A 144,179-nucleotide genomic window follows, 5' to 3' on the forward strand; every position below is an offset into this window, starting at 1 on the left:
TCTTATACCATACACCAAATTAACTTAATATGTAGTTAAGGATATGAGTGTACGACCTGAAATCAAAAAACCCAGAAGGGAACAAAGGTGGTAATTGCTTGAAATTAGTATGGGCTATGAATTTTTGGGTTTGATGCCAAAAGCAACAGCAACAAAAGCAAAAAACAAACAAGTGGGACTATATCAACAACACTATTAATCATGAGGGAAATGCAAATCAAACCACAATGAGATATCACCTCATACCTGTTAGAATGGCTGTCATCAAATAGACAAGAAATACTAAGTGTTGAAAAAGATGTGGAATGAAGACAACTATAGTACACTGTTGGTGGGAATGTATAAATTGGTGCAGCCACTATGGAGGACAGTATGGAGGTTCCTCAAAAAATTAAAACAGAGCTGACATTTAATTAAGCAATCACACTACGGAGTACTTATCTGAAGAAAACGTAAACATTAACACAAAAAGATGTATGTACCCCTCATATCCACTGCAGCACTATTTACAATAGTGAAGATATGGAATCAATCTAAGTGTTGTTCAACACACGACTGGATAAAGAATGTGTGTGTGTATATATATATACAATCGAAATTGGCCATAAAAAAGAAGGAAAACTGGCCATTTGAGATGTTGTGGATGGAACTTAATGGCATTTTGCTCAGTGAAGGTAAGTGACACAGAGAAAGACAAATACTGTATGATTTTATATGTGGAATCATAAAACAACAACAAAACGAAAAACAACTGGATCATAAATACAGAGAACAGACATCAGGGCATGGGAATTGGGTTAAATGGGTAAATGGAGTCAAAAGGTACAAACTTCCAGGCACAAAATAAATAAATCATAGGGATGTGATGTACAGCATAGTGACTACAGTTGATAATACTGTTTTGCATATTTGAAATTTGTGGAAAGAGTAAATCTTAAAAATTCTCATCTCAAAAATTCTCAAGAAAACAATGTAACGATGTACGGTGGTTGATGTTAACTAGATTTATCATGCTGATACATTTCCCAATATATACAAATATGAAATCATTTTGTTGTTTACCTGAAGCTCTTATGTCAATGATACTTCAATTAAAAATAACAAAGCCATATCGCTACACCTTCCTGGCATAAAGTATTGCACTCAGAGCTCTTGAATTAGTTTGCTAGGACTGCCTGGTACCACAGACTTCAGTGGCAAAACAACAGAAATTTGTCTTATTATCATTATACAGGGTGGAAGATAAGGCCCAGGGTGCTGGCAGGGTTAGTTTCTTCATTTGTCTTGCAGATGGACATCCTTTTGCTGATATGTTCTCTGTGTATACACAACCCTGCATGTACAAACTTCCTCTTAAAGGGGCCATTCAGATTGAATTAAGAGCCATTTTAAGGGCCGCATTTTAACTTAATCACAGCTTTGAAGACCTTTCCTCCAAATATCCTTTCAATCCTATATTCTGGGGATTGGTACTTAGAACATGTGAACACAAGAGGAAGGGGATAAATATGACACACTCCTTAGTTCATAACATGATCGGAGCATTAAGAAGCTGAGAGATTTAGAGGAGGAAAGAGTCCAAAGATCTGTGGCTTGTTTCTCTAGGTTTGATATTTGAGTGAAAAGTAAATTACCATCAAAGTCTAAACATTTTAGGTGTTCACCTAATTCATTGCCCAGCAGTTTCTTAGTCTGATCTGCGTTCAAAATTAGTGGGCTCCCACAGTTTGGAAGATGGAAGAGTCAGGGACAATCAGGAGGCTCCATATAGAGTGAAGACCAGGATCGGCCGTTTTAGGACTGTTCTGATGGGCACATGAGGTAGTGAGTTGTCCACATCCACACTTCTAGGTGCGTCCTCCCTGTTTCAACCAGGAAAACCCGGTGCAGTTTCCTTTTCAAGCTACTAAGCTCTCTAGCCTTCCCTCAGGCTATTTATTCACTTTTGAGCGGCCAGGTTGGGTAACCAGGCTACGCAGGGCGCACCCCCCGCCCCATGCCGTCATCTTTCACCGCTTACATAAGCACAGTGGAGGGTCCCACGGTTTTGGGCTTAAGAGTCCAGTGCAGTGCTGAAGTGAGGTGAGTGCCTTCTTTCTCTGGAATTGTTTAGGTCGCTGATTCAGCCCCAGGTTATCTATCAGGTGGCTGCGTGTGGGAAGTAGGTCTTAGCTAGGAAGGGAAGAGGAAAGAGCGCAGGGAAAAGGAATATGAAGGGAAAGTGGAGGAAAGAAAGGAAACGTTGGGAAGGTGATTGCAGAAAGGAGAGAAAGAAGAGCAGTGGCGGTCGGCAGAAATAAAAGGGGTGGAGGGAACAGGAAAAGAGATTGGAGGAAAAGCAAGTAAGGAAGACTGTACAAAGAGTGGAGGGGTAGGTTAGGAATAACTGAAATAAGTGAAGAGGAAGATCGGGAAGAACAGCAGCAGACGGGCAAAGACGGAAAGTGAAGACCTGAGGCAGCACTAGGAAGCGACTGGTGCCTGAGGAAGAGTATAAAGCCGCAAGAAGTCTGTGGGAGGAGCTAGTGGGTAGAGGAAGGAAGTGGGGTATAATGCTTACAACATCCCACCTACGGTCTGGCCGCGAACAAGACTAACATGGCCGTGCATTCCTTGGGAATGGAGGGACCGTCAGGATGGGCTGTTGCGCGGGCTTCGAGACTGTAGCTTCGCAGAAGTGACGACAACCATCTGGCCCAAGCAGAGTGGGCGGCAGGCGGGCGCCGGTGCACGGGCGCCGGGCGGAGGATGTACCGGGCGCGGCGGGCGGCTCCCCGCGGCCGCCCCCGCGCCCCGGGCGCCGGACCTTAGTGCTGGCGGAGGAGGCGGCGCGCGTGGGGCGGCCGGGCGGCGGCGGTGGCGGCGGCGGGGCCCGTGCCGTCAAGCCGTGGCTGAGCGGCGGCCGGCGGCGGCGGCGGCGGGGACAGACGCGCGAGGCCCCGCGGGAGCCGCCGCCGCCCGCGCAGCCCCAGCGGGAGCCGCCGCCGGCCGCGGCTCCCACCGCGGTCCCCGCGCCCCCCGCGCCCTCCGCGCCACCGCCGCCGCGGGCCCGAGAGAGCGCCGAGCTGCCGCTGCCCGCTGGCTGGGAGGAGGCGCGCGACTACGACGGCCGTGTCTTTTACATAGACCACAACACGCGCCAGACATCGTGGATCGACCCGCGCGACCGGTAAGGGGGGCGCGGGCCCGGGCTGGGATTGGGGCGCCCCATCCTTCGGGCCCAGGGAGAGGACACCGGGAGGCCTCTGGGTCTGGGCGAAGATCGTGCGTCCCCGGGGCCCGGGCGAGGATCCGTGCGCCCCCATCCCACGGGCCCTGGCCGGGAATCAAGGCGAACCCTCTCCCGGCCTCGAGGCCCCGGATTGCGGAGCCCCGCTTCTCCGGCCTCCACCGCGGGCGGACACTCTGACTTGGTCCCCTCGTATCACCCGCTGACCGATGCCTTGGGAGCTGGGCGCCTGGAATTTCCTCTCCAGAGGCTGACAGATGGCCCTCTCTTCCTTTTTCCGCCACTGCCTCGCCCATCCCTGCTGGGCCTCTGTGGCCCACCGCCCCCGGTCCCGCGGTGGCCAGATGAGCTGTCATGTGGGTGCACAAACTTGAGCCCCATCTTCGTGGTGTGGGTTCCTTGTCTGGCTGGCTCAGCCTTATTTCCATTCGAAGACTGTGCCAGATGGGACACTTAAGGGATTCTCGATTCTTTAGGGGTAACCATCATGGTTACTCTTTAGCGCCTTAAAAACTCAGTTACAGTTCTGACGGAAATAGCCTTGTGTACTCTGGCCAGAATGGACTGATTAGACCCATATGCTTTTGGGATAAATGGAAAACGTAAGTTGTATTTTAGGTGCCCTTTTTGTGCAACATACGAAGAGAACATTATCGTATTATTCATGTAAGTAAATCCTATGGAGTGAAAAAGGGAGTCTTCTAAAAGCACTACCAGATTGAGATGAATTAAATTCATGTAATGAGGTTTTTCCTTAACTTTTTGTTCGATAGTCTGCTGATTTCAGTGGGTCAGCTGCTTTTGGAGAGATGCATTTTTTTTGTGAAGTTGGATTTATGTTGAAACCAAGCTTTTTCAGTGATTACGTGGTATCTTGTCCTGTCTGGAGCAGCTTCTTCCCACACTGGGCCTGAGTGCCAGAAAGCAAATACTTAAAGCTTCCCAGTGATTTTAAGACTTGGAAGGCCCCGCGTGGTGACATCGCTCCTGCTTCCTCCTACCTGTACAGGAAAGTCAGCGCTTGCATGGCACTGGCGCTTGAAAATCAGCTTTTGAGGAGGGAAGCTGCTGAATTACTATTTGAAGATTTCTCTGGGTTCAGATGGGGAAAAGCAAAGAAAGGCAAAAGCATCGTGATTCCTAACATTCTCATGGAACACTGCAAACTTACGGACTCAGATGAATCCTAGCACAACTTTGAAGGATTGTAAGATACGTAGGTACTTTGAAAATCGGATGACGTCATATAATTTTAACCACAGTCTAGGGTCACAGATGTCTGATCAAGTCTTAGATAGTTCTGAAGTTTCTAAAGCTGCTTGGGACGTCATGCTGTGTGTCTGTTAAAAACCCTGACAGCTGGAAAATGAACCAATTCATTCACTAAAGCTTATTTTATGAGGGTAACATAAAACAGTTTGGTTATATTAGAATGGAGAGGCATAATGAAAATACGAATATGAAAATTTCTGTTTTAATGATAAAACAAGGAACTTAAGTGAACAGACTATAGAAATTAGCTTGTATAATCTTCAGTAATATGTAACTCATACACATTTCCTGTGTTCCTTTTTATACAGATTAGTTTGTGTTATTGAATGACTTTTCATATTTTGTTTTCAGACATCATTTAGTTACAGATTTTTAAAAAAGTACTGCTTAAATGCTAAAATACCACTCCGGTCAACACAAGTGAATATTTTGCATTTTTTTCTAAAGTAAAAATACATGAATACTTTTATGAGACGATATTTTTAAGAACTGAAAATTCAAACATTCAGCAGTATGAACTTCATTTTCCATCATACCTTGCCTGAATTATGGCTTGCCAAAAATTCTTACGTGGAGCCTTCAGAAGGGTATTATATATGTTTTTCCTCTTTCAAAACAGAAAATTGTCACTTTTTGTAGATGACTGTCCTTTAAACTTTTAATTAATTTTTATTATGTAGAAATAAAATGTAGAAATAAAGAAGAAAAAGAAAGAAATAAAATAAACTGCTTCTAAATGCAGTGTTTGCTCCATTTGCATCTAACATATTAAACCTTTTAAGGTCAGGTTTGATTTATGCAAAAGCTTGTGCTCAAAAAATGAGGACTGTCACGTCTCTTCAGCAAATGGTGTTGGGAAAACTGGACAGCAGCATGTAAAACAATGAAGCTAGAACACTCCCTTACACCATATACAAAAATCAACTCAAAATGGATTAAAGACTTAAACATAAGACAAGATACAATAAACCTCCTAGAGGAAAACATAGGCAAAACATTATCTGACATACATCTCAAAAATTTTCTCCTAGAAGAAATAAAAGCAAGAATAAACAAATGGGACCTAATGAAACTTACAAGCTTCTGCACAGCAAAGGAAACCAGAAGTAAAACAAGAAGAAAACCTACGGAATGGGAGAAAATTTTTGCAAGTGAAACCGACAAAGGCTTGATCTCCAGAATATATAAGCAGCTCATATGATTCAATAAGAAAAAAATAAACAACCCAATCCAAAAATGGGCAGAAGACCTAAACAAGCAATTCTCCAAGGAAGACATACAAATGATCAACAGGCACATGAAAAAATGCTCAATATCACTAGTTGTCAGAGAAATGCAAATCAAAACTACAATGAGGTATCACCTCACACCAGTCAGAATGGCCGTCATTCAAAAATCCACAAATGACAAATGCTGGAGAGGCTGTGGAGAAAGGGGAACCCTCCTACACTGCTGGTGGGAATGCAGTTTGGTGCAGCCACTATGGAAAACAGTGTGGAGATTCCTCAAAAGACTAGGAATAGACTTACCATATGACCCAGGAATCCCACTCCTGGGCTTGTATCCAGAAGGAAATCTACTTCAGGATGACACCTGCACCCCAATGTTCATAGCAGCACTATTTACAATAGCCAAAACATGGAAACAGCCTAAATGTCCATCAACAGGTGACTGGATAAAGAAGATGTGGTATATTTATACAATGGAATACTACTCAGCCATAAAAACCGACAACATAATGCCATTTGCAGCAACATGGATGCTCCTGGAGAATGTCATTCTAAATGAAGTAAGCCAGAAAGAGAAAGAAAAATACCATATGAGATCGCTCATATGTGGAATCTAAAAAACAAAAACAAAAACAAACAAACAAAAACAAAGCGTAAATACAGGACAGAAATAGACTCACAGACAGAGAATACAGACTTGTGGTTACCGGGGGGTGGAGGGTGGGAAGGGATAGCCTGGGATTTCAAAATTGTAGAATAGATAAACAAGATTATACTGTATATAGCACAGGGAAATATACACAAAATGTTATGATAACTCACAGAGAAAAAAAGATGACAATGAGTGTGTATATGTCCATGAATGACTGAAAAATTGTGCTGAACACTGGAATTTGACACATTGTAAAATGATTTTAAATCAATAAAAAATGTTAAAAAAAATGAGGACTGTCACAAAACAACCGACAGGAAAGAAGGTAAATAAATGACAGTTTTTTTTTAAAGAAAATGAAAACATGGAGGCGTAGATTAATGAAGTAGGCTAGGTGAAAGTTGTTGCTGACATAAAGTATTATTTTATATTTAAACAAATTGTAATTGCATAAACTATACTACTTAAAGCAAAGTACTGTATAATTAAAGGTTAAGATTGTAAAGAAAATCTTTTGGAATTTTAGTCATTCCATTCAAGTTGTGTTGGTGTGTTTAACACATTGAATTGATTATTTCTAGCAGATGGTAGGTTGATGAATAATTGTAACAGTATTTTTTAAAAATTGTAGCAAAAAGGATATAAGGAAATTGTTAGGGAAGTGGCAAAAAGCTCAATATTTTAAATCATATTTAAAAATTTCATTGTGAACTACCTTAGTTTTAAATTCATTATGTCTGTAAATTAGTAACTGTGTGTGTAATTTTTGTAGTTGTTTACTGGAAATCATACCCAAGAGTTTGATTAAAACTATAAACTTAATTTACTATTTTTTTTTGGCTTAACATTTCCTTGAGTGGGTCTTGTGTTGTTTACATTTGTGGCACACATACATATTAAGTCAGAGTTCAGTGACTACTTTATAAAAAGATATTTATCATCTGGCAGTATAGGAGAATATTTTTGCTTCTTTTAATAGTGCTTTGAAAGGTTCTTTATATGTATATGCTTTCTGTCAGATTGTTTTCATAGAATGCAATTTTCCTAATTAAATTTCTGTCTGGAGTATCTATCTGTAGCTCCCCTACTGCAGTCATTCTATTGTGCTTTCTTACTGCTGATCTATTACTGTTTGCCTAATACAGGTGCTCTGATGGTACATGCATATTTATAATTGTTAATACATTTGTGATGTATTGATTCTTTTATCATCAAATGATGATCTTCCTTGTCTCTTATTAATAATTTTTTGGCTTAAGTGGCTTTACCTGATATAAGGATAGATATCCCCTCTTTCGGTTTCATTTGCATGGAATATTGTTTTCCATTCCTTTGTTTTGTACCTATGTGTGTCCTTAAAACTGAAATGAGTTTCTTGGTAGATAGAGTTGAGTATCATTTTTCTTTCTTTTTTTTTTGTATTTCTTTTGTCACTTTGTACCTTTTGATTAGCGAATTCAATTGTTTACATTTGGAGTTATTATTGATATTTCAGGGTTACTAGCTAATGTCATCTTTTCACTGTTTTCTGGCTTTTTTTTTTTTTTTTTTTTGTATTTCTGTTCTTCCCTTTTACTTGTCTGCTTTTATGTTTGCCAACTTGTGGTTTTCTATGATGGTATGCTTTTATTGCTTTGTCTTTATCTTTGTGAATGTATTGTATGTTTTTGCTGTGTGGTAACATGAGACTTACATGAAATGTTTTTAAGTTATAACAGTCTCTTTTACAATGATATCAGCTTAACTTTGGTTGAATACAAAGACTATTCTTTGTCTCCTGCCATTGTTATTTTTAGTGTCATAGTTTATTTTGTTTATGTTGTGTATTTGCTAGCTATTATAGTAGCTACAGTTATTTTTAATACTCCTTTAATTTAACTTTTATGTTGCAGTTTAGTGTGGTTAGCAGTCATAAGACAGTTAGGATTTTTTGAATCTAGCTGTATAATTACCTTTACCAGTACATTATATATATACTTTTGTACCTTTTCACATTAATGGTTGTTGTCTTTTCATTTCTGTTTGAACAAAGAACTACTTTCAGCATTTCTTGTAATGCAGGTGTACTGGTGATAAACTCCCTCAATTTGGTTTTCTGGGTAACTCTTTGTTTATTCTGTGTATCTGAATAATAATTTTGCTGGGTGGTGTATTCTTGTTTGACACTTTTTTCTTTCTGTGCTTTGGTTATATGTTATCACACACTCCTGGTCTATAAGGTTTCTGCTAGAAGTCTGCTCACAGCCTAATTAGGGGTCCATTTGTAATTTACAGTTGTTTTTTCCCTTTGGCTTGCTTTTAGGAGTCTGTTTATCTTTGATTTTTGACAATTTCATTATAGTGAATCATGGGGAAGATTATTTTGAATTGATCTAATGGGGTAGTGTCTTATCTTTGTGAGGTTGAGTATTCAAGGGTTCCCCAGATTTGGGAAGTTCTCAGTCATTATTTGTTTAAATAAGCTTTCTGCCCCCTTTTGCCTCTCTTCCCCTTTTTAACTCCGCTGATTCTGACAGTCCTATATATCGTGTAAGGTTTCTTTAGTCTTTTTCATTCTTTTTCCTTTGTTGTTGATTGACTGAGTTTTTCAGAGTTTTCTTTTTTTTCCTTTAACTTACTGATTCTTTTTTTTAACTTCATCTGGTACTGTGTTGTTGTCTATTTCATTCTTCATTTCATTCATTGAATTCCGCTGCAGATTTTCTCTGATTCTTTTTTTTTTATGATTTGTCTGTTGAGTGTCTCATTTTGTTCATGTGTTTTCCTGATTTTTATCTTTCTGTGTTTGTTGTAGTTCATTAAGATTTTGAGACATCTATATTGAATTTCTTATTAGGTATTTTGCATATTTCAATCTGTTTGGGTTTGGTTATTGGAGGATTATAGTCACAGTTGGTCATGTTTCATTGATTCTTTGTATTCTTTGAGTTTAGTGTTGCTGTTTTTGAATTTGAAGCAGTGTAATCTCCTCTAATTTTTACTAGCTGCCTTTTGGTGGAAATAGGTTTTTTTTTTTTTTTTTTGGACCTGATTATACCTGCTCCACACTTCTTGCTTTGACATGGGGCAGAATTCTTAAACTTTGTATCTTCTCTTGATCTTATAACATACTAGGTCAACTGCTTGAAACTTCTCTTTCATTTTCTTGATGGCAGTATAGCACTAATAATGTTTTTGTTTGATTGTTTTTTGGGTCTTATCTGTACATCCTTTCCTATTTTCTGTGCACACCTTTTCTGTGCCTGAGCTCTCACAGCTACCCTCAGAAGTACACACAAGGAACCAGCTATAGAATTGGGGAGAGGTGTGATTTTGGCATTTGGAGTGTTGGGATTGCCTTTGGGCTCCTTGTGGGGATCTTCAGGTGGTGTTTTCTCAGTGCTTTGTGATGGACTTCCTGTTGGCCTCCAGAACACTGTCAGTAGGAAACATGTCCATTTAAGCTCCTCTGATGGTCTTGTTCTTTCCTGAATTTCTTTAGCAGAGTGCTGTACAGTTGGGGAAGGCAGATGCCAAATTACTTTTCATTCTTTTCCCCTCAGTTGGATTGCTGACTTCCTCTAGGTCTAATTGTGCTGCCTAGGGGAGAGGGGTGATGTTGGCAAAATTCTACCCACCCATTCCAACCTGCATATATATATTTTTTTTCCTTTGATGGAAAGCTGGAACTTCTCTAGATGTGTAAGATGGACTTACACATCTCACCCGTGGGTGACTGCCCAAGTTAGTCTTCTGCAGATCTTCCTCGACTGTAGTCAGTAAGGGCTGGGGTCAGTTGACAGTATTCTGTTGTTTCCACAGCCTGTAACAAGGTCTCTCTACCTGTTACGTGATCCTGAGGTGTGCAGAATTCTACAACTCCCACAGAGGCACTTTTTTTCATGGATGGATGCATAAGTTTAGATGATAATAGGGGACAAAAACAAGGGATGTGTTATGCCACCATGATGCTATTATCACTTCCAAGGCTTCATCTTGTTTATCACTTGATTTCTTGTGATCTTCTGAAGTGTTGTACAGACCTTTATGATATTCTGAAGCCCTCATGAAATACCTTCCTTGTCAATTTGTTCTTTGTGGTAGAGCATAGGAAATAGCTATTCTGTTACGTCATGTGTTAGCTGTGTACTAGTTTTGCAAGCAGAATAATGATCATTAATGTGTAATTTAGTGTCAAATAGTAACCGTAAACTCATGTACTATCTTGTACAGAGGTCTTGGGGTAACTATTTAGCTATTTTCCTTTCTTGTTCGTTTGCTGATTTTTGCAGCTTTTATTTTTTAGCTAGGAGTATATTTTCCCATCTTCTTTACACATTACAGCTCATCAGGGGAGCTTTAGAAATCCTGATGCTCAGGTGCCTTTCTCCTCCAGATTGACCGTATCAGTTTCTTTGAGAATGGGGCCCAGGTATTTTTTTTGTCTTCTCCTGGGAATTTGAATATGCAGGAGGGTGACAACCATTTTGTGCTAGGGTTAGAAAAAAGTAATTTAGGAGGTTCTAGTGTTTAGTAAATATAGTGTAAAAATCTTAAAATTCAGAGATCTTATGCATTTATTCCTTTTTCTTTATGGGTAGGACAAAGATTTTTTTTATCTACTTTAGAACAAGCTTTCAGTCCTGTAAGCAGTTGTACAGGCTTCTATGCTGCCTAAATTGGAAGTTTTTCCTCCTGTTAAGTTCTAAAAACTTGTTTGCAGTCTATGTCCATTGTCAGTATGAGTCAACAAAACTTACCCAGAAAGACCTCATACTTCTTCAGTCACCAGTTCTTGGTCTTGTTCAGGTGTTGTGACTTCTGTTCATCAGTGTCCGAACCATCTGAGAACCAGTAGGATCCTTGGTGAAGTAGAGCCCCCAGGAAGTGTGCTGGTCTTCTTATGTACCTCCTAGATTGTTTTGTCTTTGGACACTTTTTTTCTTTGCTGGAGGAAAGAAAATCTTGCTAACATCTTTCTCCCTGGAGGACAGGCCTGCCTTCAGAAAATCATGATATAGATGAGAAATTGGCTTGGTTGGTAAAGAATGGGGACAGAGGATGTGGTAGGTCTTCCAGGATATTTCATGAAGCTCTGCAGTATACTGAAGTGCCTTTCTTCCTTCTAAGGATATATCTATCTAAGAAGAGTTGTTACATAAGGAAGGAATGATCTGGGAGCGCCATGGCTTCCTGAGCCCTATTTTTCTTAAAATTTAGACTTTGGGAACTCCATCAAATTCTGTGTGCCCTTTTCTCTCTTTAGTCTGTCCTCTTCCAATTGTTCCTTGACTACTAATTGGCTGCATTCTGATTTTTATGTAGTATCAGTTTCTGAATTGGCCTGATGAATTTAGCAAACAGTTCAATGAAGGCTTGTTGTTTGTGAGGGCTCTGACTTGAAAAGATGAGTTAGAGAAACAGCATCTTTTCTTTCAAGGAACTCACAGACTGGTAGGGGAGGCAGCCATGTCAAATAATGATTACACTACAAAGTGGTAAGTGCTGTCAATAACAGAAAAATAGTGATCCTTTTTACCCCTTCTACCTCCAGACTCCAGAGGAAGGATGAACAATCCAACCCTCTCCAAATAATGTCTGTGCTTGGTTCATATGTTCTGAATCACTAAAGATGCTCACATAATCAAGTAAGATAAATATTCAGACTTTTCACAGATTCTGATTGTTTCTCTCCTTTTTTCCGATCTCCAAATAGGTCAGCCATCTGACTTTTAAAAAACAGCTCAAAATCTCAGTTGTTTAACAGAATAGAAGTTTCTTGCTCATGTCATTTCAGTATGGGCCATGGGTGTGGGGAAGGGACTTTCCATACTGTGATCCATGGAGTCATTCAGGGACCCAGGCTTCCTCCATGGTTTGGCTCTCCCAAGTAGTCACTCTTTGCTATTGTCTTAGTCCATCCATGCTGCTATTTGAAAATATCACAGACTGGGTTGCTTACAAACAACAGAAAATTTTCCCTACACTTATGGAGGCTGAAAGTCTAAGATCAAGGTTCCAGCATGGTAAGGCTCTGGTGAGGGCCTTCTGTCTGGTTCAGAGCCAGCAGTTCCTCACTGTGTCTTCACAAGGTGAGAGGGTGGGAGGGAACTGTCTGGGGCCTTCTCTATAAGGGCACTAATCCCATTCCTGAGGGCTCCACCCTCATGACTGTGACACTTCCCAAAGGTCCTACCCCCCATACCTTCAAATTGGGCAATAAGATTTCAACATACAAATTTCGAGGGGGACACAGATATTTAGACCATAGCAACCTTCCTCCGCTGTGCTGTTTGTTTTTGGCCGTCAGGCAAAGGACATGAGAGAACATGGAGGGTCCTGCAAGGAGCTTACAGGACAAGCTTGGAAGGGGTATACATTATCTCTGCCTACAGCCTGCCGGCCATAGCCTGGTCACATGACTTCACTCAGCCGTGCAGGAAGCTGGGAAATGTGATCTTTCTATGTGCCCAAGAGGAAAACGAAGTGGGGGTTTTGTAGAAATGTTAGCATTATTACTAATCCATTACTTTGGGTAATGAATGCCGATTTACAGGAGGTAGCATCTAAATACTGGCTCAGCTGATCAAGCAGGACTGTTTTTATCATGACTATTGAAAGACGCATTTGGCCATGATTCTTAGTGTTTTGTGAGCTGATTGATATCCTCATTGGGATTTCAGTAACATTGACTTTTAACTCAGTTGAGTTGACTGCGATCAGGTTCTCCCATCTCCTTTCAGGCTTGCTGACCCATTTCTCCACTGTGAAAATTAGTGCCCTGCAGAAGATGCTAGGACCTGGCTTTGCAAACAGATGTTCAGGAAGGCAAGTGCGTCCCTAAGTAACGTTTGAGAATGACACCTAGACAAAGCCCAGTGACATGTCCCTGGTTGAGGCATAAAGGATGGTGGCAAAACTTGGGGATCCTGAAGCAATGAGCCTGGTGATAGGCCCATTGTGTTGTATTTATTTATTTTTATTTTGTTTGGTTGTGTTTTATTTTGTTTGGGGAGAGGAGGTTATTAGGTTTACTTATTTACTTATTTATCTTGATGGAGGTACTGGGGATTGAATCTTTCATTCCCCCTATCCAACTTGTTAGCACCTCTCACCTTTCCCCTCCTGCGCCAGAGTCATCATTTTACTGTCTCTGTAGTTTTGCCTTTTCTAGAACATCATATCATGGGAATTGTGCAGCATGAAGAGTTTTTAGATTGGCTTATTTCACTTTGTAACATGCATTTAAGTTCTTTTCATGCCTTGATAAAACTCATCTCTTTTTGGCACTGGATAATATTTCATTGTCTGGGTGTAACAAAGTTTATTTATTCATTTATTTATTGAAGGACATTTTGGTTGCTTCTAGGTTTTGTCAATTATGAATAAAGTTACTATAAACATCCTGTGCAGTTTTTTCTATGGGTATGTTTTTAAATCTTTTGGGTAAATATTAAGAGTAAGAATGGTGGATCGGCATGTTTAGTATGTTTCATTTTGTAAAAAATTGCTGAACTGTCTCCCAAAGTGGCTGCATCATTTTGTGTTCCCACTAGCAGTGGAAGAGAGTTCCTGTTGCTTCATATCCTCAGCAGCATTTGGTATTAGAATTCCAGATTTTGGCGATCCTGATACCTCAGTGTTGTTTTAATTTCCATTTCCTTGAAAACATACGAAATGGGAGGGGCACCTTTTCATGTGCTTAAAATTTTAAATTTTATTTCACATACTTCTTTAATGATTTTCCTTTCTGATCTATATTATTTATTCTTTACATGTCAAATCTAAAATTATAATTTTAAAAGTCTATTGAAAATGATAATGTCATGCATTTTTGTTACCAATTACGCAGAGGCTTTAAAACTGTTGCAAAACCATATAGTATATATTAGCTTGTATACTGCTAGTGCACAACTAACAGCAAACGTGATTAGATTAACAGAAATCTGTGTTATTTGCATCTTTATATATCACATAGAGAGACAAAATGCCACTAGATCTGCAGAAACATTCAGTTCTGAGCACTTACATGGCAGGATAACTTTTTGTGTTATAACCCGTCACATACAGAATAACAAAACAAAAGAAAAAAATTCTGCAGCCTCATGTTACAAAAAACATACTGCTGGAAAATATTAAGAAGGGGTAAAGGATATCTATAATGCAAAGTAACAACTAGTGTCCAAGAACAAACAAACCTCTAAATAAAAATATCAAATTACACATAGCAACTGAAGCACAAATACTTCATTAAGAACAGTAAAGATTTAATAGGACTGGTTAATAAAACACACAAATGTAGATGAGCTAGGGCAACCAGTAAATAAAACCAAAATAATGGGGAAAAAATCAGAACCACTGTTTTCCCCTAGTTGGAGTACAATTTTTTTTGAGTGTCTTTCCGTTCATATAATACCTAACACTGTACATTAAGATTTTAATGTCATAGAAAAACTTGTTTCTTCCTTATTATTCTTTAAATCCTTGATAATCTTTTCAAAGGAGACATTATGATGAATGAAAATCAGCCAGGGAATGGGCACTTGTTTTTATCACTGCAGATTTACAGAACCTTTTAAAAAAGTTACGATCTTTTTTCCTCTCGGCTTCAAATCCATCAACTCCATTGCTATCTGTTCTTTTTTCCTATTATTGTGGATGTTAAAGCCTAAAACTTTGGCTCACTTGGGGTAGTGGATCCAAGCCTAGAACTTTGTGTATCTTGTGGAATGCAAGGAGTCTCAATGCATATTGCACACTGGATGTGATGTCTTCACACTGCTGCTCAATCATTGTTGTCAAGGTATCAAAGGGATACTTCCCACATGGATCCGAAAGTCCAGACTTTCTTTAAGAGCCAGACTACCTTTAAGAATACGCCTGAAGAAATGCAATCAAAAACTCTTCTCAGTGCATCTTCTTCAGGGCTCTGAGGACTAGCAGCAGTACTGATTGCTTTCTCTGTGAATAACTCCATGGCCCCACTTGGAAAATCAGACCAAATTGGAACTCACTGACAGAGGTCCTGGAGGATACATATGATAATCACACAGGACTGCAGACTAACTCTAGCCTTGAACCACTTAGTGTGGTGTAGAACAGCTAGAGCATCAAGGCATTTTTGCCTCTCCAAGACATCTGGTGGGTCTTTTACTATACCTGAGGTTACATCTCCTACCCTCATGTTCTCTTCTCAGATAATTGGAGATGTCTGGATGATAGTGATTTACATTTTGGGTTCCACACATGAATTGAAAATTATTCCCACTTCAGAAACAGCGCATTTTATGTCATACTTCTCAGGACTTATAATAGCAATCTGTTTGGGTATGTTTTCTGCACTACGGTTTAATAATGACTTTGAAGGTTTCTCTGAACACAGACAAACAAGGTGGACATTTCTGTCTCCTTGGAGAAATAATCCTTTTGACAGTACTCCCACTCACAAAAGTGCTTATAAAGTTCTGTCCACCCTCTTTTTTTTTTTTTTGTCATCTCCCTCTTTGCTCTTGATTTTGTCGTATTCAAAGTGTCTGAAACAAGTTTTAAAGCATGTTCAGAGATACAAACAATTTTCTGAACTGCTTATAATTCCTCTTCAATTGGACAAATGGTTGCATTAATTACATAAGGGTCATCAGATGAATCAGGATGGCATAACAGTGTGGGCCCTTGTAGCTGAGAAGGTGTGCCTGGTCAGACTCCTAGAAGGCCTACTGGCCATGGGGGACCATGAGGATAGGCCCCATTAGGCATTTGGCAGCAATCACCCCAATGATACTGTTCTTCCTACATTTTTCTCCAGTATATGTCCTCCTCATAATGTCTCATTTCACTTTCCTCTTTTCTTTTTGTGCAGTACTCCTCCTTCTGAATTTGCTCCCTTATTTTCTCTTCTTGAATCTTTCTTACTTAGCTATGAGGTTTTACTTCTACTTACAAGTCTAGATTTACTTTTTTTTTTTTTTAATATTGAAGTCTGTGTCTTTATGCTTTTAAGTGCATCTACTTAGCATTGGGATCATGAAAGCTGCACCTGCATAATTTGCAATGGAAGTGAATTATTTTTCTTTCATCATTTCATACCTTCTCCACATAATCATGGCCCACTGGCTGCACATCACTCTGCAAAGTAGCAAGAGATGGGAAGTGTGACTGGTTCTAATAACACTGTGTCTGGCTTGACTTCTGGAATCTGTACAGAAGTGACAACAGTGCTTTTAACACATTCACTTTTACGTCTTCGGTTTTATTTCCTGTTGATTGCAATTTGTTACCTTCAGTTTATTTTGGGTGTAGATGTCTTCTTGGCAGCCATATTCGCAGGCACTGCTGATACTTTAGTGTTGGTTTTGCCATTGAGATGAGATTCCTGTAATTGTAAGACCTTTCACTGAAGAGGTTACAATTGATGATATATTCACAGTATGACTGCTTGCTGCAGTGCTTGGAGAGGCAGTCGGTTTTGAAGCAGACACAGCTGTTGAAAAAGTAGCTTGGCTAACAACATTTGGTTCTGTTGAAGGAATGGGTTCTTCCCATTTGTCCCCCAGTTTTGTCTGTAGTTTAACCTCTTTCATTTGATGCTTAGCACCATGAATGTGGGCAGCATAGGGCATCATCTGCTTCTACAAGACACACTGCAGAGCTCACACTATAGCTGATTCAGAAAGACAGAAACATGAGTAGAGTTGTTGTTGGTGCTGATATTCTGTGAGGCTTTCAGTGTGGCTTCTTTTCTTTTTTTTCCCCCAATGTTTCTGTCTTTCTGAATGCTCTTTATGTCTTTAGTCCAGCACACCCCAACTTATGGACATCATAATAGTGAATCTTGGGTGGTTTGGAAGGCTGTTTAGGTTTCAGTTATTTATTTTGGAATGCTGCATTTTTAGTAAAGGTGGTCCCTGTCCAGGCAGCTGTTGCAGCAGCAGGAGCAGTAGCGTCAGCTGATGCTACTGCCTGTTTCTATTGCTGCTGTTGTTAGTAGTAGGAGGATATAGCCGAACAAACTTCTGTTTCGTAACCTGAATAAGACATACCAGATGAGTAGCTGCTGTCATACTATAAGTAGCGCTCCAGGTACAGGATGGGACCACAGTAGTTGTGGCTGCTACTGGCTGTAAGATGGAGGGTACAGGACAAATGGAGAAAGTAGTGGTACCTGGACTTGGTGTGGCTGGTTTTATGACTGTCACTTGTCCCTTGTTTCCTGGACTTGTGTATACTGAGTTGCACCTTGGCTGTAATGTGCTTTAGGGGCTGTCTGATAGTAGGTCTCAGCAACAGAAGGCTGAGGCTGGGCAGCAGCAGCTACAGCAGCAGCACTTGCTATCGGTTGTTGGTAGTGCTGCTTACTATTACAATGTACCGCAGGAGCTCTAGATCTTACATATGACTGTTAGTCCTGGTAGTTTTGTGTAGTAGCTGGGGGGGATGGGGAGGTAGAGGTACTTCTTGTTGCCTCTGGATATAATCATAGTTGGTTGCTGTGTGTTCAATGGGGTAACCTCTATAAAGCAACAACAGCTACTGGAGCACGGCCTGCCAACTGAGAGTAGGCTCCACCTGAGACTGGCTCCTAGCTATGCTGGGCTGCAGCCACTGCTGCCACCCTTCACTGGGTGAATCCAAAGTAGTTACTGGTTGCCATTTTGGCATGTTCCCCTGGACTGGGCACAGAGGTGAAAGAAACCACAGGGCATACGGGAACCATGGGCTCCATTGCTGCTGCTGAAGTTTAAACTCTAATGTGCTGCTTCCTTCCTCTGCCCAGCTCCTCCTCAGTGGAGAATACACTGCTGCCTCCTGCTACACTGCACAGGCCTGACTTATATTATTTTCCTCCCCTCTAAAGGAGTGCTTTTTACCTTGAGCTTTATTTAGTTATAATTGACACATAACACTGAGTGAATTTTGGGTGTACAAAAGAATTAGATCCCCAAAACTTCGTTCTGGAAGTTTGGACCCTTTGACCAATAGCTCCCCATTTCCTTTTACCCTCTGGCTCCAGACAGCCACCATTCTCTTCCCTGTTTCTATGAGCTGCTGTTTTTAGATTCTGAATGTAAGTGATATCAAACAATATTTGTCTTTTCTCTGTCTGATTTATTTCACCCAGCATAACACTCTCACAGTCCATCCATGTTGTTGTAAATAGCAAGATTTCCTTTACTTAATGTGTACATAACACTTCATTGAATGCACATACCAAATTTTATTTAACCATCATTCATTGATGACCTTTTTACATGTTTCCTTCTCTTGGCTACAGTGAGTAATACTACACTGAACATATGAGTGTGTATCTCTTTGAGATTTGATTTTATTTCCCTTTAATATATACCCAAAAGTGGGATTGCTGCATCCTGTGGTAGCTCTGTTATCTTTTTTTTCCTGTGTATTTTGACATGCTCCACTCATTTAATTTGCTTTTGTTACTTATGCTTTTGGTGTTAATGTCGAAAAAAAACTGTTGTCAAAACCAGTATCAAGGACTTTCCTTCTTTATTTTCTTTATAGAGTTCCAGGATTTTTGTTCTTAAATTTAACTTAATCCATATTGGGTTAATTTTTGTGAGTAGTGTAATACAGGTGTACAGTTTCATTCCTTTACAAGTTTATTTTCCCAACAACATTGGGAGAGACTGTATCTTTTCTACATTAAGAATTTTTAACTCCTTTGTCAGATATTAGTTGACCATTTAAGCATGTGTTTTATTTCTGGGATCTCTAGTTTATTTAATTGATCTTTATGTTGCTTTTTGTGCCAGAACCATATTGTTTTGATTAGCTTTGAATTTTACATTGAAACCTGGAAATGTGACGCTCTAGCTTTGTTCTTATTTATAAAGAATGCTTTGTCTATTTGGGATCTGTTTTGACTCCATACTTTAAAATTGTTTTTATTCTGTGATTGGGATTTTGGTAGGAATAGCATTGAATCCATAGATGGATTTGGGTGTTGTTATCATCTTAATATTAATTCTTTTGACAGTGTGAATAAGATACATCTTTTAATTCATTTGTATGTTCAAATTTTTTTCAAAGAATATCTTACATATTTTCAGTGCACAGAACTTGATTTCATCGATGATATTTATCACTGTTTTTATGCTGCTGTAAACGATTTGAAAGACACTGTCAGATATTTCATTGTTTGGTATAAAAACACAGCTGGCTTTTGTATGGCTATTTTTTATCCTGCCATTTTATTAGATTCATTAACTTGTTCTAACAGGTTTCTGGTGGAGTATTATTCTTTATATCTCCACGTATCATCTATGATATCTGCACATAGAGAAGTTACTTCTTTTCCTTCTGACTTGGATACCTTTTATGTGTTTATTTATTTTGTTGCCTAATTTGTTCCCCTAATTGTGGGACTTCCAATACTATTTTGCACAGGAGTAGTGAGAGTGGGCATCCTTGTCTTTATCTGATCTTAGAGGAGAAGCTTTCACTTTTCACCATTATGATGTTAGCAGTGATAGCTTTATCATTAAGGCTATACCCAGTTTGTTTATGCTTTTTAGTATGAAAAGGTGTTAAATTTTAAAATATTTTTTACAGATAGAGATTTTAATTCTTCATTCTGTTAATGTGTATCATTTTTTTCTTTTTCTTTTTTTGTTTTAATACTGAAATAGAGTTGATTTACAGTATTACATTTCGGGTATATAACATAGTAATTCAAAAAATTTTAGATGATACTCTTTTAAGCTTATTAAACAAATTTTGGCTGTATTTCATATGTTCATCTTACATTCTGGAGCCTCACGAAAGTTGTTTATTGGCTCTATCTTTTTCTGTCTATCTTTTTCTGTTTTGATTATGTTACTGTATAAAGTTTGCTAATATTTTGTGCTTTTGTAATTTAGTCATGGTTAAAATTGAATTTATTAGGTATTTAATTAGCCATTATTTAAAATGTTATACAGAAATTTATGTAACTTTAAGCCAGTATTCATGTTTAAATTATAAATATTCAAAGTTTCCAGTGGATAAAAATATCACAGGGAATGAGAAGAAAAGTACTCTACTGTTTTAGATAGCACCATTTCTTTTTCATATTATTAAATATAGTTCTTTGAAAAAAAAAATGGTGGTTTAACAGTTTTATTGCAACTGTCAGTATATATTTCACTCTACTTAAAAATTGGTTTTGAGATTTTAATTCTTTTATTTGTGAGTGCACTAATGTAGTTCTTTTTTCCTCTAGAAACTTGTGAACTATATTTTTAATAAAATATTGAAGCAGGCAATTAATTACACTAGTAATACAATTTTATATTAAAAGTTAATTATAGAGTTGATTGTTCGTATGCAAATTTTCTCGAATTTCAAAATTATCTTCATTACTTTACTGTTAGGTTAACAAAGCCATTGACCTTTGCTGATTGTGTTGGAGATGAACTTCCTTTAGGATGGGAAACTGTATATGATAAACAAGTTGGAATTTATTACATGGACCACATAAAAAGTAAGTGAAGTGCCACAATTAATTTTTATGTCATTCACGGAGTGCCAGCTGGAGACCCATTCCTCTCTCAGATTCACATTTTCTCTCTCCCATTTTTGTTCTAGCTGCCCTCAGTGTTCCTGCCATTGTCATTACTACTGGGGACATGAAGTTTCCCTTAGTGTGCTTTCTGTCCTTGGAGTTATTAAGTGTGGGAGAGGCTGGGAGGATGCACAGTGTACGCCGTGTGAGTGTGAAGCTCCTCCCTCACTCGGTCTCATGGCTCCTTGTGTCCCCATAGTGTGATCGGGCCAGGCTGGTGCTTGTAGGACTGACTCCCGCATTGTCACTGGCCGGCCGGCCTCCTCAGTTCAGCGTTAAGGAACCTACATGGTGAGCCTTCCTGTCTCTCTCCAGGCCCGTGGGGTTTCCGATCCATACACTCGGCTTCCCCTTGATTGCAGCTCCTACCTAAGGACTGGGCAGCAGGATGAGTACTGCCGCCCTCCCAGGCGGTTATCCACATGGCACGAGGGCTTCTAGGCGGACCCACTGCCCAGTGGACAGGGTGCAGTGCTCCATGAGGGCAGCCCTCCCCCTGGCCCGGCTGGTGCCCTCATCTGCTTGTGTGTGGTTGTCTGGTCATGTGGGCTGTCTTCCCAGCTACAGGTTGGTCACCCCAGCAGGTGAAAGCTGCTGGGCACAGGGGCACCAGGGTCTCCTCACCAGGGTTTACCTCTCTGGGCCCAGGTGGTGTGATGGTATGGCACAGGCATTTAGCTGACACGACCTTTTTGGAAAGCCTGCCTGCTTGCCACTGAGGCCTGGGACCCATTCTGGCGCATCTGTCGTAAACCCTGCTTGCTCATGTTTTGGACAATTGACTCTGAATTACTTTAGGTCAGTTCAGGTGAGATGTAGCTGGAAGCGAGTTGGAAGGAAAATATGGGGCTTAAGACAGGTTGGAGCCAGAGGTAGGCATGAGTCCTTCCAGGAGCTGGTCGAATGAGAAAGCCAGGGGAAAATGGGGGGATTTATGGCAGGAGGAGACGAGGAAGTCCATGAAGAAGGCAGAAGGACGTGGTCTGGCATGGGGGGAAGGGGAGGGAGCAAGCTAGTCACAGGGACAGCAGAGCTGACAGTAACCAGGTTGGACAAGTCAGGGAGAAGAAGATTGGATGCATCTCTTAGTTTGACAGTGACAAGTTCCTCTGGGTTCATGTCCACCCACGTTTACTGACCGTGTGAACAATTGTCTGACATCATCTTGCCCTCCAAGGAAGTGTTCCATATCTACAGAGCTTTGGTCTCCTCCAAGCGGTGGGAATGTAAATAGAAGATGATCCACACTTTGGGAAGATTCCTTATGCAGACGCTTCCATAATGAACATCCTGGTAGTTAATTAGTTTTCATATCAACCAGTAACATAACTGTGCAATTATTGGTCAACCTAAAGATTTTACTGGAAGTCACTTATGTCCTTACCCTTTTCATTTCAGAGCTTACCCAGATTGAGGACCCCAGAGACCAATGGAGACGAGAGCAGGAACGGATGCTGAAGGAGTACTTAATTGTAGCCCAGGAGGCTCTCAATGCCAAGAAAGAAATCTACCAGATTAAGCAGCAGCGGTTCAAGCTGGCTCAGGAGGAATATCAGCAGCTGCACAAAATGTGTGAGGACGACACCTGCTCCTATGCTAGCTGTGAGTTGCCTGGCTCCTCCAGTGAGCACGCACGACTTTAAGAGACATCTCTGCTAGGTTATCTGCAAAGCCCGAACTTCACTCTGGAGAGGCAGCTTCATAAAGTTTCTAATCACACACAGACAGGGGATCAGCCTTCCACATGGGAATCGATGGTCATTCACTACCATCCTTTAGCAAATATTTATCAGGTTCCCACCTTGTGCCCAAGCACAGTGATATGGTGGAGCCTAACAGAGGAGAGGTCCCTGCCCTCAGGGAGCGTCCGAGCAGCTGGGGAAGGGAGGACATAAACAAGCACATTTCAGGTCATGACACAAAACAATCTTCTCAATTTTTAAGTTTATTGTTATTAAACTGTAGTGCTTTAAAGTATTTTAGTTTTAGATGTACAACATAGTGATTCAAAATTTATATAGATTAAATTGAGTTAAGTTACTACAAAATAATGGCTGTATTTCCTATGCTGTACAGTATAGCCTTGTAGCTTGTTTATTATATACCTAGCAGTTTGTATCTCTTAATATTCTACCCCTATCTTGCCTGTGCCTCCTGTCTCCCCCAGGTAACTACTATTTGTTTATTATTTGTAGCTGCAAGTCTGTTTCTGTTTTGTTACATTCACTAGCTTGTTTTATTTTTAGATTCCACACACAAGTGATAAAATACAGTATTTGTCTTTCTGCATCTGATTTTTGTCAGTAAGCATAATAGCCTCTAGGTCCATCCACACTGTTGCAAATGGCAAAATTTCATTCTTTCTTATGGTTGAGAAGCATTCCCTTGTATTTACATGTATCTTTTTCATCCCTTCATCTGTTGATGAACACTTAAGTTGCCCCATATCTTGATGACGGTAAATAGTGATGTTATGAATGTTGGGATGTATGTGCTTATTCAACTTAGTGTCTGTTCTTTCCCCTTCCCTCCCTTCCTTCCTCCCTTTCTTCCTTCCTCTCTCCCTCTTTCTCTCTCTCTCTCCCTCTCTTTCTTTCTCCTTCCTTCCTTCCCTTCCCTTTCCCTTTCTTTTTTTCCCTGAACAAACATCCCTAGAAGGGGACATGCTGGATCATATGGTATTGCTATTCTTAGTTTTATGAGACCCTCCATACTGTTTCCACAAAGCCTGAATCAGCTTACATTCCCACCGATGATCCACAAGGATTCCTTTTTGTCCACACTCTCTCCAGGGTTTATCATTTGTGGACTTTTTAACGATGGCCATTCTGTCTGGTGTGAGGTGATACCTCGCTGTGGTTTTGACTTGCATTTCTCCAATAATTGGCGATGGCAGATGTCTTTTCATGTGCCTGTTGATCTTCTTTGGAGAGATGTCTGTTTAGATCTTGTGACCGAATTTTGCTTGGGTTGTTTGTTTTTTTGTTATTATATGAACTGTTTATGTATTTTGGATACTAACCACTTGTCAGCCACATCATTTGCAAACATTTTCTCCCTTTCTGTTGATTGTCTTTTGGTTTTGTTGATGATTTCCCTTGTTGTGCAAAAGCTCATAAGTTTGAGTAGGTCCCATTTGTTTATTTTTGCTTTTATTTCCACTGCCTTAGCAGATAACATCCAGAAAAAAATACCGCTACGATTTGTGTCAGCGTGTTCTTCCTGTGTTTCCTTCTAGGAGTTTTATGATATCTGGGCTTCCATTTAGGTCTTTAATCCATTTTCAGTGTATTCTTGGACACAGTTTTAGAGAATGTTCTAGTTTCTTTCTTTCTTTTTTTTTTTTTTTTACGTGTAGCTGCCCAGTTTTCCCTGTACCACTAGTTGAGGAGACTGTCTCTTTTCAGTTGCACGTTCTTGCCTCTTTTGTTATGGATTAATTGACTGTAAGTGTGGGGGCTTATTTCTGGGCTCTCTGTTCTGTTCCATTGATCTATGTGTTTGTTTTTGAGCCAGTACCATGCTGCTTTGATTACTGTAGCTTGTCGTATTGTATGAAGTCAGGGAGTAAGATACTTCCATCTTTGTTCTTTTTTTTCCCTCAAGATTGCTGTGGAAACTTGGGGTCTTTTCTGGTTCCACATAAACTTTAGGATTATTTGTTCTAGTTCTGTGAAAAATGTCCCGAATATCTTGATAGACTTTGCTTTAAATGTGTAGATTGCTTTGGGTAGTGTGGCCATTTTAATAATATTAATTCTTCCCATGCAAGGACTTGGGACATCTTTCCATTTCTTTGCATCATGCTTAATTCATCAGAGTTCTGTAGTTTTCAGAGTATAGGTCTTTCACCTTCTCAGTTAAATATATTCTTAGATATTGAATTCTTCTTGATGCAGTTTTAAACAGGATTGTTTTCTTGCTTTCTTTTCCTGGCATTTCATTATTAGTGTATAGAAAAGCAAGAGATTTCTGTATAATTAACCTTATACTCTGCAGTCTTGCTGAATTAACTTATTCTAATAGTTTTTTGTATGGAGTTTCTGGAGTCCTCTCCATGGACTATCATGACATGCACGAATAATGCCAGTGTTATCTCCTCCCTTCTGATTTAGATGTCTTTTATTTCTTTTTCTTGTCTGATTGCTGTGGCTAAGACTTTAAGTGAAGTTGTGAGAGTGGGCCTTCTTGTATTATATCTCATTTTAGAGGAAACACTTTCAGCTTTTCACTGTTGAGTGTGATGTTGACTGTGGGTTTGTTGAAAATGGCATTTGTTATATTAAGATAGGTTCCCCCTAAACCAATTTGATGAAAGTTTTTATCATGAATGGATGCTGAGTTTTGTCAGATGCTTTTCCCTTGAGATGGTCATGTGATTTCTGTTAATGTGGTGTATCACATTAATTGATATACATATGTTGAACCATCCTTGTGACCCTGGAATAAATCCCAGTTGATCCTGGTATATGATCCCTTCTTTTAATGTTGAATTTGGTTTGCTGATATTTTGCTGAGGATTTTGCATCTATATTCATCAAAGTTGTTGACCTGTAAGAATCTTCTTCTTCTGCTTCCTCTTCTTCTGTTTTCTGTTTCTTTGTTTGTTTGTTTTGTAGTGTCTTTGTCTGGTTTTAGTATCAGGGTAATGTTGGCCTCAAAGACTGAATTTGGGAGTGTTCCCTCCTCTTCAGTAATTTGGAATAGTTTGAGAGGGATAGGGAATAATTCTTTATATGTTGGTATGGTTCTCCCTTCAAGCCATCCAGTCCTGGGCTTTTGTTTGTTGGATGTTTTTAAAGTTACAACTACAATTTTACTGCTACTGATTAGTCTGTTAAGATTATCTATTATTTATTTCTAATTTTGTTAATTTGGGTCTTCTCTGCTTTTTTCTTGGTGAGCCTAGCAAAGGTTTATCAGTTTCATTTGTCTCTTTAGGAAAAAAAAACAGCTCTTGGTTTATTGATCTTTTTTTTTTTTTTTGTCGGTATCTATAATGTTTATTTTTCCTCTGATATGTATTATTACTTTTTTTCTTTTGAGTTTGTTCTTTTGTTCCTAATTCCTTTTGATAGCAGGTTAGATTGTTTGAGATTTTTCTTTTTGTGGGGGTAAGCCTGAATCACTATGAATTTTCCTCAGAATTGATTTTGCTGTATCCCATAGATTTTTGGGAGGTTGTGTTTTCATTTTGATTTGTCTTGAGGTATTTTTTTAATTTCATTCTTAAATTTGTCATTGATCCATTGTTTTTTAGTAGCCTGTTTAGACTCTGTGTGTTTGTTCTTTTGTCCTTTTTCTTTTTGTATTTGATTTCTAGTTTTATAGCATTGTGGTTGGAAAAAAAATGTGATATGATTTCTGTCCTCTTAAAAAATTTGAGATTTCTTTTGTACCCTAGCCTGTGAACTCTCCTGAAGTATGCATCATGATGTTTTTATGTGGAAAATCCTGTAGTTGTCTATTAAGTCCTGCTGGCCTGTTGTTGCATTTAAGACCACAGATTCCTTGTTGATTATTTTTTCAGATGATATGTCTCCTGAAGTAAGTTGTGTGTTAAAGTCTTCTACTTTGTTTTCAGTCTGTTTTGCCTAATATGATTATTACTTCCCCCATTTTCAAACTTCCATTTGAATAAATACCTTTCACTGCTTAATTTCAGTCCTTGTGTGTGTCTTTAGCTCTGAATTGAAAATCGTCAAGGGGCTTATACCTATGTCCTATTTTTTCATTCATTTAGCCACTTTATGTATTTTATTTGTAGTGTTTGGTACATTGGCATTTACAGTAATTATTGATAGGTATGTACTTATTGCCATTTTTTTTCTTGCTTTTCAAATATTGAGTAGTTCCTTAACATTTCTTTCCTTTCAGGCCTTTGACTATGTTATGCCACTCCATTCTGGCTTGCAAATTTTCTGGAGAGAAGTCAGGTGATAGCGTTATATGCATTCACATTGGTGTAAGGAAGATTTATGTATTTCTTTTAATGTTTTACTCCATTGTTTTTGAGTAACTGTGATTCTAAATAAATGAAAATTTGAGGGAATTTTGACAGCTATTTAAGCTGTATCAGAAATTTATTTCTAGTTGTTTGCAATTCTGACCAATAGAGGATTAAATAAGTTTTCCAGAGAAATGGTTTTATTTTTTGTTGTTTTTCTTCTTATTTATTTGTAGATTAGGAGGTATCACCTGCTCAGATTATTTGGATGTGGTTTTCTGTGTAAGGCTTTCTTCAACTGGAAACAAAGAGGGAACCCCAGCGGAATGGTAGGAGGGGTGTGCTTGCAATATAATCAGGCCTCATACCTCTCAGGTGGGCGATCCACAAGCTGATGAATAATTAAATCACAGAGGCCCTCCCACAGGACAGAGAGTTCTAAACCCTACTTCAGGCTCCCCAGCCCGGAATTCTGTCCTTAGGAGGATGAGATCCCAGGACATCTGGGTTTGAAGGCCTAACTTCAGGAGCCTACAGGACTAGGGAAGACAGAGACTCCATTCTCTTGGGAAACGTGTACAGGATCTCTTAAGCACTGTGTCATGAGGCAGTGACTTCTAGGAACCTGTATCTGACCCAGGGAATGTGTCCTGGGAAGTTAGGGGACAGCTGTGGGTCATTAGGGGAAATAAAAGCTGGTGGCAGACATTCCAGGAGTGTTCAACTACATGAGCTTTCGTGGAGGCTGACATCTTGATTGGATCATTAGCACCAAGACCTAGTCCCATTTAACAGCCTGTAGCCTTATAGGCTGGGCATCCTCAGGCCAAAAAACATTCTGGGTGGGAACACAATCCCACACACATCAGCAGACTTCCTGAGCCACAAACACTGCCTGACATGGCCCTACCCACCAGAAGTCTAGGACCAAGATTCACCCAGCAGTGGGCAAGCACCAGCTCCCCCTGCCCAGCCTCATCCACCAGGGAACATAAACTTCTAGCCCAGCCTCATCCACCAGGGGACAGATAGCAGAAATAAGAAAGCATCAGTCCCAAAGCCCATAAAAGGAATCAACAAACACAGGCCAGACTTTACACTGGGACCGGTCGAACCCTAGTCCTTGGATTATAAAAAGAGGAGTGTACTGCTGGGCATCACCCACAGAGGGCAAACTCTCCAAGGTCGAGAAATGTAACTAAACCTAAATAAAAATACAAATATAAAGACAGACAACATGAGGTGGCGGAGGAATATCTTCTAGCCCAAAGCAAAAGTTAAAATCCTAGAACAAGTAAAGGATGAGGAGATAGACAATCCAACAAAGAGTTTAATGCAATGATGGCCAAGATGTTCAGAGAACTCAAGAGGATTACAGATGCACCGAGTGAAGTCTTTAGCAAAGAGCTGGAAAATACAAAGAATACTCAAACAGAGCTGAAGAATAAAATCACTGAAATGAATAACACACTGGAAGAAACCAAGAATAGACTAAATGAGGCAGAAGAACAGATCAATGAGCCAGAAGACAGATGAGTGGAAATCACTACTGCAGAACAGAAAAAAGAATGAAAAGAAATGAGGATAGTTTAAGAGAACTCGGGGACAACATGAGTGTCAATAATATTTGCATTATAACGGTCTCAGAAAGAGAAGAGGGAGAGATAGGACCTGTGAAAATTTTCAGAGCGATAATCACTGAAAAATTCCCTAATTTGAGAGAGGAAACAGTCACCCACTTCTGGGAAGTACAGAGATTTCCACACAGGATCAACCCAAAGAGGAACACACCAACCCACACAGCAATCAAATTGACAAAAATTAAGGATAAGGAGAAAGTATTAAAATTAGCAAGAAAAAAAGCAACAAATAACATACAAGGGAGCTCCCACAAGATCATGAGCCAATTTTTCTGGAGAAACTCTACAGACCAAAAGGGAGTGTGGCATGATATATTTAAAGTGATGCAAGGGGGAAACTTACAACCAAGAATACTCTATCCAGCAAGGCTCTTGTTTGGATTATGATGGAGAAATCAAAAGCTTTACAGATAAACAAAAGCTTAGAAGATCTCAGTACCACTAAACAAGCTTTACAGCAAATGTTAAAGGAAGGTCTTTGGTCATCAAAGCAGAAGAAAAGAGAATAAAAGGAAGAGAGAAAGGAAAAAAAAAAAAAAAAAAGGCCTTCAAAAACAGATCCAAAACAACAAAATGGCAGTAGGAACATATATGTCTTATCATTACCTTAAATGTAAGTGAATTAAACACTCCAACTAAAAGATATAGACTGGCTGAATAGATACAAAAGCAAGAGCCATACATATACTGTGTACAAGAGAGCAACATCAGAGCTTGAGACACATGCACTCAGAAAGTGAGAGAATATAAATAGATAGTCCATGCAAAGAGAAGCCAGAAGAAAGCTGGAGTAGCAATACTTATATTAGACAAAATAGATTTTAAAATAAAGACTGTTACAAGAAACAAAGAAGGATACTACATAATGCTTAAGGGATGAATCCAAGAAGATATACAATTAAAAATATATATGCATGCAACGAAGAGATCCTGAATATATAAGGTAATTTTTAACAGACATAAAAGGAGAAATTGACAATAACACAGTAATGTGGGGAATCTTAACACCCCAGTTACATCAATGGAAAGACAGAAAATCAGTAAGGAAATACAGGCCCTACATGACACAGTAGACCAGATGCACTTAATAGATATCTATATATCATTTTATCTGAAAGCAACAGAATATACATTCTTCTCAAGTGCACATGGAACATTCTTCAGAATTGATCACATGCTGACCCACAAAGCAAGCCTCAACAAATTTAAGAAAATTAAAATTCTGGCCTATAGAGTTTCTCCTGAAAAATTGTATCTTTTCTGACCACAAATTATAATGTTAGAAATAAGTTACAAGAAACTTACATAAGTTACAAATAAGTTACAAGAAAAATTACAAAACTACAAAACCAATGAATCATGGAAGAAACCAAAATGGAAATCAAAAAATACTTTGAGACAAATGAAAACAAAATCACAATGATCCAAATCCTCTGTGACACAGCAAAGGCAGTTCTAAGAGGGAAGTTTGTAGCAATACAAGCCTACCTCAGGAAACAAGAAAAATCTCAAATAAACCAACTAACCTTACACCTAAAGCAGCTGGAGAAAGAAGAACAAACAAAACCCAAAGTAGTAGAAGGAAAGAAATCAGAAGGATCAGAACAGAAGTAAATGAAATAGAGATTAAAACAAAACAAAACAAAACAAACTTGACAATATCAGTGAAACTAAAAAGAGATTCTTTGAAAAGATTTTAAAAGTTGATAAGTGTTTAGTCAGACTTACCAAGGAAAAAAAAGAGAGGGCCCTAGTTCATAAAATGAGAAATGAAAAAGGTGATGTTACAACAAGCACCACAAGGGAAATACAAGGGATCATAGTAGGATACTAAGAGCAACTATACACCAATAGAAAGGACTACATAGAATACATGGACAATTTCTCAGGAAGGTAGTTTGCCAAGACTGAATCAGGAAGAAATAGGCAATATGAACAGACCAAACACCAATACTGAAATTGAGTCAGTAATTATAAACCTCCCAACAAGGAAAAGTCCAGGACCAGATGGCTTCACAGGTGAATTTTACCAGATATTTAGAGAAGAGTTAATGCCTATCCTTCTGAATCTAGTCAAGAAAATTGCAGAGGAAGGAACACTTCCAAACTCTTCCTTTCCTTCCCTTCCCTCTCCTCTCCTCTTCTCTTCTTTTCCACCTCCCTCCCTCCTTTCCTTCCTACCCTCCCTCCTTTCCTTCCTTCCCTCCCTCCTTTCCTTCCTTCCCTCCCTCTTTCCCTCCCTCCTTTCCTTCCTTCCTTCCATCTTTCCCTCTTTCTTGCTTCCTTCCCTCCCTCCCTACTTCCCTCCCTCCTTACTTCCTTTCCCTTCTGTCCTTCCTTCCTTCATTTCCTCCTTTCCTTCCTTTTCCATCCTTTCCTTTTTTCTTTCCTTTTTATATATTTTTTATTGACTTACAGTCAGTTTACAATGTTGTGTCCGTTTGCAGTGTTGAGCACACTTTTTCACTTATACATGAACATACATACTCATTTTTACATCCTTCTTCGCTGTGACTACCACAAGATCTTGTATATATTTCTCTGTGCTATACAGTATAATGTTGTTCATGTATTCTGCATATGCCTGTCAGTATCTATAAATTTCAAACTCCCAGTCTGTCCCTTCCCACCCCTCTTCCCCCTGACAAACCTGAGTTTGTATTCTATGTATATGAGTCTGTTTCTGTTTTCCACACTCATTCCTTACAGAGCTGGAACAAAAAATAATTAAAATTTGTTTGGAAACACGAAAGAAACTGAGTAGCCAAAGGAGTCTTGAAAAAGAAGAACAGTACAGGGGGAATCACACTCCCTGACTTCAAACTATACAATAAACCTACAGTAATCAAAACACTATGGTACTGGCACAGAAACAGATACACAGACCAACAGAATAGGGTTGAAAGTCCAGAAATAAACCCACACACTTATGGTCAATTCATCTATGACAAAGGAGGCAAGAAGATACAGTGGAGATAAAATGGTCTCTTTAATAAGTGGTGCTGGGAAAACTGGACAGCTATTAGTAAAAGACTGAAATTAGAACATTCTCTAACACCGTATACGAAAATAAACTCAAAATGGATGAACGACTTAAATGTAATACCAAATTCTATAAAACTCCTAGAGAAAAACATAGGCAGAACACTTTCTGACATAAATCACAGCAATATGTTTTTTGAAACAGCTCCTGGAGCAATGGAAATAAAAGCAAAAATAAGCAAATGGAAACTAATTAACATTAATAGCTTTTGCACAGTGAAGGATACCATCAACAAAATGAAAAGACAACCTTTAGAATATAATTCTTATATTTAGATATAAGAACATATTTACAAATGATGCAGCTAATTTCCCAAATATACAAACAGCTCATACACCTTAATATAAAAAAACAAGAAACAAGACAATAAAAGAACAAGCAACCCAATCCATAAATAGGCAGAAGACCTAAATTAGCAATTCTACAATAAAGATATACAAGTGCCAATAGGCACATGAAAAAATGCTCAGTATCATTAATTATCAGAGAAATACAGATCAAAACTACAATGAGGTATCACCTCACACCAGTCAGAATGTCTGTCATTAAAAAGTCTATAAATGATAAATGCTGGAGAGGGTGTGGAGAAACAGTAACCTTCCTACACTGCTGGTGGGACTGTAGATCTGTGCAGCTATTACAGAAAACATTAGGGAGATTCCTTGAAAAACTGAAAATAGAATTCCCGTGTGATCCAGCAATCCCACCACTGGGCATATACCCAGAAGAAAAAAAACTTAAAAAGATACATGTACCCCATTGTTCACTGCAGTACTATTTACAATAGCCAAGACATGGAAATAACCCAGGTATCAATGAAGAGATGACTGGATAAAGAAGAGATTGTATATGTATTTGTAATACAATACTACTCAGCCGTAAAAAAAATTAAAATAATGCCATTTACAGCAACATGGATGGTCCTGGAGATCATCATTCTAAGTGATGTAAGCCAAAAAGAGAAACGCCATATGATATTGCTTGTATGTGGGAACAACAACAACAAAAAAACAGGACACAAATGAACGACTTACTATTTATAACTTACATGATTGATTTCTTGAATATGTATAAGTGCATTTGACTATCCTTTATGATTGGATTACTGCATTCTGTTGATTCTTATTTTGTGGTTGGATTTGTTGGTTTCATAACTGTAAGTTTAATAAGCTATAGCTCTAAATGTTCTTAGAAACAATGATTAGTACATACATGTAAACTAAAAAAGGTGCACTATTTTGTATGTGTATCTTTACATGCAGTATATTACATATGTGCAGTCAAATTGTAACAATTCTACCTAATAAAACTGAAAAATGAAAATAAAATGACAAAGCTATGCAGAGAGGTGAATGGGGTGGTAGAAATTAAAAATATCCACTAAAGTGCTCTTTTTTTGAAAATACAGAAAAGACTTGCAGTACTATGTACTGCCAGAAATTGAGTAACTGTGTAAAGTTGTCTTATTCACCACTACATATGGGCCATTCATGGTAACGAGACTGTGTCTGTAAAAAAAGTTTAAATCATATGTGCTGCATTGTTTAAGAAAGCAGTAAACTGTATGTTGTGTTTTAACTGTTATATATCTATCTAATCCAAGTTAGAATAACAGTGTTGGTTTCTCATTTAAATTTGTATGGGGTAAAAACCTTGAAGAAATTGATTTTTCTTAACCCTGCTATATACTGAAGGTTTTTTTTTCTTTTTTCTTTCTTTATTAAAGTAGAATCTGTTCCAGTATATCAGTTTCTGGTGTACATCATAGTGTTTCAGCCATACATACACATACATATATTTGTTTTCATATTTTTTTCATTATAGGTTACTATAAGATACTGAATATAGTTCCATGTGGTATACAGTATAAACTTGTTTGTTTGTTTTATATATGGTAGTTAGTATCTGCAAATCTCAAACTCCCAGTCTTTCTTTCCCACTCCCTTTCCCACCTAGTAACCATAAATTTCTTTACTTTGTGAGTATGTTTCTGTTTGTATATGAGCTCATTGATACCATCTTTTTTCTTCACTTCTCTTGTTTTCCTTTTTAGATTCCGCATGTGAGTGATATCATATGGTATTTTTCTTTGTCTTTCTGTATTACTACACTTAGAATGATAATGTCCAGTTCCTTCCGTTCTTACTGCAAATGGGGTTATTTTATTCTTTTATGGCTGAGTAGTATTCCATTGCACATACTGATATTGTTATAAAGCTACCTTTATTATTTTAAAAGAGAAAACGTACTTTATTTTTTACAGTAGTTTTACAGTCACAGAAAAATTCAGCAAAAAATACAGAAGTTTTTCATAACTCACTGCTCCCTCACATTCACAATTTCCCCCTTCTCCTACCAGTGGGTACATTGGTTACAGTTGTTGAATATATATTGACACATGACCATCACCCAATGTTCATAGCTTATATTAGTTTCCCTCTTGATGTTGTCTATTCTATGAATTAAGACAAGTGTATAATGACATATATGCATCATTATAGTATTTATTTTCATAGTATTTCATTTCTGTAAAAATTGTCTGCATTCTACCTATTAATTTCTCCCTCTTTACAACATCTGGCAATGACTGATCCTTTAACTGTCTCCTCGGTTTTGCCTTTTCCAGAATGTCATATGCTTGGAATCATACAGCATGTAGAGTTTCAGATTGGCTTCTTTCACTTACAATATCATGTAAGTTTCCTACTTGTGTTTCATGTCTTGATAGTGCATTCCTTTTTGGCTCTGATTAATGTTCCATTGTCTGGATGCACCACAGTTTACCTGTTCATCTACTAAAGTAGGACATCTTGGTTGTTTCCAAGTTTTGTCTGCTATGAATACAACTGCTGTAAACAGCCATGTGCAGGTTTGTGTGGACATTAATTTTCAGCTCTTCTTAGTAAATTCCAAGAAGTGTAATTGCTGGATCACGTGGTAGAACTGGTTAGTTTTATAAGCAACTGCCAAAGTGGTTGCATCATTTTGCATTCCTGCCACAGTGAATGGGAGTCCTTGTTTCTCCACATTGTCACTGGCATTTGATGTCAACGTTCTGATTTTGGCCATTGTAACGGGTGTGTTCTGGAGTCTCACTGTTGTTTTAATTTGCTTTTCCCTGATGGCATATGATGCAGAGCATCTTTTTTCCTGTGCTTTGCCATCTGTATATCTTCTTTGGTGAGGTGTCTGTTAAAGCTTTTGGCACATTTAATTGAGTTGTTTGTTCTCTTATTGTTGGGTTTGTGTGTGTGTGTGTGTGTGTGTGTAATATTTTGGATAACAGTTTTGTTTTGTTTTGTTTTAATCAGATGTGTCTTCTGCAGATATTTTCTTTCCAGTCTGTGGTTTGTCTTCTCATATCTATTGACACCGTCTTTCAGTGAGCAGAATTTTCAATTTTAATGAAGTTGAGCTTATCCATTGTTTCTTTCATGGATCATGCCTTTGTTATTGCACCTAAAAAGACATTTCCATTCCCAGGTTCCTCTTCTAGGAGTTTTAATGGTTTTGCCTTTCACATTTAGGTCTGTCATCCATCTTGAGTTAAATTTTGTCAAGGGTGTCAGTTGTATGTCTAGATGGATTTTTTTTTCTTTGTTTTTTCCGCTGGCATGTGGATAGCCTGTTGTTTTAGCATCATTAGTTGAAAAGATTGTCTTTGCTGTCCTATTCTTTTGCCAGTAGCACACTGCCTTGATTATTGTAGCTTTACAGTAAGTCTTGAAGTATGGTAGTGCCAGTCCTCCAGCTTTGTTCTTTAATATTGTGATGGCTGTTCCGGAGTTTTGTTTCTTTAGAATCAGTTTGTTGATGTCCACAAAATAAGTTGCTGGGATTTTGACTAAGATTGTTTTGAGTCTATAAGTCGAGCTGTGGAGAACTGACGTCTTGACAATATTGAGTCTTTCCCATCTATGAACATGGACTGTCTCTCCATTTGTTTAGTTCTTCCTTGTTTTCGTTCATCAGTTTTTAAAGTTTTCTTTCTGTGGAAGTTTCTTTCTTGTACAAGTTTTGTTAGATTTATGGGTAAGTATTTTATTTTGGGGGGAAAGGAGTCATGTGAATAGTATTGTGTTTTAAATTCAAGTTCCACTTCTTCATTGCTGGTGTATGAATAAGCGGTTGACTTTATATAACCTGTATCCTACCAATTTGCTGTAATTGCTTCGTAGTTCCAGAAGATTTTTTTCTTTTTTGATCAGTCTCTTTTGGGTTTTCCTTGTAGATGATTATGTGATCTGCGAACAATGACCGTTTTGTGTTTTCCTTTTCAGTCTGTACCCTGTGTAGTCCTTTTTGTATTGTATTCCTTTAGCTGGGATTTCCATATAATGTTGAAAAGGAGTGGTAAGTGGGTACAGCCTTCTTTTGAAGTTGGTCTCAGTGAGAAAGCTTGAGCTTCGTACCATTAAGAATGATGTTAGCTGTATTGTTTGTTCATATTTTTGTAGATATTCTTTATTAAATGGAAGAAGTTTCCCTCTATTTCTACTTTATTGAGAGTTTTTAATCCTAAATGACTGTTACATTTTGTCAAATGCTTTTTCTTCATCTGTTGACATGGTCAAATGAGCTTTCTTTTTAATGTGTTGCTGTGGTTGATTTTCAGATGTTGAACCACCATACCTAGGATAATTCTCAGTTGGTTGTTGTAGTATAATTATTTTTATGTAAGATTTCATTTGTTAATGCCTAGTTGAGGATTTTTGTGTTTATATCCTGAAGAGGATTTTTTCATAAAGTGCACGGGTGTTTCCGTGTCCCTGTCTTGCAGGGTGTCACATATCCAGCAGCAGCTGGCCCAGCTGGATACTGAGTCCTGGCCGGGCATGGCCGAGGCAGACAGGGACTGGCTGCAGCTCATCAAGGAGAAGGAAGCCCTGCTTCAGGAGCTGCAGCTCATCATCCAGCAGAGAAGGCCCAGGGAGGACGTGGCGCGGCTGGAGGAAGAGCGGTGGCACCTGGAGGAGGAGATCCAGCGAGCCTGGGCCACGTCGATGCAGGGCGCCACAGAAAGGTGGGCTGGCCATGGGGGTGTGTGGCCTGGCCTCCAGTGGAAGACTGCTGGGAAAGGCTGAATCAAAGAATCGCGTGTGGCTTGAGGAAAGAGTTCGTTATTTCATGTCTCCGCCCAGGGCTTCCAGGGATCTGGGCCTTGTTCAGAAGTGGGAGATGGTCAAGAAGGCGATACAGAGAAGGAAGACCCCACCTGCTCCAATGCAGGTGCTGGATTGTGCTTGTCTTCAGTGTTTTCAGGGCAGCTCCTGAGAAGTGGGCAGTGGTCAGCCCTTCCCGACACACAGGGAGTGTCAGTCTTTTGGCAGTCTGTCTCTTACTTTTACCTTTGACTTTCATTTTCAGTCAAGACATGGGAGTCTGCTTTTTTTTTCCCCCAGCAGTAAGTCGACACTGTGGCCCATCATTTCTGAAGGTGCCTTGCTTCAGTTGGTTTTAGGGCTCTTTCCCAGCGTGGGATGCATGAAACCCCCATGGGGTCCTACATTGCTCTGTCTTTCACTCTGGTCTTGTCTCTGGTTTCCTTTTGGTCTTTGTGATCACAGATTGTATGGCAGGCTGGTCTGCTTTCAACATTCCACAGCTGTCAAAAGTTTATCTGTGGACATCTGCTGAACTTTGTAGAGCATACTCCCACCACTGTTTGGTAATATCCTGGCTCCCTGAAATTTACTGTATTACCAGAATCATAACGTGTATCTCTATGTGTATTCTCTACAGAGAATTTAATAGTCAAATTAATTATTGGTCAGTACAGGTGGTCTTCTCACTACCATTTCACCAGATACTAGGATTGTCCTCTATTTTTCTTCGGAGTTATTCATGCTTGGGCATTAGTCGTTAACTAATACAAGTTCTGAGTCATGCCCTTGGGGGCTCATATCAATAGTGAAAGGAGATGATGGTGCTTGCAGAGTGCCTCAAAGCAATCAGCAGAGTGAATGTTAGTTTTCCTAAGAGAGTAGTGTGCCTGTCACTTCACTCAAACACATAGCTGCTTCTGAGTCTGAGAAGGGATTATGAAGCTGAAGCTGAAGATTGCATTTGTGCTTTTGTGTTTCTGTTTTAGCTTAATGTTACTTTCTGTTCTCCCTGTAATATTCTTTTATGTATGACCTGGGTATGAGGGCCTGGGAGTTCTGGTTGGTTCTTTCTTAAGGGGGTGGATTCAGTCCTGCTAAAACTACTTTCTTCTCAGGACTCCACCTTCAGCACCCTTGGTTGTTTCTGCCCTCACTATGTGGAAATCCAGTATGTGTGAATGCTGTGCTCCCAGGTAACAAATCCAGGGAACCCCATGGAGTCAGTTTTACCCTTGATTCCTGGATTCAGGGCCTGGGTCACCCAAGCTTTTCCAGCCTGTGAGGTTGCTAGTGGGTTCAGTAGCTGAGTACTGGGACCTGGGAGCATGGTGAGAAAGGAGGGATGAATTTCTCTTCTGGATCAGAAATGTTAATGGTTAACTTTGCTATTGTCCCATTTTCTTCAGTATCCTCCCCTGTCTCCTAAAGACTTCTTTTTTAATATTTTACAAGCTTTTGTAATATTTTACACCTTTATTGTGGTATGGTTCTTCTACAGTAAACTACACATACTTCATATGTACAATTTAATGAATTTTGAGAGATGTATACACTGAAGAAACCACCACCACATTCAAGATAGCTAACGTTTCCATCACTCTCCAAGAGGTACAAATTTCAAATTCCCAATTTATCCCTTCCTACTTCCTTTACCCACTCGTACTCATAACTTTGTTCTCTATGTCTGTGAGTCTGTTTCTGTATTACAGGTAAGTTCATTTGTGTACTTTTTTTTAGATTCCACATATAGATGATACCTTATGGCATTACTCTTTCTCATTCTGGCTTACTTCATTTAGGATAACGATCTGCAGATCCATCCTTGTTGCTGCAAATGGCATTACTTTATTATTTTTTATGGCTGAGTAGTATTTCATTGTATAAATAGACCACAGCTTCTTTATCCAGCCATCTGTCAATAGACATTTAAGTTGTTTCCATGTCTTGGCTATTCTAAATAGTGCTACTTTGAACATTGGGGTACATCTGTCTTTTTGAATTTTATTTTTCTCCAGATGTATGCCCAGAAGGGGGATTGCTGCATCACACTATAAGTCTACTTTTAGCTTTTTAAGGAACCTCCATACTGTCCTCCATAGTGGTTACACCAGTTTACATTCTACCAATCTTTTCTCCATACCATCTCCAGCATTTATCATTTGTGGACTTTTTAATGATGGACATTCTGGCTGGTGTGAGGAGAAATGTCATTCTAGTTTCAATCTGCATTTCTCTAACAATAGGGATATTGAGCATCTTTTTGTGTGCTTGTTGGCCATTTGTATGTTTTCTTTAGTGAGACGTTAATTTAGATCTTTTGCCCACTTTGTGACTCAGTTGCTTGTTTCTGTGGTATTAAAGTGTATGAGCTGTTTCTATATTTGGGAAATTAGTCCCTTGTTGTTTGCATCATTTGCAAATATTCTCTTCCATTCTGTAGGTTATCTTTTTGTTGTGTTGATGGTATCCTTTGCTGTGTAAAAGCTTTTAAGTTTAAATAGATCCCATTTGTTTATTTTTGCTTTTATTTTTTATTTTATTTTTTTTAACATTTTTTATTGATTTATAATCATTTTACAATGTTGTGTCAAATTCCAGTGTTCAGCACAATTTTTCAGTTATTCATGGACATATACACACTCATTGTCACATTTTTTTCTCTGTGAGTTATCATAACATTTTGTGTATATTTCCCTGTGCTATACAGTATAGTCTATTCTACAATTTTGAAATCCCAGGCTATCCCTTCCCACCCTCCACCCCCCTGGTAACCAGAAGTCTGTATTCTCTGTCTGTGAGTCTATTTCTGTCCTTTATTTACGCTTTGTTTTTGTTTGTTTGTTTGTTTTTGTTTTTGTTTTTGTTTTTCAGATTCCACATATGAGCGATCTCATATGGTATTTTTCTTTCTCTTTCTGGCTTACTTCACTTAGAATGACATTCTCCAGGAGCATCCATGTTGCTGCAAATGGCATTATGTTGTCGGTTTTTATGGCTGAGTAGTATTCCATTGTATAAATATACCACATCTTCTTTATCCAGTCACCTGTTGATGGACATTTAGGCTGTTTCCATGTTTTGGCTATTGTAAATAGTGCTGCTATGAACATTGGGGTGCAGGTGTCATCCTGAAGTAGATTTCCTTCTGGATACAAGCCCAGGAGTGGGATTCCTGGGTCATATGGTAAGTCTATTCCTAGTCTTTTGAGGAATCTCCACACTGTTTTCCATAGTGGCTGCACCAAACTGCATTCCCACCAGCAGTGTAGGAGGGTTCCCCTTTCTCCACAGCCTCTCCAGCATTTGTCATTTGTGGATTTTTGAATGACGGCCATTCTGACTGGTGTGAGGTGATACCTCATTGTAGTTTTGATTTGCATTTCTCTGACAACTAGTGATATTGAGCATTTTTTCATGTGCCTGTTGATCATTTGTATGTCTTCCTTGGAGAATTGCTTGTTTAGGTCTTCTGCCCATTTTTGGATTGGGTTGTTTATTTTTTTCTTATTGAGTCATATGAGCTGCTTATATATTCTGGAGATCAAGCCTTTGTCGGTTTCACTTGCAAAAATTTTCTCCCATTCCGTAGGTTTTCTTCTTGTTTTACTTCTGGTTTCCTTTGCTGTGCAGAAGCTTGTAAGTTTCATTAGGTCCCATTTGTTTATTCTTGCTTTTATTTCTTCTAGGAGAAAATTTTTGAGATGTATGTCAGATAATGTTTTGCCTATGTTTTCCTCTAGGAGGTTTATTGTATCTTGTCTTATGTTTAAGTCTTTAATCCATTTTGAGTTGATTTTTGTATACGGTGTAAGGGAGTGTTCTAGCTTCATTGTTTTACATGCTGCTGTCCAGTTTTCGCAACATCATTTGCTGAAGAGACTGTCTTTATCCCATTGTATATTCTTGCCTCCTTTGTCGAAGATTACTGACCAAAAGTTTGTGGGTTCATTACTGGGCTCTCTATTCTGTTCCATTGGTCTATATGTCTGTTTTTGTACCAATACCATGCTGTCTTGATGACTGTAGCTCTATAGTATTGTCTGAAGTCTGGGAGAGTTATTCCTCCAGCCTCTTTCTTTCTCTTCAGTAATGCTTTGGCAATTCTAGGTCTTTGATGGTTCCATATGAATTTTATTATGATTTTTTCTAGTTCTGTGAAATATGTCCTGGGTAATTGGATAGGGATTGCATTAAATCTGTAGATTGCCTTGGGCAGTGTGACCATTTTAACAATATTGATTCTTCCAATCCAAGAGCATGGAATATCTTTCCATTTTTTAAAGTCTTCTTTAATTTCCTTCATCAATGGTTTATAGTTTTCTGTGTATAATTCTTTCACCTCCTTGGTTAGATTTATTCCCAGATATTTTATTACTTTGGGTGCTATCTTAAAGGGGATTGTTTCTTTACTTTCTTATTCTGTTGATTTATCGTTAGTGTAAAGAAATGCAACTGATTTTTGAACGTTAATTTTGTAACCTGCTACCTTGCTGAATTCTTCAATCAGCTCTAGTAGCTTTTGTGTGGACCTTTTAGGGTTTTCTATATATAGTAACATGTCATCAGCATATAATGACACTTTTACCTCTTCTTTTCCAATTTGGATCCCTTTTATTTCTTTCTCTTGCCTGACTGCTGTGGCTAGGACTTCCAGGACTATGTTGAATAGGAGTGGTGATAGTGGGCATCCTTGTCTTGTCCCAGATTTTAGTGGGAAGCTTTTGAGTTTTTCACCGTTGAGTACTATGCTGGCTGTAGGTTTGTCATATATAGCTTTTATTGTGTTGAGATATGTTCCCTCTATACCCACTTTGGTGAGAGTTTGTATCATAAATGGGTGTTGAATTTTATCAGATGCTTTTTCTGCATCGATTGAGATGATCATGTGGTTTTTGTCCTTTCTCTTGTTGATGTGATGTATTACACTGATTGATTTGCGTATGTTGAACCAGCCTTGTTAAGTCTGCTGATGGGTGGGGCTGTGTTCCCACCATGCATCTTGTTTGGCCTGAGGCTTCCCTACAGGCTGTTGGGTGGGGCTGGGTCTTGGTGCCAATGATCCAATCAAGATATCAGCCTCTAGGAAAGCTTATGCACATGAGCACCTCCAGAATGTCCGACACCAGGTTTTATGTCCCCTGGGTAAACCACAGCTCTCTCCTGTGTCCCCAGGAAACCTTCTGAAGCCAGCAGTCAAGTCTGGCCCAGGTTCCTATGAAATCACTTTCTCTGCCCTTGGACCTGTCACATGTGAGATTCTGTGTATGCTTCCTAAGAGAATGAAGTCTCTGTCTCCCCAGTCCTGTGGGGCTCCTGGAGCTAAGCCCCACTGGCCTTCAAAACCAGGTGTCCCGAACATCTCCCTTCCCAATACCGGGACCTGAGCTGGGGAGGTTGACATGGGGCTCAGAGCTCTCACTCCAGTGGGAGGGCCTCTGTGACTTAATTATTCTTCAGCTTGTGGGTCACCCACCTAAGGGGTAAGGGACCAGTTATGTGACGAGCACACCCCTCCTACCATCCTGCTGTGGTTCCCTCTTTATGTTTCCAGTTGAAGGTCTTTTTTGATAGATTTCAGTCTTTTTTCCAATGGTTGTTCAGCAGTCGTGGTTTCCTTGTAGTTGTAGGGGGATGTGAGCTTGTCGTCCTACTGCTGCACCATGTGATTGTTGGAAGAGCTGAGAGTGGAGCTCAGGACAGCTGCTGAGAAGGTAGAAGTGGATGTGGAAGATTTCAGCCTCCTGAAGTCTTATATCTGGCCTATAGTCTTCTAGAATTCCTGATAGCCTCTGTGTCAGTACTTCATGTAGACTTTACCAATGTCAAAGGTATAAAAGTATCCTTCAGTTCAACTTTGTACCCACTCTTACAGGTCTTCATTGTAATTAGGTATCCTGGTTTAGCCTTCCAGAAACAGGACATGAATGCTTCTGGATATTTTGCCTTTCTCATGGAAATTTTATATTTGTATTTCAGATGAAGTTTTATTTGTAGTTTTGGAATGAATGTTAATAGTATGTCTTAATTTTTTAGAAATAGACAATACCTTTAAAGCATAGAATTTCAATCTGGGACTGAATTGGCTAAATGTTTCTCCATAATCTACCACTAAATGGCCTTAGGCAAAAAGTGGCATACATATCTGCTAATAAGCCTTTATATTGAGCACTTTTCTCCTGTAAATATTTTCTGTTTGTAAATCCCACTGGATTTGGGGCCAAATACCCTGCAAGAATTCCTGTAGTTTATGACGTTCTAGGCCTAATGGATGCAGGCCTGTATCCTGTATTCTGTGTTTCTTCATTTGAGGCAAGACTGAAGATGAGAAGTCCGGGGCCCTGAGGTAGGAATAAATACTATTCACTTATCTGAGACCCTCTTACAGGCAAAAATAAATGTAATTGTAGTGTCTATAGAATAAAAAAACACAGTCAAATAAAACAGGATAAAATCTGTATCACTACATCATGAGATTGGAATTATTTTTCTTCTTTCTTCCTTTTTTCTACTTTATAATCATCTATAATAATTTTTCCCCTAGTGTAGTGAGCCTGCTTCATAGAGGAGGTCATGCAATAAATAATTGTTGAATAGTGGGGACTAAATACTCTTGCCTTTATACAGAGACACTGATTTACATACACCTTACCCTCTATCCATCCATCCACATATCTGTTCATCCATCCGTCCAGGTTCTAGAGTAGATCAGCTGACAGTGTTCAGGATTCTATGGATATAGTCTCAAATAAGACAAAAGCAGTTTTGGTTATCTTGAAACTTGTGACCTAGATGTGCTTTTTGAATTGATATTTATTAATCTGTTTGGGGGAATTTATCATTGAGCTTCTTGTTAGGAAAATATACTCCACTCCGTATCTTTGAAATCCACCAATGGAGTATTTTGTTACCTATAGAATTCTACTTCAGAAAAAAAGAAACTGTCTGCATATCCAGTTGGAAGAAGCTACTCGATTAATATCCTATCTCCAGTCCCAGTTAAAAAGGTACATATCTTTAAAAGAGGAGACTTACTACTAATAGTGGTTTGTTATAAAATATATTCATTAACTTCGTACTTCCCTTTAGTATAGATTTTATCCTACTATAACTTTGAACTTGAACACAAAATGGAAAAGTGGATGTGTTAAATTTTTGGAACAAACTTAACATTTGATTCAAGGAATATGAAGAGAATTGAATTTGTTTTTTCTGTAACAAATGTGAAATCAAATTTACATGAATATTTTAGTTTCTAATTCACAGCTATAAAAGTATGACATCCATCACCATTTATGCACAGGACATTTTTATTTTTGGATTTTAAATGAAATGACAACTACAGAATTAATTAAAGGGAACAGAAAAGGATCAGTTTAGGATAAGTAGTTTCACTAATTGAAGTAAATTAACTAATGAAAAAGCTTTTACTGTGTCCCTTTGAGAGTTTGTAATAAAGAGAACCGAGAAGTGTCAAGTAAAATGGAGGGGAAAAACACCAATTATATTTTCACGTGTGTTTTTATACTTTGCGCAATTATTTATCATTAGGTAGAGTTCAAAAGTAGTTGTCTACAGATCAAGAAAGGTGTTTTTAAAGATTACCAAAATAATTTTTCACAATTAATGGGATATGTTTTGACCAAATTTGAGTCACTTACTGTAATGTCATAAAAATATTAACAAGCAACAGAGGAAATATTCACAAAGGGGCTTTAAGATGCCCACAGGTGTTAAAGGCGGGCCGGGGTGGGGGGTTCGTGGGGGAAGGAGGCAGGACTGCGTTCCCTCGGGGCGCAGAGCAGATGCTCGGCCCACAGTGGGGATCGGCGGGCTCCCGGTCTCCGGGCTGCTGTCCTCAGCTCCGGGCGCTCTCGTTGCAGCCTGTCCGCCAGCACCCTGACGGTGTCCTCGGGGAGCAGCCGCGGCTCGCTGGCCTCCAGCCGCGGCTCGCTGGCCTCCAGCCGGGGCTCCCTGAGCTCCGTCAGCTTCACCGACATCTACGGCCTCCCGCAGTACGAGAAGCCCGACGCCGCCGAGGGCGGCCAGCCTCTGCGCTTCGACCTGGTCCCCTTCGACTCCCTGGGCCGGGACGCCCCCTTCACCGAGCCCCCGGGCCCCTCCGGCTTCCACAAACAGAGGCGCTCCCTGGACACGCCCCAGTCCCTGGCGTCCCTGTCCTCCCGCTCCTCCCTGTCCTCGCTGTCCCCGCCCAGCTCGCCCTTGGACACGCCCTTCCTCCCCGCCTCGCGCGACGCGCCCTCGGCCCCGCTGGGGGACGGCGGCTTCGAGGTGCCGGGACTGGGCGCCCTGGACCGGCTGCGGGCTCAGGCGTCCGCTCCGGGGGACGAAGACCTGCCGGCCACGGCGGCCCTGCAGCCGCACGGGTTCCCCGGGGACGGGGAAGGACCTCGCGAGCGAGGACCCCCAGCGGCTGCGGCTCCCACGGGTGCAAGTACGTACTGATGAGCCCGGCGGGGGTTCCGGGGCCTGGGAAGACCCAGTTTCGAAATGAGGGAGGAAACAGCGCACTTGCACCGAAGCCCGCTGCCTCTGCAGTTGCACAGGGAGCCTAAGGTTAGGACTCTTGATAGGGTGAGGAAGCGCCTGCCCGCTCTGTGTCGTTTTGTCGTGGGTCCTTGAAATGTCACTGAAACTGGCAAAGTGGGCTTTCCCAGGCATTTCGCTTATTTGCAGAAAATGCCTAATTGTTGAAAATGAGGGTAAGAACCACATATTCTTCCACACTCGGAGGCTGACAAAGAGGTCCTGGGCCTTAATGAGCTCTCCGGGGCGTGTGCCCAGGTGGAACTTCTGTGTGTTCCCGCCTCGGCCCTCCATAGGGACTGGTGTCTGGCCAGAGACCCGCAGAAATCTCTACTCCTTCGTCCCTGTGACTTCATCACTTCACCCTTTGTTGTAATTTTCAAGGATCAATTCTAACAGGAAATGATAGCAGTTGGCGTAATTTTTCAAAATATGTCTCACTTTCAATCATTTCTACCAAATTACTTTATCTAGTCGTCATGAAATCCTTACCCAGTCAACTGTAACTGCTTGTATGTTTGAGTACACTCAGACCTGGTTGACTCTCAGCTTTGTTAGTCTTCAGTAACATGGCTCTTTGTTTCCTTAAATTAATCATTGTTTCTGTAATTTATATGCACATTTAATCTGCATTCACTTTTTTCTTATTACAGCCATAGATTCGCTTGTCCATTTTCAGTCATTGCCTAGGGTTGCTTTCCACTTAGTCTTTGTTTTCCCTATGCCAACCTTCTTTAAAGGTTGAGATACAGGAGGTCAACCCAATTATGCACAAAATCAACACAAGATTTAATGCCCCTTTTGGGCCAGGGGGAAGTCATGGTGGGTAGGAAAAGAGCTGGCTTAATTTCTGATTCTGGTTTATTTTTCTTTCCTCCTTTGTGAGCGATACTGCAGTGCCTCAAACGTCTTATCCTGGGATGTCTTGGCTTGAGCTGGGGTCACATACTGCCACCTGGTGGTACTTCCACATATGATGTGCTCAGGAGAACTGGGCCCATAAAAACTAGGACAGTGGATGCAGTGGGTCCTGCTGGCTGCTCCCAGGGGGCCAGGTTGGGTAACCAGCTTCAGGCACGGACACGTCGTAACTCCTTGCCTCCTTTGACGCTTCTGGGAATGCCAGAGCCTAGAGCCATTGTGACTTCATAAAGTGGGTGAGGATCTGGGTTTTAATTGTGTTACCTTTTGTTTGGACACCTGAGGTCACATGGTTCCCTCTGGCTCTCCAGTCTGATTCAGAACAGTATAGTCCCAGTTTGGCTCAAGCACATTTTAGCCAGATACAATTTTGCTAACAGAAGATTCAAAGTTGCCCAAATGCACAGGGCAATCTCTAGGAATGACTTCTTTCATTGTGTTTTAAATCAATCTAAAGGCATAGAACTTGGGAGAGGGGTGTGGGGAAATAGACTATGATCTTTAACAGCGTTTACATGTTTACCACAGCTTTATCTTCCCAGAATTTTAAAAGCCTAAGGTGTCATGATTTTGAAGTGATTTCCTATTTTCATTTCCTGTTGGTTTTTGCTAATACAAGTCCATACATGTTTTGACTTCGTTCATCTGTGCTTTGATGTTTTTATTACATTCATGCCCTGTTTAAAGTCATTGGCTTAAATTCTACAGTTTTTTCATTTTGTGCTTTTCTTTTTATCTCTTTTCCCATGCCGCTCGACAGAAATATTCACTGTAAGTGACCTTGGAATTCTCCTTTGCTTGTTGGTTGGGCTGTGGTGCATCTTTGTGCAGTGAATCTGTGTATTTAGGTTGGGCAGGGCTGGCCAGGAGGACATGGCTCGGGGCTGTACTTGAATGTAGCTCAGTAGTTACTCTTACCACTGTTACTGTCACCTCAACAGTAGTCACCCTGGCGACTGAAGTTGTGTAAAAACTTTTCAAAAAGCTGAAGTATTTTTCCTCTTGGCACTTTTTCCCAGACTTTAAAATTAACACTTACATTATTTTCGTATGCCAGCTGGCAGCTTGGCTCACGATGTGATTTTCATCTTTTCATTGTACTTTCATTATACCTTTTTGTCAAACAGTGTTTGCTCCTTTAGATCTCAATGTCTGTCTGTCTGTGTGTGTTTAATGATGGAAAGATCAGAGTTTTTTTTAAATGAGTTTGGAAGTTTTTTTTTTTTTTTAATGGAGGGATTGGGGATTGAACCCAGGACCTTGTGTATACTAAGCATGTGCTCTACCACCAAGCTCACCCCTCCCTGTAGGAGATTGTTAATTGGTTACTGCATTGGCCTTGCCCCCAGCCATCCATCTCGTTGCCTTGAAGGCCAAGAGCAGACGGTGGGGTGTGTGGTGGGGGTCTGTGTGTGCTTTTTTCTCACCCAGGGCTGAGCGTACTTCCCCCTGTGAACGCCTGCGTGCGGTTGCTGCGTGAATGCGCTAAGCCGGGATCACCGAGGATCGGTCCCTTCATTTCTCTCTTTCATGCACCTTCCTCGCAGTGAGAGAGTTTTGTCAGAGTTGCACCGTGGGGTGGACTGGAAGTTAAGTGGATCCTTGTGTGGTGCAATTTCCTTGAAGGCGTGTACAGCCGTGTCAGGGCTGGGGAGGAGGGCGCCAGCAGCTGTGTTTGCAGGGGGTCCTGCAGGGAACTGAGGGGCGCCCCCTACAGTTCAGAGCTAGGGCTCTGGGCCCTTCCGTGGGCAAGGTGACAAGAAGCGCTGGGCCTGGGAGTCGTGATCTACCATCTGAGAGGCGGCGCCTCTGGCCATGCCAGCTGGAGCCCGTTTCTGTCCCTGACCGGTGGCCCCCAGGCTTGGAGCCACAGGCCTGTGGAAGGTCAGCTTTTGTCTGCAGTTAAGATCGTGAGACCAAGGACCTCAGCCCTGCCTGTTTTGTGCCCTGTTTAACGTGTTGGCTGTAATTGTTGTGTGAATAATAATTTGGCTGAAAAGAGAGATGATCATCAGTGGATTCGCCATTTCTCTCAGCTTATGCACAGATGTCTAGAGTTTCAGTTTCTAGAGCTTAGATGGCTCAAGAAAAGTAGACAAGAGGGACCTGCATTATTAACAAGAAGCACGGTGGTGACAGAGATGGGCTCAGTTTGGGCCTTCGCCTTTGAAGCCTGTGTTTAGAACCCCGTGTGCCACTCTCTATAAAGCACCGAGGTCCTGTGTCCATCGTCACATTTAGCAAAGGGATGGTGTATTTTTATTGGTTTTGTTAAAAGGAACTCACTCCTGTGAGGGAAGGAGTAGAAACAGTTGATGAAATAGTAAAGGGGAGAATGTCAATGGTTGTCTTTGGCTCTTGTATTAAAATACATATGAGACCAGAATAAGCTACCCAGTAACTGTCCTTTCTAATCCCAGGACATGATTCTGGAAGCAGATCTGGGCCCAGGGCTGCTGAAAAGGACACTGCCATTAGAGGGTCATGGAGACGTTTGCAAGGACTGAGTCTGGGTGCATCTGTGTCCTCTGACTTGAAATTCACTGCATTTTGTTAACAGTTTATTTTGATGATTTAAAAAAATTCTGTTTTCTGATTATAAAATAGTGTAGTGTATGTTGATTGTATAAAATCTGGACAATACCACACAGCATAAAGAATGAAATAGCACTCCCCTGCCTCTCAGAGAGTGTGCTGCTGGCCACTTTTGGATGCCATCTCTTTCCTGGTCTTTTGGTGTGGCAATGTCTCCAAGTGCCATGCCCAAGGACTTCCCACCATCTTCTGCTCTGTGCTGCGCTCATCGAGGAGGTGAAAAGAGATTTATGACCATTTAGAGAGCTTTTAAAGAAGTAGCCAGGAGCCTAGTTCTTCCATTTTTCAATATAAGAAAAAAATAGAGTGCAACGAGTTTGAACTCAAGTCTGTGCATGTGCTGGTGTGTCTTTGGGAGCTTAGTCCCTTTGTGCCCGGATGCCCAGTGTTCATTTCTTGGACCCATGGTCCCTGGCCTCCCGTGCTGTCCCCTGCTGACCCCATCTGTGTCTCTTACTTGCAGTAGTGACTTTTCGAGAAGACAGCGCCAAGAGGCTGGAGCGGAGGGCGCGCCGCGTTTCTGCATGTGTGTCGGATTACTTGCTGGCCTGCGACAACAGGGTGTTTGAACCCCCCACCAAAAAGTGAGAAGCTGGTCTGCCCGCCTGCCTGGGCAGACTTCCCACCGCGTGGCTTGAGAGCACGATAGGGACCCGTGCCAAGACCTGTGCGCACTGACGCCATGTGTGCAGCCAGGGGACGCTTCTCTAGCTTCCCTCCTCGTGGGAGGGTGGGCCTCCGCAGCCTGCGCGGAGCCCCTCTGCTCCCGCATGACGGTGGGGGCCGGCCCGGTCCCGGTCCCTGCCTGTAGGATGGCTGCTTTCTCGCTGGCCCTGGGGAGCTTAAGGTGCAGCCCAGAGCAGCTGAAAAGGGAGAACCAGTGTGTGAGAGACCTGCCTTTCTAGAAAGGACATGCATTAGAAATGGGTTTCCTCCATCTTCTCCCTCCTTCTTTTCCTGGTTCAAGGAGTCTCTTTGCAAGGACAAAACCCTTTTGGGAAATTGGGCTTTCTTTTGTTTGAGGCCACTGATGTCGTTTGACCTCAGGCATCTGTACACGTTTCAGTCCTTGCAGACCTTAAAAGTGTGTTTTGGACTTTGTCCTGACTATGACATGTGGTTTTGAGAGGTATGCAGGGACTTTGTCAAAAACACGACTTTGTCAGTGGGTACCCTGTGAGATGACATCATGCATCCAGGGGACCTGTCCCACCCTTTCAGTCACTTAAAGTATTAATTTATGTCACAACTTAGTAAAGCCCTCCTCAGTGAGAAGTATCACTAAGGTGACAGCGCTTCTGCCGAGCCTGGGCACCAGCTCTCCCAGGAGTAACACCTGACTTTCCACTTGTGCTCAGGAGTGAAGATGCTGACGAGCCTGCGCATGGGGACGCTGGCGGGAAGGAGGGGCCCCGCATCCACGTGGGACTTTTGTGAGTACGGAAGACTCCTTCCCTGCTGCTTCTAATGGCAATGGGCTGCCCAGTGACTCAGCTACATGCACAGGCCGGCAGGGGCGGAGGGACCCACGCAGTCTGGGTGCTGCTCCCTGGCCTGGGTACCCCGAGCCTGCCTCAGGCCCCAGATGAGGGGACGAGTGGCAGGAGGGAGACATGAATAAGAGAAGATCCACTGCTGCCCTCTGGTGCTGAGTCACAGCTGATGACAGTCATCTATGGAGCCAGGGGTTCTGGCCCAAGTGGCAGGGTTGGGGGTCGCCAGTGTTCACTCCAGTGAGGTGGGGGAGCCCTTTCCTTCCCTCACCCTCCCTACAAGGAGTAGCTGGGTGGTTTGCAGTGCAAAGCTTTTTGCTCACTGGTTACGATTTCTATAAGGTGGTAACCAGCAGCGTTCAGACTAGCCAGGCAGGTGTTCGCGTCCGGACAGCTTTCTTCAGCTCACTCTAGTCATTCCTGTCGAATGTTTCTTTTTTTTTTTTTAAGTTTTAAATCTTTAAAATAATTAAAAAAAATTTTTTTGTGGGGGCGGTAATTATATTTATTTATTCATTTATTTTTAACGGAGGTGCTGGGGATTGAACCCAGGACCTTGCACATGCTAAGTACACGCTCTGCCACCAAGCTGCACCCTCCCCTCTCGTCCAGTGTTTCTGAGTGCTGGCACTGGTGGCATTTGGGTGGCTCCTTTGTGGTGTGGGCAGGAGGGAGGCTGTGCACGGGAGGACGTGGAGCAGCGTCCCTGGTCTCCACCCTCCAGGTCCAGGAACGCCCTCTCCACTCAGTGTGACAGTCAGAATTGTCTCCAGACTTTGCAGGTGTCGGGTGGTGGGGTGGGGAGCAAAATCACCCTCCGTCGAGGGCCACTGCAGTAGTTTGAGTGGAAGAATTTCTCCCCCGTGGGAAGTGTGCAGTCTGTGAACTTGGTTTTCTTTTCCAGGCTCGACAGTGCCAGCGAGTGCCTCCTGGTCAAAGTGCTGCAGCTGCAGAACTTCGCGGGGCGGGTGCTGAGGGAGGACTGCAGAGTGTAAGGCCTCCCCGGGGCCCGCTCCACACAGTGCCGCTGCCTGGCCTCTGCCTGGCAGTTTGGGGAGGGAAAAGCCCGTTTGGGAACCTGCATTTACAGCAAAACACCAGGGAGTGTCTGCCTGAAATATGAGAGGTTGTAAGGTTCTGGAAGAGTCACGTTTGTCAGTGGTGCTCGTGGAGCTGGGCTGATTATGCGTGGCGGCGGTGCCAAGACAGTGCCATGTGCAGGTCGGCAGCGGCCTGTGGGCTCCTGGTCACGAGGCTGGGTGGTGACACAGCCACATTCGGCTCTGTCATCCGGTGAGGTGCTGGAGAGGCCTCAGGCGGGGCTCAGGGGCCCTTGTCTGAGCCGGAGGCGCCCCGTTGTGAGCGCCACAGCCCGAGGGGGGTGACCACCAGAGGGGCCCGCTGACCCTGGCAGGTGAACGCACTGGGATGGGTTTTCAGGCCCCATCGTGCCCTCTGTTCCGTGAGTTGTCCTTGTCAGCTGGCCTTCTGACGGCCGCGGAAGCAACCTGGTCTCCAGTGGCTGAGGGCTCGCCCTGGGCCGCTACTCAGCCTGATGATGTACTTGGCGACATCCCCCGATACTCGGGCTGCTCCTGCAGGCCAGCTTCTGCACCGGGGGCGTGGGGCAGTGATCCCAGCCCCGCAGGCACCCTGGAGGGCTAGCAGCTGGGAGAGGGAGCCAAGGGGCTGGGGGGAGACCACTACAGATGGTTTCCAGGAAAGACGCTGAAAGCAGAACCTCTGTTTGAGTCCCCTCTAAAGTTGTAATGACAGATTTTTATGTGTTTTCTTTGTGCCAGTTGTTTTTTTTTTTTCCTCTCTTAATCTCCAAATGTAGGTCAGTTCTTTGAACTTTTTCTTGATTGAGAAAAGGAGTTTTTCTAAAGGACTTGGCAGTCCTACCTGTGGGCATTCAAAGAGAAGCACGTAGGGGTGTTCACGTAAATGGTCCAGGTATGTCTGTGCAGATGTGCCAGTAAGCACTCCCTCCATCTGCTTTCCCCCTCTCGGTTCCAGACACATCCGGGTCTATCTGCCACCGCTTGACTCCAGCACGCCAAACACTTACTGCTCTAAGGCTCTGGAATCCCAAGGCCCCCTTGTATTTAATGAAGTTTTCAGAATCCCTGTGCATTCGAGCATGCTGATGTTGAAGTCCCTTCAGTTGTATGTGTGCTCAGTGAATCAGCCGCTGCAGGAAGAACTGCTGGTACGGTACCCCCTCCCCCTCTCGTTCCTTCCCTCCTCCCCCCTGCTTTGTCCTGTGCCGAGTGCTTACAAATTGTCAGGGTGTTAAGTGATGTCTGTAGCTGGGAGTATGGACAGGGCTGATAAAGGCCCTTACCTTGTCACGTGTTGTGTAATTTACACACATGATCTCAGCTAGTACTTGCAAACCCCCAGTGCAACGACTTCTACATTATCTACATTTTCAGTCACGGAAACTAACAAGTAGGGCTGATAAATTTGGTGAGTAGAAATGCAAGGTGGTCAGTTAAATTTGAATTTCAAATAAACTGTGGCTGCCTTTTAGTATAACTATGTCACTTGTAATATTTGGGACATAATTATATTTTTAAAAAAATCTCGTTTACTTGAAGTTGAAATTTACCTGGGTACCCTCTACATTATCTGGCAATCTGAGAACTGGACAGTCCGTTTCCCTCCAGCCAGCCTCTGCGGGGCTGGGACTTGGAAGCCGGGGTGCTTTCTTTCCAAGGCTGGAATTTTCCCCTTGGTCCCGTTCCCTCAGCAGCAGGATTAGAGATCGTCGAGTCCCACCAGTCCACTCTCATTTCAAAAATCCCTGCCAGAATCATTGACTCTTTGAGTGGCAGGCCCCAGCCTGACCCCCACTCTGGGGTGTCCATTCTCTGCCCTGGTCCCCTGCAGGTACTTTCTGACTAGACTGACCAGCAAGCAAGGAGCTGCCCCCGTTAGGATCCTTTGCAATGACTTTGATTTTACTGTGGTAAATAAATAGCAGTGAATCATCTTATGTCCTTTCTGATGAAGGTTGAAGGGTTCCCTGGATGCCCGTTGGTTGTTAAGGTGAAGTCGTTCAGGACCTGTTCTGTTTTCTGTTTTTAAACCACCATGCAGGGCATCGCTGAGATTAACCTGGCCGACTACGACGGTTCGGACGAGATGCAGCTGCACTGGTACTCCGTCCAGGTGTTCCCTGGCCCCGCGCTGCCCCGGCGGGAGGACAAGCGGCCAGGAGATGGTGCCTCCCGGGACCCCGTGCCCACTGCCTCGGGGAAGAAGGTACATGGCCCGGCTTTGAGACTGGCTCTTCCTGGGGACATTGTTTCTAGGAGACATCTGTGTAGACTTCATCTGAGAATACAGTGGCAATGAAGAAGCAGGTCTTCAGGGACTTAATGAAAATGAAACGTAGTGGTGTACATGATCATTTATGATCGTGTTTTTAAACATGTAGTGTTCACGATCTTGAGTGACACTTTAGTAGCTTTAACATTTGAGTCCTCAGAGCTCCATGAAAGGGCCAAGTTGCTGTCTGGCTGTCACCAGTGGGGTGAGCTGAGGACGGCCTCCAGCCTGTCAGCAGGGATGCTCACCGTGGGCCATGCTCAGCGCCCACTCTCCACTGGGCCGCCAGAAGCTGTTGGTCCAGGCTGGTTCTCAGTGGTGTCCCTTCTCTCCTGCAGGATGCGGTGACAGTGTTGCTGGCTAGAACCACAGCCCAGCTGCAGGCAGTGGAGAGGGAGCTGGCCGAGGAGCGAGTCAAGCTGGAGTACACAGAGGAGGAGATCCTGGAGATGGAGCGGAAGGAGGAGCAGACCGAGGCTGTGTCCGAGTGGTGAGAGCCGGCCTGGGACGGGACTGGCCTGTGGTGTGTCACTGAGCCTCTGTAGAATGTGCTGGAGCCTTTGCCCAGAAGTTGGGATTCTCATGGGGAGTTGTATGCAGGTCTGGACTTGGGCAGTACTTTGACCCTAGCTCCACATGTAGGCTTTTCACCTTCCCTCCTGTTCCCATATTTCTCTCAAAGAGGGGAATGCTGACTGACTCCGCTCTGCCCAGATTGAATACAGTAGCGCCCTTTAAGTTTTGGTTTTGGTTTTTAACTGCTTTATTTAATATCATCTCTCTACCGTACAACTCACCCATTTGAGTGGACAATTTGATGGTTTTTAGTGCAGGCACAGACTTGTAGCACTGTCCGCACACCCGATTTTAGGGCATTTTCATCATGCTGGAGAGAAACGCCACATGCGTTAGCGGTCAGCCCGTTCCCCCTCGCCCCGGCCCTTGGCCACCGCTCAGCTTCCCGCTGTCTCCATAGATTGGCCTGTTCTGGGCGTTTCTTCCAAGTGGAATCACGTGAGGCCCCTTTACGTTTTCCGAAGCAGGCTGTGGGTGAACCTTCAGTGGGTGCAGACCCATCTGTGGTTGCAGGAAGAGCTCAGATGAGCAGGCACCTCAAGTGATTGCTCTCCATCGGGTCCTTTCTGGAGCCACTTCCATATTGCTTTTCGTACATGTTTTTTCATAAAGAGCAGCCTGTTTCCAAAGCTTGCTACTTCCTTCTAATAGGTTTCTCTGGATTTCTTTTCAAAGAAATTTATTTTCAGGAGGGAAAGTGCATGGTGGAGGGGAGGGTGTGTGTTCAGGGGTTCAGGGATGGGCAGGAAGGTGGAAGGGGTTGGGGCAGGGTTCTGGGATCCTGGCATCTTCAGCTGCTGAAATTGGGTGGGATAGACAGACAGACACCCTTAATGAAAGGCCTTATAGTACCATTTTCCCTAGAAAACATAAATGCCTTTCACTTTATGAGAAAAATCAACAGTCTACAGTCACTGAAAGCAAATATTGGGCATCTCTGCTGCCGTGTTCTGAATGCAGCAGTGACCTCAGTCCCTTGATGAACGTTTTGGGGCTTTTTGCTCTGTCCACCTTCAGGAGTTGGCAAGCCAACTCGGTGGATAGTGGCTGCAGCAGCTGTGCCCAGACCAGCCCCCCACACCCAGAGCCCTGCTGCGTTGGCATCGACTCCATCCACAGACAGACGTTTGCGGGCCAGGCGGATCCTTACAGCCCCGAGAAACTTCGGCCCCCAACTATTAAGGTAAGGAGAAAAGGTCAAGGGATTTGACGGAGCCCCTGAGGGTTTGCCTCCCATACTGGGCACTGCCCTGGCAGGAGGGGTGTGTGCCCCATGTGAGGGAATTGGTGGAGGAGGTGGGCAGAAAGAAACTGAAGCAGGTAGGCTCGTGCGCAGGCACAGGACGGCATGGCATCCGGCAGTATTTGACTGAGAGCCGAGGAAAAGCAGTGCGTGGTCTAAGATCAGTAAACAGCTTAAAGTGTGCCCAGCGGGTACCCTGGAAATGTCTGGCAACTGTAAATTAAAAGGAAAGGACAACTACAGCTAAAAAGGGTGGTTTCTTAGTCATTTACCTGCCTTCTGATGATGACTGATTCCCATCTTCAGGGCCACACATCATGACTCAGGGTGTTTCCTGGGTCCCTAAGGGTTTGGACTTTGTAGTTTTGCTCCCTTGTGACATTAAGAACAGCGAAGCAGCATTTTGGCCCTTCTGTTCACCTGCTTTTAATGTGTTTGTCACTTTCATCTACAGTTAGGGAACCTTTCAGGTCTGTGGTGACAAATGTCTAAGGATCCCAGTGAAGCTGGGAGACACTGTATCAGTGCTCAATTGAAATTCTTTTTCTCAGCTGTTTAGCTCATCAAACATCTTATCACTGTGGCCCCTGATCTCACTCCAAAACACAAATACTGGGAGAAGTGAAATCCACCCCCTTGGTAGCTCCCCATGCTACAGCATGCGTGGTGTCTCTGAAGGAGATATTCTGTGTTAGGCTGTCAGTCACTGCCATCATTCAGCTTTCTAAGACCTTTAAAGTCATTGGCCTAAATAGGGGAGAGTGGCTAGGGGAGGCTAGTTTGGTGTGTCTTACTCCCTTGACTTTTAATCTTGAAACACTTCAAATCTACAGAAAAGTTGCTGGAATCATACAATGGATATTCACATACCTGTCACTTAGATCCCCCCGTTGTTGGTTCATCATCTATATCCTCTATTTCCATGTGCATGTGGTAGATGATAGGCATTGCAGATTCAACAGCAAGGAAATGAACAGTCTTGTCCTGGGAGCCACAGACAAGCTGACTCAGTAAAATACAACAGAGTTCAAGGTAGTCAAAGGTGTTGCTGGAGCATAATATGTTAGGGAAGCTGGTTTTGCTTTTTTAGAAAGATTTATCATTTTAGAAAGGGTTTACATTTAGAAGTATGAATTTGTATTTATAAAGATCTGTATAAAGGACTGTAAAGTAGTACAGCCACTAGGGAAAACAGAATGTAGATTTCTGAAAAGGTTAAAAGTAGAACTACCATATAAGCCAGCAATTCCACTGAAAGATTCTGCCTCAGACTCAAAAATCCGAGTTCGGAAGTTTTTTTGGTGTTTTGGGGTTTTTTTTGTGTGTGTATACCTAAAGGAGCTAGAAAAAGAAGAATCAAGAAAATCCAGAGTTAGAGGAAAGAAACAATAAAGATCAGGGCAGAAATAAATGAAAGAGACTTAAAAAAATAAAAAAGAAGGAAAATACCAATGAAATTAAGACTGGTTCTTTGAAAGGATTAAGACAAATTGGAAACCTTTTAGTCAGACTTATCAAGAAAATAAGAGACCCTAAATAAAATCAGAAATGAAAAAAGAAGTTACAAATGACACCACAGAAATATAAAGGATCATAAGAGATTACTATGAACAACTTTATGCTAGTAAAATGGATGGACAACTTATAAAAAATGGATAAATTCCTAGAAACATGCAGTCTACAAAGACTGATTCAGGAAGAAAGAGAAAATATGCACAGACCAATTAGCAGTAATGAAATTGAATCAGTAATTTAAAAACTCCCAATACACAAATCCAAGATGAGATAACTTCACAGGTTGATTCTGCAAAACATTTAAAGAAAAATTAACACCTATCCTTCTCAAACTATTCCAGAATATTACTGAGGAATGGACACATATGAATTCATTCCATGAGGCCAGCATCACCAAAAACTGAACAGAGACAAGGGGGAGGGTATAGAGCTCAACGGTCAGTGTGGGTGGTTAGCATGCATGAGGTCATGGGTTCAATCCCCAGCACCATCAGTTGGTCAGTCAGTCAGTCAATCAATCAGTCAACCAACCAACCAACCAATCAATCAGTGAAGCTAATTACCCCCAAAAAATATTTTTTGAAAAAGAGACATCACACAAAAAAAGTATAGGCCAGTATATAGGTGGAAAACTGATTAACATAGGTGGAAAATCCTCAACAAAATATTAGCAAATGAAATCCAACAATATATTAAAAGGATCATACATCATGATCAACTGGGATGTATCCTAGGGATGCCAGAATTACTCAGTATCCACAAATCAATCCATGTGATACAGCACTTTAACAAACTGAAGGATAAAATTATGATCATCACAGTAGATGAAAAAAAAGGTTTGACAAAATTCAACATCCATTTTATGATAAAAACTGTCAACAAAGTGGTGTAAAGAGAACGTACCTTGACATAATAAAGGCCAAATATGATAAGCCCATAGCTCACGTCATACTCAGTGGTGTAAAGCTGAGAGCATTTCCTCAAAGAGCAGGAATAAGGCAAGGATGCTTGCTCTTACTAGTTTTATTCAACATAGCATGGACGTCCTAGCCATAGCAATCAGACAAGAAAAAGAAATAAAAGGAATCCAAATTGGAAAGGAAGAACTAAAATTGTCACTATACACAGATGACATAGTATTGTACAAAAAAAATTCCTTAAGACACTAGCAAAATACTGCTAGACCTCAACAGTGAATTTGGTAAAGTGGCAACATTTAAAATTAAAGGATATAAAATTAATAGATGTCTGTTGCAGTTCTATAAACTGAGTGAATTACCAGAAAGAGAAATTAAGAAAACAATTCAATTTACAGTTGCATAAGAAAGAATAAAATACCTAGGAATAAATGTAACCATGGAGGTAAAAGACCTGTACTCAGAAATCTGTAAGTCACTGATGAAAGAAACTGAAGACAACACAAACAAATGGAAGGATGTACCATGCTTATGGATTGGAAGAATTAATGTGAAAATGACAGATTCAGTGCAATCTGTATCTAAATACCAAAGGCATTTTTCACAGAACTAGAACAAATAATTCTAAAATTTCTATGGAAACAAAAGACCCCAAATGAGCAAAACAACCTTCAGTAAGAAGCACAAAGCTGGAGGTATCACACTCCCTGACTGATAACTACAAAGCTACAGTCATCAAAACAGTATGATAACTGTTTGGAATCTAAAAAAATAATGCAAATGAACTTACTTATAAGACAGAAACAGACATACAGAGATAGAAAACAAATTTAGGGTTACCATAGGGGAAGAGGTATAAATTAGAAGTTTGGAATTAGCAGACACAACCTACTGTATATAAAATAGATAAATAGCAAGGACCTACTGTAGAGCACAGGGAACTGTATTCAGGATCTTGTAAATAACCTATGATAGAAAAGAAAAAGAAAAAAGCCTTCTGTGGTGTTGGCTCAAAAAAAGACACATATATCAATGGAACAGAGTAGAAGACCTAGAATTAAATCAAAACTTACATGGTCAACTAATCTATGACAAAGGAGGCAAGAAAATACAATGGGGAAATGACAGCCTTTTCAATAAATGGTTTTGGGAAAACTGAACAGCTTCATACAGAAGAATCAAACTGGACTACTTTCCCATCCCATTTTAAAATGGATTTAAGACTTAAGTGTAAGACCTAAAACCATAAAACTCCTTGAAGAAAACATAGGTGTTATGCTATTTGACATCCTTCTTAGCAATATATGTTTATATTTTGTGCTTGGCTTTTTTCACTCAGCCGAATGTTTTCAGGGTACATCTGTATTGTATCTATCAGAACTCCACTCCTTCCTACAGCTGAGTAGTAGTATGCTTTGTGAGTATGCCAAATTTTATATATTGATCTGTCCGTGGACATTTGGACTACTTCTGTCTTTTGGCTGTTTAAATAAGGATTCTTGAACATTTGTGTGAAAGTGTTTGTGTGAACACCTGTTTTCATTTATTTTAGGTGTACACCTAGAAGTGTAATTGCTGGGTCTGACTTCAGTTTTACCAGGATGTCCATGGTTGCTGTGTTGGCAAGAGTTGGAAGGGAGGAGGGAGGCATGGGATCTGGAAGCGACACAAGATGGTAGTGACCCAGGTGGAGGGTTGGTGACAGGAGGTCATTACAGGCTTAATCTGGAACATAGAGTTATCAGAATTTGATATTGGACTGGATAGAGGGTATATGAAAGAGATGGGTCCACAGTGACATGAACATTTCTCTGCTGGAGCATATGGAAAGTGGAGACCCTTGTCAAAGGAGAAGGTGTGTGGGGGTGTCAGAAGTTCTGTTTTGGATGTGTGCAGTGTGAAATGCCAGTTACAATTCCAAGTGCAGAAGGGAAAAATGGTTCACATGAAGTTGATTGCTTGCACTCTAGAAAAATTCATGGTAACAAATCAATTGCTATCTAGGTTGATAAGGAAACCAACACAGAAGATCTCTTCCTAGAAGTAGTGAGTATTCTGAAGGAGAGGCCTGGCCGCCGGAGTTGTGTCTCGCCCTTCTTCCGGAGCAGCACAATCGTCCGTTCCCAGACCTTCTCGCCTGGAGCACGAAGCTAGTATATTTGCAGAGTAGGTTGAAGTTCCTTTGCCACTTGCATAGTGGCTTTCTTTATTCCTCTTAGATTGTGTTTTATTTTTCACTTCTTTATGCCAAAAGGCATATCTGTTCTCACAAATAATACTAATCAGCGAGCACCCTGCATGTGTGGGCATGAAATTGGTGTTGGTTTCCTCACCCTGCCGCCCTGTGCAAATCTAAGTCTGGATTTCTTCAGGATCCTGGTGTGTCTCCCCAGATTTGTAGTGCTGGGAGTGCACGAGCTCCCGGTCAGGAAGCAGGGCGAATCATTGCTCCATAGGTCTGAGGAGTAACAGATGGAAACAGGGACTGTCCTGCCTAGGGTTGAGATCAGGAAGTCAGGTCACTGAGTGGTTAGGAGCTCTGAAGTAGAGCTCTGTCGGGGGTCCCAGGAAGGTCACAGCCCTGAAGACTCAGGGTGCTGAGGCAGGGGGTGTGACCCCCCACTTGTAAATTTGCACCCTGTGGGCGGTAGTGGGAGACGCTGGATGGTTCTCAACCTTGGCTTCACCTTGCAAACCAGTCATGTTAGGGGGTTTCACAAAATGCTTGTGCCTGGGTTCCACACCCAGGAGTCCTCAGGAGCACGGGTGGGGAGGGGCCAGTAGCCGAGGTTTGGGAAGCTCCATGTGGTTCTGATATGCACACAGGGTTGAGGATGCTGGGATATGTAGCCAGGGAGACCCCACACACTGTGGCACATAAAGCAGGACAGCATGTTGGAGGTTGGCTGACCATGGCTGTGGGACAGTGACTGCATGGACTAGGTGAGGAAAGCATCATAGAGGATGAGTGGTCACGAGGCAGCGGCCTGGAGAGGGCGCTGGGGTTGAGGAGGGCTGTGACCTTCCCCACCTGTGAGCCGGGCCTGTTGGAGAAGCACCTTCCCTTCAAAGGGCTGCCGGGGAGCTGCTCCTTTAGGGCAAAGCCAGAGTCAGATTGTAGGAGAGAAGCAGACCCTCAGACCTGTCCAGGAGACTGGGAGTGCGGTTAAGGGCTCCCCAGGTCCACCCTTAGCCTCTGAAATTTGCTAGGACTCCATGAATTCCGAGAAATTCCGACTCCATGATCCCACCATCCTGCATTGCAGGGTGTGGACCAGAACCAAGGAGGGAGAGGTGCAGAGGGGTGTGCTTTGGAGAGTCCAGGCACCAGCTTCCAGCTGTTCTCACCCAAGGGGAGTCATGCTGGAGCACTAGCTTCTCTGAGTAGTGACCAGTGACAACATGCACAGGATCCTGCCAGGCAGGGTATTGCATCAAGCTAGGTGGGGGTTGATTAGGTAAGCACAGCTGGTTGCCTGCATGGCTGACTCTAGTCTGCAGCACCTCCAGGCATCAAGCTGGTGGCCCTGGGCCCCCACAGTAATCACATTGTTAACCAGGACTGTATGTCTTGGACCAAGGTCCCATGTCAACAAAGACACTTAGGACATTCTCGGGACTTAGAGACGACTGCCAAGAGCTGAGCAAGGAGCCACCCTTTCTTCGGGAGGGTGATCCTCTCCTCACAGGAGGGAACAGCAGGAGATAGGTTCCAGTGGCCACATTTTCATGTTGTGAGACCCTTCTCTTGATGCAGTGGGATGTCCAGGCTGATGCCCCGGGCATCCAGGGTCAGGCTCGAGCACTTGTGCCCCTTCAGGTTGCAGCCCTGCCAGGCCCAAAGCTTAATTGAGTAGCCAGAAGTGCAGGATAGAAGGCTTTCCTTGCAACCCTTCCTTATCCTTGACTCCTGTCCGAGCCCTGCAGAGCAGACTCTAGCTGCTATTGAGAAGGATGCAGAATGAAGGAGGAGGCCCTTTACATGCCCAGAGACAGTCCTGGCATGAAGGCCTGCACTAACTGTGATGCTTTTAGAGGTCTCTGTTTTTATACATGTTTCTGATGATTGGGAGGCATGTTAACGCAATGCCTCAGCGTCTCCAGAAATCTGAGTTACACTGGCATGGAAAATAAGAACATGAAGGCAAGGAGTTTACTTTCTCACAGATACACATTGACCTTGAAGTGAGAACCTCCTACCAAATGAAATGCATGATTTAATCAGCTCCCTTGAAATTGGCATTGTTTATTTTTCTTTTGAAAAGCAAGCCTTTTCCTTTGACCAGCAGAGCAGGCATTAGTTAGTGGTGTGGGCTTGTCCTGGTACCAGGAATCAGGCTCTTTTTTGGGACACTATTTCTTCCTAGCTCTTGGCAAATTAGAAACACAGCAGTTGAGACTGATCAAGAATGATTGATACAAAGTGACAAGTGCTGAGAGCAGTGTGGGCTCTTATGAGTATCACACCATATCAAGTGGAGTTGGCATTGACAGGACGAAAATTGTGTTGGCTTGATTAGGCTGGAAACTTCAGTTAGTTCCAATGATGGATGTGAAGGAGGGCTGGTGTTTTTCATTTTGCTTTTTTTGTGGTATTTTGTGTTTCAGTTCAATGCTTCAATAGCTTAACTAAAACCGAAAGACCGGGCAAAAGCTCCAGAAGACACATACACTTCAGTATCTGTGTGGAAAAAAAAAAAAAAAGAATTCAAAGCATAATACATACAGAGAATGAGTGTTGAATTTCTGACAAAGTGTGTCTGAAACTTATTCTTTTTGGTGCAGCTTTATCGTAGTGACAGTGACAGTTCAGCGCTATTTCGGAAGTGCCCATTTGTCTGAAACATTTTGGAAAGACGAACTCTTTGCTATGAACAGGTGTGTGCTCCATAGACTAAAATTGAAGTCTTTGTTTTTGCTAATTTTGAAGGTAATATTAATTAAAAATAATATTTTAAATAATATTTTTATTTTTAATTCACAAATGTAATTTCATCAGTCAACTCATAATCTTGTTTTATGTGTGTTTCTGTTTACAGACACTTTATTTAATATATATTGTTGATTCATTCACATTGAACTCATGGGCATCAGGACTACAGTTCCTGAATAAAGCTCATATAAGAGATATTTTCTCCAGAGTATATACAGCCTTCTTCCCCTTAGAATCACCAGATGGACCATCAGCAAAAAAATGCCTTTGTAGTCATTTTGAATAGTGAAGTTACCAGAAAAAGGGTGAAAATATGGCACAATACACTGTGAAAAGAACACCTATTTACAATTTGAGAGCTGAAATAGAAAGATTGCCTTCTTGACCTCAGCTGGAAACAAATTCATCAGGAGATGCAAACTTCTTGCCTCTCTGCACTGCATATCTATGGAATGACCATGAAAATCCCCCACGTATTGATTTTGAGGTTAAAAAGAATTTTAGCAAGTTGGCTAATTTTCAAGTATAAAATATCTGATAATAATAATGAAATGTATTTCTTATAATAATGCCATCTTTATATTCTTAAATGCAGTACTAGGAAACAAACATTTCTGTGTAATAAGAATTCCTTTTCACAGGAGCATGTACATAGTTTTAAAATCTGGAGGTTTTAAACATCTGAGGTTGTTCTTCATGGTTTTATTTTCTTTAACCACCAAGTGATTTTCCACACCATACCTGTTTGCAAAGCATTGCTGCTTCAGTTTGTAAGCTAGTAGTTATCTGGTTTTAACATACAAGTATGCTTTTAATGAAAAATAAAAAGTCCCATATTACTATGGGGGTAGTTGTGTTTAAGAGTAGCTGATGACTGATAATTATAATACATAATTCAGTCACAAGTGTTTCTCAACAGCAACACTAAGTAACATTTGAGGACAGATCATTCTTTGTTGTAGGGGCTTCCCATTGTATCAGAACTTGTAGCAGCATTCCTTGTCTCTTCTGCTTCTTGGCAATAGTAATCCTTTCCTAATAGTGACAATCAGAAGTGTTGGTAGATTTTGCAAGATATCTCACAGCTGCCCCCCATAAGAGGGCTACTGAACTGTGAATTTTTTGTTCTTTAAAATGTATGTATGTTTATTAAGTCAGTGCATATATTTCATTTAAATTGTGTTATAATACATACACATAAAATAGTATTGTTGTTTAAAAGTGTTACAAAGTATGTGCTTAAAGAATGTTACACATACATTTTACTGTCCAGTAAACAGTTCGTTATGCTCATGGGTTTATGATTTTGTTGTAATAACTATCATCCTTGGGAATTTTTCCAGTTGGATGGAAAGCTCTGGTCTAAAACCACACATACAGAATCTTTTTTCATGTTATGACTTAATGAGCACAGCATATTTGTTTAACTGAGACTTGTAGCATGGAAGAGTTTTGATTCGTTATATATTGCACACATATCTGTATGTTAAATTTTTGAAGAAAAAAAGGTACTCATTGGTTTTTTAATATACTTTCCTGCTTGTACAGTGAATCATCACAATGTTTCCACATTAGCAATTTTTTCCAGCTCTTTGAAATGGTAAAATTTTATGCTAGCCTTGCAAGTTATTTAATTAACTTACTTGTTACACTTACAGTTCTTTTTTTCCCAATTGTAAACGTTAATCAGACCACCTTTGCATTGACATTTTAGAACCAAAGACAATGTACATTGTAGGTATTTAAAGCTTGGTCAAATAACAGTTCAGGAAGAGTGTACTCATTTTTAATTCTTCCAGTGCGGTATAAAAGTCTGTGGCTTTGCACTTGCAAAAAGCCATAAGGTCTTCATTAAAGCAAACAGCTGTCACTGAGTTGCTAGACTGGAGGTTTAGCATCATCTCACCCGATTGATGTTGTATTAGTATTGGCCCATACTGTGAGACATCTCCCTCCAGTAATTGCTTCCCCTGTGTGCTAGAAGGGCTTAGGCTGTCATTGTCTCGGCACCTGCCCATTCATAGCTGTTTCCACAGCCCTGCAGGTCCTTGGTGGTTGAGCTAGTGGCCCGCACGTCCCGGGACCTGGAACTGGACCTCCAGGCGTTGCGGACGCGGCAGTGGCAGCTGAACAAGGAGCTGGGCGCCCTGTGCGAGCTGTGCCAGCGCCTGGAGGACGCTCAGCTGCAAGGCCACACCGACCTCCCGGCCTGGGTGCTGCGGGACGAGCGCTTCCGGAGCCTGCTGCAGGAGGCCGAGAGGCAGGTGAGGAGCCCCGCCCGGCCACCTCGCCGCGCCTGGGCATCTGGGCCAGCTCTGCTTGACCCATCAAGCCTCCCCATGGGGAGCCGGGTTCCCCTTCCTCCGGCCGGCGGCTGTTGTCCTCCGTGGTTCCAACATAGCTGTGTGAGGGGCCTGGAGGGAGGGTCCCTGGGTCCCCCGTCTGCGAGCCGTGAGCCCAGAGGAGCTCCCAGGAGGATTCCCTGGTGGTAGCCTGCTGATTGGGCCGGCTTTTCTCCCCTTGGGGTCCCCAGAGCTGGAAGGGGCTGCACTCGCTTTTCCTGAAAACTACAAGTCAAACCAGCTTGTCCATCCTCTGTTCCAGACAAGACAGACCAAACGTGACTTCCATCAAGAGCAGGCAGCCGAGAAGATGCTGAAGAAGGCCTCCAAAGGGGTGTGCCAGCTGCGCGGGCAGAACCTCAAGGAGCCCATCCAAGTGCAGACGTTCAGGTGGGCAGAAGCCCGGGCCTCACTGTCCCTCTGGCTCTTTACCCTCAAACCCTTGTCCTTATAAAAGTAAAGGCAGGACTGAAAACGACCCCCAGGAGAACAAAGCAGGACTCCCCGCAGCTGTTAGCCTTGGCAGGATTTATCCAGCTCTTCTTCTTCTTCTTTTTTTTTTTTTTTTTTTTTGTGTAGCTCTTTCATGCCAGTTATTTTAAATTTTGCATTTAGCTTATTAAGTGTTACCATATAATGTTACACTACCTATTTTTTCATTACTAATTTCATATAGTGAACATAATTTACTTACCTGCTCTTATAACAGTTTTTTTTTTTTTGGTTTGCCATAATTTACATGTGTTGATGTATGTTTATCTTTGCTTTTAAAATTAACTTTAGATTAAAACATCCTAGACTGTAGGAAAGTGTCATTATCAATATAGTTGCCTGACTGTTTTAGCTTTGAATTTCTCAGTACCTTTAATTTTTGTCTATCATAAAGTAATATAAGATGCTTATAACTAGTTTCTAAAGTTCTGATTTTAGAATTCATATAATCATATACTTTTAAAATTTATTCATTGGTTAGTAGACAAACATTTACTGATCACTTCCTAAACATATACACTGTTCTAGGCACTGGAGATAAATCCCTGTCCTCATATGGGTAATACATACGTAGTATTAAAATTTTGAAAATTTGTATACAAACAGATATGGAAATTCAAATTCTAGTTACTCTGTGAAAAAGAAAAGCCATCATTGATATGGGAGCTTCCTGCCAAGTCTCAATGTCTCCAGATCATTTTCTAACCTGTAATTCTTTTGAAACCCAGGGAGAAGATAGCATTTTTCACAAGACCAAGGATTAACATACCTCCTCTGCCAGTTGATGATGTTTGATGATGCATTGATTCTGCCTGTTTTATTTCCATGAAATTCTTAGAGTAGCTAAGTTTGTCTTTAAAATATGTGTGCAAAGTTATTAATATACACATTTTGATTTTTAAAGTCTATAAATATGCATTTTATGATAGTCATGTCAACAGGGCTTGGTTTTTCCTTGTAAAATTAACATCTCAAGACAGGTTTGTTTGTTTTTATAAAAGAGCAACTGTTGTGCCTTGATTGTACAATTTCTGCAGTGTTATATTTGACTTGAATCCTGGAAGAATGAAACTAAGTGAATTCAGGCAAATTCACTGTATTGTAATTTATTTATAGTACTTTTCTTCCTCCTTGAAGGAAAATACCGACTTTGGGATATATTTTAAGACTGAAATTTTGTTCTTCAGTATTTGTCATGCAGTAGAATGGAACTTTGGGGCCGGTTTTGTTTCTCACACCTGAAATGCAAACGCTCTGTGCTAAACTCGTCACTCATGTCTGTTTCCCGTGTGTGCATTTATCACGTTCATTGTAAGTTTCACACCTTCTGTGTTCTGTTAAGATGCCACGCGCAGGGGTTCAGTCCCCAGTCAGTGAGTGCCGTGTGCGCCTGGCAGACCTCGCTCTCCCACGATGGCCCCTCGTTTCCGTCTTGCCTTCCGTGCGCCTTTCCGTGCGCACCGTGAGTCTGAAGCCGGTTCCCGAGCCCCCGTGGCCTGTCCACGGTGACCGGCCACATAGCCGTCCTCACCTGGCCTCGGGCAGCCCCGCCTTTCGAGTCCGCTTCATCTGATCCTGACCAACCAGGAAGGTGGTGGTGGAGGCCCACTCTGCCGCTCTGTCCTGATGGAACCTGAGAGGAGACGTAGGAACATGCGATCTCAGTGGGGCAGTGGCCCCGCTGATGGAGACAGTCACCACGTAGACCTGACCGCCTCTGAAGGCGCTCTTTTGAAGAAGCAGGCGTCTGTGGGTAACGCAAGTTACTCAGCGAGTCACTCCCAGGAGAGTGTGTGCTTTAAATCAGAGCCCCTGCACCCCCCACTGGGGTCTACCCAGTATTTCTTCAGAAATCTTAGAACTAACTCATGACAAAAGACATTTCTATTTAATAATACCGCATAAATATTCTTTTAAAATGCCAGATGATATAACATTTTGCCTAATGTATACTAATTATATATAAAATGCAGTCTCCTCCATGAAGCTTTGGATGAGTAAACTAGCTAAGTCACACAAATGTAAAAGAAAATCCAGCTCTTCCTGTGTCTTTCTTCTCTCTCTTTTCCCTTGAAAATTTCTTAATCATAGGTTCTTTTTTGATTAGCCTGTAATGTCTTCCCTAGTGTAACCTGTCTTTCTTTGAAACTGAATTAAAGTTGTAATTTTTAAAATCTCATTTCATTGATGTTAAACATAATATGGGCATTAGAGTTTGTCAGTAGTGCTGACTGAAAGCTTTATGCTGCTTACAGATGTCATCTGTTGCTATCTATTTGTACTTCAAATCTTTATTTTTTAAGTTTTTTTTTTTTGTTTGTTTTTTTTTTTTTTTGGTCAGTTTCTTAGTATACATACTCACAGTGGAAGTAAAGACTTACAAAGCATTACTTACTAGAAATTAGCAGCCAAGCAAACAGCTTGGCTAAGCCAATGAAGACAGTTATGCCCTCTCTATCTTTCCTGAACTATTGAAACTTTAAAATCCAACAGAGAACTGCTTGCTACTGGAATGTAGAGCATGCAGATATTTATTTATTTATGTCTCAGGGCCAATATAGAAATGCTCCAAAGAAATATTTTTCAATAAACTTCATTGTTTGACATACACCTTTATAAACCATATCCTCAACTCAGACAGGTTTCCATTTGGAAGTGTTTCTTTCCTAGAGAGTTGGGGGATTTTTGTTGTTTTAAATCCCACCTTTACCAATTAAAAAAAAAAAGTGCCTACTTCTGTGGCAGTGTACTGGCCTCCTGTGTTTCCCAACTTTCTGTTTTACTTTTCCCTGCTTTGCCTTGCATATGGTTGCTTTTATAGCTGCACAGAATTGTAGTAAGGAAGTAAAATCAAGACAACTGAAGATAAATTCTGTGCTGCTCACCAAGGACCCCTTCTTGAGTGTTCATTATTCATGGTGGAAAAAACAAATGATCAGTATTAGAGGCTGTGGTTGAGCAGATGAAGGGCTTGCTTTGCAGCTTCTGACTAGCTAACACTGCTAAGAGTGTGTTTTATATGATCAGAAAAATTCTGTTGCTTTATGGTTGTTTTTTGTGTACCCTTAAGCTTTATGTCCTTATCATTAAGTGACATGAAATGCTATATTCCCTCAGTTAAGATTTAGAACTCATTTCAGGGAGGCTGTAGCTCAAGTGGTAAAGCAAAGGCTTAGCCTGTATGAGGTCCTGCGTTCAGCCCCCAGTATCTGCGCTAAAAATAAATAAACCTAACTAACCTGCCCTTCCGCGCCCCCCCCCAAAGATTTAGAACTCATTTATATATTTTTCATGTATTCGTTACTTTATTAATAAAACAGGCATTTACTGAGCACCTCAACTGGCACTATTCTAGACACTAGAATAAATTGCTGACCTCATAGAAACATCGTAAGTTGTATGACATAACTTGTTTATATGTTTGCTTTCTGATTAAGAAAACTGCCATATTTTATTGGCAGCGATAGTCAGGGTGGTCAGAGCTGGGATTGCTAATGTTGATACCTATTTTCAGTGAACTATCAAAATTCTGTCACTAACCCTTTTTAAAAATAGAACTGTAGGTGAAAGGATTTGTTTTTTACTTCCTATGATCACAGAATTGTCAAATTTTGGTTGATAACTGCTTAAATAAATATTCTTTTGTTGTGCAAATAAGTATAATTAGTATTTCTTAGTTTTTGTCAGTGTTTTCTCTAATTCAGTTGTTTGCAAGCATTTCTTAAACTAGTGATCTAATGAACCAAGTGGGATTTTTTTTTTTAATTTAAAGTTAGGGAGACTTAAAATGTATAAAAATAGTCAAATAAATCCCCATGGTCTTCTGAACCAACTTCAACATGGATCAGTCATGGTCAGTTTTGTCCTACCCACTTCCATTCACTTCTTTCTTTCATTTTTGAAGAAAATCTCCCACACAGACTCACTTTGTATAAATATTTTAGCCTCCATCCAGTCATCATCTAGGGCTTTGCAAAAGCCCCCTTATTAACATAAACTCATAGTTGAAACAAGCTTGTTTTATGAGTAAAAAATGACACTGATTTCACCTTCCTGATTTCTTTGGGGCAATTTCAGAAGCTAGCAACAAAAGCTAGATATTAGAATAAAAGATGCATCTATTGTTCTCATTGCTTAGGAAATTATAAGGGTTTTAGGAGTTTTATATACAGAAGAACTTTGGATGAAGATCAAAATACCTACTTACGAATCAAAATGTAAAGTCTTTGGCCATTTTGCTTCGTAAATCTTTCATCCCTGTGAGATTTCCTTTGTCCCTCTTTTCCATCACATGCATGGAAGAAAGGAAATTCCCTAGCATGTGCAGTGAAAAGTATAGGCAAATGAAGGGACTAAGGAAGTTGAGTGCTTTGACTTTGATGTTTATTCATTGTATTGTGGGGCTGATTGTGATCCCTAAAAGATAGTCAAAAGGCAAGGGGAACCAAGGAGCATCCCCATTGAAACTTTGAAAATGAAACACAAGTTTACAACTAAATTCATTTAGGAAACCAGTGTCCTAGGGATTCCTTTATTTTATTTTGGTATAATACACATAGCATCAATTTTTTTGTCTTAACATTTTGTAGGTGTACAGTTCAGTGATATTAAATGCAGTCTGTGTAATCATCACCACAATCCATCTTTATAACTCTACTCATTTGATGAAACTGAAACTCTATACCCTTTAGAAGTTAACTTGGCATTCCCTATTCCTTCTTCTTCCTGCCCCTGGCAGCCACCATTCTACTTTCTGTCTGAATGATTTTGACTCAGTACTGTGTATAAGTGGGATCATACAATATTTGTCTTTTAGTTACAGCTTAATTTCATTTACCATAATCCTCAAGTTCAACCATTTTTTAGCATGTGTCAGAAATTCCTTCCTTTATCCTGCCTCTTTTGATGGAGAGTTTAATCCACTTACAAATTAATGTAATTACCAGTAAGGATGGACTTACTTCTCTCATTTTGTGATTTGTTTTCTGTAAGCACTTTATACTTATTCTTGTCCCTAACTTCCTGTACTATGGTCTTCTTTTGTGCTTTCTTGATTTTTTTTTTTATAATGAAACTTGTATTTTTAATATTTTATTAAAAAAATGATCAGATGTTCTCATGAGAAGAAACACAGGAAAGGCTTAGGAAAAACAAAGGATACTAATAAGTTCCAAAGATGGGGAACACCATGCTATGCAGTGCCATATGAGGAGGATGCCAGGATGATCAGAAGACATGAACAGAGCAAAGATTTAGGAATGGCCTTTATTGGGGTTTCCAAGGGCAGGACAGGATAACAGGTTAGGATTGGCTAATTTGAACAATTTTGGTGAACTTTAACCTATAGGGTGGTTCCTAATTGCCTCACACCTGGCCCTGGATGTCTAAGGCAGAGAAATACTGCCTTTTGGGGTACAGGAACAAGAGATAGGAGGTATGTTTCTGGATTGGTTAGTTTGCATATCAAAGGCATGGTCTCTGCTGAGTCTTGCTGTCTTGAAGAATTGGCTAGCATGAAAGAGGCAGTCTCTTTCCAGCCAGAATTTTTTTTTTTCTTTTTTTTGGATGTGAAAATTAGAATATACAGAAATTTTAAAAAATACTTACAATATGAAAGTTTTAAAACTTCTTTCAAATTTCTTTTTGTGTTTATTCTGAAACTGTTTTCTTTGTGGTTAGTATGGGGCTTACATTTAACATCCTAAAGCTGTAACACTCTAGTTTCAGTTTACACTAACTTAAGTTCAATCATCTATAAAAACTCTGCTCCTTTTCAGCTCCATTCCAACTCTTCCAGTTGCTGATGTTGCAAAGTTACATATTTATTCATGTTTCCAAAAACATAAACAATAGTTTTAAAAGTGTCTGTATCTTAAATTGTATAGAAAATGAAATGTGGAGTTGTAAACTAAAATTACAATAATACAGTAAAAATTGTAATAATAGTAATTGCAGTAGTAATAGCTTTCATATAAGCTCCTTGACATCAGTTTTGGTGGTGATTTTCTGGATTTGACAACAAAAGCAGAAATAAAGAATTTGAATTGCATCAAAATTAAGAGTTTATGCACAGCAAAGGAACAATCAACAAAATAAAAAGGCAGCCTTTCATGGGAAAAAATATTTGTAAATCATATATGTGATAAGAGGTTAATATCCACAATATATAAGTAACTCAAATAATAGAAAACAAACAAAATATACTACCCAAACTTCAATTGAAAAATGGACAGAGGATCTAAGTAGACATTTTCCCAAAGAAGATATGCAGGTGGTCAACAGGTGCATGAAAAGATGCTCAACATTACTCATCATCAGGGAAATGCAAATTAAAAAGCACAGTAAGACATTACTTCACACCTGTTAACATGATGTCAGCCTGAAGTGGGAGGGTGAACGGAGGCTGAAATGGGATTCGAGGAGGTGAGCTGCCCAATGGAAAAAATGCATGAGGAGCTGCCATACCACAAAACAGACTTGACCTGGAGTAAACATGGACTTTACTGCACTTTATTCTATTTGCACAAAGGTGGTACACACCTGGTACGGTGCAGCTGTCCTACTTTTATCTATTTTCTGCCAGCACACGTGCAGTGTCAATTTCTTTGTTCATGAGGCTTACAGAATATCTCTAGTGCATGCGTACTTCTATTTTCTTTGTTCTAAAACTTATATAACTGATGCATGCGTACAATCATTATTTACTGCATACTACAAACATGCTGTGATCATGGCTTTGTGTCCCACGGCCTTAAGTAAAGGTCACTGACAGATGAGTATTACTAAAAAACAAGAAATAAGTGTTGGCAAGTTTGTGGGGAAAAGGGAAGAATTGTTCATTATTGGTGTTATGATAAGTTCTTGTATCTACTGTGGAAAGGAACCTCTTCCTTATTATGGGGGTTCTTGAAGAAATTAAAAATAGAACTATCATATAATCCACCAATTCCACTTCTGGATATTTATCTGAAGAAAATGAAATCACTCTCAGAAAAAATTTTCTGTAGCACCATATTCATTGCAGCAAGTTTCAACAGACTGTGTAGTCTAAGACATTACATTATTACATTACATTACAGTACAAACATTACATTTTGACAGTACATTGTTGTCAAGCAGAGAGATAGATTCCTGATCTTTCCTATCCTGCCTTCTTCCCAGAATCTTCTCTCCTAAGGAACTCCTTTAACAGAAGAACTGTGAACTTACACCCAGCAAATTGTTAACAGAATCAGATCTGTGGGTCCTACAGTGATACTGGTAAAGTCAATGAGAGTGCTGAGAAATGTAGATTGTACTCTGGGACAAATATAGGATTGCAATGGCCAAATCACTAGAGACATTCTGTCATTCACCTGGGGGTGTAACATAAAAGAACAAATCTGACTCCACATTAGATCTGTTTCTTTGGCTTTAACTCTGTGCCCTGTTTTCTAGGCTTAGTCTTGCTAGTTCTGCACCTTTTATAAAGGAATGTTGCCTTTATCCTGAAATATACAGGAGCACCTTATTCTCAAGGCTCTGACCTTTAAGGATATTAATACTTTTGCACTTATATGAAGACAATAATTTGCAGAATAGAAAATTACATTTTGTTAGAGGTTTTACAGGGGCACCATGACCTGATCCACATGGACAGCTACAAGAACAAAGAATTCCTACACCAAGAAGTATGCACCAACCAACCATACACCCTCTCCTGTAGTATAAAGGGAGCCTGAATTCTGACTTTAGTAGGATGGTTCTCCAAGACATTAGTCTGCCATTTTCTTGGTCTTCCAGCCTTCCAAATAAAGTCAGTATTCGCTGCCCCAACACCTCATCTGCTGATTTATTGACCTATTGTAATTTGATAAAGATTCCACTGAATCTGCACAATGCCATGGCTAGTATGGTCATTTTGACAATATTGATTCTTCCAATCCAAGACCATCATATATCTTTTCATTTGTTTGTGTCATCTTCAGTTTCTTCTATCAATGTCTCATAGTTTTCAAGAGTACAAGTTTTTGCCTCCTTAGATAGGTTTTTTCCTAGGTATTTGATTCTTTTTGATGCAATGATAATTGGAATTATGGGAAATGCTTTTTAAATTTCTTTTTTCTGATATTGTATTGTTAATGTATAGAAATGCAACAGATTTCTGTATATTAATTTTGTATCCTGCAAATTTACCAAGTTCATGAGGAGCTCTAATAATTTTCTGGTAGCATCTTTTAGGATTTTCTATGTATAGTATTATGTCATCTGCAAACAGTGATAGTTTTACTAATTCTTTTCCAGTTTGGATTATTTATTTCCTTTTCTTCTCTGATTGCATAGGACTTCCAAAACTATTTTGAATAAAAGTGGTGAGACTGGGCATCTTTGTCTTATTCCTGATCTTAGAGGAAATGCTTTCAGATTTTCACCATCGAGTATGATGTTAACTGTGGGTTTGTCATATATGGCCTGTATTATATTGAGGTGCACTCCTCTGTGCCCATATTCTGAAGAGTTTTTAAAGCTTTTTTCTGCATCTATTGAGATGATTATATGGTTTTTATTTTTTAGCTTATTAATGTGATATATACATTTATTTATTTGCAGATATTGAAAAATTCTTACACCCTTCAGTAAATCCCAGTTGATCATTTCAATGTATTATTTCAGCCAGTTCACTAGTATTTTGCTGAAGATTTTTATATCTATTTTCATAAGAGATATTGGACTGTAATTTTCATTTTTATGTGATATCTTTCTCTGGTTTTGGTATCAGGGTGATGGTAGCTTCATAGAATTAGTTCAGAAGTGTTCCTTTGTGTGCAATTTTTTCAAATAGTTTCAGAAGAATATATGTTATCTTTTCTCTAAGTGTTTGGTAGAATTCACCTGTGAAGACATCTGGTCCTAGACTTTAGTTTGCTAAGAGTTTTAAAATTACTGATTCAAATTCAGTCCCAGTAATTGGTCTGTACATCTTTTCTATTCCTTCTGATTCAGTCTTGGGAGATTGTACATTTCTAAGAATTTGTCCATTTCTTCAAAGTTGTCCAATTTATTGGCATATAACTGCTTGTAGTATTCTCTTATGATCTTTTGTATTTCTGTGGTGTCAGTTGTAACTTCTTCAATTCTGATTTTATTGATTTGGATCCTCTCCCATTTTTTTCCCTCATGAGTCTGGCTAAATAGTTATCAATTTTGTGTATCTCTTAAAAGAACCAGCTTTCAGTTTCATTGATCTTTTCTATTTTTAAGTCACTATTTCATTTATTTCTATTCTGATCTTTATGATGTCTTTCCTTCTACTTACTTTGGGTTTTGTTTCTTCTTTTTTCCCTAGTTGTTTTTGTGGTAAGGTTAGGCTATTTATAATTTTTTTTCTTTCCTGAGGTAAGCTTGTATAGCTATAAACTTCCCTTTTAGAACTGCATTTGTTGAATCTGATAGGTTTTTGGTCATCATATTTTTGTTTTCACTTTTCTATAGGTATTTCAGGATTTCCTCTTTAATTTCTTCAGTGATCCATTGGTTGCTTAAGTAGCATACTGTTAGCCTCCATGTGTTTCTGTTTTTTATACTATTTTTCTTGTAGTTGATTTCTAGCCACATAGTACTGTGGTCAGAAAATATGCTTGAGATGATTTCAGTTTTCTTAAACTTACCAAGACTTGCTTTTTTGCCCAGCATTTGATCTATCCTGAAGAATGTTCCATGGGCACTTGAAAAGAATGTGTATCCTTGAGATGGAATGCTATGTAAATATAATTAAGTTCATCTGGTCTAATGTATTGTTTGAGAGCTCTGTTTCTTATTGATTTTCTGTCTAGATGATCTATCTATTGATACAAGTGGGATGTTAAAGTCCCCCACTATAATTATTGTGTTACTGTCAATTTCTCCCTTTATGTCTGTTAACATTTGCCTTATATTTTCAGGGGCTTCTATATATACTTACAATTGTTATACCATCTTCTTGAATTGATCCTTTGATCATTATGTAGTGTACTTCTTTGTCTATTGCAACTGTCTTTATTTTAAAGTGTATTTTGTCTAAAATTAGTATTGGTACTCTGGTTTTCTTTTGATTTTTCCCTTATGTGGAATACCTTTTTCCATACCCTCACTTTCAGTCCCTAGACCTGAAGTGAGTCTCTTGTAGGCAGCAGATATATTGATCCTGTTTCTATATCCATTCATCCAGTTTGTGTCTGTTGATTGGAGCATTTAGTCCATTTACATCTAAGATAATTATTGATATGTATGTTTTTATTGCCATTTTGTTAATTCTTTTAGATTTGTTGTTTTAGGTCCCCCCCCCCTTTTATTCTTTTATTCTCTTGCATTTTGGTGACTATCTTTAGTGTCATGTTTGGATTCCTTTTCCTTTTTGTATATTTGTCTATTATAGATTTTTGGTTTCTGGTTACGATAAGGTTTTAGTATAGCAGTCTATATAGCTGAATTCTTTTAGCTTTTGCTTGCCTGCAAAGCTCTTGGTTTCTCTGTCAAATCTGAAGGAGAGTCTTACTGGGTAAAGTATTCTTCGTTATGTTTTCTTTTTCAGCTCATTAAATATATCATGCCACTCCCTTCTAGCCTGCAGAGTTTCTGCTGAAAAATCAGGTGATAGTCATATGGAAATTCCCTTGTATGTTACTTGTTAATTTTTCTTTGTTGCTTTTAATATTGTCCTTTTATCTTTAATTTTTGCCGTATTAATCACAATATGTTGAAGTGTGTTCCTCTTAGGTACCCTGCACTTCCTGGACTTGGATAACTGTTTTCTTTCCTAGTTAGGGAAGCTTTCATCTATTATCTTTCAAATATTTTCTCAGGTCCTTCCTTTCTCTCTTTCTTCTCCTTCTGGGATGCCTATAATGTGAATATTCATGCACTTGATATTGTCCCAGAGTTCTTTTGCATGACCTCATTTCTTTTCTTCTTTTTTTTTTCTGTTAAGTGGAAGTCATTTCTACTACCCTGTCTTCCAGCTCACTGATATGTTTTTCTGCCTCATTTATTCTCTCATTGGTTCTTTCTATTGTAATATTCATTTCAGTTACTGTATTCTTCAACTCTTTTTCGTAGTTGTATTTTCTAACTCTTTGTTGAAAATGTCTAATTTCTTGCTCTGTGCATCCACTCTAAGTTTTTAAAATCATCTTTCCAATTATTACTCTGAACTCTTTCTCAGGTAGATTGCCTATCTCCACATCACTCAACTCTGGAATTTTATCTTGTTCCTTTGTCTGGAACATATTCCTCTGCCACCTCATTTTGTCTAAATTTCTATTTGTATTTTTATGTATGTAGTATGTTAGTTACATTTCTCAGCCTTGGAGAAGTGGCCCTTTATAGGAGATGTCATATGCATCCCAGCAGTGCATACCTCCCACATTGCCCAAGGGTGAGTGGCTTGCTGGACCCAGGGTAGTGTCTGCCCTGTGTTTGCAGACTCATTCCATATCTATTTGAACACAGTTTCTTGTCTGATCCCTGCTGGGCAAGGCTAGTTTAGAGACTTCTGCAGTCTTCTTAGTGGGAACAGGTTGTGCCTGCCCACTGGTGAGTGAAGATGGGTTTTGGTCCTCTGCCAGACAGGACCATGTCTAGAAGTGGCTGTGTGCTCAGAAAGCCTTTATACAGCCTGTTTGCTAATGGGTGGGAATGGGTCCCCACCCAATATATTGTTTGGCCTGAGGCATCTCAGCACTGGACCCTACAGGTTGTTGGGTGGGGCTAGGTCTTGATGCTAAAGACCCAAGCAAGATATCCACTTCCAGAAAGGAGAGTTCAGGCAGATGAATACTCCCTGTTACGTCTGCCACCATGTCTATGTCCCAGCCCTCCCTCTCCCCTCCCCACCTCACCAGGAAGTCCTCCAAGACCAGCTGGTAGGTCTGGGCCAGGCTCCTGTGAAATTATTGCTTTTGACCTTGGCCTCAGTATGTGTGAGATTTTGTGTGCATTCTTTAAGAGTAAATTTTCTCTTTCCCCCAGTCCTGCAGAGCTCCTGCAATTAAGCCCTGCTGGCTTTCAAAGCCAAGAGCTCTGGGGACTTGTCTTCCAAGTACCAGACACCTTGGCTGGGGTGTTCTGTGTGGGTCTCAGGACTCTCACAACTATGGGAGAACTTAAGCAATATAATTATTCTCCAGTTTGTGGGTCGCCCACCTGGGGTTATAGGATTTGATTATATTCCAAGTATGCCTCTTCTACCCATTGGTTCCTTCTTTATGTTTAAAGTTATGAAAGATCTTTTCTGGTAGGTTCCAGGTTTTTTTGTTTATTTTTTTAGAATTTTTTAATTGTTATTTTTAAACATCAATTTTTATTTATTTATTTTGGGGGGTAATTAGGTTTATTTATTTTAATGGAGGTACTGGATATTGAACCCAAGACCTTGTGCATGCTAAGCATGCACTCTATCACTCACCTACACCCTCTCCATAAGTAGGTTCCAGTATTTTTTTATTAATGGTTGTCCTTCAGTTAGTGTCCGTGAGAGGAGGTGAGCTCAGGCTCCTACTCCACCATCTTGGCTGCCACTGCTTCAAAGAAATCTTTAACACCACTTTGTATAAACTAATAGTATTTGTTCCATACTTCAACTATTCCTTATATGAATTAACCTGTTAAAACAACATCTCATTATGCCATTTCCTCTAAGGTTTACTCCACCTCTTCTGCATTGTTATTGAGATTGAATTGACATACAGTGCTGTATGAGTTTAAGGTGTACTGTATAATAATTTGACTTACACTCATTATGAAGCAATCACCACAGTAGGTTTAGTGAATAGCTATTATTTCATACAGATACAACCTTAAAGAAATAGAAAATACTATTTTAAGATCTACTTGTTAAAAAGTTATAGTGATAAAATATGTACAATATAAAATAATCAATTTAAGACTTTTTTTTAAAGTGTGCAACTCAGTGACATTAATTACATTCACAGTGTACTACACCTATCACTATTATATATTTTCAAAGCTTAATCATCACTCCAAATAGAAAGTTTGTTCTCATAAGCAATAACTTTATTCTTCATTCCATAGGCCTTGATAATATCTATTGCTTATATCTGTAAATTTGCCTAGATGTTTCACATAACTAGAATCATTACGATTTTGACATTTTGTGTCTGTTTCATTTTCATTTGGCATTTTTTTCAAAATTTACACATATTGTAGTATGTGTCAGAACTTTCTTTTTGTGAATAAATAATATCTCACTTTTTGTGTATACCACCTTTTGTTTACCCACTCGTATGATAAACATTTACCCCCAGCTTTTGAGTAAGTGAATAGTGCTGTTATCAACATTCTTGTACAAGTTTCTGAGTCCCTGTTTTTAATTCTTTGGCATAGATACCTAGATTGGGATTACATTGTGGTAATTCTATGTTTGTCTTTTTGAGGGACTAATGAGCTAACTTCCACAGTAGCTGCACCATTTTTCATTTCCATCACAACATATAAGATTTCACTTTTTCCAACCTTTGTCAACACTATTCCTTTTTCTCTTCTTTTTTCTTTTTCCTTCCTCCCTCTCCCCCTCTCCACCCCTCTCCCTCTCCCCCTCTCTCCCTCTCTCTCTTTCCTTTCTTTCTTGTCCTAATGGGTGTGAAGTGGCCTTTCACTTGAAGTTTTGATTCACATTACTCTACTGGTTAAAGATGTTGAACATTTGTTCATGTGCTTCTTAGTCATTTGCATACCTTCTTTGAATTGTCTTTTCAAGTCCCTTGCCCATTTTTTAGTTTGATTGTTTCTTTTTGTTGTAAGTTGTAGGATTTCATTCTACACATTCTAAATATTAAGTCTTAACCAAATATATGCAAATTAAAAAAATTTTTTTCCGAACCTCTGTTCCCATCCTTCCCCACCGCAGGCTCCTCCTGAGCACCCCCAACCTGCATTGGGACCAGGCCTCCCCCGCCTTGCTGAGACACTTTTCACCTGAAGCCACCAGCTCCTTGCCCTCTCTGTTGTCAAACGTCTGTCCCCAGTGCAGTCCTTGGGCTCCCGCGCCCGCGGGGCCGTGGGAGGTGAGGCCCCAGGATGCCATGGTGGCTGCTGTTGCTGCCGCTGCTGCTGCGTGTCCCCGTTGCTCAGCTCCTGGAGAATCTCTGAGGCGCACATGGCCAACACCCTCACGAGGGGCTCCGTTGGCCGGTCGGCCGGCCACCCCCACCCGACCACTAGTGGAGCTGTTCGGAGTCCGCCCGGCCTGCGGCTGCTCATCCTTCACCCCGGGGGCGCCCTCACAGGGTTGGCACGGTTGTGCCCTCCCCAGAGCTTCGCAGGCGGTCGCAGAAGGTCCTAGAGCATCGACTGCATCATTCTGCCGGGTCCGTCAATGCCCGCTTGACAGGGGTGAATGCTCCAGACGTGGGCAGCCGCTCTCCTTCGAAAACGCGGTCTCCGGCAGGACGGCGAGGGCAAAAGAGGACAGGGGCAGTGACGTCGGTGTGGTTCCAGCTTCGGCTTTGCCTCCCACAGTCCGCGCGGTTACTGCTTCAGAGGCAGCCTGAGACCGCTTCTCCTGATTTGCAAATATTTTATCCCACTCTAGAAATTGCCGTTTTCCTTTTTTTTTTTTTTTTTGTATAATGTTCCTAGGAAGCCTTCCCCCAAATGTTCAATTTTGATGAAATTCATGTTATCTATTTTTCATTTAGTTGCTCTTGTTTGTAAACTCTTACCTAAAATCCATTCCTAAACCTAGTGTCATGAAACTTTTCTATTTTCTTCAAATAATTTAATATTTTGAGCTTTTACCTGGAAGTTGTTGATCCAGTTTGAGTTAACTTTTACATATAGTATGAAGTAAAAGTCCAACTTCATTTAGATGTGGAAAATGTCCATTTGCACGTGAAAATCCAGTTTGTTCTGACGTCATTTTGAGGGAAGCATTATCTCCCTGTTAGTGGGTTTTAGTAATCTGGTTGAAAATGGATTGCCCATACTTGGATGGATTTATTTCTGAATTTTTGATACTGTTCTATTGCTCAGTATGTTTATTTTTACGCCAGTACCACACTGCTTTGGTAACTGTAACTTTGCTGTAAATTTTGGTATTGCTAAATGAGTCTTCTAACTTTGTTCTACTTTTGAAGATTGTTTTGGTTATTCAAGCCCTTTGCAGTTCCATATACATCTGGGAATTTGCTTTTCCACTTCTGCAAAAAAGACCACGGGGATATTGATAGAAGTGTATTGAATATATATATATATATATATATATATATATATATATATATATATATATATATATATATATATATATATATGTATCAGTCTGAGTAGTAATGCTATCTTAACAATCTCAAATTTCCAATTCACGAACACACATATCTTTTCAATTGTTTAAGCCTTCTTGTAGTTTTCATTATACAAGTCTTTCACCCTTGTTGTCAAATATTAGATGCTGTTGTAAGTGAAACTGGTCTCTTAATTTCCTTTCCAAATTGTTGCTTGGTGGTGTATAGAAATATTCTGATTTTTGTCTGTTGAACTCGAACCATGCAACTTTGCCTAATTTGTTTCTTAGCTGTAGTAACTTTGTTCATTTAAAAAAGATTTTCTATATATGGGTCTATCATCTGCAGGTAGTTTTCTTTTTTTCTTTCCAATCTGAACACTCTCAGTTTATTTTTCTTCACTTACTGCTCTGGCTAGAACTTCTAGTATCATCTTTGCCTTAATCTGGATCTTAGGAAGATAAATTTCATAACTGAGTATTATGTTAGCTATCAGTTTTTCATTAATGCCCTTTCTCATATATAGAAAGTTTTCTTCTATTTCCAGTGTACCAAGTGTTTGACTGTGAATGGATGTTGATTTTTTAAAATACATTCTTTGTGCTGGTAGAGACGATGATGTGGTATTTCCCTCCTTTTCAATTAATGTGTTGCAATAACACTGACTTCTGCATGTTTATCCTCCCTTACGTTTATGATATAAATTCAATCAGATCATGGTGTATAATCTTTTTAATAGGTTGTTGAATTAGGTTTTTTGGATGGCTTTTTTTTTTTTTGTATTTTATTGAGTATATTTGCATCTCTATCAGTATATCAGTCTTTATTTTTCTTTTCTTGTGACTTGTGATGCCTTTTTCTGACTTTAAAAGTTAATACTGGCCATGTAGAATGTTTTAAGAAATATTCCCTTATCTTATATTTTTTGGGAGGAGTTTAAAGGGTATTAACATTGCTAAGTGTTTGGTAGAATTAATCAGGGAAGTCATCCTAGTAGGTATAAAGTGATATATCATTGTGGTTTTGATTTACATTGCCTTCATGACTAGTGATTTTTCATGTGCTTTTTGACCATTTTATATCAACTTAAAACTGTTTATTCAGGTCATTTGCTTATTTTTAAATTGAGTTGCCTGACTTTTTGTTACTAAATTTCAAGAATTTTTAATTTACTATATTCTGCATAATAGGCCTTTACCATATATATGACTTGCAAGTATTTTCTTCCATTCTATAGATTGTCTTTTCACTTTCATATTAATGTCTATCATATTAGTTTTAATTCTTCCATAGTACAAATGTCTTATAATTTCAAATAATCTCTGTTTCTGGAGGTTTAATTTATTTCTAATGCTTTGGTATCATAGGTATTATGGCAGCAAATTTTTACAGGTAACTATTTGCACACATTAATTATTATTATTAGGTTTATTCATTTAATTATCTTTGGAGGAGCTACTGGGGACTGAACCCAGGACCTAATGCATGCTAAGCATATGCTCTACCACTTAAGCTATGCCCTCATCCCAATGTTATTTCTTCTTAAGGCAAATTTCTGGATGTAAATTTCCAGAACTAGATGATACCAACTTTGTCAACCTGTAGTAATTGGTCAAAATATGCACTCTGCATACTTGTAAGGGTTGGTTGAAATTGCTATTAGCCCAGTAAAAAGCACTGTACTAATTTAAATGTTCTTGAGTGGTCTTTTATTCTTAAAGATTTAGAAATTTTTTTTTTATCAAATTGATACTCTGATAGGTGGGAAGGAAGAGTATTTAAATAATTATTTCATCTGTACAAAACTGTTGGTCTAATTCAGGTCTTTCCTGAATTACCTTTTTTGAATAGATGCTTTATGCAGTGAAGTAATCACCTGCAACAGAAAAGGTAAAACTAATCTACTGCAAACCAAACAACCAACCAAACAACAGTAGTAACAAACACAACACCTTCCCCATTTCCTCCCCCTCCAAAAGATCCACATAAACAGATGAAGTTGGAGGGTTCATGAATATTAATTATTTCAGATGAGGATCACAAAGCACGTGCTGTTAATACTGTCCTACTGTCCTCTTCTAATAGTAGGAAGTATCTTAATTGTACTTCTTTAGTGGATTCTTGGAACTCCTAGCATTGTGGTCTGTGAAGCCCTGCATCTGACTGACAGGAATTATTACCGTAGGAATCTTGCTTTTTTCTGGATAGGAATTCAGTGAATGTAGAAGGCTGAAGAGATTTTCATCTCACCTCTTTCTCTCCTTGATTTGGTCTCCTGAGCCAAAGAAGAAGACAGTGGAGAAGGACTAAGTATGTGGGCCCAGCAGATGATACTTCCCTGGCTCTCTAGGGTTAGCAATAGAAGCTGTTACTCGCCTGTAGCAAGTAAATGAGTTGATAAGTTTTCATCTCAGTCAGCCCCTCAAGGAAAGAAGCAACCGGTCTTGGTAACATTTTTAACTTTATATCTTTAAGACAAGAAAGCAAAAAGTAACATTCAGAAAACCAAACCAAACCAAACCAAAACATTAGTGATGTAACCCAGAAAAACACAGAGCCACTTTGTTGCTTTCTAAAACCATATGTTGAAAGTAACAGGTCACTCCGAGGGGCAAGGTTAATATTTATAACTAATTTTGAGACTGAATTGCTAAACAAAAATTCGGTTATTATAGAGTGAATGTTATTGTAAATGGCCTAGGGTTGTAAATAGGAACAGAAGGGCTGGCATAATAGCAAATAAATTAATTCCTGCTTACTTGTAAAATACTTACTTCACATATCTTATAGGTGTTTTAATGAAGGAAATTTTAAATTTACGATGTAAGCTGAAGTGAAAATACTACAATCTGTATACAAGTAGAACACAGTAAATTTTATGCTTTCATGTTTTAACATTTTGTAGTTTGTATGTACACTGCTTATGTCAAATAAGCCATATCAAAACTTGAGAAAAGTTTTTCTAAGCTTTCTTGGCAAAGCTGCTTCAGTTGTGAAACTAAAGTGTTGACACTGCATATTTTCTGAAATAGGAAGATGACTCAGTTGAGAATGTAACAAAAATGAAAACCAAAATAGTGAGTTACTGGGAATTAATCCTTAGATGTTCGAGATTACATTGCTTGTCAGAAAATTTATGAAAACCACAGGGGCAAATACAGCCATGTTCATGCAGAGCTGCTTTATTTTAAATATATTAAGGTATTAATGCATGGTATCACCAAATATTGACTCATATTAAAATTTAGCTACTTAAAGCATTATTTTTAAGTATAAATAGTATAATATCCCATAATGAATATGGTTTAGAGTATTTGATATATGTGATCTGAAATATTGAACGTTTATGCAAAGTATATACATGCATTCTGTCTTTTGTGTATTGTTTTGTACAAAAACATATTTCTACATTGCATTTAATTATTGTTTTAAAATGAAATACTAGTTTTTTTCCCTCAATTATTACTCCCCTTATTGCTAGTTGCTTTGAAATCCTATTATATGGTTGGAGATAGTAGTAATTGGGATTTCTCCTTTTGTGTACTATTTCCCACAACTTGTTACAAAAGGTTAGGCAGGTAGCACTCAAGCAAGATACCCTCACCTTCAGCCATTTCCAGCACCTTTAACTTAGCACAGTCTTTTGCTCTCTGCCCTTTAGGCATCAGGGATGGTGTAGGGCCCACCCCTCTGTGACGTCAACATGCTCACAGTAGTTGAGCATAAAAAAAAGATTTTTGTAGGAGGGTGTGCATCCAGGCAGCATGTCAGCCAAGGGAGGCTGAAGTGGGATTTTAGGAGCAGAATGGTCCAACAGAAAAAATGCACAAGGAGGTGCTATACCACAAAACAGAATTTACCTGGAGCAAACATGGCGTTTACAGCACTTTATTGTATTTCCACAAGGTGGTGCATGTGCCCTATTGTGCAGCTGTCCTACTTTATATCTATTTTTCTGCCAGCCCATGTGCAGTGTCAATCTCTGTTCTTGAGGCCTATGGAATATCTCTAGTGCATGCGTACTTCTATTTTCTTTGTTCCAAATCTGATATAACTGATATATGCATACAATCATTGTTTATTGCATACTACAAACATGCTGTGATCATGGCCTTGGTTCCCATGACCTTAACTCATCTCAAGGCCGGTAACACAGTACAGTGGTGTTATTAAGGTAAGGCGCTCAATGTGGACTCCTCCCCTCTGCTCAAGGGCTTAAAGAAAAATCCTAGCCTTCAAGGCCTACAACTCAAGAGTGTCCCGGACACCAAAAGTAGGGAGTCCAGCTGCTTTAGCTCGTTTACTGCTGATGGGGCCAGTCCTCAGTGGGGGAGGGTGGCAGGTGGATGGATCCTGGTGCAGGCTCAAGCCTGGCTTCAGTCTTCTCCCAATATATGAAGAAGGGCAAGAGAGAAATTCAGGAAGATCTTGCTCAAGAGGAAGAAAAATTTGGAATGATTTATACTTGTAAAGAAGCAAGCCTTAAAACAGTTGTGATAAAATACACATAAGGCTTAACATTGCAATATTTTAAAAGTACAGTTTTGTAAAATGAAGTATATTCACATTGTTGCACAACCGTAATCAGCATTTGTTCCCAAAACTTCTTCATCTTTCTACACAGAAACTTTATGCTTATTCAATAATAACTTCCAATTCTCTTGCCTTTCAGCCCCTGGCAACTAACATTTTACTTTGTAACTTCGTAAAGTTGATCATTTAGGTACCTTGCATGAGTGGAATCTCACAGTATTTGTACTTTTGTAACTAGCATGTTTCCTGTAGCATAATGGCTTCAAGGTTCACCAGTGTTCTACCATGTATGAGAAATTTCTTCCATTTTAGACAGAATAATATTCCGTTGTGTGTGTATATACCACATTTTGTTTTTCAATTCATTCCTGATGGGCATTTGCTTTGCTTTCACCCTTAACTGTTGAGCATAGTCTAAACATTGATGTATAAATATCTGCTTTCAGTTCTTTGAGATGAAAGCATTTGTTAGGTCATATGGTAGCTGACATTTCTTATTTTCTTTCTTTCTTTTTTTAATTATAGATATCCTTGTAGGTGTGGAATGATACTTCATTGTGGTTTTGATTTTCATTTCTTTAATGACTAATGATGTTGAGCATATTTTTATGTACTTTTTGGCCATTTATACATCTAATTTGGAGAAATATTTTTAAAAATTAGTTGCCTAATTTTGAAAATTTTTTGTTGCTGTTATTGAGTTTTAGGAGTTCTTTATATGTTCTGGGTATATATATTTGCAGATATTTTCTCCCATTTAGTTGGTGTTTTTGCTTTCTTGGTAGTAGCCTGTGGTGCACAAATATTCTTAATTTTGATGAAGCTCAATTTATCTGTTTTTTCTTTTATTTCTTATGCATTTGACATATCCATGAACTATTGCCAAATTCAATGTCATGAAGTTGTTTCCTTTTTCTTCCTCTGGAATTATATATTTTTAGCTCTTTATGTTGGTCTTTGATCTATTTTGAGTAAATTTTTGTACATGGTATAAGATAAGGATCAGACTTTATTCTTTGGCATGTGGAAATCCCACGGTCATTTGTTGGAAAGACTGTTTTTTCCCTAATGAGTGGTTTTCCATATTTTGTCAAAGATGACCGGAGTATATTTGTAAGAGTTTATTTGTGTTCTTATGACAATGTAATACTGTTTTAATTAGTGTAGATGTGTTGTGTATTTTTCAAGATAATTTGTGCTTTTTGTGGTCCCTTGCAATTCCAAATGAAACAGAATCAGCTTTTCAATTTCTTCAAAAAAAAAAAGACTGGGGATTTTGATACGGATGGCATTGAATCTGTAGATTAACTTGGCTACTATTAACAGTAGTTAAAACTTTGTATTCATGAACAGGGGATATCTTTCCATTTATTTAGGTCTTTAATTTCTTTAGCAGTGTTTTGTAGTTTTCACTATACAAATCTTTCACATCTTTGGTTAGATTTATTTCTAGTATTTCATTCTTTTACTTTGCTTACGCAGTTGTTATGCAGTTGCTTTCCTAATTTTCCTTTGGGTTGTTCCTGCTAGTGTAAAGACACACAACTGATTTTTCAGTGTAAATCTTGTAACTACAACTTTGTTAACTTTATTTATCACTTTTAGAAATTTTCTTTTCTTTTTTTTTTTAGGATTTTATACATGTATGTATAATTGTCACCTGTCAATAGAAATAGTTTTAATCATTTTCCCAATTTGGATGCCTTTATTTTATTTTCTTGTCTAAATGTGATTAGTTCTTCCAGTACTATGTTAGTGGATGGAGTGAACCCTAGATTAAGAGGGCCACCAAAGTGTGGATTCTTGCTGCACAGCAGAGACAGAAGGATGAAGTGAGTAGCTGCTTTGTTGCTCATAAGGGGAAATAGAAGGAAAGTACTTGAGCATAGAAAAGGGAAGAAAAACACTTAAGTGAGGAAGAGGTGCTCAGCTGGGGAGCTGTCAGCCAAGCTGGGCAGTAGGGACAGCTCTGGCCTGGATTGGACTTTTATGAGAGGCTTCCACCATCATGTCCTTAGTCTGGGTGAGATGGAACCAGTCAGTCCTTGTTCAAGTTTTTCAGTTCTGGTATGAGCTTTTCTGGTTTCTGTCATGGCAATTGTTAACTGTCATAGTCCTGGTGGGTGAGTCACTTAGCAGCTAATACATTACAATGAGTGTATAATGAGGCTCAAGTTCCACTGGAAGTCAAATTATCCACAGTCTTGGCCTGGGTTCTGACAATTTCTTATTTTTTTTCTCTGCAGCTGCCTTCTGATTTAGATAAGAGTAATAGATTTCTATTTGAGGGAGGGTCAGGGGTATGATCCTGGGGGCAACAGCCTTGGGAACAGAAAAGAAAGTTGCTTTTAATCAGAATGCCTGCAATCTAGTGGACCCAGCATACTCCCAAAAAAGCCCATCTACAAAGATTCTGTTCAGCTATTAAAATTTTAAAGGGAAATGAAGAAATAATCCCAATTAATTGTTTAGGTAGGTGATTAGAGATGTTGCCATCCCCCACCGCTTGCAGGTCTGTCCTAATCAATTGCTCTTTTGTGACTCAAGGAAGCCCAGAGACTTCAGCTTTTCTATAAACAACAAGCAGGTGTTGGGGGGGGGGACTCACAGGGTCTTGCTCTCTTTCAATCCCCCTTTTCTTAGATATTCCTCAATCTTGAGGAAAACAGATGTTAGACCAGAAAGGTACGACATTTTAGATAGAGATTAATCATAAATTCAGCAGAGGAACTTAGTTGTAAGGGGACTCAGTTTCAAATCCACCCTTTTCTTTTGTCCATTACAAAAATCTTTCAGGGAATGGAAGGGCTACTGCTCTGGCTACCATCTGCTGAATTGGGGTGTAGTCCTAACTCAATTTGGGGAATGGACACCAAGTTGGAAATATTCCAGAGTTCCAAGTTCTGTATCCAAATGTAGTATGATTAAAAAATTACCTCTTTGTCCATCATTTTGGTGCAGCAGACCCAGTTAAAAAGCAGGAGTGACAACCTGAACTTTAACAAACAAAATAGATCTCATTTCTTGAGAAATTCAGCATAATAAGGCTGAAATCCAGTCTTGACCTGATATTTTGGGGAGACTTACAGACAGGTAGCCAGTTGTCTAATTTTTTTTTCTAAGTAGGTTTTAATATCTGATATGGTATTAACATATACATAACAGATGCTATTGATCACTACATATAAGTCTTTCTTTTCTATTCATATGTGGTGTAAAGCAGTTTCATTGTCTATAAGCTTAATTACAAGAGACCTTGAAACCATAAGTTTCCATCTACAAGTTGCCAGTAGACACTGCTTTGAGAGGGCTGGTGGCATCCCAAATCTGACAGTGCTCACAAAACTAAAGTTCTTAGCAATATAGGAACTTGTCTGAAATCATATCCACAATGGATACATAATATTGCCTTGGGTGTCAAAGTACAGTCATTCAACTTTGATTTTTCAAATGCATTTCTCTTCTTAATGGCCAAAGCAGATGTCACCATTTATGATTTTAATGTTTTTCTACATATGAGAAGATGAAAGAATTTGGGCTTATAAACTTCAAAAATAAATATCTGATTGCCTATTCCACCAGTTTTTCCCAGAGCACAGGTGTGTTATTCCTGATCTCCATCCTGAACTCCTTTCGTGAAGGTTGGCAACTGCAGTAGCATGTGACTCAATCCTTGTAGAGACAGATGACAAGTACTAGTTTTTAGTTGGCAGGCCCCCTCATGATCATAAATTTGATCATGACTTGGGAGGAATTTCATGACCATTTTGTCCAATGGTGTTAAGGATGCTTTTTCTCAGGTCAGGCAAGGATTTCATTGCTAGGTCACTCAATGTGCTATTAGAGGACTAGGCCTTATTTACAGTGGCAAAAAGTCTCTGAACCACCTGTCTTACTAGCCTGTTATGATCCAGGAAAATATTTCCTGCTGTTGCTTCTTCCCATATCTAGAATTACACCATTATAATTATAAATCTGTTCTAGAACTACATAGCTGGTTAATTTCAAGTTGCCTATTTATCATTTTATCAGAGGTCAGTAACTCATTTTGTAGTGCAAGAAATACTTTTGTAAAACAGGCAATATACAAATAATATAGCTAGAAATATTAGTGAGGTCATCAGTAAGAATTCAACTTAAGGACTTCCATTAGGTCCAGTTTATCCCTAGGTCATTTGACAGTCTGTTCTATTCCAATCGTTATCTTTAAGGGAAATTATACATTGGCATTGCCCTTAAGGCACCTAGACCAATTTACTAGTGTTATAAGGCTGGTTATCCTTAGTATGATATAGTTATTCCTAGCATAAGAGGGCCTTTAAACTTAAGTGACCATAGCCTGGTGTTAACCATATAAATCCATCCCATATTTGAGAGAGGTTATAATTTCTGGCTGAAATTATCATGTTGCCTTAAATTGCCTTGAGCAATCTTAAGAGAAAATTCATACTTCTGGCCAGACTCAAATCACCTATTATTAATTGGCCAGGTGAGGGGATCCCACCTAATAATATCAATAGTGGCCTAAGTAGAACCATAATTTCTTTCTTCTGGGATAAATTTTCTAAGGGCTATCTAGTTAGAGCCTTGGAAGGGGAGACCCACCAATGTAACCCAGAAGTACTGGTTATAGGTAATTGACCATAAACCTAATAGTTGAATTAAGTTTAACTCTGCATAAGACTGTGAAATACACTTAGTTCATAAGTAAAGGTGTGAGCAGTTATCAAAGTAATTGGTATACAGGCCTGGTCCTGTGTCTTGGATCAGCTGTCTGACTTAGATGTCATCATCTTCTCATCCTGGCCTGGTAGCTTCTTCTCCTTTTGAGCATTGTATTAAGTTGCAGCAGTCTTGTCTGTAGGCCAGTCCAGTGCAGTGGCTCTTTCTGAATGAAATTAATGCAAGGTTTAATTTCCTTCAGTTTTGCTGTGCATGAGCTGTTAAGAGAACCTGATAAAGGATCCTTCCATCCAGGTTGGAGACATTTCTTTAAGTCATGTCTGTTCCAGTGTGTATAATCTCCTGGTTGCAGGTCATGGGGCATCATATCTTCATCAAAGGATAGATTGCTGAGCCCCAGGAATAATCCTAAAGTTCCTTTTAATAAGTCAATTAAACTTTACAGCAATATAACACAACAGCAAAGAATGGTCTGGGAGATGAGTCCTAGTAAATACAGACCCCAATTAACAAAACTAGTATTTAATATTCACCGAAATATATTTTTCTCTTTATAATTACCCTCATTTTTTATCAGATATAGCCAAGTCAAGATTAATTGATCATTTAGTCTCTTTTAAATTAGCTGTGTTGGAATTCCTCAGAAGGAGTCTTAGACTGAATTCCCAAAAGTCCTCTCAAGGCCAGGAAAGCCATGTCAAGGACCTGTCACATATTTTGCCTTAAGAATTTAGGTGAATTTCTTAATTTTTTTGAGGTCCCCAAGATACTTTGAGATTTTTGCACTTGTTAGGAGATGGTCTTACTAATTTACCTGATAAAGTTAATGGGAGCCTTAGAATTTCCAGTCTTTGGAGAGTTTAGATAGACAGAAAAGATAAATGTTTCAATTCTGCTTATAAATGTATAATTTACCAAATTACTATAAATCATAATTAGCTTGGGAATGTTTTCTTTGTATCTGGAAAACACAGATTAAAAGCCAGTAATATTTTACACAAATCCAAAAACTTCAGCCATATTCATCAATTTACTCAGTCCCATGTGACTAATCCTTTTTCATTAACAGTTTTATGAAATCAATTTCCTTCAAATCTTTTAAATTTCTTACCCACTTCAGCAGATTTAAAAATTACCAGAAACTTGTACTTGTCAAAAAGTCCTTTTTATAAATCTTCCTGAAAAGAAAGCATTTTGCAAAGGCATTAGAGTAATATAATAACTGTCTATAAATGACAGAAGTCATAAAAGCATGATAAAATACCTGGCTACACTGTAATTGATAAAGAAACCTGGTTATAGTAACCTGGTTATGCCTGGTAACATTTCAGACATACATGACTTTTAGAAATTATATATAATTTCTAGAATTTCTGTATTAACATCTCCCATACAGTATTATCTAGGAAGATTTATTATCCTTTTCACAGTACTTTCCATGTAGTTTAACATACCAAGTAAAACTGACTGATTTAAAATCTCTCTTTGGGATGTTTCAAGGGCCCTCTGAAATAGCCCCAAATTAGCTGGAGGTTAGAAGAAACTTAATTAAAATTTGATATTTGGGAAGATTGTTAAAAAGTTTCAAAATACATGGTCACAGAGAATCATAGGTCACTATGAAATGATACTTATTCACTTAACCAAAGTGATAATAAAAACTTTAAAGGTAAATTCAGAACAGAACACCTAAGAGGCAAAGAAGCTACAATGTGTTATCAAAAGATTAACATTCTAGGAAAATGTTGTCTTTTTAATGCACACGCGCGCGCGCACCCCCCCCCACAGAATCAATTTCCAGTTTTGCACTAGCTTACTTTTATCAACCAAATCCATTCACTTAATCGTCAATTCTTAAAAAACTTCTATTTCTGTGAAAAATAAGAATTAAGCAATTATTAACTGTCTTTTACATTAGCATTCTGCAGGCTTGCAAACCTAAATAATTTCTAAAAACCATGTGCTTTTTTTTTTTAAATAGAAAACATTTCATTTTTGCACTAAACATATTTATCAATTGTCCTAAATACCTTTAGTTTCTCTGTAAAAGGAAGTCAGTTTTCAGTCGTTAATGTTTTGATACATTATTTTCTCATTTTCTTTTAATTCACCTTTTTTTTCTTTTCCTTTAAAATTTTTATTAAACAGTAGTTAATACAATGTTAGTTTCAGGTGTACAGGAAAGTGATTCAATTATACATATACACACATTTTTTTTTCTTTTCAGATTGTTTTCCATTATATATTATGACAGGAAATTGCCTATAGTTCCCCGTGCTATACAGAAGGTCTTTGTTGTTTACCTATTTTATATAAAGTAATGTGTGTCTGTTAATTCCCCCACCCCTAATTAATCCCTCCTCACCCTTTCCCCTTTGCTAGCCATAGTTTGTTTTTTATGTTCATGAGTCTGTTTTTGGTTTGTAAATGGAAAATTGTATATTAGATGAATTTTTATTTTTATTTTTTAAAACATTTTCTATTGAGTTATATTCATTTTACAATGTGTGACAAATTCCAGTGCAGAGCACATTTTTTCAGTTATACATGAACATATATTTTTTCTCTGTGAGCTACCATAATATCTTGTATATACTTCCCTGTGCTATACAGTATAATCTTGTTTATCTAGTCTACATTTTGAAATCCCAATCTGTCCCTTCCCACCCTCCACCCCCTTGGCAACCACAAGTTTGTATTCTATGTCTATGAGTCTGTTTCTGTTTTGTATTTATGTTTTGTTTTGTTTTTTAGATTCCACATATAAGCAATCTCATATAGTATTTTTCTTTCTCTTTCTGGCTTACTTCACTTAGAATGACATTCTCCAGGAACATCCATGTTGCTGCAAATGGTGTTATGTTGTTGTTTCTTATTGCTGAATAGTATTCCATTGTATAAATATGCCACCTCTTCTTTATCCAGTCATCTGTCAATGGACATTTAGGCTGTTTCCATGTTTTGGCTATTGTAAATAGTGCTGCTATGAACATTGGGGTGCAGGTGTCATTTTGAAGAAGGGTTCCTTCTGGATATATGCCCAGGAGTGGGATTCCTGTGTCATAAGGTAAGTCTATTCCTAGTCTTTTGAGGAATCTCCATACTGTTCCACAGTGGCTGCACCAAACTGCATTCCCACCAGCAGTGTAGGAGGGTTCCCTTTTCTCCACAGCCTCTCCAGCATTTAGCCTTTTTGGATTTTTGAATGACGGCCATTCTGACTGGTGTGAGGTGACACCTCATTGTAGTTCTGATTTGCATTTCTCTGATAATTAGTGATATTGAGCATTTTTTCATGTGCCTATTGATAATTTGAATGTCTTCACTGGAGAATAGCTTGTTTATGTCTTCTGCCCATTTTTGGATTGGGTAGTTTTTTTTTTTCTTATTGAGTTGTATGAGCTGCTTATACATTCTGGAGATCAAGCCTTTGTCGGTTTCACTTGCAAAAATTTTCTCCCATTACATAGGTTGTCTTTTTGTTTTACTTATGGTTTCCTTTGCTGTGCAGAATCTTATAAGTTTCATTAGGTCTCATTTTTTTATTCTTCTTTTTATTTCTATTGCTTGGGTAGACTGCCCGAGGAGAATATTTTTGAGATGTATGTCAGATAATGTTTTGCCTATATTTTCCTCTAGGAGATTTATTGTATCTTGTCTTATGTTTAAGTCTTTGATCCACTTTGAGTTTATTTTTGTGTATGGTGTAGGGGAAAGTTCTAGCTTCATTGTTTTACATGCTGCTGTCCAGTTTTCCCAACATCATTTGCTGAAGAGACTGTCGTTATTCCATTGTATATTCTTGCCTCCTTTGTCGAAGATAAGTTGGCCAAAAGTTTGTGGGTTCATTTTTGGGCTCTCTATTCTGTTCCATTGGTCTATATGTCTGTTTTTGTACAAATACCATGCTGTCTTGATGACTGTAGCTCTATAGTATTGTCTGAAGTCTGGGAGAGTTACTCCTCCAGCCTCTTTCTTTTTCTTCAGTAATACTTTGTCAATTCTATGTCTTCAATGGTTCCATAGAAATTTTATTATGATTTGTTCTAGTTGTGTGAAATATGTCCTGGGTAATTGGATAGGGATTGCATTAAGTCTGTAGATTGCCTTGGGCAGTGTGACCATTTTAACAATATTGATTCTTCCAATCCAGGAGCATGAGATACTGTTTCATTTTTAAAGTCCTCTTGTATTTCCTTAATCAAGGTTTTATAGTTTTCTGTGTATAAGTCTTTCACCTCCTTGGTTAGATTTATTCCCAGATATTTTACTACTTTGGGTACTATTTTAAAGGGGATTATTTCTTTATTTTCTTTCCCTGTTCATTCATCATTAGTGTAAAAATGCTAACTGATTTTTGAACATTAATCTTGTAACATGCTAACTTGCTGAATTCTTCAATTATTTCTAGTAGTTTTTGTGTGGACCTTTTAGGGTCTTCTATATATAGTAACATGTTGTCAGCATATAGTTACACTTTTACCTCTTCTTTTCCAATTTGGATCCCTTTTATTTCTCTCTCTTGTCTGATTGCTGTGGCTAGGAGTTCCAAGACTGGTGAACAGGAGTGATGAGAGAGGGCATCCTTGTCTTGTCCCAGATTTTAGTGGGAAGCTTTTGAGATTTTCACCGTTGAGTACTATGCTGGCTGTAGGTTTGTAATGTGTAGCTTTTATTATGTTGAGATATGTTCCTTCTATACTCACTTTGGTGAGAGTTTTTATCATAAATGGGTGTTGAATTTTATCAAATGCTTTTTCTGCATCGATTGAGATGATCATGCGGTTTTTGTCCATTCTCTTGTTGATGTGATGTATTACATTGATTGGTTTGTGTATGTTGAAACAGTCTTGTGTCCCTAGGATGAACCCCACTTGGTCATGATGTGTAATCTTTTTTATGTGTTGTTGGATTCTATTTGCTAAAATTTTGGTGAGGATTTTGGTGTCTATGTTCATCAGTGATATTGGCCTATAATTCTCTTTTTTTGTAGTGTCTTTGCCTGGTTTTGGTATCAGGGTGTTGGCTTCATAGAATGAGTTTGGGAGTATTCCCTCCTTTTCTATCATCTGGAAGAGTTTGAGAAGGACTGGTATGAGTTCTTCTTTGTATGTTTGGTAGAATTCCCCGGTGAAGCTGTCCGGTCCTGGACTTTTATTTGTAGGGAGGTTTTTAATTGCTATTTCTATTTCCTTTCTAGTGATCGGATTGTTCAAGTGTTCAGATTCTTCTTGATTCAGTCTTGGTTGACAGTATGTTTCCAGAAACTTGTTCATCTCCTCTAGGTTATCCAGTTTGGTTCCATATAGTTTTTCATAATATTCTTGTATGATATTCTGTATTTCTATTTCATTTGTTGTAATTTCTCCATTTTCCTTTCTTATTTTGCTAATTTGTGCTCTCTCTTTTTTCTTCTTTGTGAGTTTGGCCAGAGGTTTGTTGATTTTATTTACTTTTTCAAAAAAGCAGCTTTTGGCTCAGTTGATTTTTTTCTATGGTCTTGTTAATCTCTATTGTATTTAATTCTTCTCTGATCTTTATTATTTCCTAACTTCTGCTGCTTTTTGGGGCTTTTTGTTCTTCTTTTTCTAATTCTTTCAGGTGGTGGGTTAAATTGTTAATTTGAGATTGTTCTTCTTTTTTGAGGAAGGTCTGTATCGCTATAAACTTCCCTCTTAGCATTGCCTTTGCTGTGTCCCATAGGTTTTGAGTGGTTGTGCTTTCATTATCATTTGTCTCAAGGTGTTTTTTAATTTCAGCTTTGATTTCCTCATTGACCCATTGTTTTTTCAATAACATATTGTTTAATCTCCATGCTTTCCTTTTTTTCTCCTTTGTTTCTCTGTTGTTGATTTCCAGTTTCATGGCATTGTGGTCAGTAAAGATGCTTGAGATAATTTCTATCTTCTTAAAATTGTTGAGGTTTCTTTTGTGCCCAAGTACATGATCAATCCTGGAAAATGTTCCATGTGCAGTTGAAAAGAATGTGTATCCTATTTCTGGGTGGTGTAATGCTCTGAAAATATCCACCAAATCTAGCTTTTCTATTGTATTATTCAATTTCTCTGTTGCCTTGTTTATTTTCTGTCTGGAAGATCTGTCTAGTGATGTTAATGCAGTGTTAAAATCTCCAACTATGATTGTATTCCCATCAATATCCCCCTTTATCTCTGTTAGTAATTGTTTTATGTACTAGGTGCTCCTATATTGGGTGCATATATATTAACGAGTGTAATATCCTCATCTTGTATCACTCCTTTAATCATTATAAAATGTCTTTCTTTATCTTTCTTTATGGCCTTTGTTTTAAAGTCTATTTTGTCTGAAATCAGTACTGCAACACTTGCTTTTTTGGCTTTTCCACTTGCATGGAATACCCTTTTCCATCCTTTCACTCTCAATCTATATGTGTCCTTCTCCCTAAAGTGGGTCTCTTGTATGCATCATATTGAAGGTTCTTGCTTTATTATCCAATCTGCCACTCTATGTCCTTTGACTGGAGCATTTAGTCCATTAACATTTATACTAATTAAGGATAGATGTGTGTTTATTGCCATTTTGAACTTATCTTTGCAGTTGAGTTTGTATATTGTCTTTGTTCCTTTCTTCTTCCTTTTGTGGTTTGGTAATTTTCCTTTGTATTATCATGGATTTTATTTAATTTTTGTGACTTCCTTGTAAGTTTTTGGCTTGTGGTTACCCTATTTTGTAAATCTATTAGCCCATTACTATAACTGTTTTTATTAAACTGATAGTAACATGATCTCAAACCCATACTACTGTTAAAAAAATTTAAAAAAGAAAGAAAAAAATATTCTGTATTTCCCTGCCTCCCTCTCCCACTCTCAGTGATTTGTATGTCTTCTTTTATAATTTCGTGTTTACTTTATTTGTAATTCATGAGTTATCACCTTTCCAGTTGTGAGTTACTCATTTCTGTAGCATCCTGCTGCTTTTCTATTTAGAATAGACATTTCAATATTTCTTTTAGCATGGGTTTAGTGTTGCTAAACTCCTGCAGCTTTTTTTTTTTTGTCTGTGAAACTCTTTATTTCTCCTTCTATCCTCAAGGATAGCCTTGCTGGATAAAGGATCCTAGGCTGCATCTTTTTTTCATTCAGGGCTTTGAATATATCTTGCCACTCCCTTCTGGCCTGTAGTGTTTGTGTAGAGAAATCAGATGAGAGCCTTATGGGGTTTCCCTTGTAACTTACTCTTTGCTTTTCTCTGGCTGCCTTTAGAATCATTTCTTTATCCTTGACTCTGGCCATCTTGATTATGATATGTCTTGGTGTGGGCCTATTTGGGTTCTTCCTGTTTGGGACCCTCTGAGCTTCCTGTACTTGGATATCTGATTCCTTCTTTAAGTTTTGGAAGTTTTCAGTCATGATTTCTTCAAAAACCTTTTCAATCACCTTTATCTTTCTTCCCCTATTATGCGAAGTTTGGGACGCTTTATATTATCCCATAGGTCCCTTATGCTATTTTCATTATTTTTTATTTGCTTCTCTTGTAGTTCTTCTGAATGGGTGCTTTCTATTGCCCTGTCTTCTAGATCACTAATTCGTTCCTCTGCATTATCTAGTCGGCTTTGCACAGCTATTAGATCATTCCTCATCTCTGTCAATGAGTTTACCCATTCTACTTGGCTCTTCTTTATAGCTTCAATTTCATTTTTGACATATTTTATCTCTAAACACTATCTCTTTTAATTCCTTCAGCAATTCGATCACTCCTTTTTTGAAATCTTGATCTAGTAGGCTATCGATGTCTATTTCATTGATCTTTCTTTCAGGGGATTTCTCTTGTTCTTTTAATTGGGAAAGGTTTTTCTGCTTCTTCATCTTGCTCATACCTCTTTGGCACTGTGGTTTATGGAGTATCAGTTGTCTATTTTGGTCCTTGAGTTTATCTATCTAATGCCTATTTAGGAATAGATCTTAGGAAAAAAAGAAAAAATAAGAGAGAGAGAAAGAATTTTAAAAGAAGGGAGAAAGAAGGTTTGAAAACAGCGTATAATGAATAAAAGAAGAGCGAGTTGAAGCAGAGTATTAATCCGGTTGAGACGTCCTTTTAAAACCTTTTTAAAAAAAGGGGGGCAGGGAAGATGAATAGATGTATTTGAAACCTGTATCTAATCAATAACAGGACATCAAAACCCAAGAGAAATATAAATGAATTAAGAAATAAAAATTAAGAGGGTAATAGAAAATAGAGCAGGTAAAAACAGATTGAAAAAAAAAAGGGGGGTGGTTTGTCGGTGTTCTCCTGGAGTCTGTGTGCTTTTAATGTGAAGTCTTTCTGTCTTCGTCCTGTTTTGGAAGCTCAGCTTGCTGTTTTCAGAGGCCCTCCGTTGGCGCCCTCTTCTGTGCTGCTCCCAGCACCTGTCGGCAAGCAGATCGCGCCTCCTCCTAACACTGGGTCAGGTGCAGCTCTCTGCTGTGGGCGGGCGGGTCGCTGCCCCTCCGGATGCCGCAGTCAGATGTTGCAGACTGGCGGGGTAGGAGGGCGGGTCGTGCCCCCTCCCAGCACCTCGGTCAGGGGCTGTGTTCCTGCCCGAAAGGCGGGGGGCCGCTCTCGCTATACCTGCGCTGCCGGTAGCTCCGCTGCGCTGCGCGGCTGCACGCTCCGACCTGTAGGCGTCTCTGGGCTCGGGGAAGACCCAGGGTCAGCCTTGTCCCTGCTCCGGGCCAAAGCTCAGCTCCTTGTTTGTCTTTGTGGGGCAAGTTCTCTGAGGGACCAGGATGGAAGTATCCTGTCCACCTCGGGCTGTAGGGAAGTCTCAGTCTGGCCTTTGAGGCTGCTAAGCCCTTTGGTGCGGATGCAGGTTTCGCCCCCGCCCCCGCCTGGGTGCTCAGCGCTGGGGGATATGGAGGCTGCGCCTGAGCCCCGCCTCTCTTCCCCCGAAAACTTTCCGCGGGTTTTCAGAGATGGGGGTATGCACACTTCCCCCCCAGGGCACATCAACCTTGCTGTTTTATGGAGGGCCCAGGTTGTTCTGCCCTGTGCACCCACAGCCACGGCGCATAGCCCCTTGCGTTCCCCCGGGGCCGCCCCAGCGCAGCAGCCCCCGTACTCCGCCTGGCTTGTGCAGCCTGGCCCTGCCCGCCGCTGCCGGCCCGCGTCTCAGGCTGGGTGTCAGGGGGACCCTCTGTGCCCGTTTAACTTAGTTCTGTCAGTCAATGGCTGGTATGTACAGATCCGAGCCTCGGAGGCTTCCCCCCCGACCTGCTGGCCTCTCAGTTGGAGAGGGGAGACCCAGCGAGCGAGCGCCAGTCCTCCTTTGCCGCTCCCTACCCATGGGACCCATCCAGCTCTGCTTTCCCTTTTCTTTCTTTTTTCCTTTTCTCCTACCAGATTTTTGGCGTCTTTATATTTTGAAGAGGGCAATGTTCTGTCGGAGTTCTGCAGGTGCTCTGGTTGGCTGAGTGGGTCTGTGGATGTGAGTCTTGGTGCATTTGTGGGAGAGGGTGAGCTGCGAGCGACCTTCTACTCCGCCATCTTCTCTCTTCTATTTCTCCCTTTATATCTGTTAGTATTTGCTTTATATATTTAAGCATTGTGTGTATATATTTTAATAAATGTAATATCCTATTTTTGTTGATCCTTTGATTATTATGTAATGTCCCTCTTTGTCTCTTGTTATAGCATTTGTTTTAAAGTCTGTATTGTTGATATGAGTATTTCTACCCCTGTTTTCTTGTCATTTCCTTTTTATGTAGTATCTTTTTCCATTCCTTCTCTTTCAGTCAGTGTGTCTTTCATCTTGAAGTGGGTTGCTTGTAGGAAGCACAGGATCTTCTTTTTTATCCAGTCAGCAACTGTATTTCTTTTGATTGAAGCATTTAGTCCATTTACATTTAAAGTATGTTCTTATTGCCATTTTATTACTTGTTTTCCAGTTATTGTAGTTCTTTTTTTCATTTCTTGTCTTTGTTCCTCACATTGTGTTTGGATGATTTTCTTTTATAGTATGCTTGCGTTTCTTTCTTTCTGTTCTTTGTGCATTTAATGTAGATTTTAAAATTTACATTTATCACAAGATTAATATTCATGGACCTGTAATTATATGTTTGCTTTAAACTGATAATCATTTAAATTCAAACACATTTTAAAATATCTGTATTTTTTACTCCTTTCCCCCACAAACTTTGTGTTTTTGATATCATATTTACATATTCATGCTTATCTCTTTACATTGCATTGTATTTACAGGTTTTTTGTTTTTGTTTTTTTTTAATCTCTGTATTGGCTTACTTAAGTGATCTTTCGTCTGCTTCCATTTGCCTTTTCTAGTGGGACCTTCCCTTTCCTATTTTTCTTATTTCTTTAGAGAAGACTCTTCAATACTCCTTTTTGTATAGGTTTAGTACTGCTGAATTCTTTTAGTTTTTCTTTGCCTGAGAAATTTGTTATTTCTTCTATTTTAAATGATAATCTTGGTGGATAGAGTATCCTAGTTTGAAGGTTTTTCCCTTTCAAGACTTTTGATATATTTTGCCACTCCCTTCTGTCCTGCAATGTTTTTGTAGAGAAATCATCTAATAGCATTGTTGGATTTCTTTATCTATGACTCTTTGTTTTTCTATTTCTGCCTTCAGAATTCTCTCTTTAACTTTTGCCATTTTAATTATAATATGTCTTCTGTAGTTCTGTTTGGGGTAATCTTATTTGGAATATTCTGTGCTTCATATACCTTGGTATCCTATTTAAGTTTAGAAAGTTTTCATCCATAATATTTTCAAACACATTTTCAATCTTTTTCTTTCTCTTTCCTGCTCCTGGAATGTTGGCACATTTTATATTATCCCAAAGAGCTCATGTATATATTTTTTCGTTTGTCTTTCTGTCTGCTGTTCTGATTGAGTAACTTCCATTACTGTATTTTCCAGACCACTTATGCATTCTCCTGTGTCATTTAATGTGCTATTCCTTGCTTCTATAGTGCTCTTTATCTCAGGAATTGTGTTATCTATTTTTGATTCAGTCTTTTCCCCCCACAGTTTCTAGTTCCTTGTTAAAATTACCTATGCTTAGATAGATTTTCTTTGTTAATTCAGTTAGCTTTTTTTTATACTCAAGTTTTTGAATTTATTACTTGGTAGAGTGATTATCTTTCTTTCATAAATTATTTCTTTTCAGAAATCTTCTTTTATTCTTTTAATAAGAACAAGAGTAGTTCCTCTGCATTTTAATTTTACTTAACTTTTTATGTTTATGAATTTAGATGGAACAGTTAGCTCTAGTGGTCTTGAAGGCATGTTCTTATATAGGAGCATCCATGTGTAGATCGTGTGTGCCCAATGTCTTGGTGTGAATATCAGATTTGATGTGTACACTAGCCACATCTCTCCTTGGTGTGTATCTGGGTGAAGTTAGAGATACAGGAACTAGAGTCTGTACAGGGTGTTAGATATGACTTTCTCTCTGCTTTATAGCTGTTGCCACCCTGTGTCATGGAGGGTCTGCTTGCATGATGCTGAAGCAGAGGCTTTGATATTTGGATTTTAGAAGGCTTTATTTCCTGTAAGTGTGTGTGTCTTTTTTTCTCCCAACACTAGGGCCTTTGCCCCAAAGGGAAGTGCTGCAGCAAATGGGGTTCATGGATTCACAGAGTTTTGATGTGCTGCTTCTGTAGGCATCTGCATCTCCACTCAAGTTTGACTCACAGCCATGGCCATTTCTCTGTTATGGTCATGCCAGATCTAGTACAAGGTTGTGGCATGAAATGGGCAGGGCTAGAGCATTCACTAGGCTGGGCCTGAGGGTCAGAGCATTTTGGGTGAGAGATTTCATGCAGATGGATTATCATCAGAATAATAAGGGTTGGTTCTGGGGCACTGTTTAACTAAGTATCAACACTGACTGCTGCCAACCCTCCTGGACCACATCCAAGATGCACAGGCTCCTCTACTTCCTTAGATTAAGTATTTCTCAGGGTTTAGCTGCCCTCCATTTAGTGCCAAACTGTTGTGTGGAGAAAACAGGATTTGACTCTTCACTTAGCTGAGATTGAGAAGCATGATGTGATGGCAGCTGCTAGGGAAGACCTCTCTCTGCCCTGCCTGGGGTAAAGCCAGTGTTAGTGACCTTGAATGAGTAAGGCCATGGGACCCAAGGCCAGGGTCACAACATGCTTGTAGTATAAGATAAATAATAATTGTATGCATGCACCAGTTATATAAGTTTTAGAACAAAGAAAGTAGAAGTACACATGTGCTATTGGTGTTATGTAAGCCTCATGAACAAAGAAATGAACACTGAGCATGTGCAGGCAGAAAATAGATAAAAGCAGGACAAGTGCACCACAGGGCATGTGCATCACCTTGTGGCTGTAGAATAAAGTCATGTTTTGCTCCATGTGGCCTCCTTCTGCAGTCTGTCCCATGGTATGGCAGCTCCTGATGCATTTTTCTGATTAGACCGCTCACCTTCACAAATTCCACTTCAGCCCCCCTAGGCTGACATTGGTGATGTGAGCAGGATGAGATGAGTGCCCCCGCTGAACCCCGCCCCTGACAAGAATGCTCGGATGGAAACAATGTGGTCCCCTACCTCTCTATGGTACCTGGTGGCAGACTATTTGTTGGCATGGGCTCAACCTGAGGATTGGGACACAGTGGCACCCCAGCCAGATGATGTTGGGAAGGCACTAGAGTTGTTGGAAAATAATGTCCCACTAGCACACTGAGAGGCAGCCAGGAGGGTGGGCTGGATGTTATTGGTTTTGTGGCACACTAGCTGAGACATGAGAGAATTGCAGACTCAAGTGGAGTAGTTACAGTGTAGGGAAGGAGAACTTGAGCAAAGACTCAGCACAGTAGAAAGGTGCCCACATGGCCTTAGCTCCGATGCCTCCGAGAGTGACTACTTCTGCACAGTTCCTGTTCCACCGTCTGCAAGAACAGTAAGCCCAACCCCTTCCCCATTCCACTGTGTCTATGGCCCGTGGTGAGGCAGCGGGTGGAACTGGAGGAGCCCATGGCTCAGGAGAGAGCTCCTGTGGGATTGTGGTTAACGATGACAAACCATCTATACCCCTTACACATCAATGGATTTGCAAGACCTGGCAAAGCAATGCAAGCAGTGTATGGGTGAGTCAATCTCCACATGGCTTTTACACTTTTTGGGATGATGGGGCTGACCATACTGAGATATCTCTGAAGGAGATGGGCCAGCTGGCCAGCATAACAACCATCCCCTCATTGCAGCAATGGCTGCAAACCATTCCCAGTTTAATGCTGGTGCTGGCACCCATATGCTGATAATCTGGTTAATGGCTGCTGCACGCACTGTGTGGGAAGGTGCAGGGTATTTGCCTGAACACATGAGTAAATGGACCACGTATTTGGACTTAGTGCAAGTTGACCAAGAAATGGGAATGCACCAGATGATGTTTTCTTTGCATTTCCATAGTCCAGATGATGAGATTCTTAAAATTTGAATAAAAAATTTGATTTTGGCTAACGGCCCACTGGGAACATTTGGGACTATGACGGCACTACTAGCACCATATGTAGACCACCCCATACCTGAAGTAATGGAGGCTCTGGCTTATCTGGGGGATGTAGAGGTGCGCCAAAAGGGGGTACATGCTGCCAAGACTCAAGGTGAGTCCAAGACCTCCTTCTGCGCAGTGACTCAGAAAGGGAAGTTCACACAGAGGTGGAAAAAGGGGAATGCTCTGATTTTGGGAGGGCCCCAAAAACTAGATCACCAGCAGATATGGTGTGATTTACTAGCTGCTCTCTTGGACCATGTAAAACTAGATGGCCAGCATTGGAGGTTTTGATGGTCTTATGGAAGAAATTATGGCCTAAGCAACTACATACTCCATTGCTGACCTCCCATCAGGCCTGAGAGGAGGCCTCTGCTGATTTCCTTCCAGACTAGGAGGAAGACCAAGGCATTTGGGACATACAGCATGCCAATGAACAGCAGCCACATGTTGAATTAATTATTCACTGGTCCCCCATAAATAAACAGCAAGTATTGGCACTAGTAGATACATGAGCCAAAATTACATTAGTGTATGGAAATCTGGAGCATTTTTGGGGACTGTGTGTTAATACAGAGGGATATAAAAGCAAGCAAATGTGAATAAATGAATAATTCTGTCTTTGGGTATTGGTTGTTTGCCCCATGTTGCATATAAAGTAGCTGAGTATATTCTGGGAATGCACATTTTGCAAGGATTGCAAATACAGATGACCCAAGGGGAATTTTGCCTGAGAGTTCAAGTGGTGAAAACAGTCATACAGAGGTATCTTCATCATGCACCTTGATTTTGCCACAGGCTACTCGAGTGTGAACGTCAGGCAATATCATTGCCCAGAGGCCATAAGGAAATAGGACAGACCATTCTGAAGCTTCAGGAAGCTGGTATAACTTGGGCAACACATAGCCCATATAACTCTCCAGTATGGCCAGTGCAGAAGCCAGATGGCTCCTGGAAAATGACAGTGGATAATTGAGAACTGAACAAAGTCACCTGCAAGACTGTATGATCAAGCACCAACCACTATGGGGACAGCAGATATGGAAACAGTTATGGGATAAAGGCCAAGAAAGTCAGTATACTATTTACCATGTACCAGGGCACCGCCCAGCCCTGGCTCCAAGCAATGATGCTGCTGACACACTAGCCCAACTTCGCCCTGTACAGGCCATGTTTCCAGGACCCGCCATAGGTCCCTGGTCATTTAGGCTCATATACAATGAGACAGGTAGCTGACCAGTGGGGACTGCATCTGAGTCACAGTAAAGCCAAGGATGTCATGTGTCAGTGTCCATGGTGTGCTAGGCACCACCTGCACCAGCAAGATGGCCCCAACAGCTCAGCCAATTCAGGTATGACAAATCAATTGCACAGGTCCATTTGATTCTAGTATGGGCTTGAGGTACCTGCCGACAGTGGTGGACACTGGCTTCAGTTTGCTCACCATGTGCCCTGAGCTACACAGGGCTCTACTATTACAGCATTGGAAGTTTTATGGGACTCCCTTAGAAATACAAAGTGATAGAGGGACCCATTTTACTGCCCAACAGATGCAGGAATGGGCCAAGGAAAATGATATTAACCAGACATTGCATGTGCCTTACTGTCCCCAAACAGCCTGCATGATTGAGCAATACAATGATCTATTAAAGGACAAACTGAGGGCTCTCAAACCACAAGGGTGAGACTGAAATAATGTCTTTCCACAAACAGTACATCTTTTGAATGAACAACCTTGCTGTATAGGTATGACCCCACTGGAAAAGTTATTGCAAGGGACTACTTGGAGGCTCAGAGTAGAGCCCATGCAGGGTGCCTCCAATGTCTCAGTAGTGGGCCATGCATTAATATTTTGCACCCTAAGGTGTTGAATTCAGGACAATGGGACACCTGGACATGGAATAATCAGGTCCAGACTGAAGGCCCCTGGCTAGCCGTTTTGGAACCATGGGGCAATAGGCTAAAGAAAGCCCTGCAGATAACCCCATAGTAGAGGAATGGCCTTTTGATGTGCAGGTTACTCTGGGGAAAACAGGAGTGTCCCTACTTAAAGGAGCAGAAGCCCTACAGCTTTGGGCAATTCCACTAACAGCTCCTGAAGCTCTCCCAGAGTGTAACCATCCTAGTGTGGGCAGGTTGGTGTGGTACCACTGCCCAGGGCAAACATCCCTTCCTGCCACTGTAATCTCACAGATGAGAAACTGGCTTGCATCCTCCCAGAAGGGAGAGATTTGCCAATCATGGTGTTCATCTCAGCTCTGTCCTTCCATTCAGGGTAACAGCAAATACCATGTTCTCCTGGGCACACACATTCATGCGCGTCCACAATGTCTCTCACTGTTGGGTCTCTACTGAACTTCCCATAGATGCAGGAGATGGACTACCATGGCACCTCCACCCCATGTCCAGAGCTAATTGGAGCACCTTGATCGATGGAATGCCAACAGGACAGCGAGATCGCCCTGGGACTTCCGGCGGCAGACTATTGAAAAAATACTCTGACGTGAGTGGGGCAATGACCCCCTCAATTGGAAGGACTGTGTGGAATGGGTGGGGATGGATGAATAGTGTTCATGTAAAAGTGAGAAATTTAAGCCTTTTTTGTGTTGAGCAGTGGTTTGAACATGAGGCTCTAAACTGCACAGTGGGGTGGCTGCCAGAAGAGCTATGTCCCAACATTACTTATAATATAAATGCCTCCACTTGCTGGGATAGATGACATTTAATTGGCACAAAAGCCACCAATTTCTTGCCACCAGGGTACCTGTGGGTATGTGGCACCCACAGATCGAATTATCTCCCAGTTAAATGGACAGGGCACTGTACGTGGGGCAGAGTTTACTTGCCTGGATGTATCTGGTCCACTTTAACAGAACACCCTGCAAACTGGGTTTGGCTGCACACCCAGTGGCACCAGGAGAAGCATGCAGCTTGGTGGTTTTATCCCCTGGCCCTGTTCCTGCCTGGTGCTGGGACCATGAGTGTAGAATTGCAGGCAGAACTTTGGCTCAGCACATATTAGCTGCATTAAATGTTAGTAGAAAAACTATGGAGGAATTATTAGATGAGACCACTCAAATGCAAAAAGTGGTCTTACAAAATAGAATGTCATTAGATATTCTCACTGCAAGCCAGGGTGGCCCATGTGCTATGTTACATATTGAATGTTGTTATCTATATACCAGATCACCAGGAGGAAGTAGCTAAGGCACTGCAAGAAATAGATCAGGAATTAGATCACATACATCATGTAACTCAAGATCCCCTTAAGAATTGGTGGTCATCTTTGACTTCCTCCTGGAGATGGAGCCTAACTGTCCTGTCTATTGTAGCTGCCTGTTTAATGGTAACATGATATACTCTGTTTTGCAGTTCTGGTCTTTGGGCACAGTGCTCTGCCCTGTGGGCCAGGGTCCCCATGACCTAGAGGGTGGAATGTTTGTCATCTTGAATGAGTAAGGCCGTGGGACTCAAGGCCAGGGTCACAAAAACATGCTTGAAGTATGAAGTAAATAATGATTGTATGCATGCACGGGTTATATAAGTTTTGAACAAGGAAAGTAGAAGTACACATGAGCTAGTGGTGTTATGTAAGCCACGAACAAAGAAATGAACAATGAGAATGTGCAGGCAGAAAATAGATAAAAGCAGGACAAGTGCACCACAGGGCATGTGCAACACTTTGTGGTAGTAGAATAAAGTTCTGTTTTGTTCCATGTCAGCTCCTTGTGCAGTCTGTCCCCAGTTGGGCTGCTCACCTCCTTGAACTGCACTTCAGCCCCCTTCAGCTGACACCCAGCATAGGTGCTCCCCTTACAATTGGTATATAGGCTTCTCCAGCCATTCTGTCTGTGTCAGTGGTTCTTCAAGCAGCCATGGGGGACTTGTCTTCTCTGCATAGAACCCTAGGACTGGGACAAATTTCTCACCCCTCAGGGCAAGGGTCTGATCATGTAATCTCCATTTTCTTCTGATTCCCATTTCCAGGGGCACAGGTCCCAATATAATGCTGTTCTTCCTATACTACCTGATTATGTGGGAACCCTTCTTCTAGTGTTGGTTGTACAAGAGTCCTTTGTCTAGTTTCTAGTTAGTTTTCCATGAAAATTGTTCCACATTTAGATGGATTTTAATGTGTTTGTGAGGGGAGGTGAGCTCCATGTCCTCAAAATTTGCCATCTTGATTCCCTTTACCTGATTCTTCATGATCTTTGATTCTTTACATTGTTATCTGCACATCTGAATGAGTCCCCTCTTCCTGACCTTTTAAGTTTGCTTTGGCAGAGACAGTTATTCACTAGTCAGTTCTGTTTGAGTTTTTGAACACATTAGCTGGTAGCATTCTTGGGTAGGTTGGGCTTGCTGTTGGAGTCTGTTTTTGTGCAAGGCCACTGGCCAAACTCTGAGATGGGAGTAGGGGTGCCCCTGGCTGTACACAATTGGATAGAATTGCTAGCTTGGTTCCCTGTCCAATTAAAGCTGTGGGATGGGCTACAAGTTTGCCTACTTTCTCTGGTCAGATGTCATAAATGGTCAGATCAGTAGTAAGTGGGGTTGAGTTAGCTTTTTTCTATCAGTGCTATGAAATAGACCCTAAGATGTGTATGGGGCCTTGCCTGAATAAGGCAAGACTGTGACAGAATTTCCTGGTGAGACAGGACACATTGGTTTTCCTATTCAGACAAGTAATAGGCTCTACTCTACATTCAAGTGCTGTTATTAGCAGAGCTGTTTTATGGGCTGTGCATTTTCCAGTGGACTCTGATTAGATTCTCTGGTCCCAGTGGGCTAAAATCTGTATTTAGCATTGGAGTGGACTAACAATGAGGGTTTCTGCCTAGGTGGAGTGAGAGAACCAGCTTCAAGACTAGCAGGTTTATGGGCTTGACTCAAATTGATCTAAGATGTTTGCTCAAAAAGGGTCACTGGCTTTTCTTTCCAGATGATCATCTCTGCCTGCCAGAGTCTCTACTCAGGGATTGCTGGGCTATGCAGCTTTCCAGCTCTTCTGGCCAGGCTTTCTATTTGTGTGGGGTGAGGTATTATATTCAGTAGAGGGTGGGGCTCTGAGTTAGTTCCCCTGCCTGGATGGAGCAGGAAAATAGGTTCTAAGAAGCCTAAAAGGTATTCTCATTCAGGGTTTCTGGAAAGGAGAGGCCAGCAGCTTAAATGCAGCAGTGAGTGGGGCTAAGACTTAGCTCCTCTGCCTGGGTAGAGTGTAAGAACCAGATCCAAAGTTGACAAGGCTCTTTATTTGCAGTCTTGTCTCAAGAAGACCTACATTCCAAGTTCTAGCTGAATTTTGCAACTGGCTTTGTTCTTTGGTTGACAAGTTTTGCCTGCTTTACCCTCTGCTCAAATGTTGCTAGGCTATACAGCTTCTAGGTTAAGCTTGCTGGTTAGTGTGTGGGAGCTGGGAGCTATGCTCAGCAGTGAGTGGTGCTATGACTCAACATCCCTGCTTGGGTAGTGGTGGGCATACCAGATTCTAGAGCCAGCAAAGTTGTTCATTTGAGGACCTCAAACAAGTAGACCTGTACTGCACCAAGTTCGCCGGTCAGACTGTATCACTGTATCTGTGCATGAGCAAATGTAGTTGGGACCACTACTTGAGGGTTTACAGGTAGGATGTCTGCCATAATCTGAGTTCTTTTTATAGCCCCTCCCATATTATCTGTCACAATCAGATTGTCAGTGGGAAAGCCCTGCAGGGTCTCCCATGATCTCCATAAGGTAAGATTGAATTGAGGGGCTAAGTCTACAGTGGGCTCACTGTGCTGGAAGCACTGGATACTCCTAGGCTCTTTTCCTGCTGGAGGAACTGCAGGGAAACCTCTCCATACAGTGCTGCACTGGCCTAGGGGAGGGCCAATGCAGGCAGCATATAGTCATTCCACTTAACCCTCTAATGGAAGTTTGTTTTGGTCTCCATATTGCAGAGGGGCACTTCAGCCTCACTCTCTTGTCCTAGTATTTTCTCTGTGGTGTCTTCTCAATGAATAATAATTCATTGTTCTTCCAGAGATGTGGAGCAAAATCAGTAATGATCAGTGCTGCCATCTTGGGTATGACACATATTAATTTAGGGTTTTGATAAAAGATTAAATGGGGAAGCCTCCAATCCTCTCTAGGGAAATCAATGCATGTTGTACAGATAGGGAGAACAAAAACTCTGGAGGGTGAATAGAAAGTTTTCAAGCAGATGAGAATCTCAGACAGCACTCAAATTAGAGGGAAATATACATACAAAGATATGGATGCCTGTCTAAATTTTTGGTCAGATATGTTTATTACCTTTATTAGCCTAGGGTTTTCTTTTCTATTAGTCAATCCTTGATTACATTTTTAGATCCTTTCTGTCTTTTTTGCATCTCCTAAAAACCATTTTTATATTGACAACATCCAACTATAAAATGTAGTGATTTCCTTTGCAGATATATCTTCCCAAAATGTCCTCTAAGAGTGAGCCATCCATACAGGAGTAACTTTCAGAATCAAAGTCATAATGTACATCATTAATATTATCACAATTAACATAGGCTTGCATTCACTGGACTCTGGGTGAAGTGAGTTTGTTTAAGAGAGATTTTCTTTTTTGTTAGGATAGATAATTCCAGCATATTTGATTCTATCCTGTCTCTGTTGGCAGCTGTGTCATCTGCCAATGGAGTTGCTCTGCAATGCCACAGCTAACTTAGCCAGCTTCATTTCTCCTCTCCCTGTTAAACATTGTTATGGTTCTGCTACTTAACAACCCCTTCAAAAAATCTGATGGCTTAAAACAGTAGCCATTTATTTTCCTCCCAGTTTGCAGATCAGCTGGATGGTTTGACCAGGCCAAACCCAGTTGCTTTTGGCTGGGTTCACTCATGAATCTGTGCTTGGCAGGACTGGTGATCTAGGATAGCCTTGAGATAACCTAACTTGACTCCATGTGGTCTCTCATCTTCCAGCATCAACTGTAGGCTTCTACTCATGGTAGAGGAAGAGTGTAATGAAGTTCAAGCTTATGGTGCTCACTGCACAAGAGGCCAGTAAAATCAAGTGACAATATCTTAGGGCAAGGAATAAAGACTGCAGACCGAGAAGATGGCCAAGTACTATCCCAAAGAAACATCTTCCCCAACTTAGAATTCAGGCTTCTTTAATATATAAAACGAGAGAGGAAGTGGCTGGTTGTTGCAAACTTCTTGGTGCCAGAATTCTGTTATCTCAGTTATCCATGTAGGTCTGGTCATGATGTTCCTACAAGACACTTTTTTTTTTTTCTGTAACTTTTTAATCTCTGTAGGCATGAGAAGTGTTATACCTAAAAAGGTCAGATCCTTTATAATGAGCTATCCTGTATATTTCAGGTTGAGCAACATTCTTTTCAAAGATGGAGAGCCAGCATGAATAAGAACAGGAAACAGAACACAAAAAAAGGTTACAGCTAAAGGAATACAACTAATAGAGTGAAGCTTGTTCTCTGTTACAGTTCTCTGCTGTTCATTCCACTGTCTCATGGGAAAGGGGGCAACAACCACTGTGGCTACTTCTTGCTGAACTGGGGCAATGAGGGGTTGGTTGTGGAGCAGAATTGATCAGTTTGGGACTGGGAGTATTCTGCAGTCCCAAGATGGCCATAAACAGTTTCCCTTATGAGGATATTCCTATTATTGTCCTTGTCACAACACTTAGACAAGCACTTGCACATATACATAAACTCAAGCAATTGGAATGAGGATAACCAGGATGTTTTGCCATGTGTTATCTTTATATTCTTCCAAACGTTTTATAGAAGAGGGGGGGTGGTTATTTTCCCCTTGACCCTTTCCAAGTAGTGGTTGTCACAAGTGTAGTGAAAGAAGAAAAGAGCGAAAGTCATCATTATTTACCTTGTGGAGAGGTGAGTACAAATAGCAACATAAACCTTGTAATGACTCACTAGACTAACCCTGCTTTTCTTTGTTTTATCCAGTGGCTGGAGGAAGGAGTTTTAATCTACAGTCTTGTCTTGACTAATTTAACAGAGGAGTGAGTGTTTAGCAACACATCCTATGGTCCTCTAGTAAGTTGATGTTCAGGTTCTCGTTCCCTCTGGGTTTTAAGAAGGACTTGCTTCCTGGGCAGAAGAGGTGCAGTTGGTAGACTGACACATTGGTAGCAATGCCATGAGTAGAAATCAGCATAGTGCTTAAAGTCTTAATGTATTTGGCATCTACTAGGTCCTTTGAAATATCTACATATTCTCTTGCCCTGACCATACAATATTCAAAAGGACTTAATTTAAGTCTGCTTCTGTGAGCCACTTTAATCTGTAGCAGGGCAACTGGCAGATTAATTTAGCCCCCTAACTTATTTTAGCAATTATCTTTTTAATGTATGATTTATTTTTACAGTTTTTCTTATTGATTGTGGTGTCCAGGATGTATGTAGTTTCCAATTAATATGCAATGCTTTAGATGCCTGTTGGGTTATCCTGGAGACAGAAGCCAGGCCCATTGCCAGTTTGGAGGGTATTAAGCAATCCATCTAGGGGAATAATTTCCTTAAGGAAGGTTTTACTACTTCACAGGTTTTATTCTGTCCAGATGATTATACGCTTCCACCCATCCTGAAAAATTGTCCACAAATACTAACAAGAATCTGCAGTTTCTTGCAACTCAACTCATTTGAATGAAGTCTATCTGCTGATTCTCATTGGGGCAGGTTCCTCTATAGTGAGTTTCCACCTGGACGGATCTAAGCAGCAGTCTTTGGATTATTATTATTATTGTTATTTGGCTTAAACTAATTTTCTCACAGTTCTGGAGGGTGGAAGACTAAGATCAAGGTGCTACCAGGTTTGATTTCTTCTGTGGTCCCTCTGTTTGGATTGAAAATATCTGCCTTCTCATTGTGTTCTTGTTATCAAACCAAACTCAGTTCCACTTGCCAATTGGCAGTAAAACCAATCTATTGGCACAGGGTTTTGGTGAAGAAAAGTGAAATATTTATTTCAGGCCTCAAACAAGTAGCCCAGTACAGTTAGTGCTGAAAAAAACCAAAATTCCTCAAAGGGTTTGAGCAAAGAATTTTTAAAGGCAAGGTGAGGGAGGAGCATGATATGATTAGCTCATGCACAATTCTCTGACTTTTTGATGATAAGGTAATAAGGCAGTGTCACAGGGGTTAACATTATCAATCCTTAGATCCCAGTACGTTGGGGGCTATGGCTACAAGCTCATGATCATCAAGTAGTTAATTTCTTCCATTTGGTGGTGGTTTTAGCATCTGAAAAACAACTCATGAAATATGCATTAGATACATTATGTAGGTATTCAGACAAGAGCTAAAGCAGAGATTAATAGGGGCAGTATCTGCAACAGGAGGGCTCCATAGGCTCCTGCTCAGTCACATGCTCAGATGTTTTTTATTTTGTACCTATACAACCCTGTGTGTCCTCATCTCTTATTCTTTAAAAAAATATTTTAAAACTTTAAAAGAATTGAAGTATAGATGATTTATAATATGTTAATTTCTGGAGTACAGCAGTGGATCATAGGTGTGTGTATATATATTATATACATTATATTTATATTTCTTTTCATTATAGGTTACTAGAAGATATTGAATATAGTTTCCTGTGCAACAAATAGGACCTTGTTATTTATTCTGTACTTGGTAGTTTGTATCTGCTAATCCCAAACTCTGAATTATTTTTAGCACACAGCATTGAATTCTGAGTGACTCATGGGATAGTCTTTTGTAGATTAGGCCTCATTATACCGTTCTAAAAAAAATCCATTCTATGATGACATTGCTCCCAAAGTGGGTACTTTTATGAATGTGCTACAAAAGTGCCCCAAGGATCAAAATGATTCCTTGTGCATTATCTTTCCAACTAGATGAGATCTGATTAAAAGTGAAACCATAGTCTAGCCATTTCCATGTCTTTTCTTGACTATACTGACCAATATTTTGACAGCTCAATCAAAGGAAGTGATTCTAACACGGCTTGATAATCTTCTCTTGCTACATTATGTGCAATTGATTGACTTATTCACCTCTTTTGGTGGCCTGGGCAGTGTGTTACAGATACTTGCAAGATCCATAGATTACTTATAGATTGCTTATAAAAGTGGTAAGTGGCAAGTGGCAAGTGTAAAAAATACACAGTGTGAGAGTTGTGAATTAAGTTTTTTAGGGAGAAAATGAGAACTATACTTCAAGAGACCACATCTCAGATAGCTCTGAGGAACACTGAAGAAGTTTTGGGGAGGTCAGTATATATGTGATTTTGGTGAAAGATGATACATGCAATCAAGCACATATTTTGGCAAAACCTTGCTGCTAGTCATGAGAAGATTGCTGCCAGTCATGAGGAAAAGATGTCACTATTAAAGATTTTAGTGCTTTTCTAGATGTGAGGAGACAGAAGAATTTGGGCTTATAAAATCTTCTCCTGAAAACATCTAACCATCTGAAGGCCTGTTTAGTTAGTTTTCCCAGAGCACAGAGGACCTCATTCCTGATCTCCATTGTGAACTACTTTCATGGTGTATTGGAGGTCAGCAACTGCCTTGTCCAGTGACTTCATTCTTGCAGGACCTGATGGGAAGTGACAATTTTTAGTTTGGCAGAGCTCTGTCATGGTCACAAATTCATCACAAAAACATCGTTTGGGAGCACCACAGTTCTAGCCACAGCAGCTATATGCACATTTTTCTGATTCTATTCTTCATTCCCCTGTAGCACTTCTCAGTTTATAATGACAACAATAGAAGGGGGAAATTAAGTGCCCCAATATACACAGTATTTCAGCCAGTTTTGCCTGACTACGAAAACATTTGAAGTTTGACATCATAGGAGTTACAGTGAATTTTTATGTCTTTATTTAGAATAGATATATAAAATTTTAGGGTGTATTTTTTATGCTTCTAGAAAGGAGAAATAATAGGATAATGAAGAAACCTAGAGTGGATACTTTGGCATCTTGCTAGAGTAAATAACATTGATTCTAAGAACCTGATGTGCTAGTTTTTTTTATTGTAAATTACCCAGTTTATGATAATAATTATTATTTTTAGATGGCTACAAAGACAGGTGAGATCTCACACTTAGATTAGCTTTCCTGGTGGAAAGGCTTAGGTACAGACAGAAAACAGGGCTTGTTTTATTTGTCTTTTTGTCTTTTTTTTTTTTTTTTTTTAGAAGAAAGCAAAGAAATTGATTAAGGTGGGATGGGGAGGGGGCTTGCTAGAAGCTTCCATCGTAACCGCCCCAATCCCTCATGAAAACAAATTTAAGAAAACCCCAACAACAGTAAAACCCCAAACAAAAAACAACAAAAAAAAAGTCACATACATAAAAGGTCCTTTAGGGGAAGGACATGGGGTGGGATTTCTCTGGTCATTGACTTGAAATACATTTTTATTTTGAATTTTGTCCTTAATGGAATAAAAAGTTCGGCCTTTTTAACTATATGAAACTAAAATTGGGAACGGTGGGTAGTGGAGGAGAAGGTGGAGGTTGAGGAGGAGCAGGGGATGCCCCTCCCCTAGCTCCTGGGTAATGACACCTCATTTCTTGCATAATTTCTGGCATCTTCCTGCCTGCAATGCCAGCTCTCTTACAGTCTCTGAGAAGAGGGGGGCGGGGGAATCACACATTCATCCTCATGCTCGGGGAATAATTGTCATTCAGGAAGGAGTGGAGGGATTTTCCTCCTAGCTTGGAGTGGTTTCAATAGGTGCCTGGAGGATTACGAACGCCACTTATGTTGTTAGAAGTTTTTGGAAGTCCATCTATGTCACCTGACCCTAACGAGCCCTTCATGTGGTGTGGTTCCATGCCGCCCATGCTTCCCGTCAGGGCCGTCCGAGCCCAGACCCATTGGGAAATTGGACCCTCTGCCTCCAGGCGGCACCGGATTAATCATTGTGTGTAGATGTTGTCACTGGAAATTGTTTAATCTGCAAGACTAGGCATGATGGGTGTTTCTGAGGGGCCACCACCACCACCAGGAGTCCCACGTAGGTACTGGGTGATGAGGAAGAGTATGGAATTCAGTTAGCACTTTTAGGATTGGGCCACGGTCTGCCAGCTCCCGGGCCCATTTTAACCCCGGGCATGACCGCGCAGAGGGATTTGGTCTCATGCTGCTGCAGTAATTCTGTAGGCCAGGTCCCATGGGCCCCAGGCCTTGAGAAGAGTTCATTCCCTGCATTGATTCTTCCATGTTGGGGTGCCCTGGTTGTAGCGTAGGGTCCATGGAATTGGGCAGCAATGGCTGTGTCCAAGGAACTCCTCCCGGAGGCTGGTTTCCCATTCTAATCCGGGGCGGGGGCCGCCGGCGTATCGCCGTGACAAAAGGCTGACTCTGGGGTCCCATCATGCTGCTGAGATTGTGAAGTGGAGGCTGTCCGTGCGATGAGGGCTGTGACCCTGGAGGACCAAGAAAGAAACCTGGCAGGATGGGGCCTCTGGCATCCCTGATGCGCTATTTTTAATAAAGAGCTGGGTTTTGACCGGCTAACATTAATATCACTCATATTTCTGTTAGTTCTTACACTTTCATATGGAATCAGCTGGGGAATTAAAAAATACAGCTGCACAGACTCCATGGGTTATTATTTAAACAGGATCTCTGAAGATGATGTGGATTTTAAAAGCCTCCACTATCCTCAAGTGATTCCTGCATGCAAAATTGAGAGCCACTGCAGGAACAGAAACAGATCTATGGGTTTATCAACAAGTAAATACAAGAGGAAGAATACGATAATATTCAAAGTTAATGTGATTAAAATATTCTTTGACCTGGATGCACCTCAAAAGTGAGGAAAATCAGTATGCTATGTAGTATTCGCTTTCCTATTCTTCAGCTGGTGGAGAAGACTCAGGGGTCCACAGCCTGGCATCCCCTATTTTAACATTTTAAAAACTGAGTTATAGTCAGTTTACAATGTTCTGTCAACTTCCAGTGTAGAGCACAATTTTTCAGTTATACGTGAACATACATATATTCACTGTCACATTATTTTTCACTATGAGCTACCACAGGATCTTGTATATATGTCTGTGTGCTATACAGTATAATTTTGTTTATTCTACATATGTCTGTCAGTATCTACAAATCTCGAACTCTCAGTTTATCTCTTCCCATCTCCATCTCCCTTGGCAACCCCAAGTTTGTATTCTATGTCTGTGAGTATGCTTCTGTTTTATGTATAAGTTTCATTTGTCTTCCTTTTTTTTTTTTTAGATTCCACATATGAGCGATCTCATATGGTATTTTTCTTTCTCTTTCTGGCTTACTTCACTTAGAATGACATTCTCCAGGAACATTCATGTTGCTGCAAATGGTGTTACATTGTTTTCTATGGCTGAATAGTATTCCATTGTATAAATATACCACTTCTTCTTTATCCAGTCATCTGTTGTTGGACATTTAGACTGTTTCCATGTCTTGGCTATTGTAAATAGTGCTGCTATGAACATTGGGGTGCAGGTGTCTTTTTGAAGTAGGATTCTTTATGGATATACACCCAGGAGTGGTATTACTGGCTGACCATTATATTTTGAACCCCAGTGTAACCCAACCATTCTCTCTTCCTCAGTGCATTTATCATGAGCTACCACTCAGTGTCGCTGTTGTTGCACAGAAGGAAGGCTGAGACTACCAGTACTGTCAGAATCAGTCAAGAAGATTGCCTGTGGGAAAATGTGGTTATGCATGAATGACTAGTGAAGGGATTTGTGGTGAACATTGAGTCCTGCCCCAGATAGTTGTAGGGCTCCTTCCTGACTTGTCTTAAGGTCTTTGTTCAAATACAATCTTTCACTTGAGGCATTCTATAACCATCTGTCTGAAATATATCCCTCCCTATCCAGTTTCATCTTTTTCAACTACCACTTTGCTTGCTTGATTTCTTACTTTCAGTCTCTGTCACACACACCTATTTATTTATACAGTTCTATTGAGATATAATTCACATACCATACAATTTACCATTTAAGAAATTCACACTTTAAGTGCACAGTTTAATGGTTTGAGTATATTCACAGAGTTATGCAACCTAGACATCATTTAATTTAAATTTGACTTCATCATCTTCTGTCCATCAACACTCTCTTTTTTCCAGCTCTAGGCAACCACTAATCAACTCTTTGTCTGTATGGATTCACTTATTGTGGACAATCTATCTATCTATACACTAGTGATAGATAAAATCTATGTATATACAATACACATATATGTGTGTGCGTGTGTGTGTATAAAATATATATAACTGTGTATCACATGATTTTTGTGTCTGACATCTTTATAAGCATAATGTTCTCAAGATTTATGCATTTTTTTTTTTTTTTGTTATTGTGAATAATACTACTGTTATAAACATTAGTACACAAGCTTTGTTTGAATGTATATTTCACTTCTCTTGGGAATGTAGCTAGGAGTGGAATTGCTTGGTCATATGGTAACTCTACATTTAATCTTTTCAGGACCTACCAGTCTGCAGATGCCTCATTTTAGCCTGTTTTAATTTTTTTCTCTAGCACTTATTAGACTCTTATAATGAAGCCCCAAATTTACTTTTTTATTTTGTTTAGTGTCTTTCTCCCCTCATGACATGTAATTCTGCAAAGGCACAGACTTGAGTCTGTTTTATTCTCTGCTGTATCCTAAGGGCATGGAATAATGACTGGCACATAGTGCGTAACTGCTTAGTAAATATACTCAACTGAATGGTTGGATGTCAGTTTTATGATTTTCATTCATTTATTTGCACTCATTCTTTCAACATGGATACATGATTCCAAGTATATACCAGGCATGGATACAACAATGGAGAAAGCATGTGGCCTTTGCCCACTTGGAGTGGACACGAGGTCTGGATGTGTGGTGTGACTCCCACCATGGGACACAAACCAGACAACAAAATCTTTTTACTCCCACTTTTAGACTAGTGGGAACATATTTGTATCTATATATGTATATGTATATCTATATCAATCATACTATTTGTATATGTATATCTGTATCAGGCTGTGATACATACAGTGAAAGGGGATTGCATAGGAAGTATGCCTTATTCAGACTTAGGAACTCAGAGAAATTTTCTTGAAGGAGGAGATGTAATTGCTGGAATCTACAAAATAAATATAAGATTGCTGGGTTGGAGACGGTGTAGAGAGGGGAGGCTGTTTAATCCAGGATCATTGAGAGGGCAAAGTATGCAGGTTTGTGATGCAAAGAGATGAAGCTGGAAATATTTAAGGGGCCAGCTGTGGAACTGGGTGTTTTCCCCCCAAAAATGTGAAACCAAAGCAGGTGTTTTAGTAGGGGGTTGCATCGATCAATTGATTGATCAGCAGTTTTGAAAGCTTGTAATAATATAGTATGAAGAACCTAATGGACTAAAGCAGGGAGACTAAGAAGGAGGTTCTTGCAGTGGACTAGGCCAGGAATGATTCCATGTTGGTGATCTGAATAATAACAGAGGAGGTAATGAAAGGGAGAAGTAGGGTTATGTCACTTATGTACTCTATTTTTAAAATGTAGAAGGCATGAATTACAAAAGTACTAGGGCCCTAGAGCTTGTGATGAGTTCAGACCTGTCTATTTCTTCCTCTTTTGTGAATTAACCCACCAAGGACAGCATATTATTGACCTGTGCATCTCATTATGATGCCTTTGCCATGCTAGGTACCTTGCTACTTGCTCAGATGATTTCAAGATTGATGAAAGAGGCTTCCTGTGGGTTGACAGCCCAAGGAGCATGCATCTTTGCCTCTCATTCCCAACCTCCCTCCATGTGGGCTGAACTGGACCCAATCATGTGTCTTTACTGCTTGGTCTTGTGTCTCTTCCTCTTAGTGGCTCTTCTTCTTCCAAGTAACTTGGCTGAGTCATCTATCTCTCCAACAACTGGATGACCGACCTGAAGGAAGGGGTCTGCTTGTCTGCCTTCTGGTACAGCAATGAGCAGTGCTGCTGGACTTCCAATGAGACCATGTCTGAAGACAGGGGCAGATATCCTTTGTGGCACTAATGGTTGAAACTGCTAGTTAATCAGTTGGAGATGGGTGTGTGGGAAGATCTTGGGTGGGAATCCAGCCAGTGCTGATGAACTTCATGCTCTTACCTGCACACATGTGTTTTCATCATTGGCCATGGCTAACACTAGTACCGCTTGCTGCTTGGCTTTTCTAGATGTAGTGTTCAAACTTCAGTTGGAAAATCCTTCCCCACTGTTTCATGTGCAATATATACATGTGTTTTATACATAACCTGTTTAAATCTGTGTTTGGTTTCATTTTTCTTATTGTGGATGGTTTGTTGATCATGCCAAAGAAACAGGGCTACTTTTATGTCTTCCAATTGAGGTGAAAAGATAAGTTTTCATTTGTTTTTTAATGAAAGATTTATTTAGATTTAATTCATTTACTGGATAACTTACTCGTTTAAAGTTTATAATTCAGTAGTTTTAGTACATTCACATATAGGTGGAACAATCAGCACAACCAATTCTAGAATATTTTATCACTCCAAGAAGAAATGCTATACTCATTAGTGGTCACTCTTGATTTCTCCCAAACCCTCAGCCCTAGACAACAACTGAACTACTATGTATCTGTTTAGATTTTTCATTATGGACATTTCATATAAGTTGAATCATGTAATATGTGACCTTTTTGCTGGCCTTTTCACCTAAAATAATATTTTCAAAGTTATCCATATTGTAGCATGTATTAGTACCTTTTAATGGTAGTGTAATATTCCATTTAGACCTTTTTTTCTGAGACATAATTGATTTATAATGTAATATTAGTTTCAGGTGTACAAACAGTAATTTGATATTTGCATATGTTGTGCAAAGTTCACCACAATTAATCTAGTTAAAATTCTTGTTCTTGTGAAGAAAACTTTTAAGATATCCTGTCTTAGCAACTTTCAAACATGCAATACAGAATTATTAACTATATTCACAATTCTGTACATTACATTCTAGGACTTTTACTTTATAACTAGAAGTTTATATCTTTTGATGCTTTTCATCCATTTTTGCTCCACATCCCACTCCCTGTCACTAGGAACCACAAAATTTATTTTCTGTATCTATGGGTTCAATCTATTTTCTGCATTGATGGGTTTATTTTGTTTGTCTCTAATTTTACTTTGTCCAGTGCTCTCAAGGTCCATCTATCAAAAATGGCAAGACTGAATTTTTATGACTGAAGAATATTCTCTTTGTCCATATGAGGACATTTAGCTTGTTTCCATATCTTGGCTATTATAAATACTGTTACAGTCAATATGGGAGAGAAAATACATTTTCTATCTGGTGTTTTCATTTTCTCAGGAGAAAAACTCAGGAGTGGAATTGCTAGGTCCTATGGAAGTTTAAAAAAATTTTTTTTGAGGAATATCCATATTCTTTTCCAATTTGCACCAATTTACATTCCCACCAACAGTGTAAAAGGGTTCTCTTTTCTCTGCATCCTTGCCACCCCTTGTTATTTCTCATCATTTTGGTGATGGCCATCTGACAGATGTCAGGTGATTTCTCATTGCAGTTTTGATTTGTATTTCTTTGATGGTTAGTGACGCTGAGCATCTTTTCATGTGCCTCTTGGCTGTCTGCATGTCTTCTTTGGAAAAATGTCTATTCAGATCTTCTGTCCATTTTTACTTGAATTTGTGGGGTTTTTTTTTTAGCTATTGAGTTATATTCTTTATATATTTTGGATATTTATTTGTAAAATTTTCTCTTATTCTGTAGGTTGCATTTTCATTTTGTTGATAGTTTCCTTTGCTATGGGGAAGCTTTTTATTTTGATGTAGTCCCATTTATTTATTTTTGCTTTAGTTATCTTTCCTTTTGGTGTCACATTTAAGTATCATCACTAAGATCAGTGTCAAGGAGATTTTCCCTTGTTTTCACCTAGGAATTTAATGGTTTCATGTTTTATGTTCAAGTTTTTAAAGCATTCTGAGTTCATTTTTGTGTATAGTATAAAGTTAGGGAGTTTGAGTTTTTCTTTCTTGATGCCTGTATCAATTATCACTATGAATATCTGTCTTAGAACTACTTTTGCTACATCCCTTAAGGTTTGGTATATTTTATATCAATTTCTATTTGTCTCAGGTATTTCTTATTTCTGTATTGATTTCTTCTTTAATCCACTGATTGTTCTATACCATGTTGCTTAATCTCCATGTATTTCTGAATTTTCCAATTTTTTTCAGGTAATTGATTTTGTTTTATATAACTACGGTTGGAATGGTCGTTGAAATGATTTCAATCTTCTTAAATTTATTAAGACTTGTGTTTGCGGGCCCAGCATGTGATCTGTGTTTCATGTGCAATTGAGAAGAATGTGTATATTGTTGCTTTGGGTAGTGTGGAGATTTTAACAATATTAAGTCATCTAATCTATGAAACATGGATATTTCTCCATTTTCAAATATGAACAGTGCTGCTATGAATATTTATTTGTGTACAAGATTTTGTGTGACATACATTCTTAGTTGTTTTGAGCATATACCTCAAAGTAAATAGCTGGGTCATATGGAAAGTCTTGAGGAACTGCTGGACTGGTTTACAAAGTGGCTGCAATATTTTACATTCCCAGCAGGAATGTATGAGGATCCCAACTTCTCCACATCGTTGTGAACACTTGTTATCTTTTTTGATTACAGTCATTCTAGTGTGTGTAAAATAGTATCTCACTGTGGTTGAAGTTATCATCTTTCAGCATATCTTACAAGAACAGTTAAGAGACTCTTCTTTTACCACTTCTCTCATGCAAATATCTTAGGGGATGTAGTTGTGAACCATAGACTGGGTCTTAGGTGGCACTTGGAGCTTCAGATCTTTATGAAAATCTTACCTCAGGAAAAGAAAAGAGTTAATGTCTAATTGAATCCGGTTGTTCTTTTGTTGTTGTTCACAAATGATCCATTCCTCTTTATTGCTAAGTAGTATTCTTCATCCATATGTATCACTTTTCATTCATTAATTCACTTGTTTGTGGGTATTCAGATTGTTTAGTGTTTTGGACTATTACAAATAAAGTAGCTTAAATAATCATATACAGACTTTTACATGAATACTTGCTTTCTTGGATAAATTCCTAGGAATGAAATGACTGAATCATTTAGTATATATATGTTTAACTTTATAAGAAACTGTTAGTTTTCCAAAGTCATTGTATAATTGTACATTTCCACCAGCAGTTGTGAATATTGTTTCCTCCGTATTATTGCCAACACCTGGTATAGTCAGCCTTTTTATTTCAGACATTCTAGTAGGTATCTAACGTTTTAAATTTGTATTTCTCTAATGATTAACAATGTTGAGTATCTTTTCATGTGCATATTTGCATATATATATATAAATGCATATGTGTGTATATGTATTGTGTGTGTGTATATATATTTTTCTCTCTTTGGTAAATTGTCTGTTCAAATATTTTCTTCATTTTGCATTGAAGTTTTTATCTTATTATCAAGATATAAGCATTTCTTATATATATCCTGATACAAGTCTTTTGTTGGATATAAGTTTTCAAATATTTTCCCCTAGTCTGACTAGTCTTTACTTCTCTTTATCTTTTTTTAATCTTTTTTTAAGTAACAACTTTATTGTATAAATTCTGTACAGTAAACTACACATATTTCAAATGTACAATTTGATGAATTTTCATAGAAGTATACACTTATGAAACCACCATTACACTCAAGATACATAACATTTCCATCATTTCCCAAGAGGTGCAAACTTCAGACTTCCAGTTTATTGCCAACCACTTCCCCTCTTGGTAACTGTAAGTCTGTTCTCTATGTTTGTGAGTTTGTTTGTCTTTCATAGATAAGTTCATTTGTATCCTTTTTTCTTTTTTTTTTTTAGATTCCATATATAAATGATATTATTTCATCTGTAAATAGTGACAGTTTTACTTCTTTTTCAGTTTGGTTTTCTTTTGATTTCTCTTCCTTCTCTGATTGCTATGGCTAGGACTTCCAAAACTATGTTGAATAAATGTGAGAGTGGGCATTCTTGTCTTGGTCCTATCTTAGAGGAAATGCTTTCAGCTTTTCACCATTATATATGAAGTTAGCTGTGGGTTTGTCATATATGGACTTACTATGTTGAGATGTGTTCACTCTATGCACACTTTCTGGAGACTCTTTTCTTTATCATAAATGGACATTGAATTTCATCAAATGCATTTTTTGCATCTGTTGAGATGGTCATATGGTTTTCTTCAGTTTGTTAATGTGGTGTATCACATTGATTGATTTGCAGATTTTGAAAAATCCTTGCATTCCTGAGATAAATCCCACTTGATCATGGTGTATGATCCTTTTAGTGTATTGTTGGGGTTGATTTGCTACTATTGTTCATTAAGGATTTTTGCATCTATATTAATTACTGATATTGGCTTGTTACTTTCTTTTTTTGTGATATTTTTGTCTGGTTTTGATATTAGGGTGATGGTGGCCTCCTAGAATGAATTTGGAATGTTTCTTCCTTTCCAGTTTTTTTGGAATAGTTTCAGGAGGATAAATGTTAACTTTTCTGTATGTGTTTGGTAAACACATCTGATCCTTGACTTTTGTTGGGAATTTTTAAATTACTGATTCAATTTCAAGACAGGTTATTAGTTTATTCATATTTTCTATTTCTTCTTTATTCAGCCTTGACAAATTGTACCTTTCTAACAAATTGTCCATTTCTTCTGTGTTGTCATTTCTGTTGGTATATAGTTGTTCTTAGTGGCCTCTTATGATCCCTTGCATTTCTGTGGTGTCAGTTGTAACTTCTCCTTTTTCATTTCTGATTTTATTAATTTGGGCCTTCTCCCTTGTTTTCTTGATGAGTCTGACTAAAGGTTTATCAATTTTGTTTGTCTTTTCAAAGAACTGGCTTTTAGTTTCATTGATCTTTTCTGTGGTTTTTTTAGTCTCTATTTCATTTATTTCTGCTCTAATTTTTATAATTTCTCTTCTTCTACTAACTTGGGGTTTTGTTTGTTCTTCTTTCTCCAGTTGCTTTAAATGTAAGATTAGGTTGTTTACTTGACAATTTTCTTGTTTCCTGAGGTAGGATTGTATTGCTATAAACTTCCCTCTGAGAACTACTTATGCTGTGTCCCAGAGGTTTTGGGTCATTATGGTTTTGTTTTCATTTGTCTCAAAATATGTTTTGATTTCCTCTTTGGTTTCTTCCATCATTCATTGGTTGTGTAGTAGTGTATTGTTTAGCCTCCATATGTCTGTGTTTTTTGTAGGGTTTTTTTTTTTTATTGTAGTTGATTTCTAACCTCATAGTGTTGTAGTCTGAAAAGATGATTGGTACAATTTCAGTTTTCTTAAAATCTTGAAATCTCTCACATTGTAATCTCTCTTCATTACTTCCAAAAATAAATTCTCTACTTGGATTGATGAAAGTGGGCTGGTAGACTTGGCTGGGTGCCATGTTTTATTTCTCATCTCCTACTTTTGGTATTTGGGGCTGGGGGGAAGGAGGGAGAAATATGGCCATCCAGTTTTACAACCATTTCTAAGATTTATACTTTAATTGAAAGAATTACTGTTATCATGAGTGAGACATAATTTTTAGTCTCAAAAAAGTACATTTTTAACTGGATGAAATGTGTTCTTTGTTCTGATTTCTCACCACATTTGATGTAAGTATCTGTGATTATAAAGGCAGTGATCCCTGGGAGCTTTTTTTTTTTTTTTTTTTTTTTTTTCTGTTTTCTAGGCATACATGTGGCCATATCCATGGCCTGGCTTGTAGGTGTCCTTGCTTTCTTCTGACAGGAGGGATCCAGATGGTGACATGGAGCTGAGGCCTGGAGAAATGTGGTTTCCACCCAGCAGACCAGGTCCTCAGCCTCAAAGGCCCTACATAGGCCCCACATTTGGATTGGAAAGCATTCCCCACACATCAGATAATTTGGAATAGATGGTTCCATGAATTACTATGAAGGAGATCAAGTTTTCCTGGAATGTCCCTGGAATGTCAGCTTGAATCAATATCCCCTGGAGTGAGGTGAGAAGTCCCATAAAAAGACAGGCAGGACCCCTAGGCAGGACCACTACTCTCCTGCTAGCATCATCCACCTCCCTGGCCCAGAGGCTCTATCTCATTTTTTGCCTCTGAAATGGCTAACTTACCCCTAAAAGTCTGCCGGTTCCATGAGGTCACTTCTGATTGGTTATTTCCTTCACTCCTGATTGGTTATTCTCTCCTGATTGGTCCATTTGTACAAAGCTTGTTCCTAATTAGTCAATTTTTGTTATACCTCATTTGCATATGATGTTGCAAAGTGTAAACTGGCAGCCTATAAAAGCCAGTATAAACCTACAGACAGAGTCCAGAGCTTGGAGTGTTAACTCTTATGGGCCCGCTAGTGTAATAAACCTGAGTTGTCCAACTCTCAGAGGGCTGCTGATCCAGGTTGCTGTCACAACTGAGCTGTAACACATTTTTCCACAACAGGGCGGCTTGTTGAAATGCATTTTGTGTCACGGACCCCCAGCCCCTGATTCTGCTGGTCTGGGGCTGGGCCTGAGATTCTGCATTTCTAGCGCATGCACAGGTGATGCGGCTTCTGCCAGGCCAGGGACACCTGAGAAGCAGCATCCCGAAATGCAGTTCCCGCACTTACTCGTTGGCGGTGCGGCTTCAGGTAAGCCAAGAGAGGCCGATCCACCGCAGACGAGACCACGCAAACCTCCGGGGTCTCCAAGGCAGACTTTTCTGAGGCCCCTTGCATGACCTTGAGCGCAAGTAGTGATTAAAACCCCGCGGCTGTCGCAGTGTACGTGACGGTGGGGATCTCACCTCTAGAAGGTGCGTGTAGACAGCTCCCGGAGAAGCAGCCGGGGCTGTGTCTGGGCGTCTGTGTGTACGACCGTAGCAATAGCAACAGCTGACAAAACCAGCCCCGCCTTTTTGTCGCCGGGGGAGCGGGAGGAGAGCTGCGTGATCCAGTCACAGCGCCGGCTTCCCCCGCCTGGGGCGCATGCCTCGGGTCTGTCGCCGCTCACGTGTTCCTTCTTGTTCTGCGTCTCCTTCAGGGTTCCAGTGCGTACATTCTGAATTACCTAATGTACATCCTGTGGGCGTTGCTGTTTGCGTTTTTGGCCGTCTCCTTGGTCCGGGTATTTGCACCATACGCCTGTGGCTCCGGTATTCCAGAGGTGAGTGGTGGCCGGATTTTTGTGCCGGTGATGAGAATAGCAGATACTTCTATAGCGCTTGTGTGCTAAGCACGGTTCCAAGACTTTGATATCATTGCCTCATTCAGTCCCCACAGTGAGCTTAGCCTGTGAGGTAGGTACTGCTGTTCTTTATTTGATAGCTGGGGAAACAGACGCACAGAGAGGTTAAGTAATGTACCCCAAATTACCAAATTTAGGAGCTGGTTGTTAAATACAATAGTCTAGCTTCAGTATTTAAACTCTTCTTCACTGTGCTCTGGTGCTAATCTGGTGATCAATCCTTGACTTTGTAAACCAGATATAAGTTAAGTCTATTGAATCACAGTTCAGTAACCATATGTGTAAAGGTAATATTGTAATGTTTTGTAAATACATCTTTGGTGTAATTTATAAAGGGTCAATAGCGCAGCTTTAATGCTGAGAAAATTTCCTGCTTGTTAAATTCCCTTGCCATGTTTTATCAGTGGAATGATAATAACAATCTTTAAAACACTATGTTCAGTCAGTGTATACACTGCTAAGGTACTGTGGACTGACATAAATGAACAGTTTTTATCGATTTCAGTAAGCAAGATATGAGGGAAATGACCTTATCAATCAAGGGGTGTGTCCTTTCACTAGCTTTTCTACCTTCTCTCTGTCTCTTTCTGACCTCCTCCATTTGCTGTCTTAGAACTTTATGGTTTCCCCACCCAGCTCCTGTTGAACTTGACATAGAACTTCCAATCAGAATCCTTCATTTCTTAGCTCTGGTAAGAATGCTCATTTTGGACAAAAACCTAGCTTTCAGAGAATTTCTATGAGACTTCTAGCCAACAGAAGGAAATATACTGATATGTTTCACCTGATAAAACTTAAAGAAGTGCAAGTCAGATCAGTCTGACAAATGATGGAAAATCTGTTTCTGTAGTTAACTGGCCTCCTCCAAAATAATATCAGGTAGCCACTTCTGTATGGCAAGATCATCCTGTAGTAGAGAATGTAATCTTCAGTCCTGAAATAGTATGAAATTTGTTGACTCATTCACAGCAGTAAGTACTGAGTAACAGATCTTAGTATTAGTGTTGCTTTTGGGTTTTCAGTGGAACGATGTGAATGAAGCTGGATTCTCCTGTACTTTCAGTCCTAAAAAATCTTCGCTGAACTCCCCTATGTGGGATCCCTGAAGAGTCTTAATCGTAGCCTGGCTTCCTACAATCCAGGACACCCCGTTAGCTGAAACAGGGAGCTTCAGAGGAGACACAGAAACAGGGAACAGATAGCCAAAGGTCAGTGAAACCGCAGAATCCCCCCTCCTCCAGCTGAGGCTGGGGAGAGGGAGGCGGGGGTTGACTCTGGGCCAAGGTCACGGAGGGGACTTGCTTCCTCTCCCCAGTATTAGCGTGGAGATGCCCGCGGGGTTCAGGCTCTTCTTAACAGAGCCCAGCGTCAGGCAGGCAGGTTGAGGCCAGGGTAGGGGGCTTGCAGAGTGACTACAAGAGCCAACCGCCCGCCTCTCCTGGAGCCCTGACTCAGCCACCCGCGCCAGCCTCAGACAAGCTTGCTGGAGAATGTGCTGCTGGGCCCCTCTGTCACTTCCTTGGAGTATGCGGGGGTGGGGGAGGATTCCGAAGGTGTTTGCTGTATCCGAATGTAGAGCTTCATCCGCGATACCTGGTGATGTGATGAACAAGACAAGTAGAACCGGGATATGGAGGCAAAACAAACTTGTCTAAAAATAATGTTGCATGTTGAAAGACACAAGATGAAAGATATTAAAAGTTACATTAAAAATGTCTCCTAAGCTTTTTGAACACATGTACTGGGAAGGCAGATGTGCGTGTCACTTTTAGGGAAAGGTGGATGTACTTTGAAAGCAAATCATTCAATATTTAGCATTCGCTTTTATTTACAACCAAATAATTTCAAAGTGTTCTATTTAATACTTTCCAAATACCTTACAGAGGAAAAGGCCGTTTTTTTTTTTTGTTTTGTTTTTGTTTTTGTTTTTTTGACCTAATAAGTCAAAGAAAATGAAAACTCGTGAGTGGTCTGTTTTTCTTACGTGAGAATTATTGAATTTCAAGTAATAGTAATAATATAGTTTTTTAATTTCATGTGGGCAGTGACTTATCAGACTTAACTTAAAACTTTACAAATGGTTTTCTTGAGGGGGGAGCTTGTATATCTTTACCTAACTTGGGGAACGTTAATCAGACTCCACTTTTCCCTTGCCCAGTAGTAACTATCTATATGCCATTTCAGAAGTGCTGGAATGAGGCTGTGTGCAGCTTTCATGAGATCTATTTGCGTTTGGTGTCAGGATGACCACACAATACAAGATTTTTTTAAAAAACACCACAGAAACATTGGAACTTTATTAAAAATTACATATGTGAACTCTAGAAGTTAAAATAGCATTTCTGTGTTAAACAGAAGAAATACTGATTTCTTAGCCTGTTTCTTCCCAATCGAACCTCTGGGAACTTGATTCTGGTGAGTGCTGGAGTTAAAGGCCCAACCTTAATATTGTCACATTACATCGTGACATCAACTTGGCCAATTTAAGAATTCATTATTTTTAGCTTCGTGGGTGATTCCTACTGGAGCAAAATTTACAGTGATTAATTAGGACCTTTGTCCCAAGTCATTTGTTTATCTGCCCTTTGTACAGATGCTGGAGAGGACAGCTTGAGGAGTAATGTAAAATTCTTCATTCTTTCATCCTTTTAATAGAAAGTTTTCTGATTAATACTTTAAGAACTGCAGGGTTTGAATCATGTCTTTGCACTTTCACCTATCTGTCTATTATCTGATCTGTCTATGCATTTATCATCTATCTTGTGGCAAAAAATAAAATTGTTCCAACAATTTTAAAGGATATGTAGTTCTGTACTGTTAAGTAATATTGTATTTGTAAGTATATTCACAGGCCTCCAGAATTCAATTGTCTGATACAATTGAAGATCTGTACCTATTTCTCCTCACCCTAGCCTCTACTTTCTGTCCCATTATTCTGCTTTCTGTTTCTATGAATTTGATTACTCTAAGAACCTTACATAAGTCAAGTCATACTATTTATCTTTTGGTGAATGATTTATTTCAACTAACATAATGTCCTCAAAGTTCATCCATGTTGTATCATGTGACAGGACTTTTTTTTAAAGGCTGAATAATATACCATTGTGTATATAGCACATTTTTTTTACCCCTCTAATCCAACACTGGGTATTTGGGTTGCTTTCACCTCCTCACAAAATGTTGTTATGATCATCATAACATGTGCAAATATCTGTTTGAAACGCTACATTTAATTATTTTGGATATATGTCCACAGCTAGAATTGTTGTATCATGTGGTAGTTCTATTTTCATTTTTTGAGAAACTGTCAAGTTACTTTCTATAGTGGGTGCATAATTTTGCAATTCCACCAATAGCGGATATAATGAGTATGCATTTGACTTGTCTTTCTCTGGTGGTAGGGATGTTGAGCATCTTATGTTTGTTGGTCATTTATAACTAAATTGGCAAAATGTCTTTTTAAGTTGTTTACCCATTTAATTGGCTTGTTTTTTGTTGCTGAGCTGTAGGAGGTCTTTATATACTGTGTATATTAACTTTTTAGCAGATATGGGATTTGAAAATATTTTCTCATTCTGTATATTGCTTTTCCACACTGTTGATTGTGTCCTTTGAAGAACAAAAGTTTTTAAGTTTAAAGTAACATCATTTGTCTTTTATTTTTGTTGTCTATACTTTTTGTATCATACCCAAGAGGTCATTGTGATATCCATTCACATAAAACGTTTTCTCTGTGTTTTCTTTTAGTTTGGGGTTCTATATTTAGGCCTTTAATTATTTGGAATTACTGTTTGGTGTAAAATACATTTCTAACTTCATTCTTTTGCATATAAATATCTAGATTTTCCAAAATCTTTTTGTTAAAGAGACTGTCCTTTCCCCACTGGGAATTCCTCACACTTTGTCGAAAATTATTTGACTGTATGTATTAAAGTTTATTTCTGGACTTGTATTCTATTCTGTTGGTGTATATGTCTGATTTTATGCCAGTACCACACTATTTTGATACCTGTAGCTTTGTAACAAATTTAGATGTTAGGAAGTGTGAGGACCTCCAAATCAGTCTTGTTTCAAAATTGTTTTGATTATTCATGGTTCCTTGAAATCCCATATGAATTTTATGATCAGTTCTTTCTCTGAAAAAAAATTCCATTGGGATTTTGATAGGGATCACATTGAATTTCTATCAAGGCAATATTCAGGGATATTGGTGTATAGTGTGCTTTCTTGTTTTATCTTTGTCCAGCTTTAGGATCATGGTGATATTGGCCTTTTAGAATTAGTTAGTTACCCCTTCATTGGGGGTGAGGGTAGAGCAAATATTGAGGAGAATTGGTGTTAATTATTCTTTAAATAGTCAGTAGAATTCACCAATGAAGCCACCTGGTCCTGTGCTTTTATTGTTGTTGTTGTTGTTGGGAGGTTTTTAATTACTGATTCATTCTCCTTGCTAGTTTGATCTGTTCAGATGTTTTCCCTTTATTATTCAGCTCTAGTAGGTTGTATATTCCTAGTAACTCTTTTTTTTTTTTTCCCAAGTGATCTGATTCGTTGGTATACAATCATTTGTAGTTTTTTCTCATATTCCTTTTTATTTCTGTACCATTCATCATAATGCTTTGCCTTTTATTTCCAAATTTAGTTATTTGAATCTTCTCTATTTTTTAAGGTAATCTATCTTAGTTTTTGTCTATTTTTGTTGATTGTTTCAAAAAACAACTCACTTTTATTGATTTTTTTGACTGTCTTTCTGTCTTTTATTTCACTAATATCTGCCATAATGAGTTATTTCCTTCATCTAGCTTTGGGTTTAGTTTGTCCTTTTTCCAATTCTTTCATATGTAACATTAGGTTGTTGATATTTCTTTCTTTTTTAAATTTTTAATTGAAGTATAGTTAGTTTACAACGTTGTGTCAATTTCTGGTATACAGCATAATGTTTCAATCATATACATATATATATATATATATATATATTCCTTTTCATATGGATCAATGAAACAGAATAGAGAGCCCAGAAATAAAACCAGAGATCCATATGCCTGTTTTTGTGCCAGCACTATGCTGTTTTCATTACTGGTGGGTCTGTAATATTGTCTGAAGTCTGGGAGGGTTATTCCTCCAGCTTCATTTTTTTTTCTTCAATGTTGCTTTGGTAATTCTGAGTTTTTTTGTGATTCCATATAAATTTTAGGATTATTTGTTCTAGTTCTGTGGAAAATGTCCTGGGTAATTTGATAGGGATTGCATTAAATCTGTAGATTGCCTTAGGCAGTATGGCTATTTTAACAGTATTGATTCTTCTTGATTCAGTTTTGGTGGACTGTATGTTTCTAGAAACTTGTCCATTTCTTCTAGGTTGTTTAATTTGTTTCCATGTAGTTGTTCACATTATTGTCTTTTTTTTTTGTATTTCTGTAGTGTTGGTGTCATTTCTCCAATTTCCTTTTTTATTTTGTTTATATGTGTCATTTCCCTTTTCTTGGTGAAACTTGCCAAAGGTTTGTCAATTTTGCTTACTTTTTTAAAAAGCCAGCACTTGGTTTGATTGATTGATTGTTTATGTATGTATGTATGTATGTATGTATGTATGTATGTATGTATGTATTTATTTATTTAGTGTAGGCACTGGAGATTGAATCCAGGACCTCATGCATGCTAAGTATGCAGTCTACCACTGAGCTATACCCTCCCTTCCTTGACTGATATTTTTCTACTTTTTTTTTTAATCTCTATTTTATTTATTTCTTCCTTGATCTTTATTATTTCTCTCCTTTGTTGACTCTTGGTTTTGTTTATTCTTCTTTTTCTAATTCTTTTAAGAGGTAAATTAGGTTGTTTATTTGAGGCTATTTTTGTTTTTTAAGGAAAGCCTGTATCTCTATGAACTTCCCTCTTAGGACTGCTTTTCCTTCATCCCATGTATTTTGTGTGGTTGTGTTTTTACTGTCCTTTGTCTCAAGGAATTGTTTAATTTCTTCTTTGATTTAATCATTGACCTATTCATTTTCTAGTAGCATATTGTTTAATCTCCATGCACTCATTTTTTCCTCTTTGTTTTTCTGTGATTGATTCCTAGTTTCATGGCATTTTGTTCAGAAAAGATGCTTGAAATAATTTCTATCCTCTTAATATTTTTTAAGGCTACTTTATGTCCAAGGATGTGATCTATTCTGGAGAATGTTCCTTGAACACTTGAAAATAATGTTTATTTTGTTTTGGGGGTATGTAATGTCCTAAAATTATCAACTAGTTCCAACTATTTAATTGTGTCATTTAGTTTCTTTGGTGCCTTATTGATTTTCTGTCTGAGGGTGTTAAAAATCTTCTATTATTATTGTGTTTCCAAAGTCTCTCCCTTTATGTCTGTTAGTATTTGTTTTATATATTTTTCTACTCCTATTGGATTTATATGTTAACAAGTGTAATATCCTCATCTTGTATTGCTCCTTTAATCATTACATAGTGTCCTTCTCCATCTTTCTTTATGGACTTTGTTTTAAAGTCCATTTTGTTTGACATGAGTATCGTTTTTCCATCCTCTCATTTTCCATCTCCACATGTCTCCTTCACCCTAAAGTAGGTCTCTTGTAGGCAACATACTGTAGACTCTTGTTTTATTATCCAGGTTGCTACTCTGTGTTTTTTAATTGGAGCACTTAGCCCAGGAAATTTATGGAAATTATTGATAGATGTATGTTTATTGCCATTTTAAACTTAGTTTTCCAGTTGATTTGGTATTCTTCTTTGTTCCTTTCTTTTTATTAATTAATTATTTTTTGTGGTTTGATTAATTTGCTTTTGTATTAGCTTAGTTTCTTTTTGTTTTTTGTAACTCTTCTGTATGTTTTTGTTTTCAGTTACCCTGTTTTTTAAGTATATTAACCCATTGCTATATCTGTTTGCTTTAGCATATAGGCTCAAAAATATCCTAAGAAGAATGAAAATCCACATTTTCCTCCTCCTCTCTCTCACATTTTATGATTTTGCTGTCCACTTTTACATCTTCATGTTTATTCTCTTGCAACTCATTGTAGTTATTGTATTTCCAATTATGATTTTCTCATATCTATAGCTTCCTGCTTCTTTTCTATTTAGAGAAGACCTTTCAATATTTCTTAAGGATAAGTTTAGTATTGCTGAACTCTGTTAGTTTTTTCTTGGGTCCTTTGTAATGTCCTAAAATGTCTGTGAAATTCTTTATCTCTCCTTCTATTATAAAGGATAGTCTTGCTGGATAGAGTATCCAAGTTTGCAGCTTTTTCTCTTTCAGGACTTTGAATATAGCTTGCCACTCTTTCCTGGCCATTACTGTTTGTGTAGAGAAATCATCTGAAAACCTTACAGGGGTCCCATTGTAACTAACTCTTTATTTTTATCTTGCTGCCTTTAGAATTATTTTTTTATTTTTAACTTTGGATATTTTGATTCCTATTATCCTGTCTTCTAAGTCACTTATTTTCTCCTCTGTATTATCACGTTTGCTTTTGACTATCTTTAGCTCAGCTTTTATCTCAGAGTTTTCTGATTTAATTGTCTCCTCTATATAGTTTTCATATCCTTTTTATAGAATTCTGTATTTCTATTAATAAATTCTCTTAATTTCTTCAGTGCTCTTATAACCTCCTTTTTGAAGTCAAGATCTGGTAGACTGTTGAGGTCTATTTCATTGTTCTTTCAGGGGCTTTCTCTTGTTCTTTTCATTGGGAGTTGTTTCTCTGCTTCTTTGTTTTACTTATATTTCACTGACTGCATGAATTTAGGAAGACAGTTATTAATTATGGTCTTGAATGCCTTTTATTTAAGTTGGAGCATCTCTGTGTAGATTGTGTGTGTCTAATAATTTTCCTGTGAGGGCCGTTTATAGTATGGATGGCTGTTACATCTTTCCTCCATGTGTGCTATCTGTTGTCCCAATATTTGGGGCTGTGATTGATGTTGTGCTGATCATAGTATTCCCTGGTTACTTAAACAGGGCCTCCTGTTTTCTGTGTGGTTGTCATAGCCCCAGCAGGTGCTGGATGTGCTCCCCTGTTGTTGGAATAAAGACTTCCAGACCTGTTTCTGAGCTGTGGTGTAGGGTATATGGGATTGGAGAGCTTCTGCTGGAAAAGTATCCACTGAGTATCAGATTTTATTTTTATCTCTTTTTCTGACATTCCTTCATTTTTTTCTGTGTATATTCTGTAGATACTTTCTTTTGGCTACCATTTCAGTATTATACTATATCTTAATGGTATAACATTCTAGTTAATATTGATAAGAACTTAAATTGTATACACAAATTCTATTTTTTATAGCTCTACCCCCAATTTTAGTATTGAAATAATAAGTTGCATCTTTATATATTGTGCACACATTAACATAGGTTTATGATTATTTTTAAAGTCTGTGTATTTTAAATTTTATACAAAAACTAAAAGTAAAATTATGCACCAAACTACTATAACATAGATTACTATCCTTGTCAATATGTTTCCCTTCACTGGAAGACTTTATATTTTTGTATGGCTTTATACTATGTGTAGCATTCTTTTGTTTCATCTTGAAGAACTTCTTTTAGCTTTTTTGTAGGGACTGTTAATGGCACCAAGAAAATCTTACTGTCTCCTTAATTTTTGAAGGACTGCTTTTCCAGATTGAATCTTTTTTTTTCTTTTAGTACTTTGAATGTATTATCTAACTATCTTTTGTCCTGAAAAGTTTCTCCTGAATGTCTCATCATATTACAGAAGCTCCCTTGTAATGATAAGTTGGTTTTCTCTTGCTACTTTCAAAATTCTGTCTTAAATTTTTGACAGTTTGATGATGTATCTTGGTGTAAGTCTCTTACTTCATGCCAGTTGGAGTTAATGATTCCCTTAAATTTGTATGCCTATTTTTTCCCCCTCAGATTTGGAAAATTTGGGGTCATTATTTCTCTTTCGTCTCCTTCTGGGACTCCTATAATGTGTACATTGGTCTGCTTGATAGTATTTGATAAGTCCCTGATAATCTGTTCATTTTTCTTTATTCATTTTCCTTTTGCTCTTCAGACTTGATGACTTAAAATGACTTGCATTCATACTTAGTGAGTTTTATTTTGGTTGGATCAAGTCTGCTGTTGAATACCACTAGTGAATTTAATATTTAGTTGTTTTTTGGCTTTATAGTTATGCTTCTTTTTCATTTTGTCCATGAATTTTTTTGGGGTGGAATTATCTTAAATTTTTTTTCTGTCAGATCTTGAGTATCCTTAAGACAGTTCTTTTAAATTATTTGTTAGGCAGTGTACAGATCTGTGGGTTTATAGGGCTGATTTCTGGAGATTTTTTCTCCTTTATTGGGCCATACTTTCCTGTTTCTGGTATGTCTTATGATCTTTAATTGAGATCTGGGCATTTTAAAAAACAATGATCCCTCCCAGACTTTATGGACTTATTTCATACCAGGGAGGCCTTTAGCAGTTAGCCCATCTAGGAACCCTGAGGTTCTAGGAACTCTCAAAACTTTTCTGGAATGTATCTTCTCTGTGCCTTTGGGTATGTTTACGATAGCTCTAACATGCTTCAGTGCTTCTGGTTTTATTGACTTTCGAGCTATGCTGCTGATATCATTAGTGTTCTGAGTTATGCAGTACAGAAACATGTCCCTTGGGTAGCTCCCAGACTAGTCAGAATGTTGAATGCATTACTTACTTTTTAATTTCCACCCTATGGGAGAAGCCTTGGTATGGGCATGCTAAGCAGGAAAAGAAGAAAGACATGAACTGGTGCACAAAATCTCGTAAAATTTTTCTATGTCTTTTGCTGGAATTGCATCTTGTTTTCACATTTGTCTAGGTGCTTTTGCACTAGTCTCTAGAGTGTTTGCAGAGCACAATTAATCTCTAGAGTGCTTAGAGAGATATTCTGACTTGTATAATGTTGTTAACAAAGTGTCTCTGTGGGAGATATCTTAGTGTTTCCTAGTTTGCCATCTCAGTGACGTCAGAGGATATTTTGAAAAACTTTATACCTCACAGAAAATTTGGAGAAAAAGTAGCTCAAAAAATGACCACATAAACTTGACCTAGAAGAGCTGGTATTTAATAAGGGCCCTTAGAGTTATTTGTCCCTTCTGTTTATTGGTGGGAGTCTGTTTATTGGATATGACTGACTGTGCAGAGGGGAGAATAAGTGCAAATGTTCTGAAAGTGGAAAGAGCCTGGACCATTAAGGGCTTAGTCAGGGGTGAGTGGCTGCAGGTATCATGGTGATCAGTGGCGCTTGCAAGTGGGGATTTGAGGTTGACTTTCCTTTGAGGGGAGGGTGGACACAGGCAGATGATTTAGGGTTTTATATGGCAAAAAAAAAAAAAATTCCTCTGGAATTTGGAGAAGTTTCATGACTTTAATTCTGTTGTATACACACCATTCTGAGTATGGGATAGCAAGACTGGAAGCTGATGGTGGGGAAGGTGTTGCAAATAAGGGAGTGATGATAGGGGCTTGAGCTGTAGAAATTCTTGAATTCTAGGTATATTTCCAAGATAAAATCAATAGAACTTGCTGGTAGACTGGATATAAAACTATATAAGCAGGTTGCCATTTGTTGAGATGTGCTAGATTAGGCAAGGAGCTCAGTTTTGGAAAGGCTGTGTTAAAGGTATCTACGAAATATCCAAGTCCGCAGTTCAGGAAATTCATTAAGGTTGGGGACACAAAGAAAGTCATTGTCATATCGATGGCATTTAAAGCCATAGATGGAAACTTCTGTAAGCAAATGATATACTAAGATCAAGTAGAAGAAACATGCAATACAAATTTTAAAACTGAGTTTTCAGGGAGACACACAAACAGAATTTCCTTATTGAGTGTTCAGGAAACCATAGCAAAGTTGATAGGAATGTGCTTGAATTCCAGCTCCATTTCATCATGTCTTTGTGACGTTGTTAAAGATATTGAACCTCTTTGAGCCTGCATTTTCCTATCTTTGTAGAGTGAACTATTTAATGTTCTAATCCCAGTAACTTGACTGAGAATTGAATGAGATAACGACTGTAAAGTGCCTGGAATGTAGAATGACCATAAAAATGGTAGATATTATCATGTGCCATTGTGAAGTCCCCCCAGTATCTTTAACTGGAATTTAATTTAATGTTGTTAAAGGGCATAATAACTTTAATTTAAAAATAAGGCCCCCAAATATAAATACAGATTGGGCTTACCAATTGCGTTTCTTTCTAGCTTCTCTTAAATCATGAAAAGAAAACAACAACCAGTCCTCTTAAGGGATATGAGAAAAGAAAAAAAAAAACCTTTTCGTTGACTCGAAATTGATGGGAAATTATTGAATAAAAAACAATTTGGTAGAAAATTTCATTTCAGTAGCTTTGTATTGTTTTGGAAAGCAGAAGAGCATAAATATATATATGGGTACCAAATATTTATTAGGCTAAAATTTAGCACAAGAAGTCATGAAACACAAGAATGTGTCTGTAACTTACCTATTTTGAAACAATGTAAAACTACACTTCAAAAAATATAAAAATGTCTTAAGCATGGTGCTAAGGTAGAAATTTCTAGTTAGTAAAACTCAGGGGAAAAAACAACCTTTTGTGATCCTGTATGTTTCCCTTTACCATGATTCAGTTAAGAAGGTTTGGGAGGGCAATCAAAATGCCTTACAAATAAATATCAAAGTTGTACATATTTCTTCCTAAGCTCTCATAGGGCCACCAAACCACTGAATAGCTATCAAAATTAGTTTAACTTTCTTCTATTAGGTAGATAATATGATGAGATCCTTTAAAAACTGAAAAAGCAGACATAATTGTATTGGTGGAGTAAGTGGAACTTGTTAAAATGGTTTTCTGTTTTCTAGTTTTCTCTAACAGTTAACATTGTACCTGAATTTTATCTGTTTTTGTTTTAATACTAAACAGGCATTACAGCCTACTTTATACAAAAATGTACCTTTTCTTTGAGGAAGATATGACATTCATATAGCACTTTGTTTACAAAGAGATTTTAATATATTCTTATGTTTATTCCTCTTGACAGTAAGATAAAAATTTTACCTATTATTCAGAAAAATATTCTGAAGATAAGTGAGGATAAAGCAAGTAGAATCATTAGTAGAGTTTTTTACAAGATTCTAACAACCATTACTAACTTTTTAATGTTCCGGTTTAATTGATCTTGAGTGGGGTCTGATACATATTTTATAAGGTGTTGCTAAGTGATTTTTAATGCTGTCAAGATTGAAAACCTCTGGGTTACAAGGACTTGGCCAACTTGATATAGCTTGAGTTGTTCTTGATGGAATTCAAACATATGTCATTTTTGTGATGTCAATTTTGTGTAATATGTAGCTCACCTTAGCTCAGATTCAGCTCATTGGTGTAACAAGAGTTTCTCCAAGTGTAACCCCTTGACTGGTAGAATAAACATCATCTGGCAATTTGTTACAAAAGCAAGTTTCTGCTCATTGTGAATATAGTGAGTCAAAAGTTCCAGAGTTGGGCCCACCTGTGTGTCTTTTAACAAATATCCAGGTAAATGTGGTTGCATCTCAAGTTTGAGAACTACGGGCCTTAAGTAATTGGAAAGAGTACATATGAAGTGTCGATAGAGGAAAGTTTCCTAGAACACAGGAACACATACACACACACACACACACACACACACACACACACACACACACACACACACACACACACATATACATCTTCTATATCAATCATCTGTCAGTGGCACTTAGGTTGCTTCCCTATATTGACTATTGTGAATAATACTGCAATGAGCATGGGTACATGTATCTTTTCTAAAACTTTTTTGGGCGTGATAATTATATCCCATACAGATACGATTCATCCATTTAAAGTGTGAAATTTATTGGTTTTAGAATTTTCACAGAATTTCACAATTATTGCCATAGTCAAAAAGAAATATCAGACCACTTAGTTGTCACTTACCCAATGTCTGCATTTCATCCAAGCTGAGATAAACAGTAGTATATTTTCTCTCTGTATATATTTGCCTATTCTGTACGTTCCGTATAAATGTAATCATATGATATGTAGTCTTTGTGACTGGTTTCTTTCAATTCGTGTGTTCTCAATTACTTTTCCAGATTTATTCACATTGTAGTGTGTACCTTATTTCTTTTTGCTGTTGGGTATTATTCCATTGATGTAGCACAGTCTGCTCATCCTCTTATAGTTTGGTGGACATTTGTGTTGTTTCCACTTTTTGGGTATTATGAATAATGCTGCTATGGACATTTGGATACAAATTTTTGTGTAGACATCTGTTTCATTCACTTAGGAGTAGAACTGCTATTTCATGTGGTAACTCTATAAGGTTGAGGACTTGGCCAACTATTGTCTATAGTGACTGAAGAATAGTTAAATTCCTGCTGACAGTATACAAGGGTTTCAGTTTCCCCATGTTCTAATCAATAATATTGTTAGTATATGACTTTTTAAACTGCAATCATCCTTGTAGGTGTGGAGTAATGAAGTGGATTTGCACTGTGACTTGGGTTTGTATGACCCACATGGCTTCCACATGTATCTTGACAATAAATTTTTTTCTTTCTTTAGGCAGGTGGATGTTTTGCTGCGTGTTTGCATTTGAATAGATGAGGAGAATACAGTTGTGTCTGGAGCCCTTCTCTCCACATCCATAGGGTATCTTCTATGAGATGGACTTCTCTTTAAATGGCCATTTTAAACTATCACCTGACCCACAAGAAATATAAAGATAAAAAGTAATTTGCTTTTAAAAGTCAGTTACAGATGTTGTTATCCTAAATTATAAAAGTTTCCAAGGTCACAGGTGTTTTTATGAAGATAATTTATGCCAAGCCTGTTGCACAAAAGGAAGTATGTATTTTCCACCTTTCCTATCTCCTCAAGAATGGATGGATAACAGAACCAAATCATAGGAAATGTATATTTAAAGTTACAGTCCTTATTTTGAGATAGTTGTAGATTAATACGCAGTTGCAAGAAGTAAAACCAAGAGATCACGTTTAGCATAGGAGAAAATAAAGATTTACTTAGGGATTGGAAAATAACTTTGAAAGTATACCAAGAGTTCAAACTATTTCTCCTGCCAGAACATCCTTGCTTTCCCCAGGATGAGGTCCATATGACCCAACAATCAAATAAGCTGCTTCTAGCGAATTGTTACTTATTTACAGCAGCTATTCACCTTTGCTGATTTATTTTGGCTTAAAATGGAAAAACCTAGTAACACTGCCACCTCTCTTCCTTCCCATACTTGTTCTTTTGGAAAAAAATAATTTTAATTTATTATTATTATTATTATTAGAATATACTTAATTTACAATATTGTGTTTGTTTCAGGTATACAACATTAGAGATAATTGCATTTAAAGTTATGACAAGATAATAGCCATAATTCGCTATGCTATACAATATATCTCTGTAGCTGATTTATTTTATACATAGCAGTTTGTACTTATTAATCTATATCCCTACCTTCCTCTTCTCTTTTCTTCTCTTCCCTGGAGCCACTAGCTTGTTCTTTATATCCATGAGTCCGCTTCTGTTTTGTTATATACATTTGTTGTATTTTTTAGATTCCACATATGAGTGATGTTATAGTATTTGCATTTCTCTGCCTGACTTATTTTGCTAAGCATAATACTCTCTAGTTCCACCCACATTTTTGAAAATGGTAGAATTTCATTTTTTAATGACTGATATGTATATCTCTCATATTCCTTGTCCATTTATTGATGGGTGCTTAGCTTGCTTCCATCTCTTGGCTACTGTGAACATTTGGGTACATACATCTTTTTGAATTACTATTTTAATTTTCTTTGGAAAAATACCTGGAAATGTAATTTCTACATTGTATAGTATTCTATTTTTAATTTCTTGAGGAACCTCCATAGTGTTTTCCATAACAGCTGCACCAATTTACATTCCCATCAACAGTGCATAAGGCTTCTCTTTTCTCCACACTCTCACCAGTATTGGTTTTTTTGTTTTCTTTTTAATAATAGTCATTCTGACAATGTGAGGTGATATCTCATGGTGTTTTTCATTTGCATTTCCCAGGTGATTAGTGATGTGGAGCATCTTTTCATGTGCTTGTTGTCCATCAGTACTTGTTCTTTAGAAAAATGTCTGTTCAGGTCCTATACATATTTTTAAATTCATTTTTTGAATATTGAGTTGTATGAGCTGTTTACATATTTTGTATAATAACCCATATAATATATAGTGTTTCTAAAAATCCTATCCCACTCAGCAAATGGCCTTTTTATTTTGTTTTCCTTCACTGTACAGGGGTTTTTAGTTTGATGTGGTTCCATTTGTTTAGTTTTGCTTTTGTTTACCTTGCCTGAGTAGACACATTAAAAAAAAATATATTGCTAAACTCAGTGTCAAAGAGTGTTCAACTTATGTTTTTTTCTAGAAGCTTTCATTCCTTACCTTTAAATATTTTATCAATTTTGAGTTTATTTTATATGCAGTGTAATAGTACAGTGTGATGCTTTTGTACATAGATGTCCAGTTATCCCAACACCACTTTTTGAATTTGTTGTCTTTTTCCCATTGTATATTCTTGATACCTTTGTCATAGATTAATTGACCATGCAATGTAGGTTCACTTCTTGATTCTTTATTCTATTCCACGATCTCTGTGTCTTAGTGTCAGTGCCATACTGGTTTCTTTACTGTTTGGAGAGTAGTTTGAAATCAGAGAACATGGTGCCTCCAGCTTTGCTCTTTTTCAAGATTATTTTTGGTATTCAGAATGTTTTGTATTTCCATTCAAAGTTTAGAATTATTTTTCTATTTCTGCAAAAATTGTCTTTGGTGTTTTGATAGAGATTGTACTGTGTATTGCCTTGGGTAGCATGGTCATTTTAACAATATTAATTCTTCCAATATATGAGCACAGTATATATTTCCATTTGTTTGGGTCATCTTCAGTTTCTTTCATCCATACCTTACAGTTTTCCAAAAACAGGGCTTTTCACTTTTTAGTTAGATTTATTCCTAGGTGTTTTATTCTTTTTGATTCACTTGTAAGTGGCTTTTTAAAAAAAATTTCTCTTTCTGATAACTTCTTAATGTATAAAAATGCAGCTGATTTTTGTATATTAATTTTTATCCTGGGTTTCCTGAATTCATTTGTTATTTTGATGGTATGTTTAAGATTTTCCATATAGAATTATGTTATCTTTAAATAGGGAGTTTTACCTCTTCCTTTCCAATTTGGATTTCTCTATTTTTGTTTTATTTTGAAACAAAACTTTGCTTGATTTCTGTGTGTCAGACTTCAAACTACATTGAATATAGACTGGGCATTCTTGTCTTGTTCATGATCTTATAGGCAATGCCTCCCACTTTTTGACATTGAGTATGATGTTGGCTCTAGGTTTGTCTTATATGGAATATATTATGTTGAGATATGTTCCCTCAATGTGAACTTTGCTGAGAGTTTTATCATAAATGCATGTTGAATTTTGTCTCTACTGAGATAATCATATGATTTTTATTTTTCAGTTTGTTAATTTGGTGTATCACATTGACTGTTTTATCAGTATAGAACCATCCTTTCACCCTTAGCTTGAATCCTTCTTAATAATGGTACATGATCTTTTTAATGTATTATTGAATTTCATTTGCTACTATTCTATTGAAGATTTTTGAATCTATGTTCATCATTGGTATTAGCCTGTAATTTTCTTTTGTATTGTCCTTGTCTAGTTTTAGTGTTAGGATGATGCTGGCATTCTGAAATGACTTATAAGCATTCCAACCAGTTCAATTTTTTGGAATAGATGGAGTTAGATAGATTTTAATTTTTCTTTAAATTTTTGGTGGGATTCTCCTGTGTAGTTGTTTGCTTTAGGACTTTTATAGTTGGGGAGACATTAAATTTCTGATTCAGTTTCATTATTGGTAATTCGTATATTCATATTTTAATTTACTTCTCGTTCAGTCTTGGGAGATAGTACATTTCTAGGGATTTACCTGGGTTTTCTAGGTTGTCCATTTTTGCAGATGTAAAATTATTCATCATAATCTCTTATAAGCATTTGTATTTCTATTATGTGAATTGTAGCATCTCCTTATTCATTTCTGAGTTTATTTGAGTCTTTTCTCTTTTTCTTCTTGTAGAGTCTGGCTGATGGTTTATTGATTTTCTTTTTTCTTTTTATTTAATTGTTTCAAAGGCCAGCTCCGAGTGTCACTGATCTTTTCTCTTTTTGTCTTAGTTTCTATTTTATTTATTTCTGTTCTGATTTTTATTATTTCCTTTTTTTTTTGTAGTAACTTTGGTTTTATTGGTTCTTCTTTTTCTTGTTTTTTTAGGTGTTCCTTTAATTTTTTTCTATTTTGTCTTTTTTAATATAGACTATATCACTTTAAATT

At 39.2% G+C, this 144,179-nt stretch overlaps 3 protein-coding genes and 2 pseudogenes across 4 annotated transcripts in view; 3 read left to right on the plus strand and 2 right to left on the minus strand.

Annotated features, from left to right (window-relative positions):
• The first annotated feature begins 1,996 nt into the window (after positions 1 to 1,996).
• LOC135320356 (protein WWC3-like) lies at positions 1,997 to 27,054 on the plus strand. The gene is made up of 4 exons (XM_064483438.1): positions 1,997 to 2,082; positions 2,705 to 3,169; positions 20,731 to 20,840; positions 22,320 to 27,054. The coding sequence occupies exons 1-4, from the start codon at positions 1,997 to 1,999 to the stop codon at positions 22,562 to 22,564; spliced, it is 906 nt and encodes a 301-aa protein (XP_064339508.1). The 3' UTR covers positions 22,565 to 27,054.
• LOC135320458 (zinc finger RNA-binding protein-like) lies at positions 17,250 to 18,177 on the minus strand (annotated as a pseudogene).
• On the plus strand, positions 22,446 to 80,202 carry LOC135318472 (protein WWC3-like). 2 transcript variants are annotated; one of them, XM_064483424.1, is made up of 15 exons: positions 22,464 to 22,523; positions 34,178 to 34,245; positions 36,332 to 36,574; positions 43,571 to 43,660; positions 44,537 to 45,108; positions 49,180 to 49,300; positions 50,075 to 50,149; positions 51,114 to 51,200; positions 52,229 to 52,421; positions 53,315 to 53,479; positions 53,884 to 54,035; positions 55,139 to 55,304; positions 64,766 to 64,993; positions 65,334 to 65,461; positions 79,446 to 80,202. In XM_064483424.1, coding segments are annotated over exons 2-15 (2,865 nt in total). In that variant the 5' UTR covers positions 22,464 to 22,523; positions 34,178 to 34,243; the 3' UTR covers positions 80,089 to 80,202. The 2 variants fall into 2 exon arrangements, with proteins under 2 accessions (XP_064339495.1, XP_064339494.1); XM_064483425.1 differs by lacking the exon at positions 34,178 to 34,245 and having other exon boundaries at positions 22,446 to 22,523.
• A 34,954-nt stretch (positions 80,203 to 115,156) lies between these two features.
• Positions 115,157 to 119,670, minus strand: LOC135320357 (single-stranded DNA-binding protein 3-like; annotated as a pseudogene).
• A 6,135-nt stretch (positions 119,671 to 125,805) lies between these two features.
• The window catches only part of LOC135320444 (H(+)/Cl(-) exchange transporter 4-like), a 31,441-nt gene continuing 13,067 nt past the window's right edge, over positions 125,806 to 144,179 (plus strand). Inside the window, exons 1-2 of the mRNA XM_064483569.1 lie at positions 125,806 to 126,199; positions 126,591 to 126,713. Of these exons, the coding sequence (XP_064339639.1) occupies positions 126,113 to 126,199; positions 126,591 to 126,713 (210 nt within the window). The 5' untranslated portion in view covers positions 125,806 to 126,112. The remainder of the gene's footprint in view (positions 126,200 to 126,590; positions 126,714 to 144,179) is intronic.

This window comes from Camelus dromedarius, chromosome Y, assembly GCF_036321535.1.
Source record: "Camelus dromedarius isolate mCamDro1 chromosome Y, mCamDro1.pat, whole genome shotgun sequence".
Classification (NCBI taxonomy): domain Eukaryota; kingdom Metazoa; phylum Chordata; class Mammalia; order Artiodactyla; family Camelidae; genus Camelus; species Camelus dromedarius.

What these genes read in the sequence shown, in the direction of transcription:
- LOC135318472 (XM_064483424.1), top strand. An exon ending in ATGCAGGGCGCCACAGAAAG is followed by an intron (nt 36,575 to 43,570) that starts GTGGGCTGGCCA and finishes TGTTACCTATAG; the next exon opens with AATTCTACTTCAGAAAAAAA. An exon ending in CTGAGGGAGGACTGCAGAGT is followed by an intron (nt 51,201 to 52,228) that starts GTAAGGCCTCCC and finishes TCTCGGTTCCAG; the next exon opens with ACACATCCGGGTCTATCTGC.
- LOC135320356 (XM_064483438.1), top strand. Translation starts at nt 1,997, where the DNA reads ATGCCGTCATCTTTCACCGCTTACATAAGCACAGTGGAGGGTCCCACG. An exon ending in TGGATCGACCCGCGCGACCG is followed by an intron (nt 3,170 to 20,730) that starts GTAAGGGGGGCG and finishes CTTTACTGTTAG; the next exon opens with GTTAACAAAGCCATTGACCT. An exon ending in TTACATGGACCACATAAAAA is followed by an intron (nt 20,841 to 22,319) that starts GTAAGTGAAGTG and finishes TTTTCATTTCAG; the next exon opens with AGCTTACCCAGATTGAGGAC.